The 144179-nt window shown below is 37.6% G+C and overlaps 12 protein-coding genes across 21 annotated transcripts; 5 read left to right on the top strand and 7 right to left on the bottom strand.

Moving 5' to 3' along the window:
• Positions 1 to 1026: 1026 nt before the first annotated feature.
• Positions 1027 to 26998, bottom strand: Gpat4 (Glycerol-3-phosphate acyltransferase 4). 3 transcript variants are annotated; one of them, XM_088265199.1, is made up of 11 exons: positions 26837 to 26998; positions 20140 to 20236; positions 19306 to 19472; positions 18712 to 18869; positions 17358 to 17463; positions 13998 to 14234; positions 9409 to 9636; positions 6336 to 6451; positions 4989 to 5129; positions 2753 to 2962; positions 1027 to 1643 (listed from the first exon to the last, which is right to left on the bottom strand). In XM_088265199.1, the coding sequence occupies exons 1-11, from the start codon at positions 26987 to 26989 to the stop codon at positions 1556 to 1558; spliced, it is 1701 nt and encodes a 566-aa protein (XP_088121325.1). In that variant the 5' UTR covers positions 26990 to 26998; the 3' UTR covers positions 1027 to 1555. The 3 variants fall into 3 exon arrangements, with proteins under 3 accessions (XP_088121325.1, XP_088121323.1, XP_088121324.1); XM_088265197.1 differs by lacking the exon at positions 9409 to 9636; XM_088265198.1 differs by lacking the exon at positions 13998 to 14234.
• Positions 26999 to 33012: 6014 nt separating this feature from the next.
• On the bottom strand, positions 33013 to 44471 carry LOC148306364 (uncharacterized). Of its 5 annotated transcripts, none has more exons than XR_015838017.1 (6): positions 44433 to 44471; positions 42346 to 42907; positions 40052 to 40149; positions 38211 to 38375; positions 35709 to 37010; positions 33013 to 34781 (listed from the first exon to the last, which is right to left on the bottom strand). XR_015838017.1 is itself a non-coding variant. In XM_088265185.1 (5 exons), the coding sequence occupies exons 2-5, from the start codon at positions 42905 to 42907 to the stop codon at positions 36816 to 36818; spliced, it is 1020 nt and encodes a 339-aa protein (XP_088121311.1). In that variant the 5' UTR covers positions 44433 to 44471; the 3' UTR covers positions 33013 to 36815. The 5 variants fall into 5 exon arrangements, 2 of the variants coding, with proteins under 2 accessions (XP_088121311.1, XP_088121312.1); XR_015838020.1 differs by having other exon boundaries at positions 42361 to 42907; XR_015838019.1 differs by having other exon boundaries at positions 33013 to 35632; positions 35965 to 37010; positions 42361 to 42907.
• Positions 44472 to 46436: 1965 nt separating this feature from the next.
• LOC148306363 (UDP-glycosyltransferase UGT5-like) lies at positions 46437 to 57861 on the bottom strand. Its single transcript, XM_088265182.1, has 9 exons — positions 57711 to 57861; positions 54793 to 54958; positions 52946 to 53024; positions 51216 to 51405; positions 49949 to 50143; positions 48346 to 48550; positions 48049 to 48268; positions 47342 to 47561; positions 46437 to 47206 (listed from the first exon to the last, which is right to left on the bottom strand). The coding sequence occupies exons 2-9, from the start codon at positions 54949 to 54951 to the stop codon at positions 46921 to 46923; spliced, it is 1554 nt and encodes a 517-aa protein (XP_088121308.1). The 5' UTR covers positions 54952 to 54958; positions 57711 to 57861; the 3' UTR covers positions 46437 to 46920.
• Positions 57862 to 62068: 4207 nt separating this feature from the next.
• Positions 62069 to 64701, top strand: LOC148306362 (uncharacterized). Its single transcript, XM_088265174.1, has 3 exons — positions 62069 to 62297; positions 62610 to 63037; positions 63541 to 64701. Exons 2-3 carry the CDS (start codon positions 62632 to 62634, stop codon positions 64446 to 64448), a joined length of 1314 nt encoding a protein of 437 aa, XP_088121300.1. The 5' UTR covers positions 62069 to 62297; positions 62610 to 62631; the 3' UTR covers positions 64449 to 64701.
• An 8721-nt stretch (positions 64702 to 73422) lies between these two features.
• On the top strand, positions 73423 to 76835 carry LOC148306361 (uncharacterized). 2 transcript variants are annotated; one of them, XR_015838016.1, is made up of 3 exons: positions 73423 to 73752; positions 74120 to 74607; positions 75638 to 76835. XR_015838016.1 is itself a non-coding variant. In XM_088265176.1 (2 exons), exon 2 carries the CDS (start codon positions 75705 to 75707, stop codon positions 76767 to 76769), a length of 1065 nt encoding a protein of 354 aa, XP_088121302.1. In that variant the 5' UTR covers positions 74475 to 74607; positions 75638 to 75704; the 3' UTR covers positions 76770 to 76825. The 2 variants fall into 2 exon arrangements, 1 of the variants encoding a protein (XP_088121302.1); XM_088265176.1 differs by lacking the exon at positions 73423 to 73752 and having other exon boundaries at positions 74475 to 74607; positions 75638 to 76825.
• Positions 76836 to 82429: 5594 nt separating this feature from the next.
• Positions 82430 to 85678, top strand: LOC148306360 (uncharacterized). Its single transcript, XM_088265202.1, has 2 exons — positions 82430 to 83781; positions 84645 to 85678. The coding sequence occupies exons 1-2, from the start codon at positions 83466 to 83468 to the stop codon at positions 85559 to 85561; spliced, it is 1233 nt and encodes a 410-aa protein (XP_088121328.1). The 5' UTR covers positions 82430 to 83465; the 3' UTR covers positions 85562 to 85678.
• Positions 85679 to 87135: 1457 nt separating this feature from the next.
• Positions 87136 to 90137, bottom strand: LOC148306359 (uncharacterized). The gene is made up of 4 exons (XM_088265177.1): positions 90063 to 90137; positions 89698 to 89940; positions 88729 to 88888; positions 87136 to 88274 (listed from the first exon to the last, which is right to left on the bottom strand). The coding sequence occupies exons 2-4, from the start codon at positions 89917 to 89919 to the stop codon at positions 87700 to 87702; spliced, it is 957 nt and encodes a 318-aa protein (XP_088121303.1). The 5' UTR covers positions 89920 to 89940; positions 90063 to 90137; the 3' UTR covers positions 87136 to 87699.
• A 1803-nt stretch (positions 90138 to 91940) lies between these two features.
• Positions 91941 to 97686, top strand: LOC148306358 (UDP-glycosyltransferase UGT5-like). The gene is made up of 9 exons (XM_088265172.1): positions 91941 to 92204; positions 92298 to 92464; positions 93854 to 93932; positions 94760 to 94949; positions 95248 to 95442; positions 95611 to 95815; positions 95893 to 96112; positions 96685 to 96904; positions 97033 to 97686. The coding sequence occupies exons 2-9, from the start codon at positions 92306 to 92308 to the stop codon at positions 97316 to 97318; spliced, it is 1554 nt and encodes a 517-aa protein (XP_088121298.1). The 5' UTR covers positions 91941 to 92204; positions 92298 to 92305; the 3' UTR covers positions 97319 to 97686.
• A 3565-nt stretch (positions 97687 to 101251) lies between these two features.
• On the top strand, positions 101252 to 122438 carry LOC148306357 (UDP-glycosyltransferase UGT5-like). Its single transcript, XM_088265173.1, has 9 exons — positions 101252 to 101326; positions 102470 to 102665; positions 105176 to 105254; positions 106259 to 106448; positions 113331 to 113525; positions 115714 to 115918; positions 119342 to 119561; positions 121142 to 121361; positions 122143 to 122438. Exons 2-9 carry the CDS (start codon positions 102507 to 102509, stop codon positions 122420 to 122422), a joined length of 1548 nt encoding a protein of 515 aa, XP_088121299.1. The 5' UTR covers positions 101252 to 101326; positions 102470 to 102506; the 3' UTR covers positions 122423 to 122438.
• Positions 122439 to 123594: 1156 nt separating this feature from the next.
• On the bottom strand, positions 123595 to 126587 carry LOC148306356 (uncharacterized). Of its 3 annotated transcripts, none has more exons than XM_088265169.1 (3): positions 126498 to 126587; positions 125714 to 126228; positions 123595 to 124927 (listed from the first exon to the last, which is right to left on the bottom strand). In XM_088265169.1, the coding sequence occupies exons 2-3, from the start codon at positions 126204 to 126206 to the stop codon at positions 123846 to 123848; spliced, it is 1575 nt and encodes a 524-aa protein (XP_088121295.1). In that variant the 5' UTR covers positions 126207 to 126228; positions 126498 to 126587; the 3' UTR covers positions 123595 to 123845. The 3 variants fall into 3 exon arrangements, with proteins under 3 accessions (XP_088121295.1, XP_088121297.1, XP_088121296.1); XM_088265171.1 differs by lacking the exon at positions 126498 to 126587 and adding an exon at positions 126325 to 126453; XM_088265170.1 differs by lacking the exon at positions 126498 to 126587 and adding an exon at positions 126325 to 126441 and having other exon boundaries at positions 125714 to 126245.
• A 2630-nt stretch (positions 126588 to 129217) lies between these two features.
• On the bottom strand, positions 129218 to 131772 carry LOC148306355 (uncharacterized). Its single transcript, XM_088265175.1, has 3 exons — positions 131678 to 131772; positions 130895 to 131234; positions 129218 to 130384 (listed from the first exon to the last, which is right to left on the bottom strand). The coding sequence occupies exons 2-3, from the start codon at positions 131211 to 131213 to the stop codon at positions 129468 to 129470; spliced, it is 1236 nt and encodes a 411-aa protein (XP_088121301.1). The 5' UTR covers positions 131214 to 131234; positions 131678 to 131772; the 3' UTR covers positions 129218 to 129467.
• Positions 131773 to 137394: 5622 nt separating this feature from the next.
• LOC148306354 (uncharacterized) lies at positions 137395 to 143918 on the bottom strand. The gene is made up of 2 exons (XM_088265206.1): positions 143416 to 143918; positions 137395 to 140845 (listed from the first exon to the last, which is right to left on the bottom strand). The coding sequence occupies exons 1-2, from the start codon at positions 143720 to 143722 to the stop codon at positions 140103 to 140105; spliced, it is 1050 nt and encodes a 349-aa protein (XP_088121332.1). The 5' UTR covers positions 143723 to 143918; the 3' UTR covers positions 137395 to 140102.
• Positions 143919 to 144179: the final 261 nt, after the last annotated feature.

Raw genomic sequence — 144179 nt, 5'->3', positions numbered from 1 at the left:
CCGCAAGTGACACGCACGACCCGTCACCGGCCCAGGGCGGGTCGGTTGTTGAAACAACAGATTTTGAAATGAAGAGGAAAATTGGTCAGACCGAGTCCAGGTAACACCCGGAACCGATGACGGTGATCTAGCCTTACAGCCAACATTTAAACAAAATTACATGGGGGAATGAATAATTTTTTCACAGTATTTATTCAATTTGCATAAAATAATATGTACTCGTGTCTGTTGCTAACTCTCGTAGTTCCCCGAATAAATGAGCAACAGACACAACCGATTTCAGATTAAACTCTATGCATTATTAGAGTGCAAAGTGAGACTAGTTGTGTCTGTTGCTAACTTTCATAGTTCCCCGTATAAATGAGCAACAGAAACAACCAATTTCAGATAACACTCTATGCATAAGTGCAGTGCAAAGTGAGACTAGTTGTGTATGTTGCTAACTCTCGTAGTTACCCGAGTAAATGAGCAACATACACAACCAATTTCAGATTACACTCTATGCTTATTTATTTATTTATTTATTGAACGGCTGAAGCCTTTAAAGTAATAAACTTATGTACTTATGTACAGTGCAAAGAGAGACTGGTTGTGTCTGTAGCTGACTCTCGTAGTTCCCCGAATAAATGAGCAACAGACACAACCAATTTCAGATTACACTCTTTGCATAAGTGCAGTGCAAAGTGAGTAACTAGTTGTGTCTGTTGCTAACCCATGCTGTCCCTCCTTTATTTTTTTAGTTTTATTTATTATTATTCAATATAGTTACATTTTTTATACAATTTAACAAAATTTCTATACATTTCTACTTAATACAATCTTAAAATTTTAGTTGCGCTGTGCCTCTCCAAAAAAGAGACTGAGCTCTTGTGCTTGGAGAGGGACTTTTTTTTTCTTTTTTTTTGATAGTGACATTTTATACAATTAAAAAATATATTACTGGGGAACATATATATGTATTTATGCGGTACGAGGGAGTTATCTAGTTTAGTTTTCTTAGTATAGTCTGTATATAAGTTTGTTTAATTTCTTTTTTAGAGTGTCTGTGTCTTTTATATTTTTAATTTCTAAAGGGAGGCTGTTGGAAGTTTTTATTCCTAAGTAGTTGTTATTTTGTTGACACTGTTTTGTGTCGCATTTGGATATTTTTAAAATTATTTTTATATCTTTGGGATATGGTTCTTTGTAGTTATTATACAGTGTGAAAATTGATTGGTTGTGTCTGTTGCTAACTCTCATAGTTCCCCGTATAAACGGACAATAGTCACAATCAATCTCACACAACACTCATAAGTACAGTGCAAAGTGAGACTGGTTGTGTCTGTTGCCAACTCTCGTAGTTCCCCGTATAAATGAGCAACAGACACAACCAATCTCACATAACACTCTATGCATAAGTAGAGTGCAAAGTGAGACTGGTTGTGTATATTGCCAACTCTCGTAGTTCCCCATGTAAATGAGCAACAGTGTGTGAAGTGAGACTGGCCATGTCTAGACGTTGCTGTCTCCCACTCGTTCCTTATGTACAGTGCGTGAGAGAAAGGGACAAGTGTCCCTACTCCCCCTTCAGCCTCCTGCTGAACTCCTCTTGTTGCATCTCCTTCCATTCTTTTTTCGCCTTCATCCTCTTGAGCTGCCCGTCCCTGCAGAACATAGACAAGTTTCAATATCAATAAATGAATCCTCAAACCCTCATCCGCACCCAATGGTGCATAGGGCACTGCATCATATTAACGCAGTGTCATGATCATTGATTCACACACGACAATTGTGACGCACTCGCTCACAAACCAAGTCACATCCTTGGAGGACCTCTACTGGACTCCGAGAAGGTGAAGCTCCTACCACCAAGACTGGTCTAAAGTTACATGACTCATGTAGGTCTTGGCAGTGAGCTGTTATACAGAGGGAGGTCACAATAGACCTAATATGGTCGCAGTGACATAAGGGATGCAAGATCCTTTGACCCAAAAAAAAAAAAAAAATCACACACACGAAGGAAAGGAGGACACAGCCCTGTATTTGAAATTATAGGTCAAATGTTCAATATTAGGCGGAACGGAGTTATCGCAAGTTTCCTCGGTGTTCCTCTGCTTCTATTACCAACTACATTCGCAACATAAATTTGTTTTTCTATTCTTTCTTCACTCATTGGTTCCACACGCCCAAACCATCCCAAGCCGCCTTCCTTAGTTTGCTGGATAGTACTCATCTCAGCCTTGCACCCTTTCCTTATATCACCATTGGAACATCTACCATACATGGTCTTGCCGCACTGAGAGATGGCATCCCGACTGCATCCAGTCTACTCTCATCCTTCCCAAACCATCCCAAGCCGCCTTCCTTAGTTTGCTGGATAGTGCTCATCTCAGCCTTGCACCCTTTCCTTATATCACCATTGGAACATCTACCATACATGGTCTTGCCGCACTGAGAGATGGCATCCCGACTGCATCCAGTCTACTCTCATCCTTCCCAAACCATCCCAAGCCGCCTTCCTTAGTTTGCTGGATAGTACTCATCTCAGCCTTGCACCCTTTCCTTATATCACCATTGGAACATCTACCATACATGGTCTTGCCGCACTGAGAGATGGCATCCCGACTGCATCCAGTCTACTCTCATCCTTCCCAAACCATCCCAAGCCGCCTTCCTTAGTTTGCTGGATAATGCTCATCTCAGCCTTGCACCCTTTCCTTGCATCACCATTGAAATATCTAGCATACACGGTCTCTCCGCACTCCCCACTCACCAGACAAGGTCGACGAGGCCGCCCTGGCGCGCGATAACGGCCTTGACCCGGTTGGCGAACTCGATGGCGCTCTCGGTGGGGCGGCGGTGCATGGGCGGCAGGTACCACACGTCGCACACGATGGCCCACGACGTCATCATCATGTACAGGTACTGCAGCATGGAGTAGCGCGAGGAGTTCCAGAATGCGTCACCAAACTTGGGGTCGTACCTGCAACCAAACCCAACCGCTCTAATCACCACAACTTAACTAGTGACAAATACTGGGAATACAGATTTTTGCCTAGTACCTCTTTGACGCATTTTTTTTTTACATAATAATAATAAATAATAAAACCCTTATCCGCACCCCAATGGTGCATAGGGCACTGTGTCACATAAACGCAGTGTTATCTTGATCGTTTACACATGAAGGAAAGGTGATCAGCCCTCCGCTTCAGGTACCAGTCCATGGTAATATTGAATAAATATTACAGTGAGAAAATCACTTATATTTATTTTACCCCCCTTGGGAATCGAACCCGGGACCTCCAGAACGGTAGCCGAGCGTGCTGACCATTACACTACGGAGGCGGACACATTTTTTACATAATACGCATTTAAATAATACAAAATAGTTGGTAAATATTCAATACATTTCAAATATAACATTTCTACCTCTATAATAAAAGAGATACTTGTGTTTAGAGAGGGAGTTCATTTTACAATATTTTTTTTTAAACTAAGTAAATTAAAATTAAAATTAAAATTAAAAAAAATAAACAAAGTAAATAAAAAATTAAAAAATATTCTTTGGTATGGAGTCTAGGTAGGGGTGAGTTTTATATGTTTTTTTATTATTTTAGTTTTAAAGATTTGATAAATTTCTATTGATTTTGAATTTCCGGAGGTTATTAATAAAATAAAAAAATTACTTACGTATAATGGTTTGACGCTGCTCGGCTGTCCTAATTTAAAACACAGTAAGGGACATTTTTTTGTAGTAGGTTTTTTTTTGCATTTCTGGACTAAGTAGAAGTTAAATTAGTAAAGTATTAGTCCAGAAATGCAAAAAAACCTACTACAAAAAAATGTCCCTTACTGTGTTTTAAATTTGGACAGCCGTGCTATTGTTCTACATCTGTGTAATATTAAATGATTAGAAAATCTAGGGTTACGTTAAATTTGTACTTCGGTTGTTTTTTCTTTAAAAGCATGCAAAGCATGCTAAGCTCAGAAACTACGCCTGGATGGCTTGACTCTGGCCAATATCTGTACCCGACGGATTCTCCAGTTCTTTGGACACGTTGCGCGTGGCAACGAGGATAGCCTGGAACGACTAGTTGTGATCGGTAGCCTGGAGGGAAAGAGAGGGAGAGGAAGATCCCCACACGATGGACCGATCAAATTAAGGCAGCAGCAGGCACCTCAGTGGTTGGAGCGCTACATGCAGCGCAGTCAAGGGATAACTGGAGAAGAGTCATTGCTTCTGCAAGGGTCACAGCCCTCAGCAATGAGGATTAAGACGGAGAAGAAGAAGCATTTTTTGATTTAGATCAGGGCTGTTGTAATAATGTAGTATTTGGATACGCTCAAAACGTTCCAAATGCTACCCGGGTTCAAAGACAATCAAGTTGCGATTGATGGTACATATATCGCTCACTCCTTTCAACATCGTCATACATAAAAAATCGTCAGTTTCCAGTTGTGCATGTTTTCCGAGTGCCCGGAAAATGTACTATATCCCGGCAAAAGCGGAATATTTTAAACATAATATTCAGGTATGCCAAATACTTGAAAGTGGTCAGGTTAGGAGTTGTAACAATCGGCGGGTATGTATGAGGAGATGCATGAACGTGGAAGAGGCGAAGAATGTTTGCAAAGACAGAGTGGTGTGGCGTTCTATACTCTCTGCCTACCCCTGCGGGGAAGCGGCGTGATGGTTAGTTAGTTTTTTTTTAGTTTGTTAATATTTACCCGCTACAGGGCAGAAAGTGTTGTTTTTGCATTTTGAAGAGGAGGTATTGTTTTATTATTTTTTTAAATATACTATATATTTTTCAAATGGTGAAAAAACATTCAAGTTTTACCTAAAAAGATCTGTTGCACAGTAGAAAGTTCAATGAGTGGCTTGATATTTATTTTTAATACATTTTATTATATTTTTAAACTTTAAAAAGGATCTCCTGAAAAATCAAGTTTTTTGATGTATGACGTTGTTGAAAAGAGTGAGCGACATGTTATATTGTATTACTCACTTGATGGCGACGGGGTAGATGACGCCGCCGACCTCGAAGCTGCCCTTCTTGAACTGCATGACGGAGGTGTTGTTGATGCACGTGCCCTCCGGGAATATCAGGATGGGCGGGTTGTTGGGATCCGACACGTGTTCCCGCAACCTGCAAGCACACTCCGTTCATTATTTATTTACCTCTAGGTTTACAAATCATTAACCGGATCCACGCGGCTGACATAACCGTTTATGTTTTTACTTTGCTCCAAGTTTCCAACCTCAGTTCAACTTGGAGGGATTTTTTCATGGTGTGGAACTTTGGATAAAATAATACATCAATCCTCGGCCTTATGACATCTGTTGAAATATCTGACTAATAATTTGTAACATCACAAGGATAAATAAAAGAACAGATCCCTGATTTTTCTTGCGGTCGGTAATTAGTTCGCGCCATAATCATACCCTATATCTGTCTCACTCTCGACACTACGCATCGCCAGTGGGTAAGAGTGACACACGATGCATGCTTTGATTTATTTATGTTACGATCTTATTTGTTTATATTACGATATATTTCAAGAATAATGTGACACAAGTGTATTATAGAGTAATAAAAAGGCACAATGAATCCCATTGAACGTTTTTGTTTAGGAAAATAAATCGTTTCATAACTAAATACATGATAAAAGTAAAAATTTAAAAAATGGCGAAATACCGCCGCGTACAGGCGTCTCTCAGGAACAAAGTTGACGCGGTTAAAAGGTTAACCTTTAGTGGTCCTTTACGGGAGCGCAGATTTGCGTGGATCATTGCCCACCGGTCCCATACAGAAGCGGTGATTTTTAATTTTTTTATTGTTTAACCTTTTCCACACTTTCTCGCTCTCCCAGTCATTCCGGCGAGGGTTAGCCCGCCCCGCACCCCTAGAAAACACACTTCTCAACTATGTTTTCTAGGTGTGGAAAACAATTCCCCATTTACCAATATTTCATATTCATTTTTTAACCCTTTCCACTCTGACCATTTTTTCTCATAACTGATCAGCTACTCTGATCGAAAAAATGCGACGTTTTTCTACCATTAAAATAAATATTTTGCTTCCCTATTTTGGGACACTCTGTCTGGCAATTCGTAGGACCGTGTTAATTATGATTAACCATATTTATCTGAAATATTTGTTGGTAGAATATATTTCGGGTGATAGAGAAATCAGTGATTAAAGTTATACCTGCGCCGGGCCAGACATTGTGGCCCGCGGAGCTGCCTACTAGAATCATACGGGCCGGAATGTCTGGCCCACAGAGTGGTAAGAGTTAACATACATATAAATACATATACTGTATGCATTCATTAAAAAAAAATGGGGGGTCACCTGTTGGTGACGGCGTTCCTGTCCTTGACCTCGGAGCGCTCGAACCAGATGTGCGGGGAAGCGCGCGCCAGCGCCCGCTGCAGGATGCCCAGGAAGCCCCCGTGCCGCTGCCCAATCTGTCGTCCAACGGGAGCCTCGTTAGTCACTCTGTCTGGCGGGCTTACTAACTATACCACACTCTCCATCTCTATACTAGCCATACACTCTGCATGTCCGTGCTAGCCGCACACTCTCTATCTCCATACTATCCATACACACTGCATGACCGTGCTAGCCGCACACTCTCCATCTCCATACTATCCATACACACTGCATGACCGTGCTAGCCGCACACTCTCCATCTCTATACTAGCCATACACTCTGCATGACCGTGCTAGCCGCACACTCTCCATCTCTATACTAGCCATACACTCTGCATGACCGTGCTAGCCGCACACTCTCCATCTCTATACTAGCCATACACTCTGCATGACCGTGCTAGCCGCACACTCTCCATCTCTATACTAGCCATACACTCTGCATGACCGTGCTAGCCGCACACTCTCCATCTCTATACTAGCCGTACACTCTGCATGACCGTGCTAGCCGCACACTCTCCATCTCTATACTAGCCATACACTCGGCATGACCGTGCTAACCGCACACTCTCCATCTCTATACTAGCCATACACTCGGCATGACCGTGCTAGCCGCACACTCTCCATCTCTATACTAGCCATACACTCTGCATGACCGTGCTAGCCGCACACTCTCCATCTCTATACTAGCCATACACTCTGCATGACCGTGCTAGCCGCACACTCTCCATCTCTATACTAGCCATACACTCTGCATGACCGTGCTAGCCGCACACTCTCCATCTCTATACTAGCCATACACTCTGCATGACCGTGCTAGCCGCACACTCTCCATCTCTATACTAGCCATACACTCTGCATGACCGTGCTAGCCGCACACTCTCCATCTCTATACTAGCCATACACTCTGCATGACCGTGCTAGCCGCACACTCTCCATCTCTATACTAGCCATACACTCTGCATGACCGTGCTAGCCGCACACTCTCCATCTCTATACTAGCCATACACTCTGCATGACCGTGCTAGCCGCACACTCTCCATCTCTATACTAGCCATACACTCTGCATGACCGTGCTAGCCGCACACTCTCCATCTCTATACTAGCCATACACTCGGCATGACCGTGCTAGCCGCACACTCTCCATCTCTATACTAGCCATACACTCTGCATGACCGTGCTAGCCGCACACTCTCCATCTCTATACTAGCCATACACTCTGCATGACCGTGCTAGCCGCACACTCTCCATCTCTATACTAGCCATACACTCTGCATGACCGTGCTAGCCGCACACTCTCCATCTCTATACTAGCCATACACTCTGCATGACCGTGCTAGCCGCACACTCTCCATCTCTATACTAGCCATACACTCTGCATGACCGTGCTAGCCGCACACTCTCCATCTCTATACTAGCCATACACTCTGCATGACCGTGCTAGCCGCACACTCTCCATCTCTATACTAGCCATACACTCTGCATGACCGTGCTAGCCGCACACTCTCCATCTCTATACTAGCCATACACTCTGCATGACCGTGCTAGCCGCACACTCTCCATCTCTATACTAGCCATACACTCTGCATGACCGTGCTAGCCGCACACTCTCCATCTCTATACTAGCCATACACTCTGCATGACCGTGCTAGCCGCACACTCTCCATCTCTATACTAGCCATACACTCTGCATGACCGTGCTAGCCGCACACTCTCCATCTCTATACTAGCCATACACTCTGCATGACCGTGCTAGCCGCACACTCTGCACATCCATACTAGCCGCATACTCTCCATGTCCATGCTAGCTATACACTCCGCACATTCACACTAGCCACATACTCTGCACATCTATACTAGCCACACACTGCACAACCATGCTAGCCGCACCCTCTGCGAATCCATATTAGACACACACTCTCCATATCCATACTGGTCACACACTCACGCACATCAGAGAAAAATATATTCCTCGTCTCTGTTGAGACACCAACAATATAATGCTAATATTACCCACACCCTGACCTACAAACCAATCACCACAAAGCAGCAAGGCTACCACCAACTGCAGCGGCCTCTCAAAACTTTCGGAGACACTGTCGTGAGTGGTGTGCCTTTGCAGATGAGGGCGCGATGGCACGGAATGATACCAACAATTTTATTCAAATAATATCCGCTAATATTGAGGGACAACTGTATCTAGTGTTAATTTTTTATCAACATAATTGCAACATGCGAATTAAAAAAAAAAAAAGTAATGTTAGGTAAGGGAGGGTTAGGGTTCTTACATGCGATTTACGATCATACATGCATGAATGGGTGCAGTTAGACTAAGTGATTGCGACCGGGTTAGGTTGGAACAGGGCTGCATATAATGATGTGAAATGGACCGTGTCATTCGGCCAAGTCATCGTCGCGTGACTCGTGACAAAGCAGATAGATTATTAATCTATTAATGATTGGATAATGGTGGGGGAGATACCAAACGGATCGCGTCATTCGGCCACGTCATCAGCCACAACTGCGGGTAGACTATTGATAGGGAGCTATCAGTGATGTGATATTCGGGTTGGGTATATACGAAAGGGATCCCGTCATTCGGCCACGTCGTCAGCCACAACTGTGGGTAGACTATTAAGGAGCTATATAGACCAATAGGGAGCTATCAGTGATGTTATATTCGGGTAGGGTAGATAAAGAGGGATCGCGTCATTCGGCCACGTCATCAGTCACAACTGCGGGTAGAGCATTAAGGAGCTATATAGACTATTAAGGAGCTATATATGTAGACTAATAAAAATCTATCAGTGATGTCATATTTCGGGTAGGGTAAATACAGAAGGATCGCGTCATTCGGCCACGTCACCATCCACAGCAGCGGGTGGACTACTAATAGGGAGCTATCAGTGTTCGGGTGGGGTAGATAGAGAGGGATCGCGTCATTCGGCCACGTCACCATGCACAGCAGCGGGTAGTATGGGGGGGGTGGAGGTACCAGCGAGTAGCAGCCGTCGCACATGAGCACGAGCACGTCGATGGGCGACGTGTGGTTGGCCACGCAGATGCCGCGCGGCGGCGGCGCGCCCTTGTACGTGATGACCGCGGACAGCGAGCGGCTCAGCAGCGAGAAGCAGGCGGCCGACAGGCGCCCGTTCAGCCGGCGCCGCGCCGCGCCCTCGGGCAGGCAGCCCACGCCGGCCGTGCACGCCGTCAGCAGCGCCACCTGCCGCCACACCACACCACACATGTAGCCCCGGACGACAATTGCCACGCGCGCCCGAAGCGGGGACATAACACGTCACTCGCGCCCAAAGTTGGGACGGTAAATGTCGCTCGCGCTTAAAGCGGGGACAGTAAACGTCGCTCGCGCCCAAAGCGGGGACATAACGCGTCACTTGCGCCCAACACTGAACGCGAGAAACATCCTCACATGGAATACTCAACATACTCCCGGACGAGGCTGTCGGCTTTCAGCGCCCTCAATTTTGAGCTTAGACACACTAAGAGTGACAATATACGGATAGCCGCAGTAAGAGCGCCCGAATACCGCGCTATTACTGCGCTTCAGCGGCTGTAGGGCGGGACAGCTCTCGCGGGGAGTAGGTTGCTGCCCGATATATTGTAACATACACCAAACCGGGATGGTTTCATCACATTAACCGAACCAGATGTCCAACAGCAAGATGAAGGTGGCCAGTGTAACCGTGATTGGTCTACGGGGTCTGCATTTCCGTGTCGCACATAGTCCGCTTCTGCAACTGTCCAAAGTGGACTTGTTGCAATGTCCGCGAATTGTCCAATTGGACTTATTACAATGTTTACAGATTTTCCAAAGTGGACTTATTACAGTGTCTACTGATTGTCCAATATGGACTTATTACAGTGTCTGCAGATTGTCCAAAGTGGACTTATTGCGATGTCTACAGATTGTCCAAAGTGGACTTACTACAATGTCTGCAATTTGTCCAAAGTGGACTTATTACAATGTCTACAAATTGTCAACTTATTACAATGTATACATATTGCGGACTTGCAATGCAGTGCCCTGTGCACCTTTAGGCGGGAACCGGGGTGAGATGTACGATGCGGAAATACAGTCCTCGTATGGAATAGATATACAGCTGAAACCAGATACAAGAGAGGCTGTGCCGTCGGTCCCGCAAAAACAAGGGCACGCTCGTCAAATTTGTGAGCCGGCAAGATCACTTTACCCCTGGCAGATGTCGTGGCCGGTGGAAGCGTGAAACGCTTATCAGCGTTTGGAATGCACAGCTCTTTTAGAAACAGGCCACAAGGCCTACACATAGAAGAAGTTAATTGAAATATGCATGAAATTTATGCAATAACCGATTCTAGATACTACAAACGCACGTCTCTTATATCCGGGTTCGACTGTATTAAAATATATAAAGGTACATGGACACATATATGAGATCAGTTAAAAACTAATGCCTCCTATATATTAAATATATATTTTGTATATTAGCACTTTATCAATCGACAAATTTTTGAAAGACATTACAAAATTGTTACATTTCAATATCAAAAACTAACTAACTAACTAACCATCACGCCGCTTCCCCGCAGGGGTAGGCAGAGAGAATAGAGCGCCACACCACTCTGTCCTTGCAAACATTCTTCGCCTCTTCCACGTTCATGCATCTCCTCATACATACCCGCCGATTGTTACGACTCCTAACCTGACCACTTTCAAGTATTTGACATACCTGATTGTGCCAAGTTTTCCTCGGTCGTCCTCTGCTTCTTTTTCCAACTACATTCGCCCCATAAATTTGTTACACCGTTCTTTCTTCACTCATACGCTCCACATGTCCAAACCATCTCAACACACCTTTCTTAATTTTATCAATAATGCTAATCTCAGCCTTACATTCTTTCCTTATTTCATCATTCGAACATCTATCAAACATCGTTTTGCCACACATTCGTCTGAGGGATCGCATTTCAACTGCATTCAGTCTGCTTTCATCCTTCTTTTGCCAACTCCACGCTTCGCTTCCATACATAAGGGTTGGAACCAGAACTCCATTGTGTAAAGCCAGTTTAGCTTCCGCTGATGGATTTTTATTTGCTAAAACTGATTTTAGTGCACCATTCACTCTGTTCCCAGCATTCACTCTCCTTTCTATGTCTTTATCAATCTTTCCATCCCTAGAAAACATGCTACCCAAATATATGAAATCATCTACCTGTTCCAAAATCTCCCCATTTTCTAATATTTCACACTCTGATCTACAGATTAGGTATATTTTATCGAGTGTAAATATACAGGAGGCATTGGTTTTCGGGTGACCCCTTGCAGAATGACAGTGGTTTTCTGCAGATTATTTCGGACGTTATACGGCACAAAGCTGCAGCCCTGAAACTTAGTCACAAACATACAGATGCACATGGTGGGAAATTGATGAGCCGAGTTGAAAAACCAAAAACCGAGTTCAAATCCCGCCGGCGACCCGGTACTCCACGCCTTGCGTGGCTCCCTATCACAGACACAATCGATATTCGGCCATTTTTTTTTACAAATTCTTTTTTTCGCAACGTTCTGAGTGCGTCCAAATCCCCGTTCACAAGTCTTCTCCGCTAGGGATTATTTTTATATCGACATCTCAACGCAGGCTAGGAAGAAAATTGGAAGGGGGAGAGAGTGATCACTTTATATACTCGTAACATTCACCGTTCTGCCCGCGATTGACACTGCTCAAATTTATAAAGTCATATTTGTACATTTTGACATGTCAACATAGACAAAGAAGATAATGGAATTCTGGGTTATTACGGCACACACGATACGTCAAAGGCTGTTTTTTTTTTTTTTTTTTTAGATGGGAGTTGTGTTTGTCTTTTACCTTGCTAATTATGTACGAGGTTTATCATAGGCCGGTTAAATGATCACAGTACACACGTGCAATATTCACCATTCTATCATTTTAAATGGATGCAACATCCTTATTGAGTTATTTCACACGCTGGGAGAAGTGAACACGGATTTGGGAACATCCAAAATATTTAGTATTCAAATTTAAAATCATTATCGTAGGCTGTGGGTGGTTTTTTGGCCCAACACTTGATTGCTACTACAGCCCTGGAGAGCGAGGTCAACCATTTTCCAGTCCCCATCCGCCTCTGGTTGCGGACAGAGGTCCGGGAAAATAGTGATGGCTATGACAGTGTGATTTGGGAATTTGGGAAGGATTTGGGAATACCCAAAATGTTGAGTATTCAAATTTAAAATCATTATTGTAGGCCCTGCACTGTTTTTTGGCCCAACACTTGATTGCTACTACAGCCCTGGAGAGCGAGGTCAACCATTTTCCAGTCCCCATCCGCCTCTGGTTGCGGACAGAGGTCTGGGAGAAGAGTGATGGCTATGACAGTGTGATTTGGGAATTCGGGAAGGATTTGGGAACACCCAAAATGTTGAGTATTCAAATTTAAAATCATTATTGTACGCCCTGCGCAGTTTTTCGGCCCAACACTTGATTGCTACTACAGCCCTGGAGAGCGAGGTCGACCATTTTTCAGTCCCCATCCGCCTCTGGTTCTAACAGAGGTCCGTGAGAAGAGTGACTTGGGAAGGATTTGGAAACGCCCAAAATGTTGCGTTTTCAAATTTTAAATCATTGTTGGGTAATATATCTAAAATAAAACAAGGTTTGTAGAATTGAATTCTACATTTATTTATGTATATGTAAATACGTGACGCATTTCTTCTTCTTAGGACATTATCAAACACTCTATTCTAATTGGCGAGTGTTTGATAATGTCCTAAGAAGACGAAACGTGTCACGTATTAACATATCGCAGTCATACAGGAGAAAGTGACCAAGTGCATTTGTTTGCAAGTGCGATCATTGACTATTTGATATCTTACTAGCTTAATATTGCCCTGAAAAACATCCCAAAGGATTTTAAACTTGGAAGTACAATATGTAGACTTGGTAAAAATGACTAACTGCATTGGTGTTTATTTTGTTGCCAAGCAAAAGTGACTTAAATGGCCCTCCTGAGCATTTTACGTTCGGTAGGTCACTTTCTCCTGTATATGTACGATATACATAAATAAATATAGAATTCAATCCAACAAACCTTGTTTTATTTTGGATATGTTACTTAACAATTCAATATGGAATTCTACCAAATGTCTGCAGTTACAATAAACAATAAACTTCTTTACATCTCACCAATAGATGTCTCTAGTGAAGTTCTAGTGATTCAAGAACAAGGTTTCTAAATTGGTTCATATATATATATATAGAACTTCCAAGAATTTGAGTAGTGTGGTTGTCAATAATGGGTAGAATTGGTGAATGTTACACGTGTGTAAAGTGATCACTTAAACCAGCCGATGACGTTTGTCAGCCCCGTAAATGCCCAGACTTCCATATTCTTCTTCATCTTTGATGAGATGTCAAAATTACTCTTGTAATTGGAGATAATCCAGATTTTGTGAACAAGTATTTGGACACACTCAAAATGATACAATAAACAAATTGTTATTCATCAATTGAAGAGCGATCGCTGTGACTGTGTGATAGGGGGCCGTCGCGCGGCGGCGCCACGGACCAGGCTGAAGCTGGTCTCCGAGGACAGCATGATGACGTCGATGGGCGAGGTGTGGTTGGCGACGCAGAAGCCGCCCAGCCGCGGCCGGTACTCCTCCATGTGGAAGGTCAGCACGCAGGACAGGCTGCGCGAGAGGATCCGGAAGGAGGTCTTGTAGAAGTAGTTGCTGACGGAGCGCTTCAGGCGCCCCGCGGGCAGCAGGCCGCACAGGGCCAGGGAGACAACCATACACAACACCTGGGTTGGCACACATCACATAGATTCGGGAAAAACACTCGTGCGTTATTGAACATTGGTCTGTATGTTCCCGATAGTCACCTAAGACAGCGTCGACGTAATTGTTTAAAAAATTACAGTTATTTAAATAAAAAATAAGATCGCACAAAGGCATGGCCTGTGTGTGGGTACACAATTCAATTCAATTCAATTCAATTCAATTTATTCAATAATTAATATATACATTACAAACTAACATTAAAGGCGTAAACATTGAAAAAACAAATTAAAAAGTAAGCAAGAAGACTCTTGTTAATGTGTAGAAGAATCAAGATAACACTGCGTAGATTCGATGCAGTGCCCTATGCACCATTGGGTGCAGATAAGGGTTGTTATTATTACACTATTCCACATTTTAGACAGGTTTGCCTTGCCAGCCCCAGCAGTTCTAAACCTGCGGGTCGAGCCTCCGAATAAGAGGCCTTCCTTTTATATATATATTTTTTCTTCTCAGTCTGTCAATCTCTTCATTTTTTTTGTCTTCTAACCCTTATCCGCACCCAATGGTGCATAGGGCACTGCATCGAATCGATGCAGTGTTATCTTGATCATTTCTTACATGAAGGCAAGGTGATTGATCACTCTTGCGCTTCAGGAACCAGTCCAGGGTTATATTAAATAAATATTACAGTGTAAAAATGACTGATATTCATTTTCACCCCCCCTGGGAATCGAACCTGGGACCTCAAGCACGATAGCTAAACACGCTGACCATTACACCACGGAGGCGGACTTTTTTTTAAACGTAACTATTTTTGTAAATGTAAAAAAAAAAAGATTAAAAAACCCTTATCTGCACCCAATGGTGCATAGGGCACTGCGTCATATAAACGCAGTGTTATCTTGATTGTTTACACATGAAGGAAAGGTGATCAGCCTTCCGCTTCAGGTAATATTGAGGGTAATCCAGGTAATATTGAATAAATATTACAGTGAAAGAATCACTTATATTTATTTTACCCCCCCTGGGAATCGAACCCGGGACCTCCAGAACGGTAGCCGAGCGTGCTGACCATTACACTACGGAGGCGGACAATGTAATGTAATGTAATGTTTATTATTGATAATGTAACTATTGTTTATTATATAATTTTTTTATATGTAAAGCTGTACAATTCCCAAACAAATAAAAAAATAAAAAAATAAATAAAAATAATTAGTTTTTTTTTAAATTTATTTAACCCTTTGTACTGGAGTCTTTTTACAACTTATTTTTTATACTTTTTTACAACAGGAACACACTCAACCGGCGGGACAGAATTGTACCCGCGTACGTACGAACGTATCCCGGCCTTTGATTGTTTAAACAATATAACCGCACATAAATATCAATTGATAAAACCCTTATCCGCACCCCAATGGTGCATAGGGCACTGCGTCATATAAACGCAGTGTTATCTTGATCGTTTACATATGAAGGAAAGGCGATCAGCCCTCCGCTTCAGGTACCAGTCCATGGTAATATTGAATAAATATTACAGTGAAAAAACTCAATTATATTTATTTAACCCATGGGAATCGAACCCGGGACCTCCAGAACGGTAGCCGAGAGTGCTGACCATTACACTACGGAGGCGGACAAAACCGCACATAGTGGCGACATATCGCTCACTCCTTTCAACAACGTCATATATAAAAAATCGACAATTTTCAGTTGTGCATGTTTTCGGAATGCCTAAAAAGATCTGTTGCGCAGTAAAAAATAAGTGGCTTGATATTTATTTTTAATACATTTTACTATATTTTTAAACATTTAAAATTAACTCCTGAAAAATCAGGTTTTTTGATACGTGACGTTGTTGGAAGGAGTGAGCGATATTGTCGTACTGGGGAATATACCATGTCCACATATTGTTGCCATTCCAGTATAAAGGATTATTATATAATTACATTTTTTTAATACAATTTGATAATGTCTTTACATTTAAACATATCGCTCACTCCTTTCAAGAACGTCATAAATCAAAAAACTTGATTTTTCAGGAGAACGTTTTTAAAGTTTAAAAATACAACACAATGTATTAAAAATAAATATCAAACCGCTTATTGAACTTTTTATTGTGCATCACATCATTTGAGGTTAAACCTGAGGTTTTTTCTCCATTTGAAAAATATTTAATATATTTAAAAAAATAATTAAACAATACCTTTTCTTCAAAATGCAAAAACAACACTTTCTGCCCTGTAGCGGGGAAATATTAAGTTAAAAATATGCCTCTTTTGCTGGGATATAGTACATGTTCTGGGCATTCCGAAAACATGCACAACTGAAAATTGTCGATTTTTGATTTACGACGTTCTTGAAAGAAGTGAGCGATATCATAATCATACAAGAGAAAGTGACCAAGTTCATTGTTTTACAAAAACGTGATCATTGACTATTTGATATCTTACTAGCTTAATATTGTCCTGAAAACATCCTAAAGGATTTTAAACTTGGAAGTATAATATATTGACTTGTTAAAAATGACTAACTGCATTGATGTTTATTTTGTTGCCAAGCAAAAGTGACTTAAATAGCCCTCCTGAACATTTTATCTTTTGTTAGTTGGTCACTTTCACGCTATGGCGATCTTTTCATTTTAGTATCGCTGTGCCTCTCCAAAAAAGAGACTGAGCTCTTGTGTTTGGAGAGGGACTTGCAATCGAGGTTTATTGTTTTATTCGATTAATAGTATAACAGTTTTTTTAAAATTACTTATGTGACTCTGAAATCTAGCTACGGCTTTGGGGACACAGCTTATCATAACCCTACTCAGGCTTCAACTTTTTAAGTTTCATAGCCTGTGCCTACTCGTGAGTGGATTTACTCTTTATGTTTAAAGTTACTATAATTTCTTGTAATTCATGAGTGAAAATTCTAGGCAAAAACACTCGCAATGGTATAAGAGTCTTTTTTTTCTTCTTTTATATATTTATTTTTTAAATTATCATGTAATGGGCAAAATAGAGTAGAACCTCTTGTAACGAGTATAGTTCCGGGCTTTCTGAAAACATGCACAACTGAAAATTGAAGATTTTTGAGGTACGATGTTGTTGAAAGGAGTGAGCGATGTGTGGATGTAGTAGGGGGACGGTACATACCCCGATGAAGCAGATGAGGATCCGCAGCGGCAGCAGGAAGCAGTACCTCACGAAGAAGCCCATCATCCAAATCACCGTCAGCCGCCACGACACAAACTCATAGCGCCTGAAAGGAACATAAGAGAGTGCGGCTATTATCCTCGGCTCTACCCGACCCAGTTCCTCCAGGGTATGCTCGGCTACAACAGTCTACAGACTAGAAGGAATGTGTATTTGATGAGGCATTTCTATCCATTGTTGCGCGGTATGATGGATAATCCTGAAACTATCCGGAGCATCGGTCTGTATGTTCCCGATAGTTACCTAAGACAGCGTCGGCATAGATAGTTTCCCATTCCTATACACAGGACCAACCTGCCGATGGTTATGCCTGTAGGAAGAGCTACCGCTATGTTGAACAATATCTCATTGGATATGGATCTGTTCCATGTGTCTGAAGGAGTTTTCCGAAGCGGGATTCTTCTACACCTTTAGCAATAGTTCTTGCATATTTTCGATTTTAATGTATACGCTTTAAATTTTTTAGTTTGTAATGTATATGTTAATTGAAAATAAATAAATTGAAATTGAGGTCAGCTATGCGCGCGTACCCGCTGAACACTATACCCACACACAGGCCATGCCTTTTTGGGACCTTTTTTTGTATTAACCCTGCCCGTGCTAAAAACTTCTGCGCGCACCAGTGATATGTATTTTGCACACCATATGGTGTCCGCCTCCGTAGTGTAATGGTCAGCACGCTCGGCTACCGTTCTGGAGGTCCCGGGTTCGATTCCCAAGGGGGGGAGGTCAAAAAAAATTGTGACCCCGTATCTATTATATTTTATATTGATATTCTCATTTTTAAAGTCGAGTTGTAGTAAATATATCGCTCACTCCTTTCAAGAACGTCATAAATCAAAAATCGTCAATTTTCAGTTGTGCATGTGTTCGGAATGCCCAGAAAATGTACTATATCCCAGCAAAAGTGGCATGTTTTTAACTTAATACTTACCCGCTACAGGGCAGAAAATGTTGTTTTTGCATTTTGAAGAAAAGGTATTGTTTAATTATTTTTTTGAATATATTAAATGTTTTTCAAATGGAGAAAAAACCTTCAGGTTTTACCTAAAAAGATCTGTTGCACAGCAAAAAGTCTAATAAGTGGCTTGATATTTATTTTTAATTCATCGTATCATATTTTTAAACTTTAAAAACGTTCTCCTGAAAAATCAAGTTTTTTGATTTATGACGTTCTTGAAAGGAGTGAGCGATATATCACCGGGAGGGGAAGGTTAAAATGATTTCATCATTGTCATCTTGTGATGAGGCGTAACAAGTAAAAAAAAATGATTTGAGAGAATGTCCTCTGCACCTGTTGGTCCTGGTGAGCAGGTTCCAGCTCCTCAGCTCCTCCGCTTCGAAGACGGAAGTGACCTGGTCCTCGATGATAGACTCCACGCCGGCCTTCACGTAGTAGAAGCAGGAGGAGAGGTCAAAGTCCACGTTGGAAGGGGTCACCGGACTGTGCTCCTAAAAAATAGAGCGTTTTCTATGTCACTTACTTTAATTATTTATTTAAACTTCAACAAAACAAAAAGACTTCTTAGGACTTCCGAAATGAAGACTCTACGACCCGTTGCAGGCCTGACACTTCGCGACAGAGTAAGAAACTCCAAAATAAGAAAAATCTGCCATGTTTAAGATGTTGTGCGATGGGGAAGAGAAAGAAGAGGTTTCTGGAGAAATCATGTGGGAAGAGCGAGTTGGGATGGAGTGGTGAGGATAGCAGCGGACAGCGGCATAAGCGGGATCAGACCCCCAGGAAGACCACCTAAACGATGGAGGGATAACTGGTCTTCCACCTCCGAGGAGCGGACCGGAGAATGACAGGACTTAGTTCTGCCGGACGGTAACATTCCGCGTAGTGCACAAACACCCTTACTGTATAAGTAGATATGTATATTACCTCTAGCGGAGATACAACGGGGGCCACACTGTCCCCGATGTCTCCCTCTGCCTGGCCCTCGCTGCAGGGCTGCGGGGGCGCCGGCCTCTCGGCCCCGTTGCAGGCGACCGCCCGCTCCTGGCTCCGGTCCGGCGCCAGCAGGTTCTCCCGCTGGATCACCATACCGCCTGCGCCAACAGAACACCAGACTCAACACAAATCAAACAAACCGAGCAACAGATCATTTCAGGTTTTACCTTAAAAGATCTGTTGCACAGTAAAAAGTTCAATAAGTGGCTTGATATGTATTTTTAAGACATTTCATTATATTCTTAAACTTTAAAAACAATCTCCTGAAAAATCAAGTTTTTTGATATTTGACGTTGTTGAAAGAAGTGAGCGATATGTGATCCAATTGCGAAACATTGTTCTTGAATCACTAGAATTTCACTAGAGACATCTATTGGTGAGATGAAAGAGTTTCTACTCAATAAAAAGCTGCTTTCATCTCACCAATAGATGTCTCTAGTGAAATTCTAGTGATTTGAAAACAATGTTTCGCAATTGGATCACATATCGCTCACTCCTTTCAACAACGTCATATATAAAAAAAAATAGATTTTTCTGGAGATCGTTTTTAGAGTTTAAGAATATAATGAAATGTATTGAAAAAAATTTATCAAGCCACTTATTGAACTTTTTACTGTGCAAATTTGGATGAAAATTGTGTTATTTTCACAAAACTAGACGTTTTTTCACCGCGGTACGCCAGTGTGCCGCGGAACAATGCTCCATACAAACGTTTCGTGGCAAGGCCAAATATTGCCGGGATTTCTGAACACGGGGGCGCATTACCGTCGGCCTGCTGCACCGGCTCCCAGCCCCCTCCCTCGTCCTCGTTAGACTCCACTCTCTTGAGCCGCTTGGCCACCTCGATGTGCTGCCGGCCATACTGGAAATACAAACAACCAATTAGAGATCGCAAGCTAATTGCAGTGCCCAATTCCCCCTTTTCAACTCCTGCTGTTTAACCCTTCCTTCCCGGTGTTGTGTACCTAGCACACGTTGCTTCTAATAACCATAATATCGCTCACTCCTTTCAAGAACGTCATAAATAAAAAAACTTGATTTTTCAGGAGAAAGTTTTTACAGTTTAAAAATATAACGCAATGTATTAAAAATAAATATCAAGCCACTTATCGAACTTTTTACTGTGCAACAGATCTTTTTAGGTAAAACCTCAAGGTTTTTTCTCCATTTGAAAAATATTTAGTATATTAAAAAAAATAATTAAACAATACCTTTTCTTCGAAATGCAAAAACAACACTTTCTGTCCTGTAGCGGGTAAATATTAAGTTAAAATTATGCTGCTTTTGCTGGGATATAGTGCATTTTCTTGGCATTCCGAAAACATGCACACCTGACAATTGACGATTTTTGATTGGGTGCGGATAAGGGTTTTATTATTTATTATAGGAGTTAGTTTTATATTAGTTTTTGACATCTCAACACCTCATCTATGTTGAAATATAACATCTTGTTTATAACTGCTTGGTGCGAAGTAGACTCGAGAGTGGCTCCATGATTTGGGGGCCACACGAGCTATAGTACTCTCTTATGGTAGAGAAAGTCCAAAAGAAGTTTCTGAGGTATCTCTACACGAGAGAGTACGGCTATTATCCTCGGCTCTACCCGACCCAGTTCCTCCAGGGTATGCTCGGCTACAACAGTCTACAGACTAGAAGGAATGTGTTTTTGATTACGCATTTTTATCCATTGTTGCGCGGTATGATCGATAATCCTGAAATTTTCCGGAGCATCGGTCTGTATGTTCCCGATAGTTACCTAAGACAGCGTCGGCATAGATTGTTTCCCATTCCTATACACAGGACCAACCTGGCGATGGTTATGCCTGTAGGAAGAGCTACCGCTATGTTGAACAATATCTCATTGGATATTGATCTGTTCCATGTGTCCGAAGGAGTCTTCCGAAGCGGGATTCTTCTGCACCTTTAAGTCTTCTTGCTTACTTTCAATATATACGCCTTGAATATTGTTTGTTATGTATACATTATTTTTCTGTTGAATAAATTGAATTGAATTGAAATATCAAAAAATAATATGAAAAATAACTCCTGTAATTGGAGATAATCCAGATTTGCGAACAAGAATTTGGACGCACTCAAAACGCTGTAAATGACATACTATCGTCATGCCCATTACTTACTACTTAGTGACAAAAAAAATCCACCTCGACCTCCGTAGCGCAGTGGTCAGCGCGTTTGGCCACCGCGCCGGAGGCCCCGGGTTCGATTCCCAGGGGGGTCAAAATAAACATGGCCGATTTTCATTCTCACATTTATTTAACATCACCCTGGACTGGTACAAGAGGCGCTGGGCTGATCGCCTTGCCTTCGCGCAATCAACAATCAAGATAACACTGCGTCGCTGCGATGCAGTGCCCCATGCACCATTGGGTGCGGATAAGGGTTAGAAGATGAAGAAGACATAAAAAAATAAAGGGATTGACAGATTGAGAAGAAAAAATATATATATGAAAGGAAGGCCCCTCATTCGAAGGCTCGACCCGCGGGTTTAGAACCGCTGAGGCTGGCAAGGCAAACCTGTCTCGCAGTTGGACTAATTGATCATATTATGCTAGTAATGCGTATAATGTAATCATTGAACCTTGCAATACGAACACACACACACACTCTTATACATACACACACACACTTATACATACACACACACACACACACACACACACACACACGCGCACACACACACACACACATACAGAATAGGAAAAACTAACTAACTAACCATAATTTTATTTTATTATATTTTATTTATTTAAACTTCATGTACTGAAAATAAATCAGTACATTGGCGGGCTTATTGCTCAAAAGCAATTTCTTCCAACCAACCGAAAGCAGACTAGTGATATCGGTCAAAACGTTTGATACCATATCGCTCACTCCTTTCAAGAACGTCATAAATCAAAAATCGTCAATTTTCAGTTGTGCATGTTTTCGGTATGCCCAGAAAATGTACTATATCCCAGCAAAAGAGGCATATTTTTATCTTGATATTTACCCGCTACAGGGCAGAAAATGTTGTTTTTGCATTTCGAAGAAAAGGTATTGTTTAATTATTTTTTTAAATATACTACATACTTTTCAAATGGAGAAAAAATCTTCAGGTTTTACCTGAAAAGATCTGTTGCACAGTAAAAAGTTCAGTAAGTGGCTTGATATTTATTTTTAAAACATTGTATTATATTTTAAAACTTTAAAAACGTTCTCCTGAAAAATCAAGTTTTTTGATTTATGACGTTCTTGAAAGGAGTGAGCGATATATTCTTCTTTTAACCTAAAAAATAATATAAAAAAATTAGATTCGCTTATAACAATTACTTTAAAAAAAAAAAACAGAGTGTGAAGTAATTCATATTATTTTTTGACATCTCATCAAAGATGAAGAAGAATATGGAAGTCTGGGCATTTACGGGGCTGACGACCGTCATAGGCTGGTTTAAGTGATCACTTTACAAATGTGTAACATCCACCAATTATACCCATTATTGACAACCACACTACTCAAATTCTTGGAAGTTCTATATATATGAATAATAATATAATAAAACCCTTATCCGCACCCCAATGGTGCATAGGGCACTGTGTCATATAAACGCAGTGTTATCTTGATCGTTTACACATAAAGGAAAGGTGATCAGCCCTCCGCTTCAGGTACCAGTCCAAGGTAATATTGAATAAATATTACAGTGAAAAAATCACTTATATTTATTTTACCCCCCTTGGGAATCGAACCCGGGACCTCCAGAACGGTAGCCGAGCGTGCTGACCATTACACTAGGGAGGCGGACATATATATGAACCAATTTAAAAACATTATTCTTGAATCGCTAGAATTTCACTAGAGACATCTATTGGTGAGATGTAAAGAAGCTTTTTTACTAAGCAGAACCTCTTATATTAGTATGTGAGGTCCGAATCCTGGATTATAATCACACACATGAGAAACGCCAGAAAATACCATTTTCATCTTTATTATTTAAGCTTATAATTTGACCAGATAATTAATTTACAGCATTTTGAGTGTGTCCAAATACTTGTTCACAAAATCTGGATTATCTCCAATTACGGGAGTTATTTTCACATTATTTTTTGATATGAAAATAACTCCTGTAATTGGAGATAATCCAGATTTTGTGAACAAGTATTTGAACAGGTTAGTTAGTTAGTAGCAGCGTGTGTGGCAGTGCCTCAAAGGTCAGGTGGTATCGGATGATAAAGACTATCATTATCATCGTTTCAACGAGAGAAACAGTATTCTATGATAATGTGGCCTTACCTCCAATCAACATAACCCGTTCACACATCGCTCACTCCTTTCAAGAACGTCATAAATAAAAAAACTTGATTTTACGACCCATCATGACGTATGGAATCGAAAGTAGAGCGGACACCGCTGCCACAAAAAACGCGCTTAGAGTGTCAGAAATGAAGACTCTGAGAAGCATAACAGGCAAGAGTCTTCGAGATAGAATCAGGAACGCCAGGATCAGGGAAATATGCGAGATGGAAGATGTCGTTAGGTGGGGAAGGCAACGAAGGAGACAATGGTATGCGCGTGTGAGGAGAATGGAACCATCCAGACTCCCCCACATCGCATTGTACGGCCAACCCCATGGTAGACGACTCCCGGGCAGACCACCAAAGAGATGGGTGGATAGCTGGGAATCGACGTCGCAGGAGGCTAATCCCTCTTAAAAACAGGCCGTAAGGCCTACAATAGGAAGAAGAAGAAGAAGAAGATTTTTCAGGAGATCGTTTTTAAAGTTCAAAAATATAATACAATGTATAAAAAATCAAGCCACTTATTGAACTTATGCGATCTCTCAGAAGAATGTGCGACAAAACGATGTATGATAGATGTGCGAATAGTGAAATAAGGAAGGAATGCAAAGCTGAGACAAGCATTATCGATAAAATTAAGAAAGGTGTGTTGAGATGGTTTGGACATGTGGAACGAATGAGCGAGGAAAGAACGGTAAAACAAATTTATGAGGCGAATGTTAGCGGGAAAAGAAGCAGAGGAAGACCGAGAAAAACATGGCACGATCAGGTATGCCAAATACTTGAAAGTGGTCAGGTTAGGAGTCGTAACAATCGGCGGGTATGTATGAGGAGATGCATGAACGTGGAAGAGGCGAAGAATGTTTGCAAGGACAGAGTGGTGTGGCGCTCTATTCTCTCTGCCTACCCCTGCGGCGAAGCGGCGTGATGGTTAATTAGTTTTTTTTTTTTTTTAGTTTAACAGATCTTTTTAGGTAAAACCTGAAGGTTTTTTCTCCATATGAAAAATATTTAGTATATTTAAAAAAATTATTAAACAATACCTTTTCTTCAAAATGCAAAAACAACACATTCTGCCCTGTAGCGGGTAAATATTAAGTTAAAAATATGCCGCTTTTGCTGGGATATAGTACATTTTCTGGGCATTCCGAAAACGTGCGCAACTGACAATTGACGATTTTTGATTTATGACGTTCTTGAAAGGAGTGAGCGATATGTTGGCGTGTCGAAAAATAATATATGTATTTACGTAACCTTATCAATATTTTTATCAAATAAGAAATGTTATATGACATTTTTTATCTCGTTTTTTGTGATACAAACAGGTACTTGTAAATTTAATAAATTTAATTTATAGTAATACTAACGTTAAGATAAGCGTTATCGACAAAATAAAGAATTAAGAAGAATCGAGACGGTTTGGGCGTGTGGAGTGAATGAAAAAAGGAGCATATAATAAAAAAAATTGCTAGCGGTTCACAACAGTGTGCTGGTACCGACCAGTGGCGTGCCTAGGATTTACCAGTAAGGCAAGCCCTTATTTTTCAATTTCGTGAATATAAGACGTACCTATAATTTCTTCACTTCTTACCATTCCCAGTACAGTAAGCCCCCAAAAAAACATTATAAAGATAAACAATCTATTGTAATCTCGGCTATTCACGGCTAGATGATTCCAGTACTACGAACAATAATTCAAACGATAATTTAAAAACAATCATGCACTAATTATGTATTTTTAATCATTTGATGCAGATTTGGTAATTTTTATTCGGAGTTGTTAGGCAAGCCAGGCTTATGGGCTTCTATGGAAGTACCGCCACTGGTACCGACACCAATGTATGGAAGCGAAACATGGACCTGGCAAAGGAAGGACGAAAGCAGAGTGAACGCTGTTGGAATGCGCTCCCTCAGACGAATGTGTGGAAAATCATTGTATGACAGAATTGAAAACGAAGATATAAGAAAAGAAACGTAAGGCTGAACGAGGAATAATTGAAAAGATTAGGAAGAGTTCTTTACGGTGGTATGGACACGTGGAGCGAATGGATAGCGAGAGAATGACTAAGATAATATATGTGGCGAATGTGAGCGGGGAAACAGAACGAGGACGACCGAAATAGACTCCAGATCAATCAGAACCTAAAATCTGGCGGTGTCAAAAGCCTGCGTAATCGGAGGGCATGTATGACTAGATGTGTGGATGTGAAGGAGGCGAGGAGGACAATATAATCAATATTTTCATTCATCATTTTCTTTTGGAAAATTCGCCTTCGAAAAAACGTTATTTTCGTAAGTTGGCAATGAATGACGTCACAGAAACGATGGAGTTATTTTAATATTGGTGTCATTGCTAAATTATAGTGTGGCGTTCCATCCTTTCTGCCTACCCCTGCGGGGAAACGGCGTGATGGTAGTAATACTAGTAGTAGTAACTAACTAAACATCATATTTATTGATTTGCAGTATAATTTGTAGAATTCCATTTTAATTTATGTACCAATTGTTTGAACAATCAATTGTTAAGCATTCGTTTGAAAATGCCATAACTAGGCGAAACAATTGTCACAAAATTTATTTATTATGTGTTTTTTTTTAACAATAAAATATGACGTAGTATACTAAAAAAATCAATGTTTTGATTTTAATATTTGATATATAAAGATTGTCTTATATTAATTTAAATTTGCACAAGACTGTCGACTTATGTATGTTTAAAAAAGCGAGTTTTTTGTGCCTGAGTGTATGAAGAATGAAAAGAGTGTGGAAGAATTTTTAAATAAATGTTTTGTTTACTGTAAGAAGATGTAAATATATATATATATATGACGTAAATTAGGCGTAAATAATAATTTGTATTAAATGTATATAAGCTAACTAAAGAAATAAAAAAAATATATATATAATAAAAAATTCCACGCGCAGTTACAAATTTCAGACACCGGCTTATTAACGTTCGACAAAGAACAAAAAAATAACTGAAATTCGATAAAATCAAGCTTTAATCGCGTGGATTATATAAAACGAACAATTTACAACACGAACAGTCTATCATTTTCTGTATAAAAGTGAACATAGTCCAAAATAACGAAGAAGACGTGAGTCAGACGTCATTTGTTTCAAGAGTGAAATCTTGAATTAATGTATTTGCGAAACGGTTGAAGTTTACCTCGAAAAGTTTTAGTAATATGTTGACGTACAGCCTCCTCACTCCCAGCGACTTCCCGATGGATGCCAGGAATATAATGCACAATATAAACAATAAAAACGGCGTGAAAAATAACGACCACACGACGGACGCAACCGTCGACACAACCGCCATTATGAAACTGAAATTGACAGGAAGTTATCGCCCGACCCGGTTCACTGATCGGGTCGCCGTTCGTCGAAAGGACGTACGGCTCTTTATGGCGGAACCGGTTCGTAGTTTAAACTCACATCCTATGTAAATTCACTGTACTAGCGAGTGTTTTTGCCTAGAATTTTCACTCATGAATTACATGAAATTATAATAACTTTAAACATAAAGAGTAAATCCACTCACAAGTAGGCATAGGCTATGAAACTTATAAAGTTGAAGCCTGAGTAGAGACATGATAAACGGTGTTGCATAAGCCGTAGCTAGATTTCAGAGTCACATGGACGTTAGGTAATTAAAAAAAAATCATTTGTACTAAATAGGCTTTTGTCACAATGTTGGTATATTGGCTAATAAATTAATATGAAAAATCACAAGACTATTTTCTTACTGTCCCTCGTAGGTAGAGATAAGGTGGAAACAGACTTCATTAGAGTCCAGGTCTTGTGATTATTTTATTGTATTATATGTTGTTATGTATAAAATCTGCTAATAGATTATTGTCACGATGTTGGTTTAGTGGCTAAAAAATTAATTTGAAAAATCACAAGACTATCCATAACATTCTTATTGAAATCTGTAGGGATCTAAGGGAGATATGAAAGTTTGATGTTTAGATATTTGAATAAACGAAAAACGTGCGTTCGCACACGTCATCAAATTTCGGCCATCGAACGTTTTATGACGTCATATGGTTAATTGTCTATGGTTTATACAGCTGAAATAGTAGTAGTGTGGATCGTTTGTTTACCACTACACTTCCATTTGTGTTATACAAATATGAGGGGAGGGACCATAGACATCAACAAATAGAGCCGTCAATAATTTAGCAATGACACCAATATTAAAATAACTCCATCCTTTCTGTGACGTCATTCATTGCCAACTTACGAAAATAACGTTTTTTCGAAGGTAAATTTTCCAAAATAAAATGATGAATGAAAATATTCATTTTATTGTCCTGACATACACTCCTCGCCTCCTTCAAATCTATACATCTAGTCATACATGCCCTCTGATTACGCAGACTTTTGACACCACCAGATTTTAGGTTCTGATTAATCTTATTGTGCCAAGTCTTTTTCGGCCGTCGTCGTTCTGTTTCCCGCTCACATTCACCACATAAATTTTCTAGTCATTCTCTCGCTATCCATTCGCTCCACATGTCCATACCACCTAAAAAAAACCCATCCTAATATTTTCAATTATCCCTTGTTCAGCATTACATTCCTTTCTTATATCTTTCTTTATATCTTCGTTTTTAATTATGTCATACAATGATTTTCCACACTTTTGTCTGAGGGAGCGCGTTTCAACAGCGTTAACTCTGCTTTCATCCTTCCTTTGCCAGTTCTCGGTTTCTATGAAAATAATCTCAACCATTCAAACTGTAACCCAAACGTTCGCTTATGATTGTATGCTCCCAACAAATATATTTTTAAAAATCTGTCCATTAAAAAAATATCTCATCCAAATAAAAATCCGGTTTAAAATCCAAATTCCACAAAAAATACCTAAATGAACTGATTCACAGTTAAGATCCGGATCCCAATCACAAGCAATGTAAATAGTGTGGCCACATCGACTAAAAAAGATTCATCTGCTACAAAAATACAGAAATAGTGTTAAACGGCGCCATACTTCTTCAACAACCAATCATAAATCAATATTTTTGACATCGACTTATTTCATTGGTGTATTTTCTCGAGTATGGATGACGTTTCGCGAATTTTCTACATGTTTATCTGTTGCATGCCAACTTTTTAAATGTCAACTGCTCTAAAGTTGCCATATAAAAAATATGATTCAGAGTATTTACCTTTAATGATTTTTCGGGGTAGAATGTAAATTTTTACGAGAAAATGTTCTGCGTCAATCGCATTTAGAATGTGAGCATTACGGAATTTAGTTTAATCTGTATTCATGGCAGTTACTTTTTAAAGATCAACGTATAATTTGTAATTACGATGAAAAAAATGTTAAACAATGCCCCTTTAAGAAAAAGCAAAATGCAGCTTATCTGAATATAAAACTTAATGCAACTTAATGTTTATTTTCTATTTATTTAATAATATTAAAATTTTTATACAATTTCTATTAATTTCTACTTATTTCAATTTTATAATTTTAGTTGCGCTGAGCGTCTCCAAAAAAGAGACTGAGCTCTTGTGCTTGGAGAGGGACTTTTTCTTTTTTTATTAAGCGGTTCGAGGTCGTTATCATGTAAAGTTTTCTATTGTAATTATATTATGTAACTGTATTATTACTTGGAGGAAGCCAAGGAGATGACGGATGACAGAGTGACTTGGGAACGTCTTGTGTTGGCCATATGCTCCACATAGGGAGCGAAGTACTAATCCCTTTCACTGTCTACACGGGGGGTGGTTTTACAAACTTGTATTTACTTAGATTGGCAGTGACAGGGAAATTAAATATTATTGAAAAATTAACAGTAATATCGCGATACAGTTATGTTTCACATTTATATAAATTTAACTAAGTTAATTTTTTTTATTATAAATTGCTTTGCAAGAGAAGGTCTGTCAGAAAGCCTAGATGCTTCTGTATCAGGTCTGGGAATGCGGTGGGACAGCTCTCAATGTACCTCGCTTATTATTATAGAGAAGGTCTGTCAGGAAGCCTAGATGCTTCTGTATCAGGTCTGGGAATGCGGTGGGACAGCTCTCAATGTACCTCGCTTATTATTATAGAGAAGGTCTGTCAGGAAGCCTAGATGCTTCTGTATCAGGTCTGGGAATGCGGTGGGACAGCTCTCAATGTACCTCGCTTATTATTATAGAGAAGGTCTGTCAGGAAGCCTAGATGCTTCTGTATCAGGTCTGGGAATGCGGTGGGACAGCTCTCAATGTACCTCGCTTATTATTATAGAGAAGGTCTGTCAGGAAGCCTAGATGCTTCTGTATCAGGTCTGGGAATGCGGTGGGACAGCTCTCAATGTACCTCGCTTATTATTATAGAGAAGGTCTGTCAGGAAGCCTAGATGCTTCTGTATCAGGTCTGGGAATGCGGTGGGACAGCTCTCAATGTACCTCGCTTATTATTATAGAGAAGGTCTGTCAGGAAGCCTAGATGCTTCTGTATCAGGTCTGGGAATGCGGTGGGACAGCTCTCAATGTACCTCGCTTATTATTATAGAGAAGGTCTGTCAGGAAGCCTAGATGCTTCTGTATCAGGTCTGGGAATGCGGTGGGACAGCTCTCAATGTACCTCGCTTATTATTATAGAGAAGGTCTGTCAGGAAGCCTAGATGCTTCTGTATCAGGTCTGGGAATGCGGTGGGACAGCTCTCAATGTACCTCGCTTATTATTATAGAGAAGGTCTGTCAGGAAGCCTAGATGCTTCTGTATCAGGCCTGGGAATGCGGTGGGACAGCTCTCAGTACAACATTGAGTTGTGTAAATTTGAAGGATAAATAAATAAAAAAAAAGCCGTTTGAATATCACAATATTTATTTCAAAAAATAAATCAACATACATTCAAGAATTACGATCTAGCTAAAGTTAGAACATTTTAAAACTATAATACTTTTTAAAAATAATATAATAATACTTACAAAATAATATTTAAAATCAAATCATTTTGTTCAGACATTTGATATGAAGACAGTCGAAGACTTTGGCCCAAAAGCGACACATCGTTCAATTAATTTTTAAGGGTGGACACTGACCGGAGCATTTCGTCGTAACATAACGTGATCACATCGTTCGCGGCGAGCATCACCGGGCATCCGAGGTTACGGATGGAGCGCTCGGCTCGCCGTACTGACTGCCTGAATGCGTTTACATTAAGCGAATGATGAATGATAAGTTTTACTTTGACACTTTTAAGTGGTATTACACAAAGTGAAAGATGAATGATAAGGAGAGTGTTATATTCCATACCAAAAAGTTACCGATGCTTTTAAAATAAAAAAAATAGATTAGTTTAATATTTATAGAGAATTGTATATGAATCTTTATAAGAATTTTTTTTTTCTGGATGTTTCTAAGCAAAAATGTATATATTTTTAAAAATAAAATTCAGAATTCAATTTTACAGTCTTCGTTTATAGTAATAACAGCACCACACACACACAGCATACATATATATAATGTAATGTATATATATATATATATATATATATATATATATTTTTGTCCGCCTCCGTAGTGTAATGGTCAGCACGCTCGGCTACCGTTCTGGAGGTCCTGGGTTCGATTCCCAGGGGGGTTTAATAAATATAAGTGATTTTTTCAGTCTAATATTTATTCCATATTACCCTGGACTGGCACCTGAAGTGGAGGGCTGATCACCTTTCTTTCATGTGTAATCGCTCGAGATAACACTGCGTTTATATGAAGCAGTGCCCTATGCACCATTGGGGTGCGGTAAGGGATTTATTATTATTATTATATATATAAAAAAAAAAAAAAAAATATATATATATATATATTTATATATACATGTGTATATAGGTTTCGCTGTACAATTTTGCGGAATTTGTGTTCATTCTAAAAACTAAGGAAGATCTTTTTACTACGGAACTATAATGCAGCAAAAATACGCATTCAAACATTAAAGTATGTAGTGTACATATATATATATATATATATATATATATATATATATATATATATATATATATATATATATATATATATATAATATAAATATATTTATATATATATATATATATATATATATATATATATATATATATATATATATATATATCTATATATATTTTTGTTCGCCTCCGCAGTGTAATGGTCAGCACGCTCGGCTACCGTTCTGGAGGTCCCGGGTTCGATTCCCAGGGGGGTTTAATAAATATAAGTGATTTTTCAGTCTAATATTTATTCCATATTACCCTGGACTGGTACCTGAAGCGGAGGGCTGATCACCTTTCCTTCGTGTATATATATATATATATATATATATATATATATATATATATATATATATATATATATATATATATATATATATATATATATATATATATATACTCTATCGGAGGATGTTATAATTATTGCGAACGGTGTCGTACGTCAATCATATCTGACATTTGTGAACTAGACAGCTGCAGTATACAGTATAGCTATATTATGGCTCCAATAGATGGCGCTGTCATCGAGTCATTATTAAAAATATATCAATTTTTCGGAGCATACATATCAATCATGCTAAACATATAATACTATACTTTAAATTCATTTCGCATTTTATTTTGTTATATTTTATTTTAAAGGGTTTTCCCTTCAAATCGGATGTTTTAGAAACCAAATTAAAATGGACATATCGGAATACATTTCTAAAATATTGTAACCATTTTATAAAATATAATATAACGTCCAATAGGGTACAACATTTTGAGTGTGTCCAAATACTTGTTCACAAAATCTGGATTATCTCCAATTACAGGAGTTATTTTCATATTATTTTTTGACATCTCATCAAAGATGAAGAAGAATATGGAAGTCTGGGCATTTACGGGGCTTACGACCATCATAGGCTGGTTTAAGTGATCACTTTACACACGTGTAACATTCACCAATTCTACCCATAATAATGGGTTGTCAATAGACAACCACACTACTCAAATTCTTCAAGCTTCTTTACATCTCACCAATAGATGTCTCTAGTGAAGTTCTAGTGATTCATGAACAAGGTTTCTAAATTGGTTCATATATATAGAACTTCCAAGAATTTGAGTAGTGTGGTTGTCAATAATGGGTAGAATTGGTGAATGTTACACGTGTGTAAAGTGATCACTTAAACCAGCCTATGACGGTCGTAAGCCCCGTAAATGCCCAGACTTCCATATTCTTCTTCATCTTTGATGAGATGTCAAAAAATAATATGTCCAATAGGGTATTATCACTCAGGAGGAATTTCTAATTTAACATACTCAACCCATAAAGGATTGTATTAGACTCGTGAAGTGTTTATAACACCCGATATAATCAATATTTTCATTCATCACTTTATTTTGCAAAATTCGCCTTCGTAAATACGCCGTTTTCCTAAGTTGGTAACGAATGACGTCGCAGAAACGAATCCACACCACTTATATTACAGCTCTATAAAGCGTATACCTCCGTAGGCGTCCGCCTCCGTAGTGTAATGGTCAGCACGCTCGGCTACCGTTCTTGAGGTCCTGGGTTCGATTCCCAAGGGGGGTATAAATATAAGTGATTTTTCCACTGTCATATTTATTTAATTTTACCCTGGACTGGTACCTGAAGCGGAGGGCTGATCACCTTTCCTTCATGTGTAAACGATCAAGATAGCACTGCGTTATATGACGCAGTGCCCTATGCACCATTGGGGTGCCGATAAGGGTTTTTAAAGCGTATACATAGAGGAATACGCCGCATAACACACCCGATGACGTAAAATATGGTGACGTATAGCGGTGTCCGTTTTATTAAAATATGTAAAGTTTAAACCTTCATATCTCCCTTAGTTCCCTACAGATTTCAATAAGAATTCTAATAGTCTTGTAATTTTTCATATCAATTTATCAGCCAATCACATCATGAGAATTATCCATTGGTCTTGTAAAACATCCAATTTGGTTTGTTAAACATCAAATTTGAAGTGACAAACCTGTATTACCAGAAAACCCTGCGCAGGAGAATCTCTGCCGGCTTGCTTGATACAAAATTTGACAGACTTTTTTACTTAATTCAATTTTACTTAATTATTCTCACTAAGGCATCTCATTCAGGCACTAAATTTACACATCGCTCACTCCTTTCAAGAACGTCATAAATCAAAAATTGTCAATTTCAGTTGTGCATGTTTTGGAATGCCCAGAAAATGTACTATATCCCAGCAAAAGCGGCATATTTTTAACTTGATATTTACCCGCTACAGGGCAGAAAGTGTTGTTTTTGCATTTTGAAGAAAAGGTATTGTTTAATTATTTTTATAAATATACTAAATATTTTTCAAATGGAGAAAAAACCTTCAATTTTACCTAAAAAGATCTGTTGCACAATAAAAAGTTTAATAAATGGCTTGATATTTATTTTTAATACATTGTATTATATTTTTAAACTTTGAAAGCGATCTCCTGACATTCTTGAAAGGAGTGAGCGATATGTTCAGTATTTTCGATCAATAAATCCATACAAAATACCCGTAAAAATACTGGACGCCATTTTAAAGATATATTTGACTTGGTTAATACCACTATACATTGGAATCTCTCATAACGAGCATAATTCGTTCTAGAACCATATTATTTTTTGACATCTCAACATAGATGAAGAAGAATATGGGCATCCGCGAACATTTATCTGTGAATATTAGGACATACTCAAAATGTTGAAATATTTTTTTGTTTTGGCTGGCGCGGAACTCCCGGCTCACAAGAGGATCTCGTGAAAAAGGGACTTGCGTTTACGCTGTAACTCGTAATACGAAATGTCGCTCATTAAAGGAGCAACTTGACTTTTGCTCGTTATGCGAATTACTCGTTATGCGAATTACTCGTTATGCAAATTACTCGTTATGCGAATAACTCGTTATGCGAATTGCTCGTTATGCGAATAACTCGTTATGCGAATCACTCGTTATGCGAATCACTCGTTATGCGAATTACTCATTGTGTGAATAACTCATTATTCGAATTACTCATTATGCGAATTGCTCGTTATACGAATTGCTCGTTATGTGAATCACTCGTTATGCGAATCACTAGTTATGTGAATTACTCGTTATGCGAATTACTCGTTATGCGAATTGCTCGTTATGCGAATTGCTCGTTATGCGAATCACTCGTTATGCGAATTGCTCGTTATGCGAATTGCGCGTTATGCGAATTACTCATTATGCGAATCGCTCGTTATGCGAATCACTCGTTATGCGAATTAATCGTTATGCGAATTACTCATTATGCGAAGTTGGCCATCCACAATAACGAGGAGCTCAACAAGCTGCCCTCCAGCGTGACGACCGTCGCTCGGGAGGGCGTCCTGCCCAACACCTTGGCCATTCTCCAGTCCGTGGGATCAAGAGGAAGGCGTTTCAATTTGTCGGCTCATCTTTTCCCCGCTCCAGACTCGACGGCCCGAGACCGATTGACGACGCATTTCATTTTTTTATTTTTTGTATATCATTATCATCATCATCCTAATATTATCATTATTATCCATGTCTTTATAAGCGCCCTTGAGGTATTATTTTACGAAAATGGCGCTATACAAATTATCCAAATAATAATTATTATTATTACTCATGTCCGTCTCTGTAGTGTAACGGTCAGCACGCTCGGCTACCGTTCTGGAGGTCCCGGGTTCGATTCCCAGGGGGGGTCAAATAAATAATAGTGATTTTTTTCACTGTAATATTTATTCAACATTACCCTGGACTGGTGCCTGAAGCGGAGGGCTGATCACCTTTCCTTCATGTGTAAACGATCAAGATAACACTGTGTTTATATGAAGCAGTGCCCTATGCACCATTGGGGTGCGGATAAGGGTTTTATTATTATTATTATTACTCATTATGTGAATACTCGTTAAGCGAATTACTCACTATGCGAATTACTAGTTATGCGAATTACTCACTATGTGAATTACTCGTTATGCGAATTACTCATTATGTATTCACTACGTGAATTACTCATTACGTGAATTACTCTTAATGTGAATTACTCTTGATGTGAATTACTCATTATGCGAATTACTCGTAATGCGAATTACTCGTTGAGCTAATCACTCGTTATGCGAATTACTCATTATGTGAATTACTAGTTATGCGAATTACTCGTTAAGCAAATCACTCGTTATGCGAATTACTCATTATGCGAATTACTCGTAATGTGAATTACTCTTGATGTGAATTACTCATTATGCGAATTACTCGTAATGCGAATTACTCGTTGAGCTAATCACTCGTTATGCGAATTACTCATTATGTGAATTACTAGTTATGCGAATTACTCGTTAAGCAAATCACTCGTTATGCGAATTACTCATTATGCGAATTACTCGTAATGTGAATTACTCGTTATGCGAATTACTCGTTATGGGAATTACATATTATGCGAATTACTCATTATGCGAATTACTCGTTACGCGAATAACACTTGCTATGCGAATTAATCATTATGAGAGGTCCCACAGTATACTTTGTTCCACAGAAAACGATGCGGGATGAACAGAATAGAATTTAAGAAACAGCGGTGTAACCGAGTGAAATGTAAATGGATAGCTGTTACCACAGAGTGACAGCCGAGTCAGTTCACGAAACTATTTCTGATACTCTAATCATAGTAATTTAATACTTTGATCTCTCACAACGAGCATTATTCGTTCCAGAATCTTCTTCGTTAAGCGAAACAATTATTGTTTTGACTGGCGCGAAAGTACCGCATCACAAATGAATGTCGCGAAAAATAAAATTTTGCCTTTTATCTGTAACTCGTTATGGGAGATTTTATGCAAATTTTTCCAGATTTTTTTTGCTCGTTATGCGAATTAATCATTATGAGAGATTCCACTGTATATAAATTTTACATAAAAGACTTTTCATAATTGGGTTTCGAGAAATTTCCTTTTGATTCATCAATATTTTCTTTACTGCGATCTTATGTTGGATCAGATAAGACAAATGTGGCCCTAAGGCCTGCGGCCTCGGGTGTGGGCAGGGTGTGGATCAGGTGTGAGAAGGGTGTGGGCAGGGTGTGGACAGGGTGTGAGAAGGGTGTGAACAGGGTGTGGGCAGGGTGTGAGAAGGGTGTGGACAGGGTGTGAAGCGGGTGTGAGGCGGACGAGGCTACCTGTCGCCCCAGGTGTGGAACCAGGTGCGGCCGAGCGTGCCGAGGTAGGGGTGCATGAGCGTCTTGTGGCGCACCAGGCCGCCGGAGTCGGCCTCGCGCGCCGTGCAGCCGGGCGCGGGGCACGGCAGCAGGCCGCCCGCGTCCCGGTGCTCCGAGAGGTGCTGGCTGAGGTCCCTCTTCAACAGGAACACCTGGAATCATTCGTATTTTTAAAAACAAAATAAAACATTGTGTCCTTTGTGCATGTGAGGAGAATGGAACCATCCAGACTCCCCCACATCGCACTGTACGGCTAACCCCAGGGTAGACCATCAAAGAGATGGATGGACAGCAGGGAGTCGAACTCGCTGGAGACTAATGCCTCTTAAAAACAGGCCACAAGGCCTACACCAAGAATTATAAAAAAAAAAATTAAACATAGTTATATGTTCTCAATATTATTATTATTTAAAGCATTTACTTTGTGGTTAGTCATTTTTACCGAGATTTTTATGTCTACCGGTTTGGAGGTGTACCCGTCTCTTCGTCAGGACAATTACTACCACAGCATGCAAACAGTACTACCTTGTCCTGACGAAGAGACGGGTACGTCTCGAAACCGGTAGACATAAAAATCTCAGTGGGTGGTTACATACTAATATTACTAACATTTTTGTAAAAAAATAAATAAGCAAAGTTATTTTTTCATTATATGATAAGGAGAGTGTTAACACGTTGTCGGCGGTACATGGCATTTGCCGTTTTTCGCAGACTGTCGGTCAACTGCGGAACATGGCAAATGCCGTTTTTGTCGACTGTCAGTTAGCGGCGGGAAATGGCAATATACGGGTTTGTTATCAGCGTGAAATAAAACGCGTTGAAGGGTAATCTGCTACCTGGGTGCTAGGCAACAGTCTGTTGACGTTATTTGAGATGCCTTGTCCGGATTGGCTAGTGTGTCGCTTGTAAAGGCATCGCCAATCTCCAGTTTAGTTTGAGTCATATCACGTATTGGACTATTTTTCATACCGCTCGCACTGTTTTGTTTACTGTTTGGTATTTTATTGTTTGAATATATTAGCATTGTATAGGGAATGATACCTCGGAGAGGAAGACTACTTTAAGAGTTTACAATGCTTCTAAAATTGTGAAATACGGAATACTTAATTAAAAATTATGATTATCAAATGTCATATTTGATTTCTTTGAAAATTTCAATCGAAAATATTATTTGGTTTAGAAATTGTGTCAATTTTAAGAAAGCGATATATTTTTGCGCTAATCGCGAAAAACGTCCGCTATAGGCTAGAGTCTATTGTTCGAAGCGCCCGACTACAATGTGTTAAGAAGAAAGATAGGACAGTGAGGGTTCGGAGTCTGCTGGAGGTGCTGCGGAGGACGGTGGCACTCACCAGCTCGCAACACTCGCACGGGTAGTAGGTGCTGAGGTCCTCCACGCCGTGCTTGGAGCTCTTGTGCGTCTGCATGCCCTTGACGCACTTGAAGTCCTTGCGGCAGATGTCGCAGCTGAACGGCAGCAGGCTCCCGGACGCGGCGCGCTTGCGTTTCCGCCGGACCTGTCACCAACACGCCATGGAAATCCATTTATTTACAACATTTTAGTGTCTCCAAAAACAGTCATATATCGTAGTCATACAGAAGAAAGTGACAAAGTGCATTTTTTTGCAAAAACGTGATCATTGGCTATTTGATATCTTACTAGCTTAATATTGCCCTGAAAAATATTCCTGAGGATTTTAAACTTGGAAGTATAAGATATGTAAACCCTTATCCGCACCCCAATGGTGCATAGGGCACTGCGTCATATAAACGCAGTGTTATCTTGATCGTCTACACATGAAGGAAAGGTGATCAGCCCTCCGCTTCAGGTACCAGTCCAGGGTAATATTGAATAAATATGACAGTGAAAAAATCACTAATATTTATTTTACCCCCCTTGGGAGTCGAACCCGGGACCTCCAGAACGGTAGCCGAGTGTGCTGACCATTACACTACGGAGGCGGACAAACAATATATTGACTTGTTAAAAATTACTAACGGCAGTGGTGTTTTTTTAATTTTATTTTCTTGCCAAGTAAAAGTGACTTAAATGGCCCTCCTGAACATTTTACGTTTTGGTAGTTGGTCACTTTCTCCTGTACGACTACGAGTGTTCACAAATCTGGATCATAGTGGAACCTCTCATAATGACACCTCATTGCATTTATTATCTACCTTGCTTATTTAGTCCGCCCCGGTAGTGTAATGGTCAGCACGCTCGGCTACCGTTCTGGAGGTCCCGGGTTCGATTCCCAGGGGGGAATAAAATAAATATAAATATTAAGGGGGCTAGGATATCGGTAATAATAACTTGTAATTAGGATGCAATCGGTTTATTCAACAGGTCGCCATGACAGTACAATGACAAGTGTATGCAGTCTTCTCTGCCTCAATCTCATAAGGTATAACGTAAACATTCCCCGCGTACACCCCGCCCTGCCCCTAGCGGGCGCACAGGGTCATAGTTCATCTTGCTACAAATATTACGCTGTAATATAATGTTTTTTTTGAATTACCTAACGTCCAAGTGACTCTGAAATCCAGCTACAGCTTGTGCAACACCGCTTATCATGTCCCTACTCAGGCTTCAACTTTATAAGTTTCATAGCCTATGCCTACTCGTGAGTGGATTTACTCTTTATGTTTAAAGTTACTATAATTTCACGTTCTGGAGGTCCCGGGTTCGATTCCCAGGGGGGTCAAATAAATATAAGTGATTTTTTCACTCTAATATTTACTTAATATTACCATGGACTGGTACCTGAAGCGGAGGGCTGATGACCTTTCCTTCGTGTGTTTACGATCAAGATAACACTGTGTTTATATAATGCAGTGCCCTATGCACCATTGGGGTGGGGATAAGGTGTTTAATAATAATTTCATGTAACTCATGGGGGAAAATTTTAGGCAAAAACACTAAGCATAAGTGATTTTTTCACTGTAATATTTATTCAATATCACCCTGGACTGGTGCCTGAAGCGGAGGGCTGATCACCTTTCCTTCATTCAATTCAATTTATTCAATAATTAATATATACATTACAAACTAACATTTAAGGCGTATACATTGAAAAAACAAATCATAAAGTAAGCAAGAAGACATTCATGTGTAAACGATCAAGATGACACTGCGTTTATATGACGCAGTGCCCTATGCACCATTGTGGTGCGGATAAGGGTTAGGTTAGGTTACCTTGAAGTCCCTCGGGAAGGGGTCATCAGGAAAGTAGTTGGCGGGGTCCAGCTCCAAGGTCAGTCTTGATGAAGCGTCGGAGGGCAATATCGGAGCAACTGAAACAGGCAAAAATTTCACTACAGCCTTCTGAGCGGGGTGCGAATGAGGGTTTATTGCTATTTATCATGTACAAGGTTTATAATAATAATAATAATAAAACCCTTATCCGCACCCCAATGGTGCATAGGGCACTGCGTCATATAAACGCAGTGTTATCTTGATCGTTTACACATGAAGGAAAGGTGATCAGCCCTCCGCTCCAGGTGCCAGTCCAGGGTAATATTGAATAAATATGACAGTGAAAAATCACTTATATTTATTTGACCCCCCTTAGGAATCGAACCCGGGACCTCCAGAACGGTAGACGAGCGTGCTGACCATTACACTACGGAGGCGAACAAAGGTTTATAATAAAGTTATTTTATATTTTATTTTGACATCTCATCAAAGATGAAGAAGAATATGTGTGTGATTATAATCCAGGATTCGGATATCACATACTAATATAAGAGTTTCTGCTTAATAAAAAAAGCTTCTTTACATCTCACCAATAGATGTCTCTAGTGAAGTTCTAGTGATTCAAGAACAAAGTTTCTAAATTGGTTCATATATATAGAACTTCCAAGAATTTGAGTAGTGTGGTTGTCAATAATGGGTAGAATTGGTGAATGTTACACGTGTGTAAAGTGATCACTTAAACCAGCCAATGACGGTCGTAAGCCCCGTAAATGCCCAGACTTCCATATTCTTCTTCATCTTTGATGAGATGTCAAAAAATAATATGAAAATAACTCCTGTAATTGGAGATAATCCAGATTTTGTGAACAAGTATTTGGACACACTCAAAAATGTTGTAAAGTTATTATATAATAAAGAGGGCAATATCGGAGCAACTGAAGCAGGCAAAAATTTCAGTACAGTCTTCTGAGTGTGTCCAAATACTAGTTCACAAATCTGGATTATCTCCAATTATACTCCAACCGACCGAGACCGTTTTTAAAGTTTGAAAACATAATAAAATGTATTAAAAATAAATATCAAGCCACTTATTGAACTTTTTACCGTGCAACAGATCTTTTTTAGGTAAAACCTGAATGTTTTTTTCTTCATTTGAAAAATGTTTAGTATATTTAAAAAAATAATTAAACAATACCTTTTCTTCAAAATGCAAAAACAACACTTTCTGCCCTGTAGCGGGTATATATTAAGTTAAAAATATGCCGCTTTTGCTGGGATATGGTACATTTTCTGGGCATTCCGAAAACATGCAAAAACTGAAAATTGACGATTTTTGATATATGATGTTGTTGAAAGGAGTGAGCGATGTATGACTAGATGTATGGATGTGAAGGAGGCGAGGAGTGTATGTCAGGACAGAAGGGTGTAGCGTTCCATCCTCTCTGCCTACCCCTGCGGAGAAACGGCGTGAAGGTAGTAGTAGTAGTGTAGGGGCTTACGTTATCATATTATTTTTTGACATCTCAACATAGATGAAGAAGAATATGGAAGTCTGGGCATTTTTTTGGGCATTTTTTTCTGGCGTTTCTCATGTATGTGATTATAATCTCAGGCCACAAGGCCTACACCAAGAAGAAGAAGAAGAAAATAAAACAGTATCTACAACATTCTGAGTGTGTCTAGGATTCGGACCTCACATACTAATAAAATGTACTAATAGATGTCTCTAGTGAAGTTCTAGTGATTCAAGAACAATGTTTCGAAATTGGATCCAACCTATAGAACTTCCAAGAATTTGAGTAGTGTGGTTGTAACTCATGGGCAGAATTGGTGAATGTTACACGTGTAAAATGATCACTTAAACCAGACTATGACGGTCGTAAGTCCCATAAATGCCTAGACTTCCATATTCTTCTTCATCTATGTTGAGATGTCTAAAAACAATATGTATCACGAGTTGTTTATAGGAATGGGAAACAATCTATGCCCACGCTGTCCTTAGCTAACTATCGGGAACATACAGACCGATGCTCCGGATAGTTTCAGGATTATCCATCATACCGCGCAACAATGGATAGAAATGCCTCATCAAATACACATTCCTTCTAGTCTCTAGACTGTTGTAGCCGAGCATACCCTAGAAGAACTGGTAGCTCTTCCTACAGGCATAACCACCGGCAGGTTGGTCCTGTATATAGGAATGGGAAACAATCTATGTCGACGCTGTCCTTAGCTAACTATCAGGAGTATACGGACCGATGCTCCAGGTAATTTGAGTAGTCTGTTAAGGGTACGGAGAGTGTTGATACCTGATAAGGAGAGCGAATCCGCAACCTGGCATTTGGCCGGGCGGTAGTCTTCTTCCTTGGCCCGCTTCGTGTACTTCCTCTTGACGCGGGTTCCTTCGCTCGCCCCATTCAGTAAAAGCGAGAGGTCGCGCTGGTCGCCCCCGGTGGCCGTCACCACCAGCGCCCCCTTGTTGAACTGCAGCCCGCACTTGCGCCAAGTCTCTATGGGAATCCCTCTCTTGAACTTGTTCTTGGAACCCTTCTTCCGCCCGCGTTTCTTGGGCATCTCCGTGACTATGCCGCCGTGCCCGTAGCCGTGGCGCTTCTCGTAGCTCTGGTTCTCGTAGCGGCGCTCCTCGATCCTCGTGATGGTCAGCGAGCTGCCGAAGGCCGGGATCTGGTGCACCTTGAGGCCGGGCGCGGCGGGCGTCATGCTGACGGACGCCGCCGGGCGGTAGGCGTAGCAGCTGCCGCTCGAAGAGTCCGAGTGGTAGCCGTTGCGGCCGTACGGCGAGAGGGGATCGTTGGAGATCGCCGCGAACGGGTCCACCTCGTCATCTCCCAGCATCTGCAATGCCAAATTCAGTCAATATTATAATATCGCTCACTCCTTTCAAGGACGTCATTTATCAAAAAACTTGATTTTTCAGGAGATTGTTTTTAAAGTTTAAAAATATAATACAACATATTAAAAATAAATATCAAGCCACTTATGGAAGTTTTTAATGTGCAACAGATATTTTTAGGTAAAACCTCTAAGTTTTTTCTCCATTTGTAAAATATTTGGTATATTTAAAAAATAATTAAACAATACCTTTTCTTCAAAATGCAAACAAAACACTTTTTGCCCTGTAGCGGGTAAATATAAGGTTAAAAATATGCCGCTTTTGCTGGGATATAGTACATTTTCTGGGCATTCCGAAAACACGCACAACTGAAAATTGACGATTTTTGATATATGACATTGTTGAAATGCCCAGACTTCCATAATCTTCTTCATCTATGTTGAGATGTCAAAAATAATATGATCAATACCTCATGCATTATTTTTCATGGAGAAGAATTTGGAAGTCTGTGTGTTAACACATGAAGGAAAGGTGATCAGCCCTCCGCTTCAGGTACCAGTCCAGGGTAATATTGAATAAATATTACAGTGAAAAAATTACTTATATTTATTTGACCCCCCTGGGAATCGAACCCGGGACCTCCAGAACGGTAACCGAGCGTGCCGACCATTACACTATGGAGGCGGACAAGATATATATATATATATATATATATATATATATATATATATATATATATATATATATATATATATATATATATATATATATATTTATTTAATTTTTTTTTAACTCGCTGGGAATATGACCGGTAACTAAACGCGCTAACCATGAAAGCAGATTGTATAGACCAAACTAATATTAACTACCAAGACAACACTGCATCAATTTATGGCGATGCACTATGCACAAATTGATACATATAAACGAAAACTCCATAATTTCTGCGCAACAATAAAGGAGAAACAAAGCGATTAAAAAATTAACCTTTAAAAAAAATTGTGCATTTTTCGACGAAAAGTCCGAGTAAACTTTCGAAATTATTATATTTGAGTTGTTTTTAGTGGCAGAATGTCGTCAAATGCGTAAAATTTACGCAGATGTGCGTAAAAATACTGATAAAACGTTGTTTTAAGTTGTTTATTTTACCAAGGAAGCCATGCTACTAAATAAAGTAACTTTGTTTACATTTCTAACTGCAAATTAATATTAGACAGCTTGTGGTGTTAATTTGAACGAATTCGGCAACTTTTTGACTCATTCGGCTAAATAAATATTGAAAATAACGGTTAATGGTGACGAAAAATCATAAAATTGACTCAATTAAGTTCAGACAAAGCCGAAATAATTCGGTAATTAGGAGCGAAGCACTGAATTCTTTATTCCGAAATCCTTTTTGAGGCAGTAAATGATAACGGAATTGTGAAAAAAGTTGATAATATAATCAACCAAAACATAAATTAAGCATATTATGCAAATTAACTATAGTTTTCATTAATATATTTCATTAAAATGTTAATTCTTTACCTTCAATGCGGCAGAGCTTCACGAACAAATCCGGCGAACAATTAAACTTGGAAATCGTAATAGATCGCAAGCTCAAACATAGTTTTATCAACTTAAAAACTTTTTACGTGCGATAAAAAGAGATGGCGCGCTACAAATTGCTTACCATTTCATTTTTTCGTGTTCTCATGACATACGTTATCTCTTTTTTTCTTCGCGAGCATGCTCAAGAGGAACACCGACAGCGATATACTAACGAGAAAGACACAAAAAAACATACATTCTATACAGCACAAACCATGCGTTAGAAAAAGATAGCGCGCTACATGAATTATTTTTTCTCTTTTTAACATTACTAAGCGGCAAGCCTCCATTTTAGATTCTTCAAAGATAAATTCGTTGTCTCCTTTTAACTAGTCTTAGTTGTATGAGAGCGAAAAAGATGGAATAAATTGTATACCGTTTCACAGAATTTTAGTGCTAGCCTTTATGACTGTTGTAAACTGTCATGCCTCCATGATACAACTTTGTAAGTCGGTAAAACAGGTTTCTATATAGGTATTGTGTTTCTCTTGTGGAAACATAGATGACTCTATTTATAAAAAAGGATTAATGTATTTTTTGAATACAATAAAGATGGCGGACAGTTATTTAGCTAACGCCAGTAAGGTCAAATGAAGGTAAAAACCATGACAAGGTTTCTTTCTAGAGTTTCCGAGGAATACCGCGTCTATTTGACGATAGTTTTCTCTTTATTTCGTCCTGTTTATATTTAAAAATTAATTTAGGATGAATTAACGATTCAAACGGCATATTTTAAACAGGACCTATTTTTTACACGATTAATTTCGTTTCTTTCATATACTTATATTATATTTTTTCTATTCTGGTCCTTACCCGCACCCAATGGTGCATAGGGCACTGCATCGTATAGAAACAGTGTTATCTTGATCGTTAAATACACGAAGGAAAGGTGATCAGCCTTCCGCTTCAGGTAACCAGTCCAGGGTCATATTAAATATATATTAGACTGAGAAATCACAATGATTTATTTTGACCATGTTGGGAATCGAACCCGGGACCTCCAGCATGGTAGCCTAGCGTGCTAACCACTACACCATGGAGGCGGACCCTGACTTATCTATATACGTACTATATCTCAAATATATTACTCAATCTGGAAGCAACCTTTTTTTTTGTTGGATAACTTGCCTTTAAATTAAAAACTAACTAACCATCAGGGTTTCGAGAATAGAAAGCCACGCCAATCTGTGTACGCAAGCTATATTCGCCTCTTCCACATTCGCACATCTTCTCATACATACCCGCTGATTATTTCGACTCCTGACCCGGCCGCTTTCAAGTATTTGACATAACTAGATGAGGCTGTTCGCCCTGTAGTGTAATGGTCAGCACGCTCGGCTACCGTTCTGGAGGTCCCGGGTTCGATTCCCATGGGGGGGGGGTCAAATAAATATTAGTGATTTTTTCACTATTATTTTTATTCAATATAACCTTGAACTGGTACCGGAATCGGAGGGCTGATCACCTTTCCTTTGTGTGTTAACGATCAAGATAACACTGCGTTTATATGATGCAGTGCCCTGTGCATCATTGGGGTAAGTAATTACTGAAGGTTGTGACTCTTATGGAAGCAATGACTCTTCTCCAGTTATCCCTTGACTGCGCTGCACGTAGCGCTCCAACCACCTTGACTCCATCTGTCCATCGTGCGGGATCTTCCTGTCCCTCTCTTCCCATCCAGGCTGCCGATCACAACCAGTTGTTCTAGGCTATCCTCGTTGCCACGCGCAACGTGTCCGAATAACTGGAGAATCCGTCGAGTACAGACATTGGCCAGAGTCAAGCTATCCAAGCGTAGTTCTTGGCGAATGGACTCGTTGGTGCGTTTAGCTGTCCATGGAATTCAGAGCACGCGCCTCCAACACCACATTTCGAATGTTCTATTTTAATGTTCTTTTCCCTTTAACCTGACTGAGCCGCAGAAAAATAATAAATAACAAATTTAACAAACATATTTTTTATTTGTACTTAATTAATTTACTTTATAAAAATTATGGCATTTATTAAAAAAAAACGATACTGGCGAATCGCTCGTGTCTAAGGAATATCTCGTATCTTACAAAACTACAACGACTTGCCACAATTTGGAAATAGCCAGCTTTGAAAACTAACCATGCCATGGTCAATTTTCCAAGATATACTTTATTGCACTCTTGAAAACACATCCATAATACAGTGCCAGCTCGCCAGACAGCGAGACAGGGATGAGAAGTCCTGATCCTGGTTGGGGTTAGAATAGATCACTCCCAATCCAGAACGGCTGAGGCGCTGTTTGGAGCTGCCCGAGACAGGGACAATCACTCTCGAGTGACAGTCGACATGAAGGAGAAGGAGAAATTCATCGCTGACAAATGTGGGAGACACGAGACACTGTTTCCTTGCACGAACGACCGGCAAGTCCGGCGCAATGAGTTGAGACGACCACTCAATTCTTCTTCTTGCTGTGTTGCGGTTTGGGCTGCGGTCCGGCTCTCCGGGCGCAGCACTTCCTGCAGAGGCAGCCGGCCGCCAGCAGCAGCGCCAGCAGCGGTAGCAGCACGAGCGCCGCCACGTCCAGCAGCAGCGCGGAGCACAGGCCCAGCTCCGGGGGAGAGAGGTGCTTGGCCCCACCCGTCCTGACCACGTGCTCGGCGTAGAAGGACACCAGGTCTCTGGGGCTCATGGGCCGATCGTGGAAGAGACGATAAATCTCCTTTGCAGTTTTTTCATACCTGGAAACAGATTATTAACTGTGCTCATCATCTTTGGGCAACATTACAGTACAGAGCGCGTACAGTACAGTACAGAGAAGCAGGAACGCTTGAAGAATGTGAAGAGAGATAACCTCGTACCTCCCGTGTACTTACGTGGGATTAGTGAGCATCTCGTTCAGAGTCCAAGACAAGGTCGTCTCGGTGAGGTTGTCATAAGCCAACTGGAGCCCGTTCCCTCGTTCCTGGGTCGCCTTGGCGTTGAAGTGCTGATCTCCGAAGATGGGTATAGCCAGGAGAGGCACTCCCGCCGATGCTGCTTCCGTGCAGCTCAGCAGGCCTCCGTGAGATATGAAGATCTTCACGTTTGGGTGAGCTGAAACGAGAACCACGATTCATTCAATTAACCACTTATAGACGAGTGGGATCCGGTAGTTCAAAATATATGCATCGGTGATCCAACCGTCAAAATGATCCGATCATTAATATCAGATCACTTGTTCATTTGTTGTATAGATCTTGTACTCAGTGGAAATATTACAACAGTCGTTAAGAGTCATCGGCAGTAAGAAGTGGATGCACATGCTTCATTTCACGATGTTTGTGAAGCAATGAAAATATTTTTATAATCTATGAAACGAAAACATTGAAAATGCAACGTGACAGCAACTGCCAAGAAGCACGCTGCGTGTCATGAGCAACATTTAGTGTTGCTTGATTTGCTGTCACATTTTTTACCGGTCGCCCGATAGGTTTGTATTGCTATAGAAAGACAGGCGCGCGCGTATTGGAACGCAACATTTGAAGGCAATTTGAGGAGATTTGAAGGATGTATAGAATGGGTGAGTGAGGTAGGTATAGACCTAGAATGCTCATCTGCGGCATCCAGCTCCTGATAATGACGTTGTCGGGTTTGTCGGGAAGGTCCGTCTCGAACTTCCAGAGAACCGTCTGCTTGAGCTTGGCGAGGGACCTCAAGATGTCCTTTCTCGTGGCGGCGGGGAGAGCGGAACTCTTGAGGTTGCTGCCCATACTGAAGTAGACCACTCCGTGCTTCGCGCCGTCCAGGACCTTTTGCAGCTCCTGAAACGCAAAACAGAGTGGCAGATGGCTATAGAGCTAGGGCCGGTTGGAGAGCTAGTCAGCACACGTGTAGAGACCTCTGGCAGCGGCTGTATGTCCCCGATGTGGTATCCGCCGATCTCTATGGCGTTGGGCAGCAGAGGTCGCGCTATCCCGATGGAAGGGTGGCTGTTGATGAGCGTCACCCCGACCAGCTCCTTGAGCCGCTCGAAGGGCACTCGGGCCGCTTCCTCGGGGAAGTACTTGGTGTAGATGCTCGCTTGGGTCGGTGACAGCAACCACCTGCAATGTATGCATATTTATATCCAACTCTTCAACATGAAGATCACATATCTAGGACTTCCCGACATTTTAGCAGTGCGCTTGTCAATCGTGGGTACAGTGGTTAATGTTGCGCGTGTGTAAAATGAGCACTTGACCATCCCATGGCAGGCCGCAAGAAATTACCTAGACTTTTCATCTACCTTAAGACGTCCATATATTAATAGTTATTTTATTAGGTAACCTAAAATGTATGTAGTAATTTTTAAATCAAACACAGATTATTTGAATCTACTGAGTTGTATTTTACTAACAAAAACACATAAAAAATAATATTGTGACAACTGTTTTGCATAGTTATGGCATTTTCAAACGAATATGAATTTTTATGTGTTTTTGTTTAAAATAAAACTTAGTAGACTCAAAAAATCTGTTTTGATTTAAAAATTAATACATAAATTAAAATGGAGTTCTACAAATTAAACGCCAAATCAATAAATAAATAACCTGAAGTCTGCTGGTGTCAAAAGTCTAGGGGGCATGTATGATTAGATGTATGTACGTGAATGAAGCTATGAGTATCTATTCTGCCTATCCCTGCGGAGAAACGGCTTGATGGTAGTAGTAGTAGTAGTTGTATTTCAAATATAAAAATTTGGTTATTGACTGACTTTACGGATGATGGGAGTAGGAGCCTTGATACGAGATAGGTACTCAAAGATCCTTTCATAAAACTTGATTATGCCTGACGTGTTTCAGCGTTTTTGATCTTGCGAGTCTGTGAGTGCCTTCACGCAGTGTGCCATTGTTGTGTTTCTGTTTTTTTAGGGAATCGCAGTTATTGTGTACAAGGTTTATAGATCATTAAGTGGATTTTTGTTTCTTCTAGCCAAATAAATATGTTTTTATTGAAATCTGTGTTGGGAACAGGAGGGATAATCTAGTGTGGGCCAATCAGGAACTTGTCAGCATCAAATTTTTGACATCTCATCAAAGATGAAGAATAATATGGAAGTCTGGGCATTTACGGGGCTGATGACCAATTTATGGGCATTCACCAATTCTACCCATTATTGACAACCACACTATTCGAATTCTTGGAAGCTCCATATATATGAACCAATTTAGAAACCTTGTTCTTGAATCACTAGAACGTCACTAGAGACATCTTTTGGTGAGGTGTCAAAAAATAATATAAAAATAACTCCTGTAATTGGAGATAATCCAGATTTTGTGAACAAGTATTTGGATACACTCAAAATATTGTCAGCATTTGCTCATTGCTGGGAGGAAACCACGTTGCACTCCTCAGGAGAAGCCGGACTGTTGACTGTCATCAGCAGACCTTCCGTTCCACTAGAAGAGGGATCAGCTTTTTTTAGTTCCAGCTTGGTTTTGTTATGTGGCTTATACGTTTACCTGTCCATAACTTCAAGGATGACAGCCATTCCCGTGTTGGCAGCTCGCTCCAGGAGACCCATCTGTTTAGTGAAGCTGAGAAACACGTTGGGCACAGACTCCGGCGCTATGGGGTTGCCCGTCGAGCGCGCCAGGAAGTGCATTAAGGTGACTGGAGATACCATCATCACTGGACAGTTGTATTTGACTCCAAGTCTGAAATAATTTAATATATACAAACTTAATACCATAAAAACGACGTGTCGTGCTACAGACGGATTCATCTGTCGGACAGCGAGGTAGCGAGCAGGGCTGGTGAGTCTACATCAATGGTTCTGACGTCACCTTTTTGAAGTCAGGCAGCACCTTTGGTCATAAGGAAAATTCACGGCACACCAAAACTAAAACTAACTAACTAACTAACTAACCATCACACCGCTTCCCCGCAGAGGTAGGCAGAGAGAATAGAACGCCACACCACTCTGTATTTGCAAACATTCTTCGCCTCTTCCACGTTCATGCATCTCCTCATAGATACCCGCCGATTATTACGACTCCTAACCTGACCACTTTCAAGTATTTGGCACACCTGATCGTGTCCGATTTTTCTCGGACTTCCTCTGCTCCTTTTTCCAAATATATTCGCCTCATAAATTTGTTTGACAAAAAAGGCAGTTTATGTATAGCAGCCGTTTTATATAGAGTAGGTAGGTTATATAAAGCAGCTGTTTTATACAGAATAGCCAGTTTATGTATAGCAGCCGTTTTATATAGAGTAGGCAGTTTATATAAAGCAGCTATCTTATACAGAATAGCCAGTTTATGTATAGTAGCTGTTTTATATAGAGTAGGTTGTTTATCTAAAGCAGCTCGGCTGTCCAAACTCAAAACACAGTAAGGGACATTTTTTTGCAGTACGTTTTTTTTTGCATTTTTGGACTAAGTAGAATCTACTCAGTCCAAAAATGCAAAAAAAACGTACTGCAAAAAATGTCCCTTACTGTGTTTTAAGTTTGGACAGCCGAGCTGTTTTATATAGAATAGCCTGTTTGTGTATAGCAGCCGTTTTATATACAGTAGGCAGTTTATATAAAGCAGCAGTTTTATATAGAATAGCCAGTTTATGTACAGCAGCCGTTTTATACAGAGTAGGCAGTTTATGTAAAGCAGCTGTTTTATACAGAATAGCCAGTTTATGCATAGCAGCCGCAACTGTTTTATATAGAGTAGCAATTTTCTGTGGCCGAGGTTCAGCAATTTGATGAAAAAATATGAAATAGTCGCGTACCCGACGTAAGCCTGGTTCAAGAAGTATTCTATGATGACCAGGTCGAACTTCTCCGAGTCGTCGTTTAGGAATTTCTTTAAATTCTTGCTGTTTAGGGCACCTTCCACCATTTGTGGTATCCACGTATTTAGCTGTAAAATTAGCCCAATCTTTGACCCCTTGCCCATATCGAAGTTAACTCTAGAATCATCTGAAACAATAAAATGTATGTTTTCACAAATCCTAACTGACAGTCCGATCTCTCGGACGATCGTGCGGCAAGCGATATACATGATAGACGATCGAATGGTGATGTAATGTACATAACATGGCTCCAGACTATCTGAAGAGCTGTGCACTCCAGACGAGTTGATTTTTGACATCTCATCAAAGATGAAAAAGAATACTGAAGTCTGGGCATTTACGGGGCTGACGACCGTCATAGGCTGGTTTAAGTCATAACTTTACACACATTTACCAATTCTACCCATTATTGACAAACACACTTCTCAAATTCTTGGAAGTTCTATATATATGAACCAATTAAGAAACCTTGTTCTTGAATCACTAGAACTTCATTAGAGACATCTATTGGTGAGATGGTAAATAATATGAAAAATAACTCCCATAATTGGATTTAAGCGATCACTTATATATATATATATATATATATAAATATATATATATGTTACGGACGGATCGCACACCCCGTACGGCGGCCCTGAAAAAGAATTCCAGGCGCCTGGCGGCGAGCGAAACGGTCGCCCGTCGGAATGCGACCCGAAGAAGGGCCTCTATGGATTCTACCGATTTCTCATGTATTTACAGAATGTATTAGATGTAAGAAAGAATAAGACAATGTTAATATTAAATGCGCCTAGATGTTAAGTTGTATAAATAGATTACTGATAAAATAAACTTGTAAATTGTAATGTAATAACGAACTGTTGGAACGGCACCGGTACGGTATGAAAGTGTAGCCCGTCCGGTGCCCATTAGAGAGAGACAGAGATATGGCTGTCTCTCTCCCCCGGCCGCTGATTGGCTGTACTTTCCCACTGTCGGGCGGTACGCGATCACGGCCGGGTATATAGAGGGCGCATTTTTTGAGAATAAACTAGTTCTGGTGTGACTGTTGAAACCTGTGTTTCATTTCTCCGCTCCCGCTCCTTGGACTACTCGCCGCGCCGCCAGCCTGGACCGCTTCGCCTCATTATACCGATTCACGGACCAGTTTCGGAAAGCCCTTATCAGGGCTATTGAGGTTGACTTGTCGGTCCAGTGCCCGCTCTTCCGCTCATACATCCATTCACCTCCGTCCGTATCCAGCTTACTCGGTAACTCGGTACGGCGGGGCCGTCTGGAACGTCACCCCTTACAACGGTGGCATAGTTGGGAGATTCCGAAGAAGGCCAGGCGTGTACATTTTTGAGAGTCATCGCACGTAACCCACGCCGGTTACAATATATATATATGTATATATATATATATATATATATATATATAAATATATATATATATATGTATATATATATATATATATATATATATATATATATATATATATATATATATATATATATATATATATATATATATATATACAAATATATATATATATATATATATATATATATATATATATATATATATATATATGTATATATATATATATATATATATATATATATATATATATATTCTCAACTCGCGAAAAAAAATGGAAATGCCTGAGCGCCATTCTAACTTACCCTTGTGAGCCATAAGCTCGGGAACGCCAATTTCTCTGTACGCGGTTTTTTCTGACGGAAAGCAGTTAACGAAGGTGACCTGGAATCAAATTATTTAGTTTAGAAGCGCCAGTAGTGCGCAGGTCGTCTTGCGCGGTAGTCGTGTCGCTGCGCCAGCTACTGCTGCGGTGTATTTTTTTCTCGTTATCTCACTCAAGTTTGTGGGTATTTGTATCCTGCCTTAGATCCCTCGGGAATGGTCCCACGGGTCGCTGAGCCGACAGTCCGGCTATGTATACTGCAACTGCTACACCTGTTCCCGTCCTGAGGGACACAAGTGTGCCTCTCCCAACCCATGGTAGTTTGAGGATTCTTATAGCAAATGCTCCCATCTAGTTTGGGTGAGTCCACAGTCGGCTCTGGACGCTACAGAGAAGCAGCATGATACAATTATAATGCGCAGATCGGAATTGAAGTTTCGATTTATAAGGTCACGCTGGAGCTAGCTGTTTTCTTTACAGCATACGTGGCCAACCCTTTCAGCAGACGGGCCAGATTTTGGGATTGACATTTTACACCGGGCCATAAAACAACATTTCTTCTATTATTCAAAGCAAACATATGTATATATATATATATATATATATATATATATATATATATATATATATATATATATATATATATATATATATATATATATATATATATATATATATATATATATATATATATATATATATATATATATATATATATTATATATATATATATATATATATATATATATATATATATATATATATATAACTTACTAACCATCACACCGCTTCCCCGCAGGGGTAGGCAGAGAGAATCGAACGCCACACCACTCTGTCTTTGCAAACATTCTTTGCCTCTTCTACATCCATGCATCTCCTCATAAATACCCGACGATTATTACGACTCCTGACCCGGCCGCTTTCAAGTATTTGACATACCTGATTGTGCCAAGTTTTCCTCGGTCTTCCTCTGCTTCTTTTTCCAACTCCATTTGCCTCATAAATTTCCTCACTCATACGTTCCACATGTCCAAAACTCAACACACCTTTCTTAATTTTATCGATAGTGCTTATCTCAGCCTTGTACTCTTTCCTTATTTCACCATTCGAACATCTATCAAACATCGATTTGCCTCACACTCGTCTGAGGGATCGTATTTCGACTCCATTCATCCTTATTTTGCCAATATATATATATATATATATATATATATATATATATATATATATATATATATATATATATATATATATATATATATATATATATATATATATATATATATATATATTTATATATATATATATATATACATATATATATATATATATATATATATATATATATATATATATATATATATATATATATATATATATATATATATATATATATATATATATATATATATATATATATATATATATATATATATATATATATATATATATATATATATATATATATATATATATATATATATATATATATATATATTTAGAATATTCTTTAGTTCTTCTGTTACTCTTCTCTTCTTTGGTCCAACGTCTTTACTACTTGACGCCATTGTGGGTCTTGAAATTGTCACGATAGTGAAATACTTCCATATAAGGATATGATACGAACTACGCACGATGGAACGTTCTTTTGGTGGTTTTATGTACCGCGGGCCGCAGGTTGGCCACCTTTGCTTTACAGTGTTCTTAGATAGAGCATGTTTGACCTGATCGTGATACATCAGATGGGAAAATGTTAGGAGCTAAATCACTTTGCCTTGTTGGTTTATCACGTCTGAAATTGGAAGGAGTAATGGATTAATAGTTTACCTCGTGTCCTCGTTGGTGGAGTATGTCCGCAATTCCTTTTCCTAGATTGTAGTGACTTCTGGCGGGCATGGGCACCATCACAAGGATCTTGTAAGGAACAACATGCCCAATACAAGCCAGGAACAGGATTACACCCAAAACTCGGCTTACGTACGCCATTGCAATTCTACAACAGTCAAATGAACAATTGGACTTATAAAATAGAAATAAAAATGCATCATAGACAGCTACAAATAGAGCCGCCAATAATTTAGCAATGAACCAACATTAATATAACTCCAGCGCTTCTGTGACATAAAGAATGACTACATATCGCTCACTCCTTTCAACAACGTCATGTATCAAAAATCGTCAATTTTCAGTTGTGCATGTTTTTGGAATGCCCAGAAAATGCACTACATCCCAGCAAAAGCGGCATATTTTTAACTTAATATTTACCCGCTACAGGGCAGAAAGTGTTGTTTTTGCATTTTGAAGAAAACGTATGGTTTAATTATGTATTTAAATATACTAAATGTTTTTCAAATGGAGAAAAAACATTCAGGTTTTACCTAAAAAGATCTGTTGCACAGTAAAAAGTTCAATAAGTGGCTTGATATTTATTTTTAATACATTTTATTGTATTATTTTTTGACATCTCATCAAAGATGAAGAAGAATATGGAAGTCTGGGCATTTACGGGGCTGACGACCGTCATAGGCTGGTTTAAGTGATAACTTTACACACGTGTAACATTCACCAATTCTACCCATTATTGACAACCACACTACTCAAATTTTTGGAAGTTCTATATATATGAACCAATTTAGAAACCTTGTTCTTGAATTACTAGAACTTCACTAGAGACATCTATTGGTGAGATGTAACGAAGCTTTTTACTAAGCAGAAACTCTTATATTAGTATGTGAGATCCGAAGATTTCGGATCTCACATTTTATTGTATTCTTAAAATTTAAAAACGATCTCCTGAAAATCGTGTTTGTTTGATTTATGACGTTGTTGAAAGGAGTGAATAATATGTCAGGCAGCTGGTTGATTTTGGTATAGGCAATATATTTTAAGGACCTTACTCCAAATTAAGTAGTGTTTATCGGCTCCGCATGTATTGGGAACCTGTGGTTAGCTAATCGTTAAGACTTGCACGTCATTATTACAATGACAATCAATTACTTTATCTATTACGCGAGCGAAGAATCGCCATGAGCGATTATGGAAATACACAAATGAGTAGGTGCAGACAAGGTCGCCTTGAAAAATCAACTCCCGTATGCACGAAGTGGGCATCGAAGTCTCCCAGATAATTCATTCACCCCCTTACCGCACTTGAATGGTGCATAGGGCACTGCATCGTTTAAACGCAGTGTAATAACTCCATAGTGTAATGGTCAGCACGCTCGGCTACCGTTCTGGAGGTCCCGGGTTCGATTCCCAGGGGGGGGGGTCAAATAAAGATAAGTGATTTTTTCACTCTTATATTTATTTAATAATACCCTGGACTGGTACCTGAAGCGGAGGGCTGATCACCTTTCCTTCATATGTAAACGATCAAGATAACACTGCGTTTATATGAAGCAGTGCCCTATGCACCATTGGGGTGCAGATAAGGGTTTTATTATTTTAACATTATTTATATATATATATATATATATATATATATATATATATATATATATATATATATATATATATATATATATATATATATATATATATATATATATATATATATATATATATATATATATATATATATATATATATATATATATATATATATATATATATATATATATATATATATATATATATATATATATATATATATATATATATATATATATATATATATATATATGTATATTCTCTTATTTAAAATAAAGTACTGTGAAATAATAAATAAAATATAGGAAATTTAGTATAATTCCCTTCTGATCCATTATTTTGCTAAATTTAAAACTTTGTTTTTTGATTCACCCATATTCTTATCAACAACAATCAACCAACTAGATTCGGCAACAGCCTGTTGCCCACTTCAGGGTTTATTTTTTGACTAATATTCAAATTATATAAAATACACTCTTTATATCTACTTAAATACATGAAGTATTCAAAATATACTCTTTATATCTACTTAAATACATGAAATATTCAAAATATACTCTTTATATCAACTTAAATAATGAAATATTCAAAATATACTCTTTAAATCTACTTAAATACATGAAATATTCAAAATATACTCTTTAGATCTACTTAGATACATGAAATATTTAAAATTTACTCTATAGATCTACTTAAATACGTGAAATATTCTAAATGTACACTTTAGATCTTCTTAAATACGTGAAATATTTAATATATAGTCTTTAGATTTACTTCAATATATGAAGTATTCAAAATATACTCTTTAGATCTACTTAAATACGTGAAATATTCAAAATATAGTCTTTAGATTTACTTCAATAGATGAAATATCAAAATATACTCTTTAGATCTACTTAAATACGTGAAATATTCAAAATATAGTCTTTAGATTTACTTCAATAGATGAAATATCAAAATATACTCTTTAGATTTACTTCAATAGATGAAATATCAAAATATACTCTTTAGATCTACTTAGAAACATGAAATATTCAAAATTTACTCTTTAGATCTACTTAAATACGTGAAATATTCAAAATATGGTCTTTAGATTTACTTCAATAGATGAAATATCAAAATATACTCTTTAGATCTACTTAAATACGTAAAATATTCAAAATGTACTCTTTATATTTACTTGAAAACATAAAATATACTCTTTAGATCTACTTAGATACAAGAAACAATCAAAATATACTCTTTAGATCTATTATATACATGAAATATTCAAAATACAGTCTTAAGTCTACTTAAATACATGTAAGGTTACGAACCGGTATTGCCTTATCTCGAAAATGAGCTTCTTTCTGTCGTGTTTTCCGTTCGAATCACTCTCTTATCGCTGTGTTTATAGCTCACTTCATATTGTTATATAATTCCGTAGTTCAACACAACAGCATCACGCCACAAGTACTGTCTAGAACTGATCGCTACTGGCGACCGCTATTGTATATACTGCATGACCACTATCGTCCTCCATAATGGCGCTCAGGCCCGAATTGGGCTAACAAGATCGGCGTTTCTTAGTAATGAATTAAAAAAATACAATTGGAGACAATCCAGATTTGTGAACAAGTATTTGGACACACTCAAAATGATGTGAAATAAATTAGCCGGTAAAATTATAAGCTAAAATAATAAAATGTAAATGATATTTTCTGGCGTTTCTCGTGTATGTGATTATAATCCAGGATTCGGACTTCACATACAATCGAAAGAGTTACTGCTTAATAAAAAGCTTCTTTAATCTCACAATAGATGTCTCTAGTGAAGTTCTAGTGATTCAAGCACAATGTTTCGAAATTGGATCATATATAAAAAAACTTGGAAGTCTGGACAATTACATTTTGTGAACAAGTATTTGGACACACTCAAAGTGTTATAAATAAATTATCCGGTCAAATTACAAGCTTAAATAATAAAAAAGAAAATGATGTTTTCTGGCGTTTCTCATGTGTGTGATTATAATCCAGGATTCTTACCTCACGTACTAATAAAAGAGTTTCTGCTCAGTAATAAATATCGCGCACTCCTTTCAAGAACGTCATAAATCAAAATACTTGATTTTTCAGGAGAACGTTTTTAAAGTTTAAAAATATAATACAATGTATTAAAAATAAATATCAAGCCACTTATTGAACTTTTTACTGTGCAACATATCTTTTTAGATAAAATCTGAAGGTTTTTTCTCCATTTGAAAAATATTTAGTATTTTTTAAAAAAATAACTAAACAAAACATTTTCTTCAAAATGCAAAAACAACACTTTCTGCCCTGCAGCGGGTAAATATTAAGTTAAAAATATGCCACTTTTGCTGGGATATAGTACATTTTCTGGGCATTCCGAAAACACGCACAACTGAAAATTGACGATTTTCGATTTATGACGTTCTTGAAAGGAGTGAGCTATATGTTCATGTATATAGAACTTCTAAGAATTTGAGTAGTGTGGTTGTCAATCATGGATAGAATTGGTAAATGTTATACGTATATAGAGTGACTTAAACCAGCCTATGACGGTCGTAAGCCCCGTAAATGCATAGACTTCCATATGCTTCTTCATCTATGTTGAGATGTCATAAAATAATATTCTTTATTCTTATTATTATCTTATTAAATCAGGAGACAAATTGCAGACTTAATGTATCTTTATAATATAATTCATAGTAATATTGATTCGTATCGCCATCGCCAAAAGTGCCATGTCTAAGCTAGACAAAATCTGGAAAGACCGGGGTGTGAGTAACAACACCAAGATGAAGCTTGTCAGGAGCTTGGTCCACTCCATTTTTCTCTATGCTGCTGAAACATGGACTATAAAAGCAGCAGAAAGGAGAAAAATTGATGCCTTCGAAATGTGGTGTTGGAGGCGCATGCTCCGAATTCTATGGACAGCTAGACGCACTAATGAGTCCATTCGCCAGGAACTACGCTTGGATGGCTTGACTCTGGCCAATATCTGTACCCGACGGATTCTCCAGTTCTTTGGACACGTTGCGCGTGGCAACGAGGATAGCCTGGAACGACTAGTTGTGATCGGTAGCCTGGAGGGAAAGAGAGGGAGAGGAAGATCCCCCGCACGATGGACCGATCAAATTAAGGCAGCAGCAGGTACCTCAGTGGTTGGAGCGCTACGTGCAGCGCAGTCAAGGGATAACTGGAGAAGAGTCATTGCTTCTGCAAGGGTCACAGCCCTTAGCAATGAGGATTAAGACGGAGAAGAAGGAGAACATTGATTCAGCATTTTGTGTCGAGAAGATAGCAATGAGTGTTCCCTCTCGGCGATTAAGGAGGCACAACACATTTTCTCTCCCAGTATATAACAATAATATGGCACACTTTAACTCCATTTCTAGGATGCTAAGATTGTATAATAATTTAGAAAATACTGATAATGTGACCATCGACATATTTAATGATGGCACGGAGAAATACAAGAGGACTATTACCGGATTTAAATTGATTTCATCAAACTGGTGGAGTCTTGAATTTTGTACCTTATGTAGCATAGTTTAATTTCACTTTTAATTTTTACTTCTAATTTTTATTTTTATTTTTCTTACTTCATTACTTTTAATTGTTACTACCCCTTTTTTCACAACCAAATTTCTATTCTTTATATATCGCTCACTCCTTTCAAGAACGTCATAAATAAAAAATCGTCAATTTTCAGTTGTGCATGTTTTCGGATTGCCCAGAAAATGTAGTATATCCCAGCAAAAGCGGCATATTTTTAACTTTATATTTACCCGCTGCAGGGCAGAAAGTGTTGTTTTTGCATTTTGAAGAAAAGGTATTGTTTAATTATTTTTTTAAATGTACTGAATATTTTTCAAATGGAGAAAAAACCTTCAGGTTTTACCTAAAAAGATCTGTTGCACAGTAAAAAGTTCGATAAGTGGCTTGATATTAATTTTTAATACATCGTATTATATTTTTTAACTTTAAAAACATTCTCCTGAAAAATCAAGTTTTTTGATTTATGACGTTCTTGAAAGGAGTAAGTGATATGTGTTTAACCTGTACTTTTATTGTTTCTGTAAGCTTGTTGTGTTCCCATATAATTGATGAAAAACATCAAAACTATTTGTATTGCACTGTATTTCGTTTATTGCAATATGTTTTTCATTGTTTGTGAACCGTAAATAAATCAAATAAAATAAAATTATACATGAACAAGTTCGGCTCTGTAGTTACTGCCTTATCTCGCAATGATTGGAGTAGGTGTTTATTAACGAATTATCTATAACTACAGACGAGTAGTTGGTACAAAGTTTGAATAGCAACTATTGAAAACCAAGGTCAGGAAAGTGAAAAAGAATGCCAGGGACTCTCAATCTGTTTTGTTGTTGTCATTTTTTAACATAAAAAAATAGGTTTGTCAAAAAACAAAACATGAATGATAAGGTATCCGCACCCAATGGTGCATAGGGCACTGCATCATATAAACGCATTGTTATCTTGAGCGTTAACACATGAGGAAAAATTATCAGCCCTCCGCTTTAGTGCAGGGTAATATTGAATTAATATTGTAACCGGCGTGGGTTACGTGCGATGACTCTCAAAAATGTACACGCCTGGCCTTCTTCGGAATCTCCCAACTATGCCACCGTTGTAAGGGGTGACGTTCCAGACGGCCCCGCCGTACCGAGTTACCGAGTAAGCTGGATACGGACGGAGGTGAATGGATGTATGAGCCGGGAAGAGCGGGCACTGAACCGACAAGTCAACCTCAATAGCCCTGATAAGGGCTTTCCGAAACTGGTCCGTGAATCGGTATAATGAGGCGAAGCGGTCCAGGCTGGCGGCGCGGCGAGTAGTCCAAGGAGCGGGAGCGGAGAAATGAAACACAGGTTTCAACAGTCACACCAGAACTGGTTTATTACCAAAAAATGCGCCCTCTATATACCCGGCCGTGATCGCGTACCGCCCGACAATGGGAAAGTACAGCCAATCAGCGGCCGGGGGAGAGAGACAGCCATATCTCTGTCTCTCTCTAATGGGCTCCGGACGGGCTACACTTTCATACCGTACCGGTGCCGTTCCAACAGTTCGTTATTACATTACAATTTACAATTTGCAAGTTTATTTTATCCTATCTTATATCAGTAATCTATTTATACTACTTAACATCTAGGCGCATTTATGTATTAACATTGTCTTATTCTTTCTTATATCTAATACATTCTGTAAATACATGAGAAATCGGTAGAATCCATAGAGGCCCTTCTTCGGGCCGCATTCCGACGGGCGACCGTTTCGCTCGCCGCCAGGCGCCTGGAATTCTTTTTCAGGGCCGCCGCACGGGGTGTGCGATCTGTCCGTAACAAATATGAAAGTGAAAAAAATCACTTATATTGTATTTTAGCCGAGCGTGCTGACTATAGCACTACACTATTTCATAGTAACAAACAAGAAAACACAGGACAAAATGTAAAATATAAAAAAAAGGTACAGAAAATAGTTAGTTATTGTAGCCGCCATAACGCTAATTTCTCGTCTATTCTCCAGTGACGTCACATTCAGCCGCGGGATTTGGGAGAAGTCTGCGTTCTGTTTATAAATTTCTTGTCTGTGGTATATAAATTAGTTAGTCTGTGGTCTGTGGTTAGGCTGTTAGCCATTTTCTACGCGTACAGTCCCGTGTGTCAAATTGGAAGCTGTCATGTACTAAACATGTTTACTAGTAAATTGATCGATCATCTATAAGCGTTTGTGGGAGACGCTACATATCATGTAGTAGCTGGTACATGTGGAGTCAGTCATCTCGCCTTGATACATGGTTCTGTCAGTGTATTGTAGGGAGTGCTATATCTTCCTACGAGTAAATTCGAGGTTATGCAAGCCTTTTTTCAGTAGTCGGTAAGTGTATGGCTTCATATACAAATACAATGCTTCAAATAATGTTTAAAACGACTCACAGCAACACCATGCAGATTTTTAACAAAGAAATTCATAATCATAATACACGAGGACATAACAAAATACATGTAGATATTGCCAATACCCGAATTAGCCAGCTGCCTGACATATATAAAATAAAACTTATTCGGAGATCCAAAATAAATGATCTGAGAAGGTACTTTATGGAATGATATGTATGTAGTGATTAGTGAAAAGTCGGTATAGATGGAATCTACTTCAGATATGTGTACCTAACTTTGATATTTGCAGGCTATAAGTATCTGAAGAACAGATGGAGCTTGCTGCAGTCAAAGCGGAACCGGAAGATGTTCCACCCTTCGAGAGTTGTGGCGTTATTAGTTATACTCCAGGAGATATAGCATATTCTACAAAAAAGGAGATCACATATCCAGAAGCTCCTGTTATCAAGCAAGAACCTGGAAGTGACGACGACACTCTCCACGTTGGAGAAGCGACATCGCGTCGTGACGTGTTGTGTAACGAACCGGAGGCTTGCATAGCAAGTCATGCCTTGCGCGTTAACTTATCATCCCCTAAGATTATTTACCCTGAGGCTTCCGCCATCAAGGCCGAAGAAAGAGATAGTAAATATAGCGGCGCTCTTCAAATTAAGCATGAGCCAGTTCCACCGGAGCTTGGTACTGAACTTAAAGACGGGGGAGTGTCTTCGTCAGATAGTGAGTATTATTATTACTGCTACTACTATAGTCGGAAATGCGATCCCTCAGACGGACGTGCGGCAAAACGATGTATGATAGATGTTCGAACGGTGAAATAAGATGAGCATTATCGATAAAATCAAGATAGGTGTGTTGAAATGGTTTGGACATGTGGAACGTGTGAGCGAGGAAAAAACGGTTAAACGAAATTACGATGCAAACGAGGAGTTGGAATGCTGTTTTTAGTAACAGGTCGGTACCTACCTAAAAAAACAATCATAATAGATCATTTTCATCGTCTTTTGTTTATTTAGCTAACAATAGAATGACGTAGAAGAAAACAAATACTTCAATTCAACAGGAATAATATTATTTAACCATCGCACCGCCTCCTCGCAAGGGTAGCTAGAGAATAGAAAGCCACACCAATGTCTTTGCAAACAGTCTTCGCCTCTTCCACGTTAATCGGCTGTAATTTTTACTCTGGTTTTAAGTTTTCAATGCCTTTCTTTACTTTCTAGGTGAAACAGGCGCTGGACAAAAATCAACTCATTCTAAAAAGGACACTGAGAATCCTTGTCGTAGCGCCATGCCACAATTGTTAACTTGCTCTCGGTGTGAATACACGTGTTCGCAGGAACAGTTCTTGAAAAGGCACATGCTGACTCACACTAGAGCGAAAGTATTTTCCTGTTCCGAATGTGAATACAAATGCACAAGAAAATCGTCCTTAAGGTCTCACGTGTTCACTCATTCCGAGGAAAAGCCGTTCTCGTGCTTAGAATGCGCAAAGAAGTTTACTCAAAAATTGGGGTTAAAGATGCACATGTTCTCTCACACTGGCGAGAAACGGTTCTCATGTTCCGAGTGCGAGTTCGGAAGCACGCGCATGAATATTCTGAAATCTCACATGCTAACTCACACCGGTGAGAAACCATTCTCTTGTACCGAGTGTGAATACAAAGCCAGAACGAAAGGTGGCTTGAAAAACCACATGTTGACGCATACTAAACATAAACCGTTCTCCTGTTCGGAGTGCAGTTATAAATGTGCACTGAATAGCTATCTAAAAGTGCACATGAAAACTCATTCTGAGCATCCGTCCTTGCCTGCCCGTAATGAAAAGGGATTGTACCCTTGCTCGAAATGTACATTTGCGTGTGCTCAAAGAAGGCATTTAACACTCCACAGGACGCAGATACATCGTACCGAAGATGAACCGTTGTCTTGTTCTCAGTGTTCAAGTCGATTTACTCAGAAAGAGTCCTTGGATGCGCACATGTTATCTCACAGCATTGAGAGTACAGTTTCATTTACAAACTCATTCATGTTTACACCATTCTCTTGTTCTGAGTGTAAATTTACATGTTTACGGAGACATGATTTGAGAAAACATGCTGCAACTCATACTAAGGCGAAAAAGCTATAGCGAATGGACATTACCCCTTTCAATGCCGGAAGGTATTACTATGGCAGTATCCAGCATGCCGCGATTTTATCAACAAAAATTAAGCCTAAAAAAATATATTTTTTGTATATGGATATAAAGGATATTATGAAAACTTACCAAATATACACACCGTGTGGCGTTTGAGCTGCCGCTTATTCAGAAAGTTTAAATATTCACAAAATGTAGGGGTTGTCACAACTTGATACAGAAAACACATTTACTTGTAAATAAAGCGCAATATAACTGTGTTTATAAAATATGTTTATTCATTTATTTATTTATGTTAACTTAGATTAGAAATCGATATAAATAAACATTAATGTTCCACGAAAATATAGTCATTATAAAACTGTAGTCGGTAACCCTGTATTAAAGACACATTAATTATAAAACTTTAAACATAAAGAGTAAATCCACTCACGAGTAGGCATAGGCTATGAAACTTAAAAAGTTGAAGCCTGAGTAGGGACATAATAAACGGGGTTGCACAAGTCGTAGCTAGATTTCACAGTCACTTGGACGTTAGGTTAACAACCCTCTGATCATTCGGGATTACTATTTGGACATAGAGAAGGGGTTTGATCGATAATTTCGGAGGGAAATCATCCTGACGGCTACGTTCTGGAGAGATAATGGGGGGGGAAATCGCCATTGATCGTTCTCGCGGGGCGGCGAATACAAATTCCGGGAACTCGATTATCCGCGGAAAAGGAAGCCTCGTGTACCGTGTTACCTCGCTATGTACAATATATTAATATCGCGCTTGTTAAGTTCTAATCTGAATGAATTTAATCTTTGTTTATTTAAGCCCGGAGGAAGTGTGCATCGAATTAAATACAATTACAATCAAGATAAAGGTAAAAGGGGGAAGGATAATTAAAACTTGAATGTTTCATGTACCTGGTTTAATCGATTACGTAGACATATTATTAAAATGACTTACCCTAGATTACAACACTTAGAAAATAGCTTATACTAAACGAAAGGTCCTCAACATAGTCCAAAGTTCACTTTTCTAGCTCATGTCTTGTTCACAGATTCACTTAACGAAACACCGTAACGAAGATTGAGATTGTTCCACAGTTATGAGCCATGAACGGCTCCGGGGTTGTGGGATCCCGTTGGGCGTGACGGCCACAGGTTGTAGGCTGGGCGGTCTTCGAGGGGCAGGAATCTGGTGTTCCTGGAGGGGCAGGAATCTAGTGTTCCTGGGTGGACGGCGGACGTCCTAGATGAGCAGTTCCTTCGCTGTCGGAAAGAACCTGGCGTTCCTCGATGTGAAGGGTGAGGGATGAGGCATCTTCGCGGCTGGAAGATGGCCTTGTAGCGCTGGCTACATCGTGTCTTGGAGAAATGACCACCATTCACTTCACACGATTTCTCCTCGCGGCTGAGCACTTAGCTGATGAAGTGCCGAGTTTGGGCTCGGGTCGAGCGCGACGGCGTGCGCGTTCGACCTGCGCGGTCGGGGATTTTTCGTCGACTGGGGTGAGGCGTCTTCAGCTCGCGTCCTACCCCTACTGTTGCTAGAGCAAGAGGGTCGTATTACCCCTCTCGCTTACTCCTTACCCTAGTTAACTTAAGAATAATCTTATCGTAGCTTACTTACTATAATCTTAAACCCATATCTGCTCCCTAGGTGGAGCATACGGTGTCCACAACTACTCGTTAATAGTAACCGAGTTATAGACTTACAAATAATTAAAAGTTAACAAAACTAATTATATCATGACTTATTATTAACTAACTGATTCTTAATTAACTGATTATAATAACTAGATTAACTTATAATTATTACATAAAATAATGAATTAATAGAGACTCCTTTCAGAGTAGTGGTTGACGCGTTTGTCAACCACTCGAAGTTCAGGTTCGATTCCTGACAAGGTTGATTTTAATGTAAAGTTTAATTTTCAATTTTAATTGCTATTTCAAGTTTCCTAAATGGAACTTAGAGCGTGATGTATATATTTTATTATTTATTCATCCATATGTATTGCCAGTACATACGGGAGTGCCTTATGGACGCGTACAAGGAAAGATGGCGGAAATTAGACAAGGTAGTGTGGCGTTCTATCCTCTCTCTGCCTTCCACTCCCGAGAGGCGGCGCGAGGGTAGTTACAAAGGCGGCATAATATTTATGATCGTAGCCTTGGGTCCGTGGGTCGGCCCGTTTTTAACGACCCTAGACGCGGCCGACGAAATGCATTATTCCTAATGGCCGAAAATTCCCTTAATTGCCGGTCTTACCCATCGTAAACATTGATGGTCTGTTGTCATTGTTCCGAAGAAAAATATATTTTACAATTCGAAATAATAAAATATATTTTTCTAAAGAAAGGTTAGGCTTTGAAGAAACCCGCCGTCGTTTTATTATTTTTTTTTTTGTCTGATAACGAACAAATGATCTATCTGCGCGCCTAGAAGTGAAAATTTTAATGGGAAGAAAAACGATTTTTAATGTAATATTTTAAACACCCAAATTATGCAATATATCAATCGCCACCCCTTGGAATGTTTAAAATATACATTAGAGAAAGGAATTGATTAGAGTAGTTAGAGATTAGGTAATGCGATTGTTTAATTATTATTGGAAAAATTTAGGTATTTTTAATAGTGATTTCCTTTTTCCTTCTTTTGAAATTTCGAAACAACCTCTTGGCGAATAATTTACCAATCGGCAGGTTCCCTGTTTTAATAAATAAATCCGAGTTAATCTTCTCGATATCAATATGAAAATTTGCATTTGTTTTGTCACTGAGAAAACTAACGATAATTATCAAAAATATAAGCATCTTTTCAAGTAGTTGTGATTAGGTACATGAAACAATTCCGTTTAAAATTACCTTCCGTTGATAAAAATAATATGGGATTTTAAGAATCTATAAAATAATTTATTCTTCAAAACGTAATTCATGCAATAATGATTTAAAACTTTAACCTATTTCGATATCTCTTTATCAAAACATTATGTAACCATAATTAAGTTGTATCGTTTTTCAATAATTACGACATAGAATCGCGATTTTACAAATGGAAATTATTCGAACGAGGGGAAAAAAATTACTAATTCTATCGTTTCTATTTAACTATATTGTGCGATTTTTGGAGAATATGAAAGCCGTTGTACTCTCGCTTGAGTAAAACATTACGTAAACATAATTTGCTATCGTCAACTCGTGAAAATTACAATTATAATCGCATATTACAATAAGAATTTAATTAAGGGCGCCAGGATATTTTTGAATAAAAATAGCCAAAATTCGGGTGCAAGAGATTGTCATTAAATGCGAAAGAAATGTGATGCATAAAATTTAAGAGGATCGGGCATAATTAAGAAAATAAGATCGTACTTATAATATTAATTTGGCTAGTCGAAGGAGCATTGAGACGAGAAAATTTTTATACGTTTCAGGGCATGAGTAAGGAAAATCGCACTTGATTTTTCCGATTTTATTGGTTTTGCTAGAGGGCGCAAAACTAATCAAATCGCGCCCCACGTTGGGCGCCAATTAACAACCCTCTGATCATTCGGGATTACTATTTGGACATAGAGAAGGGGTTTGATCGATAATTTCGGAGGGAAATCATCCTGACGGCTACGTTCTGGAGAGATAATGGGGGGGAAATCGCCATTGATCGTTCTCGCGGGGCGGCGAATACAAATTCCGGGAACTCGATTATCCGCGGAAAAGGAAGCCTCGTGTACCGTGTTACCTCGCTATGTACAATATATTAATATCGCGCTTGTTAAGTTCTAATCTGAATGAATTTAATCTTTGTTTATTTAAGCCCGGAGGAAGTGTGCATCGAATTAAATACAATTACAATCAAGATAAAGGTAAAAGGGGGAAGGATAATTAAAACTTGAATGTTTCATGTACCTGGTTTAATCGATTACGTAGACATATTATTAAAATGACTTACCCTAGATTACAACACTTAGAAAATAGCTTATACTAAACGAAAGGTCCTCAACATAGTCCAAAGTTCACTTTTCTAGCTCATGTCTTGTTCACAGATTCACTTAACGAAACACCGTAACGAAGATTGAGATTGTTCCACAGTTATGAGCCATGAACGGCTCCGGGGTTGTGGGATCCCGTTGGGCGTGACGGCCACAGGTTGTAGGCTGGGCGGTCTTCGAGGGGCAGGAATCTGGTGTTCCTGGAGGGGCAGGAATCTAGTGTTCCTGGGTGGACGGCGGACGTCCTAGATGAGCAGTTCCTTCGCTGTCGGAAAGAACCTGGCGTTCCTCGATGTGAAGGGTGAGGGATGAGGCATCTTCGCGGCTGGAAGATGGCCTTGTAGCGCTGGCTACATCGTGTCTTGGAGAAATGACCACCATTCACTTCACACGATTTCTCCTCGCGGCTGAGCACTTAGCTGATGAAGTGCCGAGTTTGGGCTCGGGTCGAGCGCGACGGCGTGCGCGTTCGACCTGCGCGGTCGGGGATTTTTCGTCGACTGGGGTGAGGCGTCTTCAGCTCGCGTCCTACCCCTACTGTTGCTAGAGCAAGAGGGTCGTATTACCCCTCTCGCTTACTCCTTACCCTAGTTAACTTAAGAATAATCTTATCGTAGCTTACTTACTATAATCTTAAACCCATATCTGCTCCCTAGGTGGAGCATACGGTGTCCACAACTACTCGTTAATAGTAACCGAGTTATAGACTTACAAATAATTAAAAGTTAACAAAACTAATTATATCATGACTTATTATTAACTAACTGATTCTTAATTAACTGATTATAATAACTAGATTAACTTATAATTATTACATAAAATAATGAATTAATAGAGACTCCTTTCAGAGTAGTGGTTGACGCGTTTGTCAACCACTCGAAGTTCAGGTTCGATTCCTGACAAGGTTGATTTTAATGTAAAGTTTAATTTTCAATTTTAATTGCTATTTCAAGTTTCCTAAATGGAACTTAGAGCGTGATGTATATATTTTATTATTTATTCATCCATATGTATTGCCAGTACATACGGGAGTGCCTTATGGACGCGTACAAGGAAAGATGGCGGAAATTAGACAAGGTAGTGTGGCGTTCTATCCTCTCTCTGCCTTCCACTCCCGAGAGGCGGCGCGAGGGTAGTTACAAAGGCGGCATAATATTTATGATCGTAGCCTTGGGTCCGTGGGTCGGCCCGTTTTTAACGACCCTAGACGCGGCCGACGAAATGCATTATTCCTAATGGCCGAAAATTCCCTTAATTGCCGGTCTTACCCATCGTAAACATTGATGGTCTGTTGTCATTGTTCCGAAGAAAAATATATTTTACAATTCGAAATAATAAAATATATTTTTCTAAAGAAAGGTTAGGCTTTGAAGAAACCCGCCGTCGTTTTATTATTTTTTTTTTTGTCTGATAACGAACAAATGATCTATCTGCGCGCCTAGAAGTGAAAATTTTAATGGGAAGAAAAACGATTTTTAATGTAATATTTTAAACACCCAAATTATGCAATATATCAATCGCCACCCCTTGGAATGTTTAAAATATACATTAGAGAAAGGAATTGATTAGAGTAGTTAGAGATTAGGTAATGCGATTGTTTAATTATTATTGGAAAAATTTAGGTATTTTTAATAGTGATTTCCTTTTTCCTTCTTTTGAAATTTCGAAACAACCTCTTGGCGAATAATTTACCAATCGGCAGGTTCCCTGTTTTAATAAATAAATCCGAGTTAATCTTCTCGATATCAATATGAAAATTTGCATTTGTTTTGTCACTGAGAAAACTAACGATAATTATCAAAAATATAAGCATCTTTTCAAGTAGTTGTGATTAGGTACATGAAACAATTCCGTTTAAAATTACCTTCCGTTGATAAAAATAATATGGGATTTTAAGAATCTATAAAATAATTTATTCTTCAAAACGTAATTCATGCAATAATGATTTAAAACTTTAACCTATTTCGATATCTCTTTATCAAAACATTATGTAACCATAATTAAGTTGTATCGTTTTTCAATAATTACGACATAGAATCGCGATTTTACAAATGGAAATTATTCGAACGAGGGGAAAAAAATTACTAATTCTATCGTTTCTATTTAACTATATTGTGCGATTTTTGGAGAATATGAAAGCCGTTGTACTCTCGCTTGAGTAAAACATTACGTAAACATAATTTGCTATCGTCAACTCGTGAAAATTACAATTATAATCGCATATTACAATAAGAATTTAATTAAGGGCGCCAGGATATTTTTGAATAAAAATAGCCAAAATTCGGGTGCAAGAGATTGTCATTAAATGCGAAAGAAATGTGATGCATAAAATTTAAGAGGATCGGGCATAATTAAGAAAATAAGATCGTACTTATAATATTAATTTGGCTAGTCGAAGGAGCATTGAGACGAGAAAATTTTTATACGTTTCAGGGCATGAGTAAGGAAAATCGCACTTGATTTTTCCGATTTTATTGGTTTTGCTAGAGGGCGCAAAACTAATCAAATCGCGCCCCACGTTGGGCGCCAATTAACAACCCTCTGATCATTCGGGATTACTATTTGGACATAGAGAAGGGGTTTGATCGATAATTTCGGAGGGAAATCATCCTGACGGCTACGTTCTGGAGAGATAATGGGGGGGAAATCGCCATTGATCGTTCTCGCGGGGCGGCGAATACAAATTCCGGGAACTCGATTATCCGCGGAAAAGGAAGCCTCGTGTACCGTGTTACCTCGCTATGTACAATATATTAATATCGCGCTTGTTAAGTTCTAATCTGAATGAATTTAATCTTTGTTTATTTAAGCCCGGAGGAAGTGTGCATCGAATTAAATACAATTACAATCAAGATAAAGGTAAAAGGGGGAAGGATAATTAAAACTTGAATGTTTCATGTACCTGGTTTAATCGATTACGTAGACATATTATTAAAATGACTTACCCTAGATTACAACACTTAGAAAATAGCTTATACTAAACGAAAGGTCCTCAACATAGTCCAAAGTTCACTTTTCTAGCTCATGTCTTGTTCACAGATTCACTTAACGAAACACCGTAACGAAGATTGAGATTGTTCCACAGTTATGAGCCATGAACGGCTCCGGGGTTGTGGGATCCCGTTGGGCGTGACGGCCACAGGTTGTAGGCTGGGCGGTCTTCGAGGGGCAGGAATCTGGTGTTCCTGGAGGGGCAGGAATCTAGTGTTCCTGGGTGGACGGCGGACGTCCTAGATGAGCAGTTCCTTCGCTGTCGGAAAGAACCTGGCGTTCCTCGATGTGAAGGGTGAGGGATGAGGCATCTTCGCGGCTGGAAGATGGCCTTGTAGCGCTGGCTACATCGTGTCTTGGAGAAATGACCACCATTCACTTCACACGATTTCTCCTCGCGGCTGAGCACTTAGCTGATGAAGTGCCGAGTTTGGGCTCGGGTCGAGCGCGACGGCGTGCGCGTTCGACCTGCGCGGTCGGGGATTTTTCGTCGACTGGGGTGAGGCGTCTTCAGCTCGCGTCCTACCCCTACTGTTGCTAGAGCAAGAGGGTCGTATTACCCCTCTCGCTTACTCCTTACCCTAGTTAACTTAAGAATAATCTTATCGTAGCTTACTTACTATAATCTTAAACCCATATCTGCTCCCTAGGTGGAGCATACGGTGTCCACAACTACTCGTTAATAGTAACCGAGTTATAGACTTACAAATAATTAAAAGTTAACAAAACTAATTATATCATGACTTATTATTAACTAACTGATTCTTAATTAACTGATTATAATAACTAGATTAACTTATAATTATTACATAAAATAATGAATTAATAGAGACTCCTTTCAGAGTAGTGGTTGACGCGTTTGTCAACCACTCGAAGTTCAGGTTCGATTCCTGACAAGGTTGATTTTAATGTAAAGTTTAATTTTCAATTTTAATTGCTATTTCAAGTTTCCTAAATGGAACTTAGAGCGTGATGTATATATTTTATTATTTATTCATCCATATGTATTGCCAGTACATACGGGAGTGCCTTATGGACGCGTACAAGGAAAGATGGCGGAAATTAGACAAGGTAGTGTGGCGTTCTATCCTCTCTCTGCCTTCCACTCCCGAGAGGCGGCGCGAGGGTAGTTACAAAGGCGGCATAATATTTATGATCGTAGCCTTGGGTCCGTGGGTCGGCCCGTTTTTAACGACCCTAGACGCGGCCGACGAAATGCATTATTCCTAATGGCCGAAAATTCCCTTAATTGCCGGTCTTACCCATCGTAAACATTGATGGTCTGTTGTCATTGTTCCGAAGAAAAATATATTTTACAATTCGAAATAATAAAATATATTTTTCTAAAGAAAGGTTAGGCTTTGAAGAAACCCGCCGTCGTTTTATTATTTTTTTTTTTGTCTGATAACGAACAAATGATCTATCTGCGCGCCTAGAAGTGAAAATTTTAATGGGAAGAAAAACGATTTTTAATGTAATATTTTAAACACCCAAATTATGCAATATATCAAGGTAATTGAAAAATAATAATAAAGAGCATACAAGATGTCTAAAAAATCATAATAACTTTGAATTTACCAATCACCTTATAGAAAATAATCACTCATTTGATAAAAATAAAGGTCTAAATATATTACACACATGCAATACAGGACTTAAATTAGACTACTTATAAAAATTGGAAATAAAAAAGGCAATTAAAAATAATTTACAATTAATAAATACACAAGTAAATGATTTTTCTAAAAGTCCGTTATTAAATGTTTCCAATCACTCAACATCCCTAATCCCTTTTGACTGTGACTGCCAATCAACACAAAAAAAATAAAGCCACTTGAGATCTACCCAAGCTCCTTTGTCTAACCGTCAAAATATTTAGAATTTTGTTAAGTAGATAGTGTTTTAGTATTAATCAGTCATGATAAAGAAGCGGTTAGCTTGGAAACTGGTAGACATTATAGCATATTTTTTACTATGACAACACCATATATTTTGCAATTCTCTAGTTGTCAATAATTCTACGCACTTGCAGTCTCCCTAATATACGTATTATAAGGAACCGTAAGAGATAATGTACTACCTTTTTGTTCAAGCAAATACAAATTCAATAATCAGTAAGGGTTAGTCGTTACGCCTCATTTCAACACGTACACATCGCTCACTCCTTTCAAGAACGTCATTTATCTAAAATCGTCAATTTTCAGTTGTGCATGTTTTCGGAATGCCCAGAAAATGTACTATATCCCAGCAAAAGCGGCATACTTTTGACTTCATATTTACCCGCTACAGGGCAGAAAGTGTTGTTTTTGCATTTTGAAGAAAAGGTATTGTTTAATTATTTTTTTAAATATACTAAATATTTTTCACATGGAGGAAAAACCTTCTGGTTTTACCTAAAAAGATCTGTTGCACAGTAAAAAGTTCAATAAGTGGCTTGATATTTATTTTTAATACATTTTATTATATTCTTAAACTTTAAAAACGAAGAAGACGTATTATATTTATTATGTACAAATTGGCTACGGTCGTAAATGAAGGAAAAAATGTTTTTAAATTAATAAATAAATGTATTATTAGGTATTTTGCTAACATTAGGAATGTAGTTAGATTTAAAGATGGATACGATATATACGTGACGTCTTCCGGATGAATTGATCTAATCTCCGGTTTTGTTTAAACTAATGTTTGCAGGTGAAAGTATCCGAAAGAGATGGAGCTCACTTCAGTAAAGATCGAACCGGGAGATGTGTTTGGGAGTGATGGCGTTATTAGTGATATTCCAGGAGATGAGTTATATTCCGCTGTAAAGGAAGAGATTATCTACCGGAATGTTCCTATTATCAAGATGGAACCAGAATGTCTCGACGGAGCTTCGTATCGCGATGTATCCAAGAGTAAAACAGAGTCTGATGGGGCAAATTATAATTTACCTCTTTGTGAGGACTCTAGGATTATTTACTCTAAAGCATCTGTCATCAAGGCTGAAGAAGAAAGTGAGGATGATAATAGCGGCATTTTTCACACTGGGGAAGAGTCGACTGAACCTGCGACCAGTGCTGGACTACAGTATGGTGGCATAATGAGTGAAACCTTTATTGAAACATATACAGAATATCCTAGCATCCAACAAGAATGCCTTTTTTCTTTACGAAATACCAAATTTCTCGTCAACGACGCTAGTAAGTATTATTATTAATAAATATGACCTATTTATATAGCAGTATGAAGGCCATCTGGAGATCGGATTTATACTCGGTGAAGACCAAATGCCGCCTATACAATGCCTGCATTGCTCCTGTTCTCTTATACGGCTGTGAAACATGGCACCTTACAAGGGCCCAGAGCAGCCGTGTACTGAGCGCTGAGAATAAGTGTCTGCGGGAATTTTTAGGCGTGCGGTGGTTTGACTTTGTGAGGAATGAAGAGATAAGGCGTAGGACGCAGCAAATCTTGGTCACAGCTGTCGTCAAGACAAGGTGATTCAGTTAGCCTGGCCATGTACTCCGCATGCCTCCCGAGAGCCGCCATCAAGCTTGCCTCCTTTACAAGGCATCGGGTTCCCGACCACTTCGGGACGCGGATCTGACTTGGGAGGATGCAAGGGAGCTGACAGAAAAGCCTGGAGACAGTTTGTGGACTCCATATGCTCCACCTAGGGCGTTCTCTAGGTGGATATGGTTTAATAATAAATCATTTATATAGATGTTTTCGTGAAAAATGTATCATTATGTATACATAGCTTCTTCACCGCTTCGACATGAGTGAGAATCATGGCCCCTTCACGAGAAATGAAAGGATAACGAGTTAGGCTCGGGACGGCACTCGTCCGCTTATATGTGCACTCACGAGTGAAATGCCCGTTGCAACATTTTAATGTGACTAGCGCATGGAACATATCCCCTATACTTTTCATCGAATAGAATTGACACAAGACCAAAGTGTGCTTCATTATTAATTACATATTTGTTTTCGTTGTTTTTTCTGTAATTATTATAACTGGTATTCTTTCGATTCATCTTGTATGAATGTCGGCGCTGGTTGGGAATTATTTTCTTTACTACGAATCTTTCTAGAATAACTATTTTACATCGAATTGTATTCGTTCATTTGATTATTTGATTTATTTTATAAACATTTAAACTTGATTTTATTATATTATTTTATATTATACTTTTTTGTGTATCTTCATTGTCTTTCTTGACTTTTCAGGTGATGAAAAAACGGGGGTAGCATCTAATATTTTAAAAAAGAATCACGAGAAACCTTCTCTATCACAATGCAACGAGGATTCTCATGCCCCAAGTGTAAACATACATGTTTACGAAAGTGGCATTTAAAGTCGCATATGCTAACTCACGCCGAGGAAAAGCCGTTTTCGTGTTCACAGTGCCCAAAGAAATTTACACAGAAAGGGTCGCTAAAGTTGCACATATTAACTCATACTGGGGAGAAACTGTTCTCATGCCTTGAGTGTAAATTTACATGTTCGCGGTTTTATGTAATGAAAATCCATTTGTTAACTCACACAGGGGAGAAACCGTTCTCGTGTTCTGAGTGCGAATACAAATGTAGAACGAAAGGTAATTTAAAAGATCACTTTTTAACTCATGCTGGGGTGAAATTATTCTCCTGTCCAGAATGTGAGTTTAGATGTTCACATAAAAGGTATTTAAAATCGCACATGGCGACTCACAATGGGGAGATGCCTTTTTCATGTTCGCACTGTGCTAAGAAGTTTAAGTATGAGGGGTCGTTAAAAGTGCACATGTCATCTCATACTGGAGAGAAACGGTTTTCGTGTTCGGAGTGCGCATACAAATGCTTTAAGAAAACGCAATTTTTAACACACATGATTGTTCACACTGGGAAGAAGCCGTTCTCGTGTTCACAGTGTACGAGTACGTTTACACGAAAAGGGTCATTAAATGTGCATTTGTTATCTCATGCTGGAGAAAAACCATTCTCATGTTCAGAGTGTAAATTTACGTGTTTTAAGAAAACGGATTTAAAGAAACATGTTTTGACTCATACTGGGGAGAAACCTTTCTCATGTTCCGAGTGTACATTCGCATGTTCCCGGTCGGATGTCTTGAAAAATCATATGTTAATTCATACCGGACAGAAATCATTCTCCTGTTCAGAATGTGATTACAAATGTTTGCAGAAACGGTATTTAAAAGAACACATGTTAACTCACAATACCGGAGAGAAACCTTTCTCCTGCTCGGAGTGCACATATAGAAGTTTTCGTAAAGGTAATTTAAAAGAACATATGACAACTCATAATAGCACGAAGCAGAAAAAAAACAAAAGGCTCGAAATAGAGTATCTTCGACAGTAAAATCAATACTTTGTATGTACAATATACGTACTCGAGAATTCTGTAAATAAAGCAAAACTAAAAAAATCAGTGTTTGTATTAATGTTATGTCAATTTTATTTCCTTATGTTTTACTGTCTCATGAATTATTTAACTTCTTATTTGAAATAAACTTTACTGTTATTTTTTCCAAAGTCAATATTAATAAAACGATAACTATGCCTTATAATACTTCATGTCGACAAGTTACGAATACTTTTAGATTTGACGCTGAACCAGTTTTACAACAAACCCCGGTCTAGTATTGAGGTAGGTACTGTAAATCTGGTTATTTAGTGATTTTTCTATAGGCCTATTTCGGCCATATTGCTTTGTTATAGGCCATATCGGTCCTGTCAGAAAATTGCTGTACTTCGAATATAATCTTCGCTTTATACCTTTGATACGAGGCGATATAATTTTTAGAGTAGTAATATTAATAAGTGAAGAACAGATGGAGTCCGCTTCAGTCAAGGCTGAACCGGGAGACGCGTCTAGTGGGGAAGGGGCGTTATTTGATAGTGATGTTCCAGGAGGTTTGTCATATTCCGCTGTGAAGGAAGAGATTACGTATCCGGAAGTTCCTATCATCAAAGCGGAACCAGGAAACTATGGCAAATCGGAGCTACAGTACGAGGGAGTACCTAGCGAAATTATGACTTTAACAGAAACATTCGAAGATCATTCTGACATTCGACAAGATAGCTCTGAAGCTATCCATAGCACCGAACTAACCAACCTTAGTAAGTATTAATATTGAGTAGGCATTAAATTTCATATTTTGTATATTAAAAGCATTGTTAATATTGTGGTATGATAATGTAACAAAAATTTAAAGTAGTTACTATGGAAAGGTGTGTTGAGATGGTTTGGACATGTAGAACGAATGAGTGAGGAAAGAACGGTAAAACAAATTTATGAGGCGAATGTAATTGGAAAAAGGAGCAGAGGAAGATCGAGAAAAACATGGCACGATCAGGTATGCCAAATACTTGAAAGTGGTCAGGTTAGGAGACGTAACAATCGGCGGGTATGTATGAGGAGATGCATGAACTTGTAAGAGGCGAAGAATGTTTGCAAAGACAGAGTGGTGTGGCGTTCTATTCTCTCTGCCTACCCCTGCGGAGAAGCGGCGTGATGGTTAGTTAGTTAGTTACTACACAAAGTGAACGATGAATGGTAAGGAATGTGTGTAACATTACACTTTATTAAATAAGTGTCCGCGTGTTTAGCTACCGTCCCGGGTTCAATTCCCAGGGTAAGTGAAAATAAGTATTAGTGATTTCATACTCTGATATTCATTAAATGTTATCCTTGACTGGTCCCTGAAGCGCAGGAATGATCACCTCGCCTTCATGTAACTAACGATTAAGATAACACTGCGTCTATACTATGCGGTGCCCTGTCTACCATTTCGTGCGTATAAGGGTTAGAGAAGACGTATTAATGCTTATGAAGATATTATAATACCCCAAAAGAAGCAAGAAGGAGGAAAATGACAACTACGAGGCATGTAGGGATGACAAACAAACCTGTCAAAGATGCATTCATACTATATCCAAGAAAACAATTAAAATAACAAAGGTAGTTTCGTCACATATCTTATTTGTATGGATTTTATGTAAAAATGTGACTTACAATTAATGTATTTAGTAATTTTACTAACCTTGTAACGGAGTCTGAGTTACAGTTTCTGCGTTTGAACCCTCTGCTGCGAAAAATATGAATATGATATGTCTTTATAATAATTATAAAAAACAATAAACTAATTTGTTATGGTATTTTATCGTCTTTGATTTTTTGTTTTTGTTGAAAAGTATGTTGTTTACAGATTTCTCTGAAGGAAAAAAAAGAGTACTGGGATATTAATATAAAATAATATATTATTCGCCCCTAACGTTTTTCTAAACTTTTCAGGTAATGAGGAAACGGGAAATATATATAATGATGCAGAGAAGAACAACGAGGAACCTTCTTTTAGTGCAACGCAACCAAAATTCTCTTGTACCGAGTGTAAATATACGTGTACACGGAAACACGATTTAAAGAAACATGTCTTTATTCATACTGGAGAGAAACCGTTTTCCTGTTTGGAATGTAAATTCACGTGTTCCCTGAAAAGTAATTTAAAAAAACATATGTTGACTCATGCTGTTGAAAAACGGTTCTCGTGTGCAATGTGCTCGTATAAGTGTTCCCAGGAAAGATATTTAAAATCTCACATGGTTACACATACGGAGGAGAAGCCGTTCACATGTTCACAATGTAAAAGCAAATTTAAGCAAAGGGGGACGCTTAAGGCGCATATGTTAACTCATGTAAGTTTAGATGTCCACGGAAACATTTCCTCTTTATGTATGGATGCACCCAAAGAAGTCATTTGAAAGTACACGACATATCAACTCACATTTGCAAAGTAAATACATGTATTCAGCGAAGCTATCTGTAAAATTCCTTATTTTGATCACACAAACTTGTGAAAACTGTTCAATTTACATTAATTCAATCCAATTAAATTTATAATTAACATACACATTACAAACTAAAATTTAAAGCGTATACATTAACAAAAAATCGAAATAAGCAAGAATACTCTTGTTAAAGATGTAGAAGAATCCCTTATGGGAATACCCTCTCAGGCACATGAAACAGGTATTGTTCAGGCATAACCATCGGCAAGTTGCTTCTGTACGTAGAAATGGGAAACAAACAAATTCTAGACCTGTTATTATGTAGGATGTGCACTGGGTACAGATTCTACTAAAAAATAACTGATAATAATAAAAATGGCTCTCGAATCGCGCTCGAGGATATTGTCCTCAGCATGTGGGGCTATATACGAGTGCGCATGTGACTCAGCATGCCAACCTTGGACTTAATGATTCGAGCACACACTATGCACTCTGTGTCCTCATCACTTCTGTCGTGCCGGCAGCCGCGCGCAGAGACCTCGTGAACACCGTTCACGGAGCTTCTCCATCCATCTCTGTCTCCAGCGCGCGACTCCCAGTCGCCATCAATCGCCGCCAACCTAAACGTGGCGTTCAGTTGGTCCTTGTACCTTCTGTACTGCCCTCCTCGCTTTCGTCTTCCTTCGAGAAGCTCAAAAATGAATTCTTTTGAAGATAAATCAACACTAACTTGGAAGCAGTAGACTTGCAAAGCGTCATCAAATTTTAAGCTCCTGTACACTGCATTATCTTACTACTCTTCCTAATCTAATCTTAAAATATTAATTTTATACTATTTTAAGTATTTATTTTTGTGTGGTTTAGATTGTATTAAGGTAACGTTTAATTCCTGCCGTGATCTCATTTATGCTTTCGTTCGGTGTCTACCTCCACACATATTTCAGCCATCACTTATCTATCGTATACATAACTATGTATTTACATTAAGGACCTACATAGCTTAATTTGATTGACTGCTGAATTTTAAAGCAAAATTGGTGTCTGTCTTTAATCGTTAGCATTGTGACTGGTATATTATTATTCTTCTTCTTTTTGTAGATCCTAGGGATCTGTTTGTACCTCCGATGTTGACTCCCAGCTGTCTTTCCAACTTTTCGGAGGTCTGCCTGGGGGTCTGCGTCTTTCAGGGATTCCTCGAAGGGCGATACGTGGAAGTCTGTCTTCTGACATTCTGTTTATATGTTCATTCCAGTATCGCCTTCGTTGTCGTCCCCACCTCACGATATCCTCCGTCTTACACATTATAATGTTTAATGGCTAGGATATTAGTTAAAATTTAAGTAATTTTCCATACTAAAATCCCATCTTTGATGTCCAGTTATACGATGTCAGACCGCCTCTGTAATGTACTTATTGGCGGTTTTTTCCGTGTAGTCGGGATGTAAAAATATTATTTATTTATCGTATAATTAATAAAAAAGACTGTCTCAAAAGAAAAGTGTATGAATCCTGCATACTGCTAGTGAACACATACGCACTAGAGACCATGGCTCTGACAAAGAGAAATGCAGAAAAGCTCAAGTGTACACGGCTATACATGGAAAGATTCATGCTTGGTTTGATCCTGAGGGATAAAAAAAATTAAGATGGATGAAAACCAAGGTGAAGGATATCATGGATCGCGTGGCAAAACTCAAATGGTAGTCGGCAGGACATATTGCAAAACAGGACCCCACATGATGGACCCCAAGAATTTTACGATGGGGGCCTTGGGAGAACAAAAGAGGTGTCGGAAGACCCCAAAAGAGATGGTCCGACGACATAGTCGCTGTGGGGGGTAGAAACTGGCTGCAAGCAGCAACCAACCTGAGAAAATGGAAATAAGGGGAAGAGGCCTATATCCAGCAGTGGAAGTCAGAGGGCTCATAAATTCAAAAGGAGAAGAATTAATATTTGAAAAACTAACTGTAAGGTGTTCCGTTTTAAAGCTTATAATATAATTTGTTATGAAATTATGAAATCTCCATAAATCTTAATTTGACTATATTGTCGACTGGACGAAGGAAACGGCTTCATCCTCAATTAATTACTATCAGTGAGCTAGGAAGTACCTGAAGCGCAGTACTGATCATCTCGACATAATTTAAAATGAAGTGTACTGTTCATCAGTAAGTGTGGATAACAATTAGAAGTAGAATAATTACATGTATGTCGTAGTACATAAAATAAAAAAAATGTAAAATATATTTTTTAGTATTTATTTGTATGAATACTTCTCCTGCTTCATTTTGAGTCGTCCTCATTTTACGGCTTTCAACACCAAGGAACAACCATCTCCTCCCGGCGACTGTGTGGTCTGAAGGAAGCAGATGGCTTCGATGAATGGCATTAACAGGCCTATTTAAGCTGAATAGGCACTCCGCATACATAGGTCTCAAAATGAATGTTTCTCAACCCGTGTATTGTGCATTGCGTGCCCAAATGGCCAGCAGCCGTTGTCGTTGAGTAACTAGCAAATCTTCAAGGATTTTACGTACTTATTAGAGAAAATGACACAAGTCTTCAGAAGGATCAGACAGACCGATTCCCATGGGCGTGCCCCAAGGCAGTATCGTCGGTCCACACGTCTTCAACATCTACACCCATGACATACTCACGTTGCAGAACTGCTCAAAGGCCATTTCGCCGACGACATCGACCTCTACGCCACGTCTTGGTCTGCCGACTTGGCTGCAGAGCGGACTCACCGAGCTAGCGACGTACTATCGCCGGCGGAGACTGAAGCTGAACGAGTCGGAGACCAGATGGTCTCCGACTCGTGAGATAGCGAGTGTTTTTGTCTAGAATTTTCAATCATGAATTACATGAAATTATAGTAACTAAACATAAAGAGTAAATCCACTCACAAGTAGGCATAGGCTACAAAACTTAAAAAGTTGAAGCCTGAGTAGGGTCATGATAAGCGGTGTTGCATAAGACAAAGTTAGATTTCAGAGTCACTTGGACGTTAGTTAATTTAAAAAAAATGTAATTTAATGGTTCTTTTTGAGGAAATTGGTTAATATCTCAATGGTAGGTACTGACAGTTATGAGGTCATTTGTCTATGGTATAGCCCAAAGACTAATTTATATAAAAACTTTTTTGAAAATATGTTGGTTATCTCGTATTTTTCGTGCCCGTTTGGTGTTATCTCGTCACTTCCGGTTGATTTTGAACAATCTGACGTTTACGAGTCGTATCCCCGTGGTATTGCTGTACGTCGCTTTTGTTGGTCATCTTGTGTAACAGCTGCATTTTAATCCTGGCCAGGGGGAGCGACATTACTTTATACTAGTTAATCCACGGTTATCGACCCTCTCAACGCATTGGTGACGGCGAAAGAAACATAATTTGACGGGGGTGATATTAGATCGCATCGAAAAAATGACGATAGAAAAGAATCGATAATATATCGTGCCGCCTATCCTTTACACAAAGCAAACATGACAACAAATTGGACTTATAAGACGTGTTTTTTGTGTGTGAAGTTGAAAACCGAAATGCACAAAATGCACGAAATGCACAAAAATGTGCACACCACCGCAGCAAGGGGTTTTAGAAACGCACAAATTTTGTACACACCGTAAACAATGCGTTCATACATCAACTCAAATCGAGACATTACATTCAGAACACTAGTACGGTACTTACCGAGCGTTAATAAAACTGGCCAGCAATGATTTTGTAACTGAAATTTTGATGCCTGATTTGGACTTATTTAATCGTTCTTATTCAAAGTCTATATGGTGACAAGCTTGTATCACGTTAAGTTTTGATGTTAGTCATATTATTGTTGTATGGACGTTGAATACCCATACGTTGAAACCGCAATAGTGGTTGGTATCTAGACATGCTTTAGTCTAAGGTCCAAGGGATTAAAAAAAAGTATCGATAATTATGGTGTAACAGTGAAGATATATTAACTTATGAATATTGAATACGTTAGCATTATATGTTAATATATATTTATACATAAAGAATAAGATAAACTTTAGTAAATATCAGAATTAAAAATATCCAAAGCTAAAAAATCTGAAGTTCTACAATTCATTTACTTTCGTTTTTGAATTCAGCTAGGCAAAGTGCATAAAGATTAGGTATTTTCGTGCCAGTTACAAAATAAAAGTCGTAAATTTTTGGCCAGTATAATCGAGGTAGTCATCATCCATATTGACATAATATCCAGAGTGTTGATATTTGCGGGTGATAGTATTTGCTGATGTACGGATGAAGCTCGCATCAGTTAAACCTGAGCCAGGAGATATGCCTGCTGGGGAAGAGGCACTTTTGGAAAATGATGACGCTATCAATAATATTCCAGGAGATGCATCGTATTCGGCTGTAAAGGAAGAGATTATCTTTCCAGAAGTTCCTATTATCAAGGCGGAACCCGGATGTGATGATGAACCGGAACCAGGGACAAGTACTGCCAGCCTGTACGGTAGCGTATCTAGCGGAATTATGTACGCAGAAGTAGATATTCATCATCCTGACATCAAACAAGAATGCCTTGGATCCGCCCAAAATACCCAACTAACTACTTGTAAGTGTGACTGCTGAACACTTACTATTATCTGCAAGTTACCAGGAATACTCGTTTGTTGACATAGTATTCAAGGCAAGCATGGCAAACACGCGGCCCGCGGATACCCGCGGTTATATTTTTGATTTATTTTAATTCTTCATTTAAATCATTTTTTTGTACGGGAACATATATTTTTTTACAAAATCATTATGTTGGATCTACTGTTCCTCATGTGACTGTCTTTGATAATAAATTATGCACTTAAATTTAGATAAAATGAAAATGAGATTTTTGAGTTTTTTGATGGTGCCTTTTGAGTTTGACACCTCTTGTCTAGGGTATTGGGGGGGAAATATTGCATTTATTATTGTACATTTTAACATTGTCCACCTGCGTGCTACAGGTCCCGGGTTCGATTCCCAGAGGAGGGGTGAAAATAAATGTTAGTGATTTTAGACTAATATTTATTTAATACTACCCTGGGCTGAAGCGTAGGACTGATCACCTTGCCTTCATGTGAGTAACGATCGAGATAACACTGCGTCAGTATGATGTAGTGCCCTATGCATCATTGGGTGCAGATAAGGGTTAGAAGAAGACATTTTAAAATAAAATATACATGTTATCAATAAAATATAATATATTCTAATAGATTCACATCTTATTTACTTATTTTCAATTCCTTTCGATCTCGTGAGGTGCTTCTCCTATACTTTGGCTGAAACGGATGAAGAAATTTGATTTACACGCAATCCTCTTTCATAATCAAATATTGTATAGGTACTCTTATATGCATTTTTATAGCTAACATGTTTTTGAGGTGACTGCTTATTGTATAATCCTGTAATTAATTAGGTTTTAACGTCTTTTTTACTTTTCAGGTATGGGGAAACCTAGAAAGAAAACTGACCATTCGAAAAAAAACAATAAACAACGTTTTCTCAGCGTAAAGGATAAGATATTATCTTGTTCTGAGTGTAAATATACATGTTTAAAGAAGAGTGGATTGAGCAGACATATGTTAACTCACACTGGCGAGAAACCGTTTTCATGTTCTCAGTGTAAATATTCGTTTTCACAGAAGGGTACTTTAAAAAGACACATGTCAACGCACGCTAGTGATAAATCGTTTCCATGTTCAATGTGTAAAAATACATTTTTTAAGAAAAACGAATTGCAAATGCACGTTTTAACGCACGCTCAAGAAAAACCGTTTTCGTGCTCTGATTGTACATTCACATGTTCACGGAAAAAGAACCTAAAAAAACACATGGCGATTCACTCCGGCTTGAAATTATTCTCGTGTTCAGAGTGCGCACATAAATTTACACGAAGCGGGTCGTTAAAGGTACACATGTTAACTCACAGCGGCGAAAAACAGTATTCATGTTCACAGTGTACACGAAAATTTACACGAAGTGGGTCATTGAAGGTACACATGTTAATTCATATTGGGGAGAAACGGTTTTCATGTTCAGACTGTTCTTATACATGTTTAACGAAATCTATGTTGAACAGACATATTTTAACTCATACTGGGGAGAAACCGTTTGCTTGCTCATTGTGTTCTTTTAAATGTTCACAGAAAAAGGACTTAAATAGACACACTTTATCTCATACCGGGGAAAAACCCTTTTCCTGTTCAGAGTGTCAATATAAGTGTTCACGTAAAGAGCACTTGAAATTTCATTTGCTAACTCATGCCGGAAAAAAGCCTTTCTCATGTTCAGAATGCCGCTACAAGTGTTTAAGGAAAGATCTATTGATACGCCATATGTCAAGTCATAATGGCGGGTAAAAGTTTATACTAGTTTTTTTATATAGTCAAATTTTTCATACAGCAGTCGTTGGCAGGCGACTTGGTTTCATATAAATTGAATAATACAGTTTGCGCTGCCAACGATTATAGCGAGTGTTTTTACCTAGAATTTTCACTCATTAATTACATGAAATTATAGTATAAACATAATGAGAAAATCCACTCACGAGTGGGCATAAAAGCTTAAAAAGTTGAAGCCTGAGTAGGGTCATGATAAACGGTGCTGCATAAGCGGTAGCTAGATTTCAGATTCACTTCGACGTTACGTAATTCAAAAACAAAAAGTGATGCCAACGAAGCTGTAAATTATCCACCACGGCTGTGCAATGGACATGCGATTGGTCATTAAAAATTTGATGAAAAATGTCAAAGCCACCATTTGAATGACAAATTCCGAGCCGAAAATTCCAATTATACCACAGACGTGCCATTTGAATTCAAACACGTTAAATTTCCTATTAGATTGGCATTCGCAATGAATAAGTCGCACGGTCAAACGATGTCTGTTTGTGACTTAGTTTTGGGTACATCACGTTTTTCGCACGAACAATTCGCTCACTCCTTTCAACAACGTCATATATAAAAAATCGTCAATTTTCAGTTGCGCATGAATGCCGAAATGCCCTGAAAATGTACTATATCCTAGCAAAAGGGGCATATTTTTAACTTAATATTTACCCGCTACAGGGCAGAAAGTGTTGTTTTTGCATTTTGAAGAAAAGGTATTGTGTAATATTTTTTTTAAATATATTAAATATTTTCAAATGGAGAAAAAACATTCAGGTTTTACCTAAAAAAATCTGTGGCACAGTAAAAAGTTCAATAAGTGGTTTGATATTTATTTTTATTATTTTTTTAAAACTTTAACAACGATCTCCTGAAAAATCAAGTTTTTTATATTTGACGTTGTTGAAAAGAGTGAGCGAATTATAAGTGGCATTTATCGCGTGTGCAAACCATCGAGCTAATTTGTGTTGGCTAAAGACGGACTGAAATAAATATTGATTTTCTGAAATAAATATTGATTTTCTTTATTTCATTTTCCTACTTAAGTGTGAAAAAAATTACTTTTTTCACTTTACATTTAACTTCGTACAATGAGTTACCTACTTGAAATACATTGAAATGAGAAAATTAATGGTTTTTTTATTGTTTTTACTTATCGGCGGTCATCGTTCATTCAGCGTTCCATTTCTCTTTCTGTCATAGATCCAATCCCCACACACTTACAATACATCCGTATTTTTTGTTATTTAATTATAAAATATTCACTAGATGTATATATATATATATATATATATATATATATATATATATATATATATATATATATATATATATATATATATATATAGAACTACCAAGAATTTGAGTAGTGTGGTAGTCAATCATGGGTAAAATTGGTGAATGTTACACGTGTTTTAAGTGATCACTTAAACCAGTCTATGACGTTTGTAAGACCCGTAAATGCTCAGACTTCCATATTTTTCTTCATCTTTGATGAGATGTTGAGTTGTCAAAAAGAATTCTATTATTTTTAATAATAAAACACATTTTTAATGCGACAATAAATATATTTGTGTTAATTTGACTTGCATACACGTTGTTGCATTTGGTTTACACGGAGCATATTACTTTTTATCGTGATATTCTAATCTTGTATCAGATCTCTAATTTCATAAAATAAAAATATCTTAAATTTAAAAATATTACATACTTAACAAGGACTTTGCTTTTCTCGTAATTAAAAGTGTCAAAAAAGTTTTGTTTTTATGCATATATTTTTTTTATAAAAAAACTTATAATGTAACTATTTATAGTTTAAGTCCTGCGTAGTGTAATGGTCAGCACGCTCGGTTACCGTTGTGGAGGTCCCGGGTTCTATCTCCAGGGGTAGGGGTTAAATAAATATAAGTGATTTTTTCACTGTAATATTTATTCAATATTACCCTGGACTGGTACCTAAAGCGGAGGGCTGATCACCTTTCATTCATGTGTTAACGATCAAGATAACACTGCGTTTATATATTGCAGTGCCCTATGCACCATTGTGGTGCAGATAAGGGTTTGAAGATATATAGTTTAAATAGTACAATAACATTATTTTCGTTCCTCTACTATGAGTCTTTTCTTTTTTCAGTATGCTTTAAAAGGTGGGCTTTGAGATTACTTCTTTGTACACCTCTATATGGACACAGCGAACAGGATAACGGTTTCTCACCGCTGTGAGTATACATGTGTGTTTTCAAATACCTTTTCTGCGAGCATTTATATTCACATTCTGGGCAGGAGAAAGATTTCTCACCAGTATGAATGAACATGTGATTTTTAAACACATCCATGCGCGCACAAGTGAAGTCGCACTCAGAACATGAAAATGGTTTCTCCCCAGTATGGATTAACATGTGTTTTTTCAAATCGTAATTCTTTAAACATGTAAATTTACACTCTGAACATGAAAAAGGTTTCTCCCCGGTATGAGTCAACATGTGCACTTTTAACGACGCGTTCCGCGTGAATTTACGTGCACACTCTGAACACGAGAATAACTTTACCCCGGAGTGCATTATCAAATGTCTTTTTAAGTCCCCTTTCAGTAAACATGTAAATTTACATTGTGTACAAGAAAATCTTGGTTCTTTTGCGCCAAGACAGGGATTTTTATTGTCCTTTATCGAATTCTCTTCTGTACCTGAAAAGTAAAGAGGAATTGAATACATTTACTATGGAATACACTTCTCATAAACAGTACAGTGATGCAGTACATTGATTAGTTTGTTTTATTGATTATAGTAAGCGCTGATTTCACTGGTCTTTCCAGCCAAAGTTTAAAAGAAAGATAATTTAAGTATAATTAATAACGTATGAACTTATTTGAACCGAATTATAAATAAGTCGAATGAAACTCAAAAAACCATCTCCCATGTGAACCTATCACTGGAATGGGTAAAAAATATGTTTTCTTCCTGGCTACATCCCAGCTTATTGTCCTTGTGGACTGCTGGAGTCAGCTCTCCTCGTCCTCAGGTTATAGGTCCTTTTGCCCTGGATAACGTCACCTAGGTCATGCCTTCGAATCATGTTTTCTTTCAGCTACAGCCATGAATTTCTTGGTTAAAAAAGAAGTCTTTAGAAGTAATATTTACGAGTATCAAGTGGTGTTGTGTTCCCGGAGGATTCCAGGCATTCTTGTTTAATATCAGGATTATGTATATCTATTTCCGTGTGCATCATGTCAGTAGATACTCCAACTGACTCTTCTCCAGTGTGTATGTATTTATATTCATCGTCTCTTTCTTCTTTAACCTTGATAAAACAGAAGAAGCTTCAGGGTAAATAATCTTAGAAGACGATCAGGTCATGTTACTTATTTATTTATTGGAAAATCAACATAATATTTACAAAAAAATAACAACATATAATAAAAAAATAAAAATTCCAATTATAGGTTTTTACTTAAAAGTAGTCTGAAAAGCTGTCATGTACATAAGTATAACTATGATATATTTTGACTCACATTTCTTTATCAAATAATCAAATAGTCAAATAGAAATCAACATTAATAGTCCCAAGAATAAACAATAAATATAGGAGTCGAACACTGCAATATATCGTTCCGAACATTTTTCATTTGTTGCCGACGGATGTTAGAGGTCAAAATAAAATATGGAACAAAGGCAAAATAAAGGAATGGGTAAATGATCAAGAGTTAATTTTAAGAAAATTGTAAAATGTTTATATTCTTAATTTTTCTCTCTTTTTTGTGTCTATATTAGGTTAAAATGGTTAAAAACAATGTGTTCAAAAAGAATTCCACCGACAAGACACACAAGGTGGTTTGGTGTGTCTTAGCAAAATATATATAGCAGGCTCTATTTAAAAACGAATTTTGGTAGGACTTGATGTGGATTTTAGAGATTTTGAATACAGTTTTAATTCCGGTCTGTGTTACCGGGACTCTAAAATTGATAAGTGATAAAAGCTCTGGGCAATCTACATAATTAATGAAGGAAAATAAGGTCAGCAGTGTTCCTACGTGTTACGAGCTTGGGTAAATTAATAAATTCATTACTCGGAACCATCCGTCACAATAAGATGTAGCTTGCTATACCAACCTCTGGTTTACTGTCGAATACGTTAGGAAACGATACCACTTCCCCAGCGTGGAGATTGTCATCATGGCATTCTGGTTCCACCTTGATGATAGGAACTTCCGGGTAGAAGATCTCCTCCTTTACAGCGGAATACGATACATCTCCTGGATTGTCACCAATAACGCCATCACTCTCGCAAATTGGCACATCTTCCGGTTCGGTTTTGATTGAAGCAAGTTCCATTTGTTTTTCATAAACAATCACCTGCAAATATTAGGCCAGATCACATCAACACGGAAGGTGTACTGTACTAGTACTCTCGTGTAATGTTGATATACAAACTGACATACGATTACTGATTACTGAGAAACAGAGGCTTGCATTACCTTCCTTGAATTTACTCGTAAAAAGATATGACACTCTCTGGATAGAACCTTGCTGTTCCACGCCAGATGGTTGACAGAAGAGACACGCGGCCCATGAGTATGGAAAAATAATTAATAATTTGTCTCTAAGTACTTACCAAAATATTAAACTGGGGTTTGTTGTTATGCATGGTAAGCAGTCCAATTTACGATGCTAATGTCAAAAGTGGACAAGACCATTATCAAACTAATTTACTCAAACCCTTAACCCACACCCCATGATGCATAGGGTACTGCATCATATAAAAGCAGTGTTATCTTGATCATTTACACAAGGAAAAGTGTTCAGCCCCTCGCTTCAAATACTAATCCAGGGTAGTATTGAATAAATATTCGAGTAAAAAAATCATTTATATTTATTTGACCACCTCACTGGGAATCGAACCCGGGACCTCCAGTACAGAAGCCGGGCGTGCTGAAATATTGTTTATTCGATAACAACAGCGCTTCTCCCTGAAGTAAGGCAGAGAGGATAGAAGGTACTAACAGATCCCTAGGATCCACTGAAAGAAGAAGAAGAAGAATAACAAGGAAATTGTTACATATTTTTTGATGAAAAGATCAGACGGATATGTGGTTAGATTTAAAATTTTAGTTTGTGTGAGTGAATAATTTAACCCTTTTATTAATTTAAAAATCCGTCTAGGTGAGTAGGGGCGAACTGATTTAGTATATTGCAGGCGGTCTCGTTGCTGTCACTCAAGACGTCCGTACGGCTCGGCTGTATTTGCTTTTGGCAGTCACCCAGTGAGAGGATGTTTCTGCCAGTGTCAAGTCTATTTATTAACAAATTAATATAAAAAAATATAATATTGCATACTGGTGGCACAGATATGCTTGCTCATTATCTTATCAAGACTGGCACATATAACTCCAAGATAGTGCGTAATCTGAAATTATAAAAAAAATAGTCCGATAATTTTTTTCTGGTGATTCAACGTTTTTTATGTAACAAAGATAAAAGGTATTAATTTTGATTTTTATACATTTTATTATTCAGCCGCATGGACACTGAACAGTTCAGGTGCAGTGTAATCTTGATCGTTTAATACGCGAGGAAGAGATGATTAGCGCTGGGTAATAATATTTTAATCTTAGAGGATTCAATTTACTCAAAGCACAGTGTCTGGTTGTGGTCCCGTGGTTAGTGTCGCGGACTCTTTTTATTTTATTTTATATTTATATTTATTAACATAAATTGTATACATTTATTTAAATCACAATTTTAAATATATTTAAAAAAAAAATTGCAAAGACCCATCAAGCCACCTTGTGTGTCTTACCGGTGGAGTTCTTTTTGAATACATTTTTTATTGTTTTTAACCATTTTAACCTAATTTACACACAAAAAGCGAGAAAAATTAATAATATTATATATTTACAATTTTCATAGAATTAACTCTTGATCATTTACCCATTCTTTTATTTCGCGTTTGTTCCATATTTTATTTTGACCTCTAACCTCCGTCGGCAACAAATTGAAAATGTTCGGAACGATATATTGCAGTGTTGGACTCCCATATTTATTTTTTAATCTTGAGTCAGTCTTAAATCAGAGTTTCTGGGTTGGAACCAACTCTACCATAATTTGAAACCTATTTCTAATAATGAGCCGCTTAGGCTCACAGAAATAGTATGAAATTGAAATATTTGTGAAAATAATAAAAACACAAATATTTATCTTTTTTTTAATAAAAATAAGTTATAGACGATCGAAACGGGATACGTCAATGAACCGATTTGTCTGGAATGCACAGATGTTTTAGATACTCTGGACCCGTATTATGCATTGATTTATACATGATAGACAGAGTTTACTGTATACTGAGTATACTGTACAGTGCAGTTGGTGAAGTAGTGGAGTGATGTGACAGTCTCGCTGCAGCGCCTACTACCTTCATTCTTCAAACCCTCATCCACACGCCAAGTTTTATTTATTTTTGTCGTTCTTTAAAGATTCATTGCATTTATTATACAATGAATCTTTGTCGGACGGGAGGAATATCTAATTTAACATGCTTAACCTATAAAAGATTGTATTAGCCTCGTGAAATGTTTTTAACAGCCGATATGACGTCACAGAAACGATAGAGTTATTTTAATGTTGGTGTGATTGCTAAATTATTAGCGGCTGTATTTGTTGATGTCTATGGTCCATTTTTATTTCTATTTTATAGGTTTATTTGATTGTTGTAGATATTGCAATGGCGTACATACGCCGTGTTTTGGGTGTGATCCTGTTCCTGGCGTGTGTTGGGCATGTTGTTCCTTACAAGATCCTTGTGATGGTGCCAATGCCCCAAAAAAGTCATTACAATCTAGGAAAAGGAATTGCGGACATACTCCACCAACGAGGACACGAGGTAAACAATTAATCCGTTACTCCTTTCAATTTCAGACGTGATAAAGCAACAAGGCAAAGTGATTTGGCTTAACATTTTCCCATCTGATGTATCATGATCAGATCAAACATGCTCCACCTTAGAACACTGTAAAGAAAAGAGCTAGCTCCAGCGTAACCTCCTTATCAATCGAAACTTCGATTCTGGTCTGCGCATCACAATAGTATCATGCTGCTTCTCTGTAGCGTCCAGAGCCAACTGTGGACTCACCCAAACTAGATGGTAGCATTCGCTATAGAAGGATGCTCAAACTATCATGGGTCGAGAGAGGCACACTTGTGTCCCTCAGGATGGGAACAGGTGTAGCAGTTGCAGTATACATAGCCGGGCTGTTGGCTCAGTGCCCAGTGGGACCATTCCCGAGGGATCTAAGGCAGGATACAAATAACCACAAACTTGAGTGAGAAAACGATAAAAAAAATACATCGCAAGTAGCCGCAAAAGCTAGCGCAGCGACACGACCACCGCGCAAGACGACCTGCTCACTCCTGGCGCTTCTAAACACGCTACGACCTACGACGCGCGCATACTCAGAGCACGGCATGCACGCACATACTGAGAAATGTTTGTGTACTGGTGATTTTATCCCCGATTTTTTACAAATAATTTATTTCCGTCGCTGCAAATGAATAACTTTATAGTATAATACTTTTATACATCATTATATTACAGAGGAATACAAAAAAAGTGAAATAAGGAAGGAATGCAAGGCTGAGATAAGCATTATCGATAAAATTAAGAAAGGTGTGTTGAGATGGTTTGGACGTGTAGAACGAATGAGTGAGGAAAGAACGGTAAAACAAATTTATGAGGCGAATGTTAGCGGGAAAAGAAGCAGAGGAAGACCGAGAAAAACATGGCACGATCAGGTATGCCAAATACTTGAAAGTGGTCAGGTTAGGAGTCGTAACAATCGGCGGGTATGTATGAGGAGATGCATGAACGTGGAAGAGGCGAAGAATGTTTGCAAGGACAGAGTGGTGTGGCGCTCTATTCTCTCTGCCTATCCCTGCGGGGAAGCGGCGTGATGGTTAGTTAGTTAGTTAGTTAGGAATACAAAAATTCTGAGCCCGTTTCTATTATAATTTATATTGATATTCTTGTGGGTACGCGGTTGGCCCAATGGAACTGATCACGGGCACACACGTCCACAATCTCCTCAGAGGTTGCAATTTATATGAAATGAAAACATGAAAAGAATAAATAATCGAACTTACTTGAAAATCCGCGTTTATTTGCACAAGAGATTTTGGTTTAACATTTTAAAAGTCGATTTGTAGTAAGTACGTGTCACCGGGAGACGGAGGTTAAAAAATTAAAGGCACACTTATGTGTCTAAATTGATTCAAGGTCACATTCGTCAACTGCTTCCCGTCAGAGAAAACGGCGTACAGAGAAATTGGCGTGCCCGAGCTAGTGGCTAACAAGGGTAAGTTAGGGTGGTGCACCGTTATTTTATCTTTTAATTTTATTTAATATAGTTACATTTTTAAGTACAACATAATACATTTTATAAACATTTATACATATGGCAAACTTACAGTTTTAGATTCGCTGTGCCTCTCCAAAAAAGAGACAGCGCTCTTGTGCTTGGAGAGGGACTTACACTCATGGTTTAAGGTTTAAATAATTAATGATATAATATTATTTTTTTATATGTTTTTCCAAGTTTTATTGAAGAAAAAAATTAATGGGCATTAATTTTTTTGGTTAAGAATTTTTATATCTTCTATTTTTTTCATTTCTTTAGGGAGTTTATTGAAATATTTAATTCCCAGATATTTGAAGTTTAGTTGAAATTGCTCAGTATAAATATACATATATGCATATTCAAACTCGGTTATAACGAAGATAATGGGACCGACTGAATTTGCTCGTTATAACCGTTACTCGTTGTATCCGGGAATAGAGAGACGTCTATGATATGCACAGCTCTTTAAATAGTCTAGAGCCAAGTTATGTACATTATATCACCATTCGAACGTCTGGCACACATTGCTTTGCCGCACGACCGTCTGAGAGATCGGGCTGTAAATTAGGAATTATGAATACATATATACCATCAGGTATGCCAAATATTTGAAAGTGGTTAGTCGAAACAATCGGCGGGTATGTATGAGGAGATGCATGACCGTGGAAGAAGCGAAGAATGTTTGCAAAGACTGAGTAGTGTGGCGTTCTTCTTTCTCTGCCTACCCCTGCGGGGAAGCGGCGTGATGGTTTGTTAGTTAGAATACATATATTTTGTTATTTCAGACGATTCCATGGTGAACTTCGACATGAGCAAGGGGTCGAAGGTTGCGCAAATGTTACGGGTCGACACGTGGGTCTCACAAATGGCGGAAGGAGTCCTCAGCAGCAAGAATATACAAAATTTCCTAAACGACGACTCGGAGAAGTTCGACCTGGTTGTCATAGAATACTTTATGAACCAGGCTTACGTCGGGTACGCGACTATTTCATATTTTCATCATAAAACCACTACTCCATATATGAACAGCTGCTATACTTAAACTGGCCACATTACGAAACAACTGCTAGGCATGTTGCTAGCCAGTTATGTTTTTAGAGGTCTGCCTGGGGGTCTGCGTCCTTTAGGGTTGCCTTGGAGGGCGATACGTGGAAGTCTGTCATCTGGTCTTCACCAGCCCTGTTTGCTACCTCACTGTCCGACCGATGAATCCCGTGTGTAGCGCCACACGTCGTTTATCTGGTAATAAGTTTGTATATTTAAATTATTTCAGACTTGGAGTCAAGTACAACTGTCCCGTGATGATGGTGTCTCCAAGCACGTTGATGCACTTCCTGGCGCGCTCGACGGGCAACCCGATAGCGCCGGAGTCTGTGCCCAACGTGTTCCTCAGCTTTACTAAACGGATGAGTCTCCTGGAGCGAGCTGCCAACACGGGAATGGTGATCTTCCTTGAAGTTCTGGACAGGTATGCGTATAAACCACATAAAAAAACCAAGCTAGGACACGAAATGCCGAACCGTCTTCTAGTGGAACGGAAGGCCTGTTGAGGACAGTCAACAGTCCGTCTTCTCCTGAGGAGTGCAACGTGGTTTCATGTTGTAGAGTTAGATATATTATTACGCATACATTACAGGTGGGTGCTGTCGCCGACCCAAGCGAGGATCTACAGCAAGTACTTCCCCGAGGAAGCGGCACGAGTGCCCTTCGAGCGGCTCAAGGAGCTGATCGGAGTGACGCTCGTCAACAGCCACCCTTCCATCGGGATAGCCCGACCTATGCTGCCCAACGCCATAGAGATCGGCGGATACCACATCGGGGACATACAGCCACTGCCGGAGGTCTCTACACGTGTGCTGACTAGCTCTCCAACCGGCCCTAGCTCTATAGCTATCTGCCACTCTGCTTTGCGTTTCAGGAGCTGCAAAAGGTCCTGGATGGCGCGAAGCACGGAGTGGTCTACTTCAGTATGGGCAGCAACCTCAAGAGTTCCGCTCTTCCCGCCGCCACGAGGAAGGACATCTTGAGGTCCCTCGCCAAGCTAAAGCAGACGGTTCTCTGGAAGTTCGAGACGGACCTTCCCGACAAACCCGAAAACGTCATCATTAGGAGCTGGATGCCGCAGACGAGCATTCTAGGTGTACTTTACCTACCGCACTCACCCATTCTATGCATCCTCTAAATATCCTCAAATCGCCTTCAAATGTTGCGTTTCTATCCATAGCAATCAGCGACCGGTAAAAAGTACATTAGTTTTTGTGGAAGATTCTGCGGAAAGATCTTATCTTACAAGATCCAGCTTGTGCAAGAGTTGAAACCGCGTGAATATTATGCGCGTAGTTCGTTAAATGGGCCAAAAACAATATTCAGCTTGATCCTCTTTTTCAACGCAATTTTCGTTCGCCGATGAGGCACATTTTTGGTTAAATGGATAGCCAATGACATAGGTCAATAAGCAGAATTGCTGAATTTGGAGTAAATATCCCAGAAACCTTTGTCGAGACGCCCTTACATATGTTGAATGTCACTATATATTGAAAGACATGCTGGCCAGAATGTTACGGTCGAAGAAAAAATAAATGAACAGGTGATCTGGTATTATTCATCGGACCATTTTGATGATGCGGATCAACTGATGCGGATCTTTTGAGTGACTGGATCAGGTTCGTCTTTAGGTGGTTAGTTGAACGAATCGCGGTTCTCGTTTCAGCTCACCCAAACGTGAAGATCTTCATATCTCAAGGAGGCCTGCTGAGTTGCACGGAAGCAGCATCGGCAGGAGTGCCTCTCCTGGCTATACCCATCTTCGGAGATCAGCACTACAACGCCAAGGCGACCCAAGAACAAGGGAACGGACTATTGCTGGCTTATGATAACCTCACCGAGACGACCTTGTCTTGGACTCTGAACGAGATGCTCACTAATCCAACGTAAGTACACGGGAGGTACGAGGCTACCTCTCTTCACATTCTTCAGGCATTCCTGCTTCTCTGCACTGTAATGTACCGCTATCTATGTTGCCCAAAGACGATGCGCACAGTGAATAATCTGTTTCCAGGTATGAACAAACTGCAAAGAAGATATACCGTCTCTACCACGACCGGCCGGTGAGCCCCAGAGACCTGGTGTCTTTCTACGCCGAGCACGTGATCAGGACGGGCGGGGCCAAGCACCTCTCCCCCCCGGAGCTGGGCCTGTGCTCCGCGCTGCTGCTGGACGTGGCGGCGCTCGTGCTGCTACCGCTGCTGGCGCTGCTGCTGGCGGCCGGCTGCCTCTGCAGGAAGTGCTGCGCCCGGAGGGCCGGACCGCAGCCCAAACCGCAACACAGCAAGAAGAAGAATTGAAGAAGCGTCTCGACTCACCGCGCCGGACTTGCCGGTCGCTCGTGCAAGGAAACAGTGTCTCGTGTCTCCCACATTTGTCAGCGATGAATTTTCTCCTTCTTCTTCATGTGCCATGTTAGGTCCCCCCAGTCGACTGTCGCTCGAGAGTGATTGTCCCTGTCTCGGGCAGCTCCAAACAGCGACTCCAAACCCGGCTATTTCCAAATTGTGACAGTCTGCAAACAATGCATGTTGTGGTTTTGTAAGATACGAGATATAACTCTCAGACGAGCGATTCGCCAGTATCAGTTATGCTATCAATTTTCTTGAAATAAATAAATTATGTTAAAATAAAAAATAAAAATTGTTACAGGATGATGTATGAAAAAGACCGACTCTTCGTCCCCACCCTAAGGATCCCTATGCCTATTAAAAGAGAAAGAATACTTCTGTACTTCTGTAAAGAGAGAAAAAAATAGTAATTACGAAACTTATAAATAAATACATTTGGGTAGTATGTTTTCTACTTATAACATAACATATACGGTACTTATAACATAAAGGGTCCGCCAAATAACTTTTTTTTTTCAAAAACAGGGCGCAAAACATCGAGTGTAGCTTCGGCTGTGTGGCACGTAGCGCCGTCCTGTTGAAACCAAATGTTGCCAATATCCTCCTCTTCAATTTTTGTGAACAAAAATCCGTTCAACATGGCCCGATAACGATCGCCATTGACTGTAACGGCCACTCCTTGCTCATTTTCAAAGAAAAATGGCCCAATTATGCCTCTGGACCAAAATCCGCACCAAACAGTGACTCGTTTTGGGTGTACCGGCTTTTCAATGTATGCGTGCGGGTTTTCTGTGCCCCAAATACGACAATTTTGCTTGTTTACATACCCGCCAAGATCAAAATGAGCTTCATCCGAAAAGATGATTTTTTTGGCAAAATCGGCATCTTCTGTAAGTCGATCGCAGGCCCACTCAGCGAAGCGAAAACGCATTGGATGGTCAGTTGGCTTCAACTCCTGAACCAATTGGACTTTGTATGGCGTCATACCAAGGTCTTTATGCAAAATTCGTCTCAATGATGTCTCCGAAATGTTCAATTGTTGAGAACGACGGTGAATTGATGTTGATGGCGCTTCACGCACACTTTCTGCCACAACATCGATATTCTCGGGTGTACGCACTGTTTTTGGCTTTTCACGCTTTGGTTTATCGATGAGGATGCCAGTTTCTTTCACTTTTTTCACAAGATAACGAACATACGGAGCTGACGGTGCTTCTCTTCTTCCAAAAACCGTACGCAATTTTCGCACACATTCTGCAACATTACCATGATTTTCAAAGTAATGTCGCAATATTTTCCAGCGTTGTTCAAGCGTATACACAACCATATTCGCTTAGCGGAAAGATAAAACTAATTATCTGTCAAATCAGACATGAGCTAAGTGTTACCATTCACGAAATAAGCACTAGTTGAAAAAAAAAACTTTAGATGGCGGACCCTATATATGGGTAGTATGTTTTCTAGGGATGGAAAGATTGATAAAGACATAGAAAGGAGAGTGAATGCTGGGAACAAAGCGAATGGTGCACTTAAATCAGTTATAGCAAATAAAAACCTATCAGCGGAAGCTAAACTGGCAGTGCACAACGGAGTCCTGGTTCCAACTCTAATGTATGGAAGTGAAACATGGAGTTGGCAAAAGGAAGGATGAAAGTAGACTGAATGCAGTCGAAATGCGATCTCTCAGAAGAATGCGAATAGTGAAATAAGGAAGGAATGCAAAGCTGAGATAAGCATTATCGATAAAATAAAAAAAGGTGTGTTGAGATGGTTTGGACATGTAGAGCGAATGAGTGAGGAAAGAACGGTAAAACAAATTTATGAGGCGAATGTTAGTGGGAAAAGAAGCAGAGGAAGACCGAGAAAAACATGGCACGATCAGGTATGCCAAATACTTGAAAGTGGTCAGGTTAGGAGTCGTAACAATCGGCGGGTATGTATGAGGAGATGCATGAACGTGGAAGAGGCGAAGAATGTTTGCAAGGACAGAGTGGTGTGGCGCTCTATTCTCTCTGCCTACTCCTGCGGGGAAGCGGCGTGATGGTTAGTTAGTTAGTTAGTTTTTTTATAAATATATATAAGACAGTGACTTAAAACCATAGTAGCACAAAGATACAAGTAAAAATTGAGTTAGGTAACAAAAAAAACAGAGACAGGTAAAATAAAAATAAAATCACACAGTGGTTCACTCTCAGAGAACAAAAAATGAAGAATTTAGAAGGACGGCCACGCGTTGCTGCGTCTCAGTCAGTTTCATCCAAACATTGGCATATTTTTGTAGCCTGCTAAAGACGGCTGTCCAAATTTAAAACACAGTAAGGGACATTTTTTTGTAGTAGATTTTTTTGCATTTATGGAGACTCTACTTAGTCCAAAAATGCAAAAAAAACCTACTACAAAAAAAGTGTTCCTTACTGTGTTTTAAATTTGGACAGCCGAAGAGCAGGCTACATGAAATCTTGAAATCACTTGAAAAGTTCAAATGATTTCAAACTGTCATGTGGTTGATGTTTATTGACAACATTTTGAGTGTGTCCAAATACTTGTTCACAAATCTGGATTATCTCCAATTACAGGAGTTAAATTTCATATTATTTTCAAATAAAATCCATTTGCAATGTTTTTACAACATTTTGAGTGTGTCCAAATACTCCTAGATTTTCTCCAATTACAGGAGTATTTTTCATATTATTTTTTGACATCTCATCAAAGATGAAGAAGAATATGGAAGTCTGGGCATTTACGGAAATACTTATTTATAATATTTGGACACTCAAAATGTTGTAAATAAATTATCTGGTCAAATTATAAGCTAAATGAATAAAAATTAAAATGATATTTTCTGGCGTTACTCATGTATGTGATTATAATCCAGGATTCGGACCTCACATACTGATATAAGAGTTTCTGCTCAATGAAAAGCTTCTTTTCATCTCACCAATAGATGTCTCTAGTGAAGTTCTATTGATTCAAGAACAAGGTTTCTTAATTGGTTCATAGTATGGAACTTCCAAGAATTTGAGTAGGTGGTTGTCAATAATGGGTAGAATTGGTGAATGTTACACGTGGCTACAATGGTCGTCAGCCCCGTAAATGCCCAGACCTTATATTCTTCTTCATCTTCGATGAGATGTCAAAAAAGAAAGAAGGTGAGATAAGAAGAAGCTTTTTACTGATCAGAAACTCTTTTATTAGTAATAATTTGAAAATAACTCCTGAAATTGGAGATAATCCAGATTTTGTAAAACAAGTATTTGGACATGTTATTTCTTCAGATATTTTACTGATTTTCAAATCGATATAACTTTTTACACGAGCAACAAATTAGAAAACTTCACACAAAAAATGCAGACTAAAACGTCACATTAAACCTTTCCCTTCCGGTGCTGAAATCAAACGCGCGTCCTGGTGTTGGGAAGTCACTACACAATAAAAAAAAATAGCCATTTTAAATCGTTAAAATACGGACATTCATAGCTAATCCCCTTAATTAATTATAAATGAAGTTAAAAATTATAATAATTTAGATTTATTTGCTGAAAACATTAAAAAACCATCTATCAACGCTCACGGAACAAGCATAGGTCCACTCTAGTCCAAAGCTCAAGAGCTACTGCCCCTAGCTCTCTAGCTTACCAGAGAACATTGAGCTTTGAGCTCCTCACGCTTGCACAGTGCAAGTATGCAAGAGTGAGATGCGAATATAGTGTCGCGGTTCCCGCACACTCTTCACGCGCTTTTTTATATATTTAATTACCTACGATGTACCGGATAAATTCTGATTATTATTAATATTATTTTTTAAATCAATGCGTAAATATGCTATTATACATTATCTTATCAAGACTGACACGTGTCCGTCCGACTCCGAGATAAGGCGTAATCTGTAATTACAATAAAATAGTCCTAACAATTTTTTCTGGTGATTCAACGTTTCTCATGTAGCAAAGATAAAAGGTATTCTTTTTTATTTTCATTCATTCTCTTATCCAGCTCGTTTGTTTCATTTAACCGTTGTCTCCACCCGATGGTGCATAGGACACTGAACAGTTCAGATGCAGTTTAATCTTGATCGAGAGATGATTAAACCTTGTTTTTAGTAATTTTATCTTAGAGTGAAAAATCAGAAGTTGAATCAGCGATAATGAATCTTTATCAGACAGGAGGAATATCTAATTTAACATACTCAACCTTTAAAGGATTACATTAGACTCGTGTTGTGTTTATAATAGCCGATATAATAAATATTTTCATTTATCATTTTCTTTTGGAAAATTTGCCTTCGAAAAAAACCTTATTTTCGTAAGTTGGCATTGAATGACGTCACAAAAACGATGGAGTTATTTTAATGTTGGTGTCATTGCTAAATGTTGATGTCTATGGTCCATCCTTCCACACCCCCCCTCCCCTCATATTTGTATAACACAAATGGTTGTGTAGTGATAAACAAACAATCCGCACATAATTTTTTGACATCTCATCAAAGATGAAGAAAAACATGGAAGTCTGGGCATTTACGGGGCTGACGACCGTCATAGGCTGGTTTAAGTGATCACTTTACACACGTGTAACATTTACCAATTCTACCCGTTATTGACGACCACACTACCCAAATTCTTGGAAATTGTATAAATATGAATCAATTTTTAGAAAACTTGTTCTTGAATCACTAGAACTTAACTAGAGACATCTATTGGTGAGATATAAAGAAGCCTTTTATTAAGCAGAAACTCTTATATTAGTATGTGAGGTCCGTATCCTGGATAATAATCACACACATGAGAAACGCCAGAAAATACAATTTTCATTTTTATTATTTGAGCTTATAATTTGACCAGATAATTTATTTACAACATTTTGACACACTCAAAATGTTGAAATAATCATATTTTATTTTTCCAGTTAAGGGTGGAGTTAGGTACCTCCATCCCGGTTAAGAACCACATATGAACCAATTTTGAAACATTGTTCTTGAATCACTAGAACTTCACTAGAGACATCTATTGATAACATCAATTGTAACTGTAATTGGAGATAATCCAGATTTTGTGAACTAGTATTTGGACACACTCAAAATGATGTATTCTTTTTTCATTGTAGGGATATTTTCTGGATTGCAGGGATCACATAGCGCACGATGACGTCAATCAGAGAAATATCGTATTTAGTTGCAATTTTTTCTTCGATATATATTGCATCTGCACACAAAATTCTGCTCATAACACAACTTCCTACGAAAAGTCACTTTATTCTCGGACGTAGTATAGCCGAGACATTGAAGGAACGAGGACACGAGGTAAGTTTATATTAATCTTTATGTATTTTTTACACCATATGTGGTTTAAAAACAAGAAAATGTAAATATTAATAAGTGTTGCTTTTATTGACCATATTTGAAGTTAAAATGTAATAATTTTGTGTATGTTAGCTCTGGTAATTATCTGAAAACGAGAAAAAACGAATCGCAAGCAAGCCGCAATAGCTGGCGTAGCGGCACGACCACCGCGTAAGACGATCTGCGCACTACTGACGCAATAAACACGTTAATACACACACGTATACACTTAAAAACGTTTGTGGACTGGTGATTTTATCCCCGTTCGTTTCATATTTTTTTTATTTCCGTCGCTGCAAATGAATTACTTTATATTACAATACTTTTATGTAATACATAAAAGTATTATAATATATATATATATATATATATATATATATATATATATATATATATATATATATATAATATATATATATATATATATATATATATATATATATATATATATAATATATATATTATATATATATATATATATATATATATATATATATATTATATATATATATATATATATATATAAATATATATAATATATATATATATATATATATATATATATATATATATATATATAAATATATATATATATATATATATATATATATATATATATATATATATATATATATATATATATATATATATATATATATATATATATATATATATATATATATATATATTATATATATATATATATAATATATATATATATATATATATATATATATATATATATATATATATATGTATATATATATATATATATATATATATATATATATATATATATATATATATATATATATATATATATATATATATATATATATATTATATATATATATATATATATTTATATATATATATATATATATATATATATATATATATATAAATATATATTTATATATATATATATATATATATATATATATATATATATATATATATATATATATATATATATATATATATATATATATATATATATATATATATGTATATTATAGTATATGTATTATAATAATACAAAAATTGTGAGCTCGTATCTATTATTTTTTATATTGACATTTTATTATTTTTGGACATCTCATCAAAGATGAAGAAGAATATGGACGTCTGGACATTTACGGGGTTGAAGACCGTCACAGGCTGGTTTAAGTGATCACTTTACACACGTGTAACATTCACCAATTCTACCCATTATTGTCAACCACACTACTCAAATTCTTGGAAGTTCTATATATATATATATATATATATGAACCAATTTAGAAACCTTGTTCTTGAATCACTAGAACTTCACTAGAGACATCTATTGGTGAGATCTAAAGAAGCTTTTTACTAAGCAGAAACTCTTCTATTAGTATGTGAGGTCCGAATCCTGGATTATAATAACACACATGAGAAACGCCAGATAATCTCATTTTCATTTTTATTATTTAAGCTTGTAATTTGTATAATATATATATATATATATATATATATATATATATATATATATATATATATATATATATATATATATATATATATATATATATATATATATATATATATATATATATATATATATGTATATATATATTCAGTCATATAGGCATATAGGCAGTCATCTAGTGAAAGGATGTTTCTGCCAGTGTCGAGTATTATTTTTATTTACAAACAAAAAAATAGAAAATAATAAAACAATTAATACAAAATGTCATAGTTTAAATGCGTTTAGCTCACAAACTAACCAACTAACCTTGAAAACCCTCTTTTGTGCCATATAGAGTTCTCTTCCTTCTCTCTTCCTTCCATGTTCGCTCCCTAGGTGGAGCATATGGCCAACACGAGTCGTCTCCAAGTCACTCTGTCACGCGCCATCTCCTCGGCTTCCTCCCAGGTCAGTCCGGCGTCTCGAAGTTCCGCTGAGTATAGTCGGTGAATAGTCGTCAGCGGCCTTCCGGGCGCCGGAATCCTCGGGGTCGGAAGAAGAGACACGAGGGGTTGATGCCCTCAGGTGGCATTCTAAGGACATGTCCCAACCATGTCCACCTTCTTCTCTTCAGGACTTCCAGTATGAGGGGCTGTTGAGTTCTTCACCTCACATCGTCATTCCTGGCGAAGTCATACCACTTTATACCCAGTATTCGCCTCAGGCATCTATTTTCAAAACTTGCTAGTTTCTTGCTTTGAGCTTTGGTGAGGTGCCACGACTCACATCCGTACAGCAGCACTGTTAGGATGCAGGCGTTAAAGATACGACACTTGGTTTTTGTCGAGTAAAGCAGTGAGTCCCAGACATTGCGCATTTTATTGAATATAGCAAAAGATAGTTTTCAGTTGACGAAAATTGATGAGGCGATGGGACATAAGGATTGTTAGGAAAGGTTCCACCGTATTAGTGAATACGGATTTGGAAGATGATACTCGGCCCTTATGCTAAAATCTATGTGCGTTTTTTTCTCAATTTCTAGGTGACTTATGCCACGACATATATCTCAGAAAAACCTATATGCAGGGAAATCGAACTGCCGAAACCAACGGGCTTTGAAGGTATTACACACACACACACATATACACACACACACACACACACACACACATATATATATATATATATATATATATATATATGTGTGTGTCCGTCTCCGTAGTGTAATGGTCAGCACGCTCGGCTACCGTTCTGGAGGTCCCGGGTTCGATTCGCAAGGGGGGTAAAATAAATATTAGTGATTTTTTCACTGTCATATTTATTCAATATTACCCTGGACTGGTACCTGAAGCGGAGGGCTGATCACCTTTCCTTCATGTGTAAACGATCAAGATAACACTGCGTTTATATGACGCAGTGCCCTATGCACCATTGGGGTGCGGATAAGGGTTTTATTTCTTTATATATATATATATATATATATATATATATATATATATATATATATATATATATATATATATATATATATATATATATATATATATATATATATATATATATATATATATATATATATATATATATATATATATATATATATATATATATATATATATATATATATATATATATATATATATATATATATTTACATATATATATATTTCTCTGATAGTTATTCAACATTGCCCCGGACTGGTACCTGAAGCCAAGGGCTGATCACCCCTCCTTCATATGGTAACGATCAATATAACACTGTGTTTATAATGCAGTGCCCTATGCACCATTGGGTGCGGATGAGGGTTTGGAAAGGTTGAAGAATATTTCCTCTGCGGAGTCCGTCTCTTTGAGTGCCATATCCACTATTTTCTGGGTTGGTATTTTTTGAGTTGGAATTTTTGCGCATTTATGTTAATAATATTTGTATATAACCACTCACCGAGACTTTTATGTCTACCAGTTTCGAGACGTACCCGTCTCTTCGTCAGGACAATCACTACTACGGCATGCAAACAATACCACCCTTCACCACCATAGCACCATTTACACACTTAAAACTACACAGAATGTAAAAAAAAGTAAATTAAAAAATTGTAATTTCTGGTTTGGTGATATCTTTCAGGAGAAACGCTGATCCCTCTGGAAGCGTCGTTCAAGACGAAGGTCGAGGAGCTGCTGAGGGCGCCACTGATGGCCAAGTTACTGACTGAGATGCCACTCGAAAGTGAGCAGTTCAAAGCCCTCCTGAGCAACAAGTCCGAACAATTCGATCTGGTCATGGTGGAGTACTTCATGAACGAGGCCTTGATTGGGTAGGTGATAAGGGCGTTCTATCTTCTCTTTTTCTTTGTATTAGGTCCCCCCAAAGTTGGCGATCACTATGGTAAAGCATCGCGATCCTGCACCGTCCGGAACAACTCCTTCAGTCCATTCATCCCGGTCCAGTCGCGGATGCTGCGAAGCCACGGTGTTCGCTTTCTGCCAGCTCCTCGGCATCCTTCTATGTTCCCCATCGTGGCATTCTATCGGTCATTGTAAACCCAGGGTCTTCTTCCTCTTGGCCTCAGCCTTTTTTAAGATGGGAATTGCATTTATTATTTACTTTGCTTACTATGTATAGTACTTTTTGTCCGCCTCCGTAGTGTAATGGTCAGCATGCTCGGCTACCATTCTGGAGGTCTCGGGTTCGATTCCCAAGGGGGGTAAAATAAATATTATAAAGTGATTTTTTCACTGTAATATTTATTCAATATTACCATGGACTGGTACCTGAAGCGGAGGGCTGATCACCTTTCCTTCATGTGTAAACGATCAAGATAACACTGCGTTTATATGACACAGTGCCCTATGCACCATTGGGGTGCGGATAAGGGTTTTATATATATATATATATATATATATATGTATATATATATATATATATATAACGTGGTAATATTTTCCTTTTGAAAATTAAGTGTAAATAATATGTAAAGTGGGTGTATAATAATAAAATAAACAATGTGTTGCTTTGTAATTAAAGTTTATTCTTAATTTGTCTTTATAATAATTTTTATATCTATCTATCTATCTATCTATCTATCTATCTGATTCTGACAGTTAATTTTTCCTATCGGATCTCTTTTGTTTAATTCTGTGCGACGCATGCGGCATCTGGTGGTAGAACTGTTTTATGTAGCTTTTTGTAAGTACTTAATAAAATGTATAGGTAGGTACCTAGTTATTTTATTACATCTCCCCCCTTGGGGATGAAAATTCATAGTAAAATTTTCACTCGTCCTCCGGATCATCTTCTTGTAGTGAAGGGACTGGTATAAGTTTAGTGATATGATAAAGTTTTTTTTTATTTTTTTTCTTTCTTTCTTTTTTTTCCTTCTTTTTTTTTTTTTTTTTTCTTTCTTGTTTTTTTTTTTTCTTTCTTTTTTTCCGTTCTTTTTTCTTTCTTTCTTTTTTTGTACTTTTTTTTTCTTGACCCTTTTAAAGTAGACACAGTTTTTCTCAATCCATTTGTTTTTTTCTTTTGAATTCCTTCATTTTTATTCAGATCTCTTAAAGTATCTTCTAATATAACCAAATGTACAACTTTTAATTGTTCATCTGCATTTTTATTCGATTCTAAAACTGGATTCCGGCTTAGACAATCTACTTCTAAATTCTTCTTTCCTGGAGTATATTTTATTTCATCTTTCGTAGAAGTTTTTTCTACTTTATTTTTATTTTCATTTTTCAAGCACTGTTTCTGTGTTATTTGTATGTCTTCATTTTTATTCTGATCTTTTGAAATATCTTCTAATTTAACCAAATTTACAACTTTTAATTGTTCATCTGCATTTTCATTCGATTTTAATACTGGATTCCTGCTTAGACAATCTACTTCTAAATTCTTCTTTCCTGGAGTATATTTTATTTTATCTTTCGTAGTAGTTTTTTCTACTTTATTTTTATTTTCATTTTTCAAGCACTGTTTTTGTGTTATTTGTATGTCTTCATTTTTATTCTGATCTTTTAAAATATCTTCTAATTTAACCAAATTTACAACTTTTAATTGTTCATTTGCATTTTCCTTCGTTTCTAATACAGGATTCCTGCTCATAAAATCTGCTTCGAAATTCTTCGAAAATCCAGAAAAGTCTGGAGTATATTTTATTTTATATTTTGTAGAAATTTTTTTCACATGATTTTTATTTTTAATTTTATCACTAGTTCTTAAATTTCCATGTCTTCTTTGATTATCTTCTAATCGTTTTCTTTGATCATCTTCTGATTTTTCTCTCTCACTTCGAACATATTGTAGTAATTGTTTTAATACATCTAATGTTTCATAATCCATTTCCAATTAACAAAATTGTCGTTTTATAACGTGGTAATATTTTCCTTTTGAAAATTAAGTGTAAATAATATGTAAAGTGGGTGTATAATAATAAAATAAACAATGTGTTGCTTTGTAATTAAAGTTTATTCTTAATTTGTCTTTATAATAATTTTTATATCTATCTATCTATCTATCTATCTATCTATCTGATTCTGACAGTTAATTTTTCCTATCGGATCTCTTTTGTTTAATTCTGTGCGACGCATGCGGCATCTGGTGGTAGAACTGTTTTATGTAGGTACTTTTTGTAAGTACTTAATAAAATGTATAGGTAGGTACCTAGTTATTTTATTACATATATATATATATATATATATATATATATATATATATATATATATATATATATATATATATATATACATATATATATATATACTATGTATAAGGTTTATAGATCAGTAGCCTTAACCTTAACCGCTGACTTTATTTTCCCGTATAAATTTTTAAATAATTATGTACATTGCCCAGAGCTTTTATCACTCATCAATTTTAGAGTCCCGGGAGCACAGACCAGATACAAAAAATATTTAAAATCCCTAAAATACGCAACAAGTCCTACGAAAATTCATTTTTAAATGGAGCTTGCGATATCGCAATATATGTGCACATATCGCTCACTCCTTTCAAGAACGTCATAAATCAAAAATCGTAAATTTTCAGTTGTGCATGTTTTAGGAATTCCGAGAAAATGTACTATATCCCAGCAAAAGCGGCATGTTTTTAACTTAATATTTACCCGCTACAGGGCAGAAAGTGTTGGTTTTTGCATTTTCAAGAAAATTTGTTTAATTATTTTTTTAAATATACTAAATATTTTTCAAATTGAGAAAAAACCTTCAGGTTTTACCTCAAAAGATCTGTTGCACAGTAAAAAGTTCAATAAGTGGCTTGATATTTATTTTTAATACATTGTATTATATTTTTAAACTTCAAAAACGTTCTCCTGAAAAATCAAGTATTTTGATTTATGACGTTCTTGAAAGGAGTGAGCGATATGTGCAATGTAATGCTTAATGAAATGGACATCAAAAAGAAAATATCTTTTATTTGATAAAAACATGTCATGTAAGTTTATTATATAATAATATAATAATAATAAAACCCTTATCCGCACCCCAATGGTGCATAGGGCACTGCGTCATATATACGCAGTGTTATCTTGATCGTTTACATATGAAGGAAAGGTGATCAGCCCTCCGCTTCAGGCACCAGTCCAGGGTAGTATTGAATAAATATTACAGTGAAAAAATCACTTATATTTATTTTACCCCCCTTGGGAATCGAACCCGGGACCTCTAGAACGGTAGCCGAGCGTGCTGACCATTACACTACGGAGGCGGACTTATCCTATTATATTATATATTATATATATATATATATATATATATATATATATATATATATATATATATATATATATATATATATATATATATATATATATATATATATATATATATATATATATATATATATATATATATATATATATATATATATATACAGTGGGTGGCCATATTATTAGGGACACTTCGAATTTCCTGTAATTTTCATTATTAAACGAATTTAATGAGCAATTAATTTGGTTTTTTGAATATTTTTTTATTGATTGCGGTGCTTTATTTAGAATTTAGAAACTTTATTATCATGGATATAATAATACCAATTTATTTTTATCATAAAAAGTGATTATTCAACAATTTCGAAAAATCTTAATTTTTAGTAATAACACCCTTTGCTGCGATTACAACCTCCTAACGTCAGGGCATACTTTTTAATGCAAATTTTTGCATTGAGCCAGAGATTAGGGTTATTTTGCCATACTCTGATAAGAGTTTCTATCATTTGCCGCTTGGTGGTGATGACTTCTTTAGCAATCTCACGTTTCGTTAGTTCCCAAAGGTTTTCAATGGGGTTCATATCCAGCTAATTCCCCGGGTAAGGCAAAACACAGAGGTTTTTTTCAGCCAAGAATATGATAACACTCTTGGCTTTATGGCACAATACCGAGTCATGCATTAACACATACTCTTCATCGCCAGGGAACCATTCTTGAGCCTCGGCTGGAGTCGACTTTTCAGTACTCGCTGGTACTGGTCTTGCCTCATGGTCCCTTCCATGATAAAGAGGTATCCCATACCCTTAAATGAGATTACGGACCACAACATTATGCTAACAGGGTGTTTTTAACTATCTCCGCAAGACAGTCTGGGTGGAATTTTTCTCCTGGGCGACGTCGGAAAAATGAAGTTTTTCCCACCAAAATTTTAAATGTTGACTCGTCCAAGAACCAGACCTGTAATGTATTACCATAATTGCAAAAATACATATATTTTTTATCTTCTTAATTTTTTATACGAATACAAGCCATAAATATTCGAATCCAGTCACAGTTACATTCCGGTGTTCTTTGGCCCATAGGAGTCGTTTTTTCTTCATGCCTCAGTCAGGCGTAGTTTTTTGGTTGGACGTCGACCCATTAGATTTACTTCAACTTACCGTCTCTGAACTGTCCTTTTGGATACGTTGATTCCTTCATCGTTTATCAACAGAAATCAACAACAATTAGACAATCAACATACTTTTTACGATTTTGGAAATAGATGTCCCTGATTTTATTGGCACCACGCGGAGTTGTGATGCTTTTTCTGCCTTTTTTTCTGACGCGGGCTGATTCTAGACGCAGGTTTTTATCAATTTTTCTTTTTATCCGATGGATTCCTGACTTCGAAACATCTGTTATTGCTGCTATTTTTCTCTGAAAATATGTGGAAAGAAGTAGTAAGGTTATAACTTCCCTACATTTTCTCGGAGAGATGTTTGAAGACTTGCCCATACATAAATTGAGAATATTATGGTTCAGTTCAAACTAAATTGAATTTTATTTAAAAATTAATTGAAATTAACGTATTGAATTATCGAAACTAATAAATTATTAAACAACACTTACGTTTTTATGGTCTTGAACTCAAAAAACTTACACAAAAATGGTTTTAAAAAATATTAACTGAGCTCACACCAATATCATTTTTCTCTAATCAACATCCAAATGAAAAAAAACTTACTTTTTTGGTATTCCACAGTATTGATACATCTTCAAAACAATAATTATGATACCAGCAACAAAAATACATAAGAAAAAATAATTATAACTAATTAATTTGACCAAAAAATCATTTAAACTTGAAAATTACCTAAAAGTACAAGTGTCCCTAATAATTTGGCCACCCACTGTATATATATATATATATATATATATATATATATATATATATATATATATATATATATATATATATATATATATATATATATATATATATATATATATATATATATATATATATATATATTTATATATATATATATATATATATATATATATATATATATATATATATATATATATATATATATATATATATATATATATATATATATATATATATATATATATATATATATATATATATATATATATATATATATATATATATATATATATATATATATATATATATATATATATATATATATATATATATATTACTATCTTATATCCATGTAGTTATACTTTTATGTACATGACAGTATATTTTTATTATAGACTACTTAAGTGAAAACCTCTATTTGGATTTTTTATTAAATTTTATTATACTATGTTTTTTTTGTTAAATATTCTGTTGGTTTTCCAAAAAATTAATTAATTTTTGTTTCTTCTAACTAAATGAAGATTTTTTGTTTGAATCTGTGTTGGGAACAAGAGGGATAATCTAGTGTGGGCCAATCGGGAACTTGTCAGCATTTGCTCATTGGTGGGAGGAAACCATGTAGAACTCCTCAGGAGAAGCCGCTCGCAAAGACTGCTGACTGTCCTCAACAGGCCTTCCGTTCCACTAGAAGAGGGTTCGGCAATTTATGTCTTAGCTTGGTTTATGGTAGCAATGTCATTCACTAGTTTTATCATGTATGATACTACTTCTCCTTAGGAGAAAGCGTACTGTTGACAGTCATCAGCAGACCTTCCGTTCCACTAGAAGAGGGTTCGGCATTTTGTGTCTTAGCTTGGTTTATGTTAGCAATGTTTTTGTCACTAGTTTTATCATGTATGATACTACTTCTCCTTAGGAGAAAGCGTACTGTTGACAGTCATCAGCAGACCTTCCGTTCCACTAGAAGAGGGTTCGGCAGTTTATGTCTTAGCTTGGTTTATGGTAGCAATGTCCTTCACTAGTTTTATCATGTATGATACTACTTCTCCTTAGGAGAAAGCGTACTGTTGACAGTCATCAGCAGACCTTCCGTTCCACTAGAAGAGGGTTCGGCAATTTATGTCTTAGCTTGGTTTATGGTAGCAATGTCCTTCACTAGTTTTATCATGTATGATACTACTTCTCGTGAAAGTTCCTTATGAACCATCACGGATCCAATATCGGATAGGTCCTTGCCCAGGCTCCTGCAACGAGCCTCCAGCTGTTATCTTTAAGGAGTATTTCTTCACTGGCTGATAAATTGCTGGGCTTGGTATTACCATACATTTTGATCTCTAAACGACTAGTACACGTTTTTAAAAGCTATGGCAAATCAAGATCATTCGCAAGGATCTGCCAGACGATTTTGCCCGTCACAATTGAATGTGAATTCACCAATGTGAATGTGTTTGTAGTATGTTGTAAATAATATTAACATTGTGAACAAAAGTGAAGGGAAAATTAAAACACCACTGTTTTGGTATGGTGAAGACCTAGACTTCTTCAGATATTCTTCTTCATCTATGTTGAGATGTCAAAAAATAAAATGATAATGTTTCTTTTTGCAGTCTCGGAGTAAAGTACAACTGTCCTGTGATTCTGATGTCGTCCGTGACCCTCTTCCATGGGCTCGCTCAGCTAACTGGGAATCCCACCTCTCCCCACGTGGTTCCCAACGTGTTCCTGAGCTTCTCAGCTAACATGAACCTGTGGCAACGGGCCGTCAACGTGGCGACATGGCTGCTCCAGGAGGCACAGGACAGGTAGGACCCAATGGTGACAAATACAGAGTCGTTGGAGAGGAGATGAATGTAGATCAGGATGTAATACAGCGAAGGTAGGTGACAGGTGGGAATGTATCATGGCAAAATGTATGTTTTTTTACAACATTGTATATCCAAATACTTGTTCACAAAATCTGGATTATCTCCAATTACAGGAGTTATTTTCATATTATTTTTTGACATCTCATCAAAGATGAAGAAGAATATGGAAGTCTGGGTATTTGCGGGGCTGACGAATATAAGAGTTTCTGCTTAATAAAAAGCTTCTTTACATCTCACCAATAGATGTCCATAGTGAAGTTCTAGTGATTCAAGAACAAGGATTCAAAATTGGTTCATATATATGATTCAGAGCATCCAAGAATTTGAGTAGTGTGGTTGTCAATAATGGGTAGAATTGGTGAATGTTACACGTGTGTAAAGTGATCACTTAAACCAGCCTATGACGGTCGTCAGCCCCGTAAATGCCCAGACTTCCATATTCTTCTTCATCTTTGATGAAATGTCAAAAATAATATTAAAATAACTCCTGTAATTAGAGATGATCCAGATTTTGTGAACAAGTATTTGGACACACTCAAAATGTTGTAAATACAGAGTCTTGGAGAGGAGATGAATGTAGATTTAATACTGGATACAGCAAAGGTATGACAGGTGGGAATGTATCATAGCAAAATATATGTTTTTTTTGTATTTATTTAAACTTCATGTACACAAAAGAAAATGGCGGGCTTATTGCTAAAAAGATATTTCTTCCAACTGACCAAAAACAGACTAGTGATATTGGTCAAAACGGTTGATACCATATATAGCTGTTTACATTTAGAGGTTTTTTTATAAAAATGGCAATTGTTTTTATTTCTTACATTACTTATTATGTACAAGGTTTATAGATCATTAAGCGGATTTTTGTTTCTTCTAACTAAATAAATATGTTTTTATCTAAATCTGTGTTGGGAACAGGAGGGATAATCTAGTGTGGGCCAATCAGGAACTTGTCAGCATTTGCTCATTGCTGGAAGGAAACCACGTACAGCTCCTTAGGAGAAAGCATATTGTTGACAGTCATCAGCAGACCTTCCGTTCCACTAGAAGAGGGTTCGGCATTTTGTGTCCTAGCTCGTGGAATCGAGTAGATAGTACTTGAACATTAAAAAATAACATAAATTACAAATTGATGATAATAAAGGCTTTTGTTTGGAGTGTTTTGTTGTATGGGTGTGAAACCTGGACCATCCAAAAGTACGAAAAAGACCGGCTTGAAGCATTTCAGATGTGGGTTTGGAGGAAGATGACCAAAACATCATGGGTCGTAAGGAAGTCCAAGGAAAAGGTGTTGCAGGACGTAAAAGAAAGAAGAGAGCTTATAAATGATATTTTGAAGAGGAAGGCCAAGCTAATAGGGCACTCAATTAGACATAGCACCTTTCTTAGCAACATCTTCGAAGGAAGAATCTTGGGAAAACGAACAAGAGGCCGCCCAAGAACTTCATACTTCCAGGATTTGAAGCGGCTCATGGACGTCTCCTCCTATTCGCAGCTCAAGAGGATGGCGACTGACAGAGACAAGTGGCTGACACAACAAGGCGCTGCCTTTAGAAGTTGATGATGATGATGATGATAATAAGGAAGGCAAAGGAAGAAGGGAGTTTAGGGAAGGAGGTAGAGGGAGGGGGTTTGATGGACAGTTAGGGTACTAATGATAGATAGTAATGTCTCAGACGCTTCTTAAAAGTTATTAGAGAAGGTGCATTTTTTACAAGGAGAGGTAATTCATTCCATAGTCGCGTGTAGTGACTTTTGAAACAGGGCATGCGGTCATGGGAAGGAAAAAAAATATATATTTATAATTTTTGAAAAAATAAATATATTTTTCGTCCGCCTCCGTAGTGTAATGGTCAGCACGCTCGGCTACCCTTCTGGAGGTCCCGGGTTCGATTCCCATGGGGGGTAAAAATAAATATAAGTGATTTTTTTCACTGTAATATTTATTCAATATTACCATGGACTGGTACCTGAAGCGGAGGGCTGATCACCTTTCCTTCATAAGTAAAACGATCATGATAACACTGCGTTTATAAGACACAGTGCCCTATTCACCATTGGGGTGCGGATAAGGGTTTTATTATTTATTATTAATTTTTAAAACCGTTTTATTATATTACAGCCTCTACTTCACACCAAACCAAAAAGAAATCTACAAGAAGTATTTCCCTGACGAAGAGAGACGAGTGCCGTACGAAGAGCTGAGGAGGGTGGTCGGTTTGACGTTCATCAACAGTCACCCATCCACGAGTGTCGTCAGACCTTTGCTGCCAAATGTAGTGGAGATTGGAGGATATCACTTGGGGCAACCAGCTCCGCTACCTCAGGTAACTGATCTTGCCTTGTCGACCCTAATACTATAGACTAGGCCTGGCCTAATCTATAGTATTAGGATCGATGACTTAAATTTTTCCCAAGGGCCGCATAAAGACATTAGAATTTTTTATAATAATAAATTACATTTATTGATTCTTGCACGCATTCCACCTTGCTAGTAAAAAATTCTAGCTAACTAACTAACCATCACGCCGCTTCCCCGCAGGGGTAGGCAGAGAGAATCGAACGCCACACCACTCTGTCTTTGCAAACATTCTTTGCCTCTTCTACATTCATGCATCTCCTCATACATACCCGACGATTATTACGACTCCTGACCCGGCCGCTTTCGAGTATTTGACATACCTGATTGTGCCAAGTTTTCCTCGGTCGTCCTCTGCTTCTTTTTCCGACTACATTCGCCCCATAAATTTGTTTAACCGTTCTTTCTTCACTCATACGCTCCACATGTCCAAACCATCTCAACACACCTTTCTTAATTTTATCGATAATGCTTATCTCAGCCTTACATTCTTTCCTTATTTCATCATTCGAACATCTATCAAACATCGTTTTGCCACACATTCGTCTGATGGATCGCATTTCGACTGCATTCAGTCTGCTTTCATCCTTCTTTTGCCAACTCCATGCTTCGCTTCCATACATAAGGGTTGGAACCAGAAATCCATTGTGTACTGCCAGTTTAGCTTCCGCTGATAGATTTTTATTTGCTTAAACTGATTTTAGTGCACCATTCACTCTTTCCCAGCATTCACAAAAATTCAATGCGGCTATATCCGCTACAAAAACCAAGAGCATGTTGTTTTCTCGGATCCCAGTGGGATGTAGCGTGACTGTGGATGGCGTCTCGGTTGAGCAGGTGTAAAAGTTTAAATACCTGGCTGTGGACCTGTGTGGTCAAACGGATCTGCGATGCGAAGTGATGGGGCAAGTGAACAAAGCTGCAGCCATCTCGGTATGCCTGAAAAATGCTATATGGAAAAACCCTGAGATGAAGATCGGCAGCAAAATCAAGATCTTATTTATTTATTAACTCGGTTTTAATTTATGTATTAATTTTAAATCAAACACATATTTTTTGAGTCTACTAAGTTGTATTTTATTAACAAAAAACACATAAAAAATATGGCCATGTCAATAAATTCTTCCTTTCCCAGAAAATAAATATAAGGGTACATACCTACATCCCCCATTAGCTACTGTTGTCTCCCATAAATTATTGCTGCACGTGTTAAAACTGTCACTTAGAATTGTATAGCTACATAAGGACCGTAGTCCATTTGATCTTCACATTCGTTTGATAATGCCCTAACAAGGCGAAACAATTGTCACAATATAATTTTTTATGTGTTTTTTGTTAATAAAATACAACTTAGTAGACTCAAAAAAATCTGTGTTTGATTTAAAATTAATACATAAAATCAAGATCTATAAAACTTGTGTCCGACCCATCATAACGTATGGAATCCAAAGCAGAGCGGACACCGCTGCCACAAAAAACGCGCTTAGAGTGTCAGAAATGAAGACTCTGAGAAGCATAACAGGCAAGAGTCTTCGAGATAGAATCAGGAATGCCAGGATCAGGGAAATATGCGAGATCGAAGATATCGTTAGGTGGGGAAGGCAACGAAGGAGACAATGGTATGCGCGTGTGAGGAGAATGGAACCATCCAGACTCCCCCGCATCGCACTGTACGGCCAACCCATACAGTGCGATGGGGGGGAGGGGAAAGAGATGGGTCGATAGCTGGGAATCGACGTCGCAGGAGGCTGATCCCTCCTTAAAACAGGCCGCAAGGCCTATAATAAGAAGAAGAAGAAGATTTTTTATAAGTACATATTATAAATAATTTGAATGCGGAGGTAATAAAGTACAATCATGGTCATTGCGAAGAAAGAAAACATAACTACGAACAGAAGTGAGTAGAAAATACACATTGAAACAACAAAAATGTATTGGTAAAGTAAGAAACGCCCGCCTCCGTAGTGTAATGGTCAGCACGCTCGGCTACCGTTCTGTAGGTCCCGGGTTCGATTCCCAGGGGGGGTCAAATAAATATAAGTGATTTTTTCACTGTAATATTTATTCAATATTACCCTGGTCTGGTACCTGAAGCGGAGGGCTGATCACCTTTCCTTCATGTGTAAACGATCAGTTAACACTGTGTTTATATGAAGCAGTGCCCTATGCACCATTGGGGTGCGGATAAGGGTTTAAAAAAAAACAAAAACAAAACAGTATAAGTGATTTTTTCACAATAATATTTATTCAATATTACCCTGGTCTGGTACCTGAAGCGGAGGGCTGATCACCTTTCCTTCATGTGTAAACGATCAAGATAACACTGCATTTATATGAAGCAGTGCCCTATGCACCATTGGAATGCGGATAAGGGTTTTATTATTATTATTATTAAAGTAACAAACACTTTGAAAATTTTTAACAGTCAATATTTTTAATTAGGACACATAGATCAAACGATATTCACATTTTATTTTATTAAAAATCAATTTATAAATGACCACTCAGTTTGAGATTTGAGTTTCTCTTCGCATACCTAATTTTTCTAATTCTATTTCAATACAACATTTTGAGTGTGTCCAAATACTTGTTCACAAAATCTGGATTATCTCCAATTACAGGAGTTATTTTCATATTATTTTTTGACATCTCATCAAAGATGAAGAAGAACATGGAAGTCTGGGCATTTACGGGGCTTACGACCGTCATAGGCTGGTTTAAGTGATTACTTTACACACGTGTAACATTCACCAATTCTGCCCATTATTGACAACCACACTACTCAAATTCTTGGAAGTTCTATATATATGAACCAATTTAGAAACCTTGTTCATGAATCACTAGAACTTCACTAGAGACTTCTATTGGTGAGATGTAAAGAAGCTTTTTATTAAGCAGAATCTCATCTATTTCAATACTTGAAGTTGCACACTTTCACTGGTTTTTGAGATTTTTTGAGATTGCGTTAAATTGGCAATGCTGAGGAGCATGCGAACAGATATTGTTCACTGTTTTTATAACACCATGCATGACTTGGCTCATAGATAATACTTGAGGGCATACATTTTGTTGATGCATCAAACCGTGTATCACAAATATATCACTGGTTTAAAAATATATTCCTCGTGCATGGCCGCGGGCCGCACGTAAGGGCGTCGCAGGTTGGCCACCCGTGCCATATCTATATACCTGAAACGGAGGGCTGATCACCTTTCCTTTATGTGTTAACGATCAAGATAACACTGCGTCTATATGATGCAGTGCCCTATGCACCACTGGGGTGCGGATAAGGGTGTGAATAAATAACTAAATATGAAACCATGAAACGCGTACTATTTTCACTGTCAAGAAGGCACATCTTTTTTTAACCCTCGTTTGATATTTGATGCAGGATTTACAAGAAATTCTCGACGGCTCTCAACATGGAGTCGTCTACTTCAGCATGGGCAGTTACATGAAGAGTTCCCGATTTTCCCCTTCGATGAGGAAAGACGTTTTGAACGCCTTGGCCAAGTTGAACCAGACGGTTCTCTGGAAGTTCGAAGCCGATCTTCCGGGGAAACCAGACAACGTCATCATCAGGAGCTGGATGCCCCAAACAAGTATTCTAGGTAATAATAATATTAACAATCCCTTCCCGGTGTTGTGTACCTTGTACACATTGCTTCTAATAACCATAATATCTCTATACAAGATATACTTTCAAGAACGTCATATATCAAAAAACTTGATTTTTCAGGAAAACGTTTTTAAAGTTTAAAAATATAATACAATGTATGAAAAATAAATATCAAGCCACTTACTGAACTTTTTACTGTGCAAAAGATCTTTTTAGATAAAACCTAAAGGTTTTTTCTCCATTTGAAAAATATTTAAAAAAATAATTAAACAATACATTTTCTTCCAAATGCAAAAACAACACTTTCTGCCCTGTAGCGGGTAAATATTAAGTTAAAAATATGCCACTTTTGCTAGGATATAGTACATTTTCTTGGCATTCCGAAAACGTGCACAACTGAAAATTGACGATTTTTGATTTATGACGTTCTTGAAAGGAGTGAGCGATATGATAAATACAAGGCTAATATTTTAGGTATTCCTCCATAACATATTAACGCATTCATTCAAAAAATAAAATTATTAATAATCAGAATTTATCGGGTACATCCGAGGTATTTTGTGAATATCGGAAACAAATTTGCGTGTAAACAGCGCGCGAAGAGTGTGCGGTAACCGCGACACTATATTTGCAGCTCACTCTTGCATACTTGAACTGTGCAAGCGTGAGGAGCTCATAGCTCAATATTCTCTGGCTAGCTAGCGGGTAAGCGCCAGTGATGTTTCTGCGTGTGGCGTGCTTTATAAGTATACGAGCATGTCATAACGTGTTTACTCCGCCATTAGTGAGCAGATCGTCTTACGCGGCGGTTGTGTCGCTACGCTAGCTATTGCGATGTGTTTAAAGAAAATATTTTTCTGAAAATTACAGAATTGTTACAATTCAAATTCAACTATGGTTAATAAAAAACAAAATTTAAGAATAAAATCATTTTTCCAGTTTTTAAATCACATTTTCGTATGGTGTATAAAATACCTGTGCAGGCGGAAGATTTTAGCGCCATGAAGGAAGGGTTAAACTAACTAACTAACCATCACGCCGCTTCCCCACAGGGGTAGGCAGAGAGAATAGAACGCCACACCACTATGTCTTTGCAAACATTCTTTGCCTCTTCCACGTTCATGCATCTCCTCATACATACCCGCCGATTATAACGACTCCTAACCTGACCACTTTCAAGTATGGCAAGGAAGGGTTAATGTACTTCAAATATTGTATCCAGACTTACATTGAAAGCTGTCCCACCGCATGCCCAGATCTGATACAGAATCATCTAGGCTTCCTGACAGTTCTGCTCTTGATAAGCAATTTTTTGTTTTGAACTAAGTCGCGAAATTGATTGAAAATGTGAAACAAAATAAAATTGTATCCCGATTTTACTGTGAATTTACATTTAAAAGCTTTCAATATACCTGTCACTGCCAATCTAAATAAATACAAGATTGTAAGTCCATCACCAAATTTTCTAGAAGTACCCCGGTGTAGGCAGTGAAAGGGATTAGCGTTTAGTTCAATTAGTCAGCTAAATAGCTTATCCAGACTTACAGTAATAGATACGAGACTTCCTTCTAGGGCACGAGAAGGTGAAGCTGTTCATATCCCACGGAGGCCTGTTGAGCTGCACCGAGGCCGCGGCCGCTGGAGTGCCCATCCTGGCCATACCCATCTTCGGGGATCAGGCGCACAACGCCGCGACCCTCAGCCAGCGAGGGAACGGGCTGACTCTTGCGTTCGGCAACATCACCGACGCGTCGCTCTCATGGGCTCTCCGAGAGATGCTGGACAACCCAAAGTGAGAAAGGATGCTAGCAACACCCATTTGGGATATTTTTACTTTTTAAATTGATTTCTTCTTTTCTAGATCCCAAGGATCTTGATTCCCAACTGTCTTTCCACCTTTTTGGAGGTCTGCATCCTTCAGGGATTCCTTGAAGGGCGATACGTGGAAGTCAGTTATGCCATCTGACATCTGACATTCTGTTTACATGATCATTCCAGTATCGCCTGCGTTGTCGTCCCCACCTCATGTTATCCTCAGTCTTAGACATGCTCCGGATGCCGGTATTCCTTACTCGGTCTCGCAATGTGTTTCCGGTTATGGATCGGAGAGTCTTATTTTATATATTTAATATAATTACATTTTTTATACAACTTCGTACAATTTCTATACATTTCTACATATCATATCTTATAATTTTAATTGCGCTGTAAATGGCCCGTAAATGACCAGACTTCATATTCTTCATCTATGTTGAGATATAAAAAAATAATTTATAAATAATTCCCAGTCGGAGACAATCCAGATTTGTGAACAAGTATTTGGACACACTCAAAATGCTGTAAATAAATTAACTGGTCAAGTTATAAGCTAAAACAATAAAAATGAAAAGGATATTTTCTAGCGTTTCTCTTGTATGTGATTATAATCCAGGATTCGGATCGCGCGTACAAATAAAAGAGTTTCTGTTCAATAAAAAAGCTTTTTTCATCGGTTAGTCAATAGATGTCTCTAGTAAAATTCTAGTAATTCAAGCAGTATGTTTCCAAATAAAATTAAATGTTAATTTTTACAGGTATATGAATGCGGCTAAAGCAGTTAAGGAACAATTTCACGACCGTCCGATGAGTCCGAGAGACCTGCTGATATATTACACGGAATACGTTATCAGAATGGGGCCAAGCGATCACACGTCATCGCCCCAACATTCCCTATTTTCATCGCTGTTGCTGGATGTTGCTCTTATCCTGTTACTTCCAACATTCGCTGTCATTACTTTAATATTTGTCCTTTGCAAAAAGGTGTGCTTTAAAAGCAGAAGTATAAAAGCAAACGAATCTAAGAAAACTAATTAAATGAACTTTCCGCATATGAAGGTTGTAATTTATTTTTTTTACCTTGAAGTAGCATTTATTATTCTTGTTACTGCGGTATCCGCTGTACTGGTCGGGGTTGTGGAGGCGTCTGTGTGCCGCCCAAAGTCGGGTCGCAATCGGATCTAGCTGACGAACTGACTAACTACTAATCCCTTTCACTATCTACACCGGGGCATTTCTAGAAAATTTGGTGGTGGTTTTACAGACTTGTATTTGTTTAGATTGGCAGTGACAGGGATATTGAAAGTTTTTAAATGTAACTTCACAATAAAATCGCGATACAATTTTGTTTCATATTTTCTATAAATTTCGCAACTTAGTTGCTTTGCAACAGGTCTGCCAGGAAGTCTAGATGCTACTGTATCAGGTCTGGGAATGCGGTGGGACAGCTCTCAATGTACCTCGCTTATTATTATAGAGAAGGTCTGTCAGGAAGCCTAGATGCTTCTGTTCTGTATCAGGTCTGGGAATGCGGTGGGACAGCTCTCAATGTACCTAGTATCTCGCTTATTATTATAGAGAAGGTCTGTCAGGAAGCCTAGATGCTTCTGCATCAGGTCTGGGAATGCGGTGGGACAGCTCTCAATGTACCTAGTATCTCGCTTATTATTATAGAGAAGGTCTGTCAGGAAGCCTAGATGCTTCTGTATCAGGTCTGGGAATGCGGTGGGACAGCTCTCAATGTACCTCGCTTATTATTATAGAGAAGGTCTGTCAGGAAGCCTAGATGCTTCTGTATCAGGTCTGGGAATGCGGTGGGACAGCTCTCAATGTACCTCGCTTATTATTATAGAGAAGGTCTGTCAGGAAGCCTAGATGCTTCTGTATCAGGTCTGGGAATGCGGTGGGACAGCTCTCAATGTACCTCGCTTATTATTATAGAGAAGGTCTGTCAGGAAGCCTAGATGCTTCTGTATCAGGTCTGGGAATGCGGTGGGACAGCTCTCAATGTACCTCGCTTATTATTATAGAGAAGGTCTGTCAGGAAGCCTAGATGCTTCTGTATCAGGTCTGGGAATGCGGTGGGACAGCTCTCAATGTACCTCGCTTATTATTATAGAGAAGGTCTGTCAGGAAGCCTAGATGCTTCTGTATCAGGTCTGGGAATGCGGTGGGACAGGTTTCAATCTTTAAATTAAGATACGGTGCTATTTAGGTGCAGATAGAGGCCAAACAAATTTTATTAAAAAAATTATAAAGCAACATTTTAATTGAAAAAAGCTTATTTAATAATGGATATAATATCATTGAGTTTCTGTTAATTAAACGTATGAATAATACGTAACTTAGAAAAGCTATTTTTAAATTACAGTACAATATTTCGGGTGATGTCAGTATAAAGTTAACCGCGTTCACATTTTCTTATGCAGCAAAAGATTACTGACTAGTTTAATATATCTGATCATGTTGATGGGTGAGTGTGAGTGAACTGGTGTGTTCTTAACGAGTCCCTCCGAGAACATTTATATGGACATTGCGAACATGAAAACGGCTTCTCTTCGGTATGTGTTAACACGTGTTGTTTTAATGATTCCTTCCGAGAACACTTATATGTACACTGAGAACATGAGAAAGGCTTCTCACCAGTATGAGTAAGCATGTGTGAATTCAAATACCTTTTCATGGAACATTTATATTCACAAATTAAGCAGGAATATGATTTTACTCTATGAATCAACACGTGTGACTGTAAATGCTTTTTAAGAGAACATTTATAATCACACTCTGAACATGCGAACGGTTTCTCACCAGTATGAATAAACATGTGCAGTTTTAACGAGTCTTTCCGGGAACATTTATATGCACAGTGTGAACATGAGAACGGTTTCTCCCCACTATGAGTTGACATGTGCAACTTGAGCGATAATTTTTGTGTAAATTTATTTGTGCACTGTATACATGAGAACGGTTTTACGCCGGAGTGAGTTACCAAATGTGCCTCTAAATACCTTTTGTCTGAACATTTATAGTCACATTCTGAACAGGAGAATAATTTCTCACCGGAATGAGTTAACACGTGATTTTTTATGACCTCTTTACGCGAACATCTAAAGTTACATTCGGAGCATGAGAACGGTTTCTCCCCAGTATGTGTTAATACGTGCCTATTTAAATCACGCTTTTGGGAAAATGTAAATTTACACTCAGTACAGGAAAACGGTCTCTCACCAGTGTGAGTAAACATGTGCCTATTTACAGCACTCTTCTTCGTAGAACTATAATTACACTCGGTACACGAGAAACGTTTCTCTCCAGTATGAATCAATATGTGGTTTTTCAATACATCTTTCCGCGAACAAGTGAAATTACATTCGGAACATAAGTACGGTTTTTCACCCGTATGAGTTACCATATGTCTTTTCAAATCGTTTTTCTTTAAACATGCATATTTACATTCAGCGCAAGAGAATTTTTTTTCCATTGCGATGCTTTTGTTATTGTTATTTTTCAAATTATTAGATTTTTCTTCTGCTTTCCTTTTACCTGCAAAGTAAAAAAAGGCGATAGTGACATTACACAATAAAATCGCGGTAAGAACTTGTCAAAGAGTCAAAAGACAGGGAAAAGTTATAAAATAATTGTATTTAAAACGAAAAAATAAAGCTGTAAGATATTTATGGTAATCACGTTTTCGTTGAGACAGAGCGGAATTGTGTGTAAAGTAAATTATTTATTTGAAGTCATTAAATATTTTAATGTTTCTTCTAACTTATAGCGAATACGGTATTACAAGCAGTACTGAAATAAGGCTTCCAGATATCAAAATCATAGCCTCGCGTTGTTGCGATTATTTCGGGACTTAAGAGGTAGGATATTTGGGATAAAAAGCGAACTTGTGCTGGATGAAGGGTTGATTATACTAGATCGAAGAACATCTTCAATCTACAATTCTTAACGCGAAGGGCTCACTTCTTTCCCCGCGAGACCAAACCATACTCAGTATCATTCATTCATTCAAACCCTTATCCGCACCCCAATGGTGCATAGGACACTGCATCATACAAACACAGTGTTATCTTGGTCGTTAACACATGAAGGAAAGCCCTCCGCTTCAGGTATCAGTCCAGGGTAATATGGAATAAATATGAAGAGTGAAAAAATCACTTATATTTATTTGACCCCCTGGGAATCGAACCCGGGACCTCTAGAACGGTAGCTGAGCGTGCTGACCATTACACTACGGAGGCGGACAAGTATTACCCGACTACTATTTTATATTTTTGAAATCTGAGCCACTTGCAAACTGTAGCAGAAAGTAGTAATACTTACTAGAGTCATCTAGAGTGTTCTGAGAGGATTCTTCTTTAATGTCAGGATGATGAATATCTATTTTCGTGTACATCATTCTGCTAGGCATTTCACCATCTTGTAGTTCAGTACTGGGTTCCGGTTTGGCTGACTTCCTCCCAGTGTGCAGAGTACCGCTACATTCACCATCGTTGCCTTCTTCAGCTTTAATAACAGAAGCTTCAGGGTCGATAATTTTAGATAATGATAATTCTTTGTAACACCGTGTCGAATTAGATTTTTCTATCCCAGATTCTGGTTTACTCTCGAATACTTTGAGACACGATGTCCCTTCCCTAGTCTGGAGAGTATCGTCATAACTTTCTGGTTCCAACTTTACAATGGGAACTTCTGGATACATAATATCTTCCTTTATACTTGATACATTTCCTGGAATAATACTAATAACGCCATCACGCTCGACTTCCCCAGCAGACGCATCACGCGGTTCAACCTTCACTGGAGCGAGCTCCATCTTTGCTTTAGACACTCATCACCTGCAAATATAAATACTCTAGAGACCACATTAATACAAACGATGATTTACTAACTAGACTATACAATATATCTCCGTATGTTTTATATAAAAGCACCTGTCAGAAAACACAACCGATTATGGTGTCGATGTTTTATATTTACTTATATACAAAGCTTCGTGCTTATAGTACATTCCGCCCGTGCTCCGCCGATTCACATTAATATTAATTTTCTGCTATTCATTTAGATATTTTACTGCGGCAGCAAAAAAATGTAGATGTCCCGGTACCTGATAATTGTCCTTAGCGGCTGATTATCGCTTGATAATTCGCAGACATCGATATCAGTACACGAATGACACGTTCAATGCAAAGAGAAATGGTGAGAATTTTGATGTTGTCATAGTCAAAAATATATGTGTGGGTAGAGCAAAAAGTACTTACCTCTCAGGTACCTAACGGAACAATTTCTGCCCTCTACTTAGTACAAACCAACATGCATATTTGAGCGAGTGTTTTTGCCTAGAATTTTCACTCATGAATTACATGAAATTATAGTAACTTTAAACATAAAGAGTAAATCCACTCACAAGTAGGCATAGGCTATGAAACTTTTAAAGTTGAAGCCTGAGTAGGGACATGATAAACGGTGTTGCATAAGCCGTAGCTAGATTTCAGAGTCACTTGGACGTTAGGTAATTCAAAAAAAAAAAAAAAACATGCATATTTGTGATATCCACCTAATGGTAAGTCCAGGCGGAAGTATGCTATAATTCTAAAACTAAATACAAAAGGGTTGGAATCAGTACTCCATTGTGTAGTTTAGCTTTCGCTTATAGGACTTAATTTTATATAAATGAACTCACTACACCATTCACTCTTTTCTCAGCATTCATCCCTAGAAACAATACAAATATACGAAATCATCTACTTTGTGTGGCACCAAAGCCGGGCACCGCACACTTTAGACTGCAGATAGGGGTTGGTCGTGTCTGCTGCAGCTGCAAAGAGCTCTTTGCTTCCGGGAAACCAGAAGTTCTGATCCGGCGGCGGAGGTCGAGAATACTCTAATGTCCGGTAGGTATTGGTTCGTAGTCGGTGGTCGTTGCGAAGGTCAAGTCCAGGGGCGAATCAGTCCAGGAGAAAAGAGAAGGGTAGAGCGGGCGGAGAAATGAAATAACAAAAAAAAGAAAAACAAAGATACCGGGCGGAGTCCGTGTTTGGGAATCTCATCGCCTCCTCCGACCACTGTCCGTTTCACTACATGCGGCCCGCGACGAGCGTAACGTAAATAGGCGGGGCTTCCTCTCAGCCGCCCAGTCGGGCCGAGTTTTATGCAGTGACAACATCTCTTAGTGCGGGTAGCGTCGTACCCTATATATTTTACATACAATTATATTAAATTATTCTAAACTACTTTAGAAATATATATATATTCCAGTCGTTGGGAATAGAGACAGCTACATTACTTAGAGGTTTGTCAGTATCCAATTCGAACCCCGCCCACTCCTTTCGTCCTACGAGTATATAAGTTGACTCATTAATATGTCTTATTCTAGTGCATGTTTAACCTCGGCTCGTAACGCATGTCTGTGTTGAAAACTGTAGTGCATGTTGGTCTTCGGATCGACCAAAAATCACATGTGTTAGACATTTTGTGTAGTTTTGAGTGTGTAAATGGTGCTATGGTGGTGAAGGGTGGTATTGTTTGCATGCTGTGATAGTGATTGTCCTGACGAAGAGACAGGTACGTCTCGAAACCAGTAGACATAAAAATCTCGGTGAGTGGTTATGTACTAATATTAGCAACATTTTTGAAAAAAAATAAATAAGTAAAAATGACTAACCACAAAGTAAATGCTTTAAATATTATTGATATTGAGAATTGAAATAATGCTTTCAATTTTTTTAAATTGCAAAACGGCACGAGAATCCCTTCATTCTGGCTTCAGCCGAGGTCACATTTTAAGTCACAAGTCTCAATAAAAAAACATGTTTTTACTTTTGGTATCAAGTTTCTTTATTAAGAATACACCATTCCAAAAAAAATATATATAAACATACCAAAATTTTAAAGTTTTTCGTAACGTAGATATGTGGAAAATAACAATAAACTTATGGTTTAAAAACGATTAAAAATTAAATAAATAAATATAAAATTAACTGTCTACGATATTTTCTACTAATTTAAGTCTCTTTTATTTTTGCAATAAGCCACAAAATCGGTCCAATCGTTTGAATTGAAAAGAAAAGAATTGAAAACAAATTTTGTAGATTGTTCGTATTATTTCGTTCGCATTTAATGCTAATTGTGTAAATTTTTTTTGTATAAATTTCGGAAGATTTTTTGTCTTATATTACATTTAGTTAAGTACCTTAAACAATTATTTTTAAATATAAAAAAAAAACTAACATACATTAGTAATATATAAGGCTTAAACTATACATGTTTGCGATGTACATTATAAGGAAATACATAAAATTGTACTGGAAAATATACGTGTGAGTGGGTGATGATTACGTTTGTCGAAATTTAAAAATTATATAAGTTAGTTATTGACCGCTTTCATAGTGCAATGGTCAGCCCGCTTGGCTACCGTTTTGGAGGTCCCAGGTTCGCTTCCCAGGGGGGGGGGGGACAAATAAATAATAAATTTAAGTGATTGTTTCGCTCTAATATTTATGCAATATTAACATGAACTGGTACCTGAAGCGGAGGGCTAATCACCTCTCTTTTACGAGATAACGATCAATATAACACACAGCGTTTATGTGATGCAGTTCCCTCTGAACCATTGGGTGCGGATTAGGGCTAGATTGAGAAGTTATGGTTTAAACCACAACATACTAAGTCCCTCTCAAAATACAGAAGTTTCTTTTTTTGGAGAATACCTTTAGTAGATTGTAATACGAGTAGATAAGTGTAATAAAAACATGTAATATTATATTGTTTTTTTTTTAAAGTCTTTGGAATACTGAATTAAAATTTTGTTAAAAAATGTACAAAAGCTTTTCGATTATATTTATTGTACTATTGCGTCACGTAAAATATTTTCCATGAATGTCCGTCACCGGAAATTTTACTTCGATTTAATCGACAGCAATATGTGAATACATTTTTATCACGATAAAAATAAATAGATATAATGTGATTAAAATATATAGATATAATGTGTCAACAGTAGAAAGTATAAGCCACGATTTTACTAAGAAAAACACCTCGGGCGTTACATTGTATAATAAAATTATCTAGGGTCACCCTATGAACGAATGGATTTACACCTATGAACTTTTAATGCCCCTTTCCTTCTACATTTATACGTACAATTGGGGCACGAGAAAGGTTTCTCTCCTGTATGAATAAGCATATGCCTTTTTAAATTGACTTTCTGCGAGCATTTATAACTGCACTCCGAACAAGAAAACCGTTTCTCGCCAGTGTGAGTCAACACATGCGACTGTAAAGATGCTTTCTGCGAAAACGTAAGTTCGCATTCTGAACATGCGAATGGTTTCTCCCCGGTGTGTGTCAACATGTGGGATTTTAATGTCCCCTTCCTTGAACATTTATACGTACATTCAGAACACGAGAATGGCTTTACGCCAGAATGAATTACCATATGTATTTTTAAATGATGTTTCTGCGAACATATGTACGAGCACTCGGAACAAGAAAATGGTTTCTCTCCGGTATGAGTCAACATGTGTTGCTTCAAGTTTTTCTTCAACGAAGTCATATACGAACACTCTAAACATGATAAAGGTTTTTCGACAGCATGGATATACATGTGCGTTTTTAAATTACCTTCTCGTGCACATTTGAATTTACACTCTGGACACGAGAACGGTTTCTCTCCAGAATGAGTTGTCAAGTGTCTTTTCAAATGATGTTTTTGTGAACATGTATACGCGCACTGTGGACACGCTAACGGTTTAATTCCAGTATGAACAGACATGTGTCTCTTCAAATACCTCTCCTGTGAACATTTAAATTCACACTCTGAACACGAGAACGGTTTCTCACCAGAATGAATTAACATGTGCCTATTTAAATTGCCTTTCGGTGAACATGTATATGTACATTCCGGACATGTTAATTTTTCTCCCATTGCGCTTTTAGGAGATTTCTTTTCCTTCTTTTTGGGAGGTTTCTCTACATTTCCAGTCGACTCCATTCCTGCGAAATGAAGAAACGTTTGAGTTAAGACAATAAATTCTATAGTTTTTAACCTGATATTTGCCAGAGAAAAGATATCTCGGTAAATGGCGGAGTGTTCGTATTTCCAGATACGAGATATCTCGGAAGCAATGGAAACATGCGTGTGAATCAGTGTGTCAACCCTGGCCTGCGATGAATTTTTTTAATATATTTTTTTATTTTTATTTATTTAAATCACAATTTATAAATATTTAGAACTTTGTTTAAAAAAAGAAAACCAAGCCACCTTGTATGTCTTGTCGAAGGAGCTATTTTTTAATACATTTTATTGTTTTTAACGGTTTTAACCTAATATACACACGAAAAAGAGAAAAAAATAGGAATAAAAAAAATTTCGATTCGTAATTCAAATTTTTGAATACGTTCATTTTTGAAAGATATAAAATAAAAATGTTACAAATTCTTGTACACAGAGAAGGACAATTATCGAAGGCAACTAATAAATATACAAAGATAAATAATACGCACTAGAGTCATTCGGAGTATGTCTGGAGGAATCAAGGTATTCTTTTTTCATATTGAAATCATGAATATCTATTTCTGTGAGCATCATTCCGCTGGATACTACCCCGTGCTGCAGTTCGGTACTGGTCCCTGGTTGAGGATCATTATCACTTCCTGGTTCCGTCTTGATAATAGGGACTTCCGGATACATAATCTCTTCCTTCTCAGCGGAATGTGAATCTTTAGGCATATCACTAATAACGCTGTCCCTATCGAATGCCCCTTCCCCGGTAGACACATCTCCCGATTCAGCCTCAAGGCTGTCAACAGAAGCTCGCTCCATCAGTGCTTCGGGTAATTTCACCTGCAAAATGAATATTCAATGTGACACCTGAGCTTGTCGGTTTTACAAATTTCAGCGATATTACGCCTGATATTTAATATCTATAGCTACCCTCATTTCTTCATCCAAATTGCTAAGCCAAGGGTCACAAATCCTTTCAATGAACCTACTATTGGTGGAGCACCGTCTATACAAATTCCTACATATAACTCCCATGATATTTTCAATTATTCTAAGTATAATGATATAGAATCAAGACATCTTGAGCTGTTTTAGGGTAAGCGCGCACAACTTCACTTTGCACGGATGGTGCCATCTAGCCATTATATTTGCAATTCAAATCGTAAATGAGCCAACATTATATTTTGGTTTTCATTATTTCGCAGAGCACAGCTTAAAAAAAACCACTGATATAGACCATGCCTAACTCACTGTGATATCTGCCACACAACAACGTCACTCACCAATTATTATGACGAGGATATCTGTTGACTTGTACACATATATAGTAATACATCAATGTTTTTAAAACTCAAGACGACACGAACTCGAATGGCTGACAGCTAAATGCATAGAAAAAATCCTTGGTATTGTCATAATAAAAATACAATCTTAGTGTGCACAGCGCAAATGCAGAAGATATGGTACCTACCTAATGGATTTTCAGTCCGATGGGGGTGAATAGACACAATTTTTACGAGTGAATAACTTATTACTGGCTTAATTTGTAACTGTGCTTTTTTCCAATTCGCTTGCATTATTTTACATGGAATAAAGTGATTCCGTGCAAATATCCTGAAATAATTCGAAATTAGCAGTGTTTTTATTAATTCTGCAGGTAATGTTAATAATCATTTGCGTGCTAAATAGAAAAGAAAAAACATATGGAATTCCCTTTCATATTATAATTTTTGGTTTTAACAGGTTATCATTTGGTTTTAACAAGTTGATAAACGTCATCGAATAATTTATTTTTTTATTATTGATTTATCTAATGGACTTTTCCCAGTTTAGTTAAGTTTATTCAATACCTTTGATTTTTACATTGTTTTTTGGTTTTATGTCATGACATAACTACTGCTATTACTACAATCACGCCGTTTTTCTACAGGGGTAGGCAGAGAGGATGGAATGCCACACCTACTTTTGTCTAGCCTCACATCAGTTTGATTATATAGGTTACGACAAAACGTGTAAAAAAAATACATAGTTGTTATTTTATTATATAATACATGAGATTACTTACACAATGCGTGGCGCCTTATCTGAACATACTGGTGAATAAACCAGGTGAATAAAGTATAAATTAATCTACAACATTTTATGTGTGTCCGAATACTGGTTCACAAATCTGGATTACTTAGAAGTTATTTTTTATATCTCAACATAGATGAATAAGAATACGGAAGTCTGGGCATTTACACAGCTTACGACCGTTATAGGCTGGTTGAAGTGATCACTTAACAATGGTGTAGCATTCACCAATTCAACCCATGATTTACGACCACATTATTCAAATTCTTGAAACTGCTAGATATATCGATCGAACTCGGAACAAAGTGCTCGACTTCACTAGAGACATCTATGGTGAGATGCTTTTTATTAAGCAGAAACCCTTTCATTTTCATGTGAGGTCCGAGTCCGGGATTAAATTTACATACTTAAGAAACGCCAGAAAATATCATTTTCGTATTCTATTTAAGCTTATAATTTACCAGTTGATTTATGTCTATAGATCACCTTAGTGCCCTGGAAGAGTTGTAAGACTGTTTGAGTTGAGACACCTATTATAAAGATATCTGAAGCGCCCTTGAGGTATTTTTTTTACGAAAATGGCGCTATATAAGTTATCCAATTTTATTAATTTTATTATCTAAAATAAAACGAAATTTAGATTTTTTTATGTTTATTTCAAAAATATATTCTTAAACAAAAACCTAAAAATTAGTGAACTTTTTTTTACAACATTTTGAGTGTGTCCAAATACTTGTTCACAAAATCTGGATTATCTCCAATTACAGGAGTTAGTTTCATATTATTTTTTAACATCTCATCAAAGATGAAGAAGAATATGGAAGTCTGGGCTTTTACGGGGTTGACGACCGTCATAGGCTGGTTTAAGTGATCACTTTACACACGTGTAACATTCACCAATTCTACCCATTATTGACAACCACAAATTGGTTCATATATATATATATATATATATATATATATATATATATATATATATATATATATACAGTATCTACTCAATGAATTAGGGCCACGCAGAATTTCACGCAATTTCTCAATTCAAACAGGAATAACTCAGAGAAAACCTTAAATAAAACAACATTGAATTTTATTTACACATGAACACTTTATTACGCTTAAATTATGCATATATTTTCATATAAATATAGTTAGTATTTAGTATTTCCACCTTTGGCAGAAATAACTGCCTCAATTCTTTTTGGCATACTTAAAATGCACTGTTTTATTATGTTTTTTATTTCTTCGTCTTCTGACCAATTTTTTTGAATATTTTTTTTTTGACAGTCTACTGTCGGATTTGGAAATGAGTAAACCTTATTTTTTAACATGCTCCATACGTTTTCTATAGGATTAAGGTCCGGAGAATTTCCAGGCCAGGGGAGCAAAGGCAGATTTTTGTTAGACAAAATTTTTATTATTGATTTAGCCCGGTGGCAAGGTGCCCCATCCTGCATGAAGGTGTATGGACCTTCTGTTGGGTCGAGTGTATGGTAGAAGGGCAATAAAATTCGTTCGAGGACCTGCTTATAGGAATTTTGGTTCATTGTTCCTTCCACGAAAAACAACGGCCCAGGTAAATTGTTAATAATACATGACCATATCATTGTTGCAGGGGGGTGTTTGATAACTTTTACCACACAGGCCTCATTGTAACGTTCCATTGGTGCTCTCCTGACGAATCGACGGCTCTCTGTCACGGCTTCTAACCGGCACTCATCACTAAAGATGACCTGAAAAATAATGAAAATTTAAGTTTAATTCAAATATATAAGTTTATTTACTAAAATGATATGTTGAAAATTCAATTTAAATAAATACCTTTTTCCAATCATCTACCGAGTAATTTCGATGTAGCCTGGCCCATTTTAATCTATCCGCTTTCATTCGTGGTGTCAATTTTGGTACTTTTATAGGGCGCCTGCATTTCAGATTTACTTCGTAAAGACGTCGCCTCAGTGTTGATACCGATATATTTATACCCTCTTCTTCCAATTTTATTTTTAATGTTTTAACTGATGCACTACGGTTTTTTAACGCACTTTGAACGATTTTTCGATCAGTCCTCGGTGTTGATTTTCTAATCCTACGACAGTTCTTTCGCCGATTGCTGGAGGCGGGTGACTGATTTTTTATTGATTTTGAAATTCTGTCCACTGTTTGATGAGAAACGTTTTCTTTTTTTGAAATTTCTCTATTAGATAGTATTCCTAATTTCAGTAGCACTATAATTAAAAGTTGTAAATTTGGTTAAATTAGAAGATATTTTAAAAGATCAGAATAAAAATGAAGACATACAAATAACACAGAAACAGTGCTTGAAAAATGAAAATAAAAATAAAGTAGAAAAAACTTCTACGAAAGATGAAATAAAATATACTCCAGGAAAGAAAAATTTAGAAGTAGATTGTCTAAGCCGGAACCCAGTTTTAGAATCGAATAAAAATGCAGATGAACAATTAAAAGTTGTACATTTGGTTATATTAGAAGATACTTTAAGAGATCTGAATAAAAATGAAGTATAACACTAGACTTTTTTTCCTCAGAAATGTCTTTACTTTTTCCCATTTTGTCTTTTTCAAAAAAAACACTTGTGTTTACAAAAAAAATTATACTTTATGAACTAAAATTAAAAATTAAGTTTTTTTCACAAGACACGATAACTATATAACCTCTCTGAACAAAACAATAACCAGAACTCAAGAAACTTCACTAATAAATAAGATAGGACTAATTTTTGAACTTTCAACTATCTGTCTACCTGTGCTAATTAGGGACCTTTCTCAGAAAAAGGGTTTTAAATTTTGTAAAGGCTTAAATAATCCAGGTATATTTTACATATTATTGAAGGTAATATACATGATATTAGATGTCAACAGAAAACTTAAAGTATTTATGTAAAATAAATATAATAATCCAAAAGATTTCAGAGTATTCAAAAAAATAATGGGTGGCCCTAATTCATTGAGTAGATACTGTATATATATATATATATATATATATATAGGAACTTCCAAGAATTTGAGTAGTGGGGTTGTCAATAATGGGTAGGATTGGTGAATATTACGTGTGTAAAATTATCACTTAAACCAGCCTAGGACGGTCGTCAGCCCCGTAAATGCCCAGACTTCCATATTCTTCTTCATCTTGGATGAGATGTTAAAAAATAATTAGTGAACTTTTTTCTTAATATTATTGGTAGTGCAAACGTGAATAAATATAAAATAATATTAGATAGATTCTTCATAAAAATCAAGGTAAAGAAACGGCAAGCCGTGACGTAAAAGTATAAATGTTCAATGTTCTTTTATATACTTTCAACCAAATATCTGAGAATAGCTGTTTTGAATACAGTTAGAAATTGCAAAAAAAATGTTTGCAATAATCAAATTCTATTGGTGATCTCGAAAACTCACTCGAAGGTCAGGAGATAATAAATGAGTTTCAGTGAAGTAACTTGCGAAGGAGAGATCAGACGTCGTACCGCCTTTGCCAAAAGTGCTGTGTCTAAGCTAGACGAAATCTGGAAAGACCGGGTGTGATTAACAACACCAAGATAAGGCTTGTCAGGAGTTTGGTCCACTCCATTTTTCTCAATGCTGCTGAAACATGGACCATAAAAGCAGTAGAAATGAGAAACATTGACGCTTTAGAAATGTGGTGTTGGAAGCGCATGCTCCGAATTCCATGGACAGCTAGACGCACCAACGAGTATTCATCCGGAGTTCATCCTTCGGATGGCTTGACTCTAGCCAGTGTCTGTACACGACGGATTCTCCGGTTCTCTGGATATGTTGCGCGCGGTAATGAGGATAGCCTGGAACGACTGGTTGTGATCGGTAGCCTGGAGGGGAAGAGAGGGAGAGGAAGATCCCAACACGATGGAACGATCGAGTTAAGGCAGCAGCGGGCACCTCGGTGGTTGGAGCGCTACGTGCAGCGCAGGCAAGGGATAACCGGAGAAGAGTCATTGCTTGCACAAGGATCACAACCCCCCAATAATGAGGAGTAAGACAGATAGTTAAAAAAATATATATTAAAAACGGACTTTGGCCCTCGTCAGTAGCCGACATTCTGAACAAGAGAACTGTTTCTCGGTGCTGAGTTACAATGTGTATTTAATTTTTAAACATATCTCGATTCATAAGTGCTAATGTGCGTTTTAATCATTTTAAAATTACACCCTATATTTCCCCAATAATCCTTGGTCAAATATTCGTCCGTTAGGTAAACAATACGCTATTCATCAGAAGACTAATATAGGTATATAAGCAATAATTTATTTCATATAATCAAATATAATTTAATTTAACAATAACAATACTTTCTCGAGTCGGCTTGTGGCCCCTTCGTTAGTGTCGCAGACTCGGAGTCTCCAAGTCCACCCTATTACAACTTGATTCCATTTTTTTAAGCCTTAGGCCGCTTGGGCATATAAAAATATTATAAAATAGAAATATTTGTGTTATAATAGCAAAATAAAAACAAATAATTTTAAATCGCCGAAAATTGTTCCTACACGTTTGTTATTTCATTCGCCATCTTGGCGTCACTGCAAAGTAGAAAGCGTAACCTCAAGGGACCGAGCGACACGCGCTAGTACGAGTGCGGGTACGCTACCCTGAGCGCCCTAATTATAACCATTCCATATGTATCCCATAATATATATTCCATTCCTCTCTGATTTGGAGAGTAGAACTAATCATCTTACATTCGCATTATTTGCAATCTAATTAACACACTATCTGCGGGTGGATTCGCGCGCTAACTACTACGTGGAGCGGGCGAAAATAAGGGTGTTGCGGAAATAATGTGTATTTTTTTAAAATCGCTATATCTGTAAAAGTAATGAGTATTTTGCCTTAAAAAATTTTGTGTGATACTTACCATAGCCGGTACCGTGTAAATTCATTGTTAGACACACACATTAACGTTGGAAAATTGTATATTTAAATATCAACAACAAAAAAAATCATTCTTTCATAGTTTTTAAAATTAAAACATTAATTTATTTTGAAAATCCTTTTAAATAAATTTAATATCGAGTCAGAGTGTGATATTTCTCAAAACATTCACCCCTATGAAGAGGAATAGAACAAAACTTGCACATATAGCACGTTAAACTTTTTTTTATGCGTCGCGCAAACACGACATTGACGCTGAGGGTTTTTCTTTTTTCCGGATGTCACTATTTTTTCTAAACAATGTTTCCTCAAATCCATCGATAGTCTTCCAGGGGGGTCAATATTCCGAGTTCTTCTTGTAGTCTGAGAGGTGGATGGTCCCGGTTCTTGCTCATCTGCTGCTGAATGTTCAGGAATGCTGTCAGATATCCAGTGTTGTGCAACATTATGCAAAAAAGATTTGTATCTTATTTTACGCCTATTCAGTGACTTATAAACTCTAAAAGCATTAAATAGAGCTGAGTTTAATAAAAACATAACAACTCGTTTTGTCTATTTTTTAGTTCTCCTCAATATAGAATAATATGACAAATATTGGTCCGCACGATCAACCCCTTTCATGAATTTATTATATTCAATCACGCACTGAGGTTTCCAGATCCGTTCTTTTGTGGCCCAATCAATGTTGTGGCTTTCTAGAATGTTTGCTGAATGAATTGTAGAAATCATTCGCACTTCTCTTTTTGACTGCCAAACTTGCAAAAGAACATCGTTTTTTCGGCGAAATAATGATTGACCTTTGCGTAAGTTTGTTTTCTTCAAACAATCGGGCAGACCTCTATTCATTCTAATTGTTCCACAGATTCTAATTTTATGTTGAAGGAGGATTTCGCTGGTTTGTACACTATTATAATAATTGTCCATATAAACATGATGCCATAAATTTAAATACGGATTCAAAAGTAAAGTCATGGTATCTAATAATGGTCTCCCTTGTCCACTGTATATTTCCATGTTACAAATATAGCCCGAAGTAGCTTCACTGACCACGCGTACAAGAATGCCATATTTTATAATTTTGGAAGCATTATAAACTTTGAATGAGAGTCTTCCACGCCATGGTATTATACTTTCGTCGAGAGAAAGCTCTCTATGAGGACTGTAAACATTTTTAAACTTGGCTGTGAGATATGTCAATATTGGCCTTATTTTCGTAAGGCGATCAGTACTGTCCACGTTATCTTCATTGTTGGAAAAATGCCATGCCTGCCATATCTGCCTAAATCTATCACGACTCATTATCTTGGAGAATATCGGAGTTTCGATAGTCGGATCTATTGACCAATAATCATCTCTATTATCTTTCCGGACCTGACCCATTAGTAAAATTAGACCTAAAAACTTTTTCAACTCCGCAACACATATTGGCTTCCATTTTACGGACTTCCTTGTTTCTCTAAATAGGTCAACATTTTGGGAGTGGTATCTATTGCTTTCTTCTACCATTAGGTCCAATAAATCCTCCCCAATAAACAGATTAATCACATCCATTATATTTTCCGGGTTATTTGGCAGAATGTTGATGCCAGTTCGGCCTAAGAACGGTTCTACCTCAGGAGGATTATCTCTTTGAGACCATTCTTCAATATCTTCCTCGCTCGAACTTGATTCAGAATCGCTGAATTGCAAGGGTATTACAGGGATTCTTCTGTGTGGAATCACTTCGCTTTCACTCGAAAATTCACTATCATTGTCAAATGCAGGTAAACTACAGTCTTCCGAATTATTTGACAAGTTATCTGCAAATATTTCCTCATCAGCCGAAGCCATTTTATCACGGGAATGAAAAATAAATAAAATCTACACTAAAAGTATTCCTCGATCTAAATTTAAACCGTATCTTCTGACTTAAAGGAATGAACTGGTATGGAAACAAGTGTTAGAATGGTATCAAAATTTAAATGTAAACAACTCGTAAATTATAAATTATAATTGTTTTCTCTTGTCCCAAACATAACATTAAAGATAAGTGGTCTGAGGCGTCCTAAGGAACGCCGGTGTCGTATGACTCGTTGGCTCGAATTTTTATGTTGCTCATTCGAGTTCGTATTACTCATAATAGAGATAAACATCTCTGAAAAGAAGTGATAACACTTAACCATACTGTATACATCGTTATGAGATCAAAAGATGCCGCAAAAGTCATGCGTAAAAATAACTTACACGCAATTTACGATGGGTCGAGTGAAAAGGTAAAATTACCCTTCCCGCCGAATACCACCAGTCGAGTGAAAGGGTAAAATTACCCTCCCCGCAGATAGTGTGTTAAGATAGCTTCGACTAAATGCGGTGTCCTACGCACACTTTTGGTGCGGAGAGCCACCAAAAAATAACTAAATTTCTTGATACAACGCATTTCATATTGATTTTTGAACGGTTTATAGCTAGTATAATTCAACATATGTGTGTATCTTTCCTATGTATATTTATATGGACATTCTGAACCAGAAAACGGTTTTTCGTCACTATGAGTCAGAATTTGTATTTTCATCGTGTAACTTCTTATATCAAAACCCTGTTTATCCAAATAGGCGTTTAAATATAAATTTTATGTTTTATTTCGTCGAAGATCTTGATTATCCTTTAAAATTGAAAAAGGATAATTAAGGTATTCTTACTTAAAAGTAAATATGATTTTTCGTGTTTTAGTAGATTTGTGCAAGCTAAGTTTCTACTCGGAATGCACCAGCATGTGCCTTTTTAAATTACATTTCAGAGAACATGTAAATTCGCATTTCGAGCAAGAGAATGGTTTGATGCCAGTATGGGTAAACATGTGTCGTTTTAAATTGTCCTTCAGCGCGCATTTGTACGGGCATTCCAAGCAAGCGAACCGTTTCTCGCCAGTGTGAGTCAACGTGTGCGCTTTGAGTAACGACGAACGCGAACACACGTACGAGCACTTCGTGCACGCGAACGGTTTCTCCCCAGAGTGCACAAACATGTGTCTCTTCAACGTGCATATTAAAGAGCACGTGAACTCGCATTTCGAACATGAAAACGGTTTATCGCCGGTGTGAGTTAGCATGTGTCTGTTTAAATTGATCTTCTGCGCTGATTTATACGGACACTGTGAACAGGCGTACGGTTTCTCGCCAGTGTGCGTTAACATGTGCATTTTCAACAACTTCATGAATGCACACTTGTACGCGCACAGCGAGCACGAGAACGGCTTGTCGTTGGTGTGATTCAACATGTGTATCTTTAAATATCTTTTCTGTGTACATTTGTATGCGCATTCCGAACAAGAGAACTGCTTCTCGGAACTGTGAGTCAACATGTGTCTTTTCATTATGTAACTTTTTAAACATGTATATTTACACTCGGGACAAGCGAAGCTTTCTCCTTTTTCTTTGCGAGATTTCCTTTTGCTTTTTGTAGAAGGATTAGATATTTTTCCAGTCTTCATCGCATCTGAAAAGTAAAGAAAGATCTTGAGACATTTAAAAAAATTTGAACAGGCTTTTGTCACGATGTTGGATTATTGGCTTATAAATTAATATGAAAAATCACAAGACTATCGATAACATTCTTATTGAAATCTGTAGGGAACTAAGGGAGATATTAAGGTTTAAACTTTAGATATTTGAATAAAACGAAAAACGTGAGTTCGCATACGTCATCAAATTTCCGTCATTAAATACAAGAGTAGTGACTCGTAGGTCTCTGTACAATATGCAACAACAACAACAAAATGCAACAACAAAATTTACCCAATTTTGGATAAAAGTTGAAATACTTGGAATCTTATATTTTGCCTTGCAAAGACTATTTTTATGATCAAAGAAACAACTTGAAGCAAAAGTTTTCGTTTATAAAATCTGAATTCAAACAGAGGTGGAAGAAATCAAATAAAACAGAACAAAGATTCCTTCGAACCAACGATAAATGGCTACAGAAAACATTTGAAATACATATAAATGAGCAGCGAAGGTCGGGTCGATCATTAATATCATTCAAAGAATTGAGCGAAAGAAGTCAGAGAAGAAAAATGGCAGAGCTTTATACTGCAGCAGATGTTGACATGTTAATGCAAGCTGCGTAGACGAAATAACAAACTTCTGGAAAAAGAGACGCTTCCAATGTACTGAAACCTCCCATGCGAGCAACAAAGTTGAAAAGAGATTATCCAAAGGTTCAAGAAGTCAGTGAAAAACAGTTATTATTACCGTTATTATTAGCTCTTTCAACGTTTGTGGACCTGCGGTTCGAACCCACTCTACCACAATTTGATACCATTTCTAATAATGAGCCGCTTAGGCTCACAGAAATAGTATGAAATTAGAATATTTGTGTAAATAATAAAAAAACACAAATATTTATCTTTTCTTTAAAAAAATATATATATTTTTTGTACTTGTAATTTAATGTTTTGAAATGCAAAATAATTTTAAATAAAGAAAGGAAAAAGGTACAAATAACGGGAGGTTGACACGAAGTGTATAATTTAGGATCGCATGACTCACGATATGCAGGAAAATACAAAATATCGATTAAATAAGCATAGAGACATGAGTCCTGGGTACGCCAAATCAAATAAAGATACATTGTAACAATATTTGTGGAGGTCTTCACCAAAACGTTACATTTCCATTATAAAGGATTTTAAGTTATCAGGAATTCTAGCTTGTAAAGTTGTTGCGTTTTGGTCCGATTTAATGATTTCGTATTGGTTTAACGCAGGATTGGTCACGTTTTGTCGCAACTTTAATTAAGATTTCGATAGAATACATCAAACAGAACAGATTTGCATTTAAAGGTATTTTTGTGCAATATTCAAAATGTAATTATTTGGTGAGAACATCCACATTTTGAGTGTGTCCAAAAAAAGTAATAAAAAAGTAAAAATAACTCCTATAATTGGAGATAATCCAGAATTGTGAACAAGCGTTTGGACAAACTCAAAATGTTGTAAAAAAATTAACTGGTCAAATTATAAGCTAACACAGGGGTTCCCAATCATTTTCAGCCCGCGGCGCACTTACAAGTTTAGTATTTTGTCACGACGTCCTACTTTAGTAAGATATTTGGAATAGATAATGTGACTATATATGTGTATATATGTGTGTATATATATATATATAAATATATATATATATATATATATATATATGTATATATATATATATATATATATATATATATATATATATATATATATATATATATATATATATATATATATATATATATATATATATATATATATATATATATATATATATATATATATATATATTACAAAAATTATAAAAAAATATTACCGTAATAAAGCAGCTTTGTTTATTACGGTCCGCCTAATAAAACACAACACATCTCCCGAGAGTCGACCTTGTAATGCAGGTATAAACACTCATATTACGCATCATGACTAAAATATTTATCGGAACTAAAAATAAAACGATGGATGGGTATCTCAAAGATTATTTGAGTAACCTAATATTCATATTCTGAATACTTTTATCATAAATCAGTGTAATCCAATAGAACGAAATGCATCACAATCCGCTCCTGTATGGGACCGGTGGTGGGTATTGAACGACCCAAATCTGCGGCTCCTTAAAGCAATGATCCGTATACAGATGTGCGTGGTCAAATACAATGTATTTGAAATTTTACAATTTTTCAGTATGTATTTAATCCACCATGACAAATTATTTTTCCAAATATTGTATACAATAATTATTATAACTGAATAATTTTTCAATGGTCCCCTAGGCCCTGGTGCCAATTGTCAAAAACTACGTAGTGTGCTTTGTACACACTATAGCCGCATCAAATTAGTCATAACATCAAAAAAAATACCAACAAATTTATTGTAAAATTTGTGTATCAATTTAATACTCATATATTTTAGCTTTTGGTGTGCCGCGGAGTTCTAGGAAAAATTTTGGTGCGCAGTAGATGAGAAAAGGTTGCAGAGCACTGCCTTAAAGGACTAAAGGTTAAATAAATAAAATAAAATTAAAATAAATCCTACTTACAAGAGTCAGATACGGCGTTTTGGGACGATTTTAGGCATTCTTGCTTTACGTCAGTATTATGAATATCTATTTCCGAGTACGTCACTTTGCTTGACACTTCCTCGAACTGCAGTTCAGCACTGGTCCCGGGTTCGGGATCGTAATCACTTTCCGGCTCCGCCTTGACGATCGGAACATCCGGGTAGATGATCTCTTGCTTAACAGAGGTATAAGACACTTGTGGAATGTCGCTAATGACGCCAACACTCTCCAACCTGTCACCAGGAGGTACATCTCCTGGCTCAGTCTTTACTAGAGCGATTTCCATCTGTTTTTCAGATAAAACCAGCAAGAATGGATATCAACTTGACAAATATAGCTGTGTGTACTGTATAAGGGCATATGCTTACAGAGAAGCGAGGGCAAAGGCTTGCATTGCCTTGTATTTACTTGCATAAAGGCACAATGTAACACCGAAGATTACATATATGTCACTACAGCTATACAAGATGTCCGACACTGTCACTTTGACAGAAGAGAATCACGCCATAGAAACATGCATTAATAACCAGCTCGCCAGTATCTACCTAAATATTAAATAGGGGTCTGATGTTATACTCAGTCAAAGTAATATTTTGAAAATTATTTTTGTTAATATCTAAATGTCCGCCTCCGTAGTGTAATGGTCAGCACGCTCGGCTACCGTTCTGGAGGTCCCGGGTTCGATTCCCAAGGGGGGTAAAATAAATATAAGTGATTTTTTCACTGTAATATTTATTCAATAT

The sequence above is a fragment of the Brachycentrus maculatus genome, unplaced genomic scaffold, assembly GCF_059751285.1.
Source record: "Brachycentrus maculatus isolate JH-2025_06_01 unplaced genomic scaffold, ASM5975128v1 h1tg000243l, whole genome shotgun sequence".
Classification (NCBI taxonomy): Eukaryota; Metazoa; Arthropoda; class Insecta; order Trichoptera; family Brachycentridae; genus Brachycentrus; species Brachycentrus maculatus.
This window is presented reverse-complemented; position numbering and strand designations above follow the sequence as displayed.

What these genes read in the sequence shown, in the direction of transcription:
- LOC148306355 (XM_088265175.1), bottom strand. Translation starts at nt 131,213, where the DNA reads ATGGAGCGAGCTTCTGTTGACAGCCTTGAGGCTGAATCGGGAGATGTG. An exon ending in ACATACTCCGAATGACTCTA is followed by an intron (nt 130,385 to 130,894) that starts GTGCGTATTATT and finishes TTCATTTCGCAG; the next exon opens with GAATGGAGTCGACTGGAAAT.
- LOC148306363 (XM_088265182.1), bottom strand. Translation starts at nt 54,951, where the DNA reads ATGGCGTACGTAAGCCGAGTTTTGGGTGTAATCCTGTTCCTGGCTTGT. An exon ending in TCCACCAACGAGGACACGAG is followed by an intron (nt 53,025 to 54,792) that starts GTAAACTATTAA and finishes ATTTGATTCCAG; the next exon opens with GTCACCTTCGTTAACTGCTT. An exon ending in TTGAACCAGGCTTACGTCGG is followed by an intron (nt 50,144 to 51,215) that starts GTACGCGACTAT and finishes AAATTATTTCAG; the next exon opens with ACTTGGAGTCAAATACAACT.
- Gpat4 (XM_088265199.1), bottom strand. Translation starts at nt 26,989, where the DNA reads ATGGCGGTTGTGTCGACGGTTGCGTCCGTCGTGTGGTCGTTATTTTTC. An exon ending in GCCGGTGCAGCAGGCCGACG is followed by an intron (nt 19,473 to 20,139) that starts GTAATGCGCCCC and finishes CTGTTGGCGCAG; the next exon opens with GCGGTATGGTGATCCAGCGG. An exon ending in TCCTCATCTGCTTCATCGGG is followed by an intron (nt 14,235 to 17,357) that starts GTATGTACCGTC and finishes GTGCCAACCCAG; the next exon opens with GTGTTGTGTATGGTTGTCTC.
- LOC148306357 (XM_088265173.1), top strand. Translation starts at nt 102,507, where the DNA reads ATGACGTCAATCAGAGAAATATCGTATTTAGTTGCAATTTTTTCTTCG. An exon ending in CTCCAGGAGGCACAGGACAG is followed by an intron (nt 113,526 to 115,713) that starts GTAGGACCCAAT and finishes ATTATATTACAG; the next exon opens with CCTCTACTTCACACCAAACC. An exon ending in GAGATGCTGGACAACCCAAA is followed by an intron (nt 121,362 to 122,142) that starts GTGAGAAAGGAT and finishes TAATTTTTACAG; the next exon opens with GTATATGAATGCGGCTAAAG.
- LOC148306362 (XM_088265174.1), top strand. Translation starts at nt 62,632, where the DNA reads ATGGAGCTTGCTGCAGTCAAAGCGGAACCGGAAGATGTTCCACCCTTC. An exon ending in GGGAGTGTCTTCGTCAGATA is followed by an intron (nt 63,038 to 63,540) that starts GTGAGTATTATT and finishes TTTACTTTCTAG; the next exon opens with GTGAAACAGGCGCTGGACAA.
- LOC148306361 (XM_088265176.1), top strand. Translation starts at nt 75,705, where the DNA reads ATGCAACGAGGATTCTCATGCCCCAAGTGTAAACATACATGTTTACGA.
- LOC148306364 (XM_088265185.1), bottom strand. Translation starts at nt 42,907, where the DNA reads ATGCTGGGAGATGACGAGGTGGACCCGTTCGCGGCGATCTCCAACGAT. An exon ending in ATCAGGTATCAACACTCTCC is followed by an intron (nt 40,150 to 42,345) that starts GTACCCTTAACA and finishes TGCCTGTTTCAG; the next exon opens with TTGCTCCGATATTGCCCTCC. An exon ending in CGTGCGAGTGTTGCGAGCTG is followed by an intron (nt 37,011 to 38,210) that starts GTGAGTGCCACC and finishes GAATGATTCCAG; the next exon opens with GTGTTCCTGTTGAAGAGGGA.
- LOC148306359 (XM_088265177.1), bottom strand. Translation starts at nt 89,919, where the DNA reads ATGGAACTTGCTTCAATCAAAACCGAACCGGAAGATGTGCCAATTTGC. An exon ending in TATTCGACAGTAAACCAGAG is followed by an intron (nt 88,889 to 89,697) that starts GTTGGTATAGCA and finishes TGTTTTATCAAG; the next exon opens with GTTAAAGAAGAAAGAGACGA. An exon ending in CACAACACCACTTGATACTC is followed by an intron (nt 88,275 to 88,728) that starts GTAAATATTACT and finishes TTTACTTTTCAG; the next exon opens with GTACAGAAGAGAATTCGATA.
- LOC148306354 (XM_088265206.1), bottom strand. Translation starts at nt 143,722, where the DNA reads ATGGAAATCGCTCTAGTAAAGACTGAGCCAGGAGATGTACCTCCTGGT. An exon ending in AAACGCCGTATCTGACTCTT is followed by an intron (nt 140,846 to 143,415) that starts GTAAGTAGGATT and finishes TTTACTTTTCAG; the next exon opens with ATGCGATGAAGACTGGAAAA.
- LOC148306360 (XM_088265202.1), top strand. Translation starts at nt 83,466, where the DNA reads ATGAAGCTCGCATCAGTTAAACCTGAGCCAGGAGATATGCCTGCTGGG. An exon ending in AAATACCCAACTAACTACTT is followed by an intron (nt 83,782 to 84,644) that starts GTAAGTGTGACT and finishes TTTACTTTTCAG; the next exon opens with GTATGGGGAAACCTAGAAAG.
- LOC148306358 (XM_088265172.1), top strand. Translation starts at nt 92,306, where the DNA reads ATGGCGTACATACGCCGTGTTTTGGGTGTGATCCTGTTCCTGGCGTGT. An exon ending in ACATACAGCCACTGCCGGAG is followed by an intron (nt 95,816 to 95,892) that starts GTCTCTACACGT and finishes TTTGCGTTTCAG; the next exon opens with GAGCTGCAAAAGGTCCTGGA. An exon ending in GAGATGCTCACTAATCCAAC is followed by an intron (nt 96,905 to 97,032) that starts GTAAGTACACGG and finishes ATCTGTTTCCAG; the next exon opens with GTATGAACAAACTGCAAAGA.
- LOC148306356 (XM_088265169.1), bottom strand. Translation starts at nt 126,206, where the DNA reads ATGGAGCTCGCTCCAGTGAAGGTTGAACCGCGTGATGCGTCTGCTGGG. An exon ending in GAACACTCTAGATGACTCTA is followed by an intron (nt 124,928 to 125,713) that starts GTAAGTATTACT and finishes TTTACTTTGCAG; the next exon opens with GTAAAAGGAAAGCAGAAGAA.